This window comes from Peromyscus maniculatus, chromosome 1 (assembly GCF_049852395.1).
Source record: "Peromyscus maniculatus bairdii isolate BWxNUB_F1_BW_parent chromosome 1, HU_Pman_BW_mat_3.1, whole genome shotgun sequence".
In the NCBI taxonomy this organism is placed as follows: domain Eukaryota; kingdom Metazoa; phylum Chordata; class Mammalia; order Rodentia; family Cricetidae; genus Peromyscus; species Peromyscus maniculatus.
The window spans coordinates 161954965-162099143 of NC_134852.1; the positions used below are offsets into that span (position 1 = coordinate 161954965).

The 144179-nt window shown below is 45.1% G+C and overlaps 1 protein-coding gene, 1 long non-coding RNA gene and 2 pseudogenes across 6 annotated transcripts; 2 read left to right on the forward strand and 2 right to left on the reverse strand.

Annotated features, from left to right (window-relative positions):
- Nucleotides 1-19015: 19015 nt before the first annotated feature.
- On the reverse strand, nt 19016-46010 carry Incenp (inner centromere protein). Of its 4 annotated transcripts, none has more exons than XM_006993869.4 (18): nt 45692-46010; nt 41030-41180; nt 40497-40610; nt 38898-39658; nt 33191-33242; nt 31603-31681; nt 31378-31483; nt 30374-30425; nt 29845-29959; nt 29639-29773; nt 26959-27068; nt 26766-26886; nt 26258-26377; nt 25231-25394; nt 23979-24054; nt 23726-23833; nt 22743-22893; nt 19016-21439 (listed from the first exon to the last, which is right to left on the reverse strand). In XM_006993869.4, exons 2-18 carry the CDS (start codon nt 41167-41169, stop codon nt 21225-21227), a joined length of 2619 nt encoding a protein of 872 aa, XP_006993931.1. In that variant the 5' UTR covers nt 41170-41180; nt 45692-46010; the 3' UTR covers nt 19016-21224. The 4 variants fall into 4 exon arrangements, with proteins under 4 accessions (XP_006993931.1, XP_076415411.1, XP_076415408.1 ...); XM_076559296.1 differs by having other exon boundaries at nt 41030-41176; nt 45692-45875; XM_076559293.1 differs by lacking the exon at nt 26258-26377 and having other exon boundaries at nt 41030-41176; nt 45692-45880.
- LOC102903472 (elongation factor 1-alpha 1 pseudogene) lies at nt 35992-38607 on the forward strand (annotated as a pseudogene). Its single transcript, XR_013047244.1, has one exon. The product of XR_013047244.1 is annotated as an elongation factor 1-alpha 1 pseudogene (transcript).
- Nucleotides 46011-50682: 4672 nt separating the features above from the next.
- LOC143270224 (uncharacterized) lies at nt 50683-75841 on the reverse strand. Its single transcript, XR_013047269.1, has 3 exons — nt 75004-75841; nt 52337-52598; nt 50683-51057 (listed from the first exon to the last, which is right to left on the reverse strand). It is a non-coding gene; the product is annotated as an uncharacterized LOC143270224 (long non-coding RNA).
- LOC121831483 (non-histone chromosomal protein HMG-17 pseudogene) lies at nt 66300-66858 on the forward strand (annotated as a pseudogene).
- Nucleotides 75842-144179: the final 68338 nt, after the last annotated feature.

Here is a 144179-nt window from a genome sequence, read left to right on the forward strand (position 1 = left end):
TTGAGATCACTGATCTCCAGTTTGCTTTAGGCTAGCATGCTGTTTTTAATTACATGTCTCTGTAGTATAGTTTGAAGTCAGATATTACAGTACCTCCAGCATTGTGTTGCTTTGTTTGCTTGTTTGTTTTTGCTAAGGGTTGATTTAGCTATTGGGGGATTTTTGTGATTCCAATTCAATTGTAAGATTGTTGTTTTTTTACTATTTATGTGGAAATTTTCATCAGAATTCTGACTGGAATTGCATTAAATCTGTAGATTGCTTTTGGTAGGATGGCCATTTTTACAACATTGAATCTTTCAATCCGTGAACATTGGTGGGCTTTCCATATTCTAGCTTTTTCTTCAATTTAATTTTTTTAGTGTCTTAAAGTTTCCATTGAAGAGGTTTTTCATCTCATTGGTTAAGTTTATTCCAAGGTATTGTTTTTAAACCACTGAAGTGTATACTTTAATGGGTGAATTATACATCCCTTGACTGTAGCACTTAAAGTTAGAAATGGGTTCCAATTACTGAAATGATTCATTAAAATATAGCTTTCTTAAATATCCCAAGGTATTTTTTTTATCTTGAAAGTGAAAAACAAGGGAAAAAGTGGGTATGAAAGAGTCAGTAGTAAGGGATGAGGAGTTGCTGAACACAGGGTAGAGGACACGTGAGTCATGAAAACGGATATGAAGCCAATTCTTCTAGTTTTTTGGGTTTTTTTGTTTTTTGTTTTTTGTTTTTGAGACAGGATTTCTTTGTGTAGCTTTGCGCCTTTCCTGGAACTCACTTTGGAGACCAGGCTGGCCTCAAACTCACAGAGATCCGCCTGCCTCTGCCTCCCGAGTGCTGGGATTAAAGGCGTGTGCCAGGACCGCCCGGCCTTATATTGCTACCTTAAATTCATCTATAACCTTTCTGCTTTAACTCTGGTGGGGATTGTTCATTTTTCGATGGTGGACAATTGCGTGAAAACATATTTGATAGAGAAAGTGTAAAATCCAGTTTGAAGCTCCACAGCTTCAGAATGGCTATTGTAACTATATGGGAACACACTGTAATATGTAGACTTTGGGCCTGGCTAATTTCACTGTGTGATTTTTTTTTTTTTGCAAGTTCTTTCTTTTTTTTTTCTTTTTGAGCATATGCTATGGGTAGGATTATTTCTCTAATTTGTTTCTCAGTATATTGTCATAAAAATGCTACTGACTTTTATGTGTTAATTTTATATTCTGCTACTTTGCAGATCTAAGAATTTTATCAGGTTTATCTGATCTAAGCATTTTCTGGTAGGGTCCGCAGGGTCTTTTATATACAGAATCATGTCATCTGCAAATAAGGATTCCCTTTCATGCACAAAAATCACCTTCAAATGTTATCAAAGACTTCAACATAAAACCCAAAACTCTGAAAGTGCTAGACGAAGAAGGGAAGGGGCATACTATAAGACCCAGGCATAGAAAAGGATTTTCAACAGGACTGTTGTCACTCCAAACCCTGCTCACATAGACAGTTCTGGTTCAACTACGTGGTTCCCAAAGCAAAACAAATAAGACATGAATGTGGGAGAGGAACTCGTAGGGAAGAGGGAAAACAGGAGTGAGAGGGAGACAAGAGAGCCCAGGGAGAAGTCAGTCAGAATGCATTATGTACATCTATGAAATTGCCAAAGAACAATTTTAATGAAGTTTTTTTAAGTAAAATACAGAATTCTGTTATATTTTATGCTCCAAGTTTATGTGAAAGTGTGAAATGTGGCTCACATCTAATTTTAGCTCCCAGCACACTTCTTTCAATGAAAATACAATAGTGACTGATTGAACATTTAACAAATATCCAATATAATGATTTCGGCAATGAGATTGATCATTGGGAGAAAGTCAGGGGCCCGAGGACAGTTGCTATTCACCAGGGTCAAGTAAGGCAAGGAACGGGAACCCATGAGATTAAGAGACTGACAAGACAAAACCTTGTGTCTGAGAACCTGGATCACCTAAGGACAGGGACAAGTTGAAGGAACAAGGAAGAAAAAGAGAACAGTTGGCTGATCTACTAAAGAATTAGTGTCAGGAAGGTGTGTGTGCTCTGATTGTCCATGAGCGTGCTTTGCTGTGTGATGACTAGTGACGCTGCTCTTTCCATCAATCAGCAGAACAAGTTGCCAAGACAAAAAATTTCATTACTTATCCTATTTAAAACAAGTAGTTCCTTTTTAAAAGTAGATTCAATAATTGACCTTTTTATCATCATATCCATATTCTCTTTTTTCTTTTCATAAGATTCAATAATCTACCTTTTGTCATTTTTATATCTTCCCCTTTTTCTTTTTAGAGTAGATTCACTGATCTACCCATTTTCCTATTATTTATCTTTTTTCTCAGAGTAGATTCAATGATCTACCTCATATCTCTATATTCTCTTTTTTCTTTTTTAAACAAAAACTCTGAATCTAATCTCCTTGTTCAGCTTTTTTCCTGACCATTAACAATTAACAACTTGTAACCAACCATCATAAACAATGACAATATCCATAACTCATTAAACAACCAAAACCTCCCATCCCACCTCTTGGGAATGTGGGCATCGTTTCTTAAAATTACTTCCTGCTTTCTTGGGGCGAAGGTATCTTTAGGGAATCCTGAAAAGAAAATTTTTTGGGTTAATTATCAAGTCCTAAGAGAGCTGTATCATTTGTCCAGTCTCTGCGTAATGGGCAAGTGCAGGGCTTTCTTCAGTCTTTGCTCAAGTAGTCGTGAATTTGGACCATCTCAGCTAGCCATCTCGAAATTGTCCTGAGCAGTTTGTAGTCCAAAGTCGATCTTTTCGTGGTGTTTATTGGCTTAATAACTTTACCATAGTCCATGTGCAATATCTTTGTAGGGTTCCATCATCCTTTTGAAGATTTCAAAGTTGCTGTTACACGTGATCATGGTTCCCTGCATATTTTTTTTCTTTTTCTTTTTTTTTTCTTTTTTCTTTTTTTGTTTTGTTTTGTTTTTGTGCCTCCTCTGTGGTTTGGAGCAATCACAGTCTGATAAATGTCTGTCTCTCGGAACCATAAACATTCTTCCCTAGAAGAGAAAATCTTCACAGCAATTTCTCCCTACCATTTGTCTGGCCAAACTTTTCCAAACTGACCTTTGCCGATGCTTTCTTGTAACACAATGGTCCGGGCAATTCTTCTCTGAACCAGCAGCAGTAAACCCTTTGTCCCAGGTAGCAGCATCACCGCAGTCACCAACATGATGAAAAGCAGCCAGCAACTCGGAGCAGCAGTCGCTGCCTCCATGGTACCACCAGTGTTTGTGGCTCTGCCCCGGCCGAAGCCTCTCCTTAGCAAGTCTCCTAGGCTGGTTTCAAACTCAGCATCCTCCTGCCTCTGCATCCTTCAGCAAATCCAACCAACATGCACCACCACAACCGGCTGCCACCAGTGTTTGTGGCTCTGCCCCGGCCGAAGCCTCTCCTTAGCAAGTCTCCTAGGCTGGTTTCAAACTCAGCATCCTCCTGCCTCTGCATCCTTCAGCAAATCCAACCAACATGCACCACCACAACCGGCTGAGGGTAGCTCAGGTCTGAGCTAGGGTCCACAAGGCCACAGGCAAGCAGCATTTTCTCGAATTCGTACCAAGAACATTGGGTGCCAGAACCAACCACAGTTCCCTCTCCCTTTTCTTCTCCCACTCCCCACCACCCTTCCCCCCATCCACTCCTCATAGGAGGTAAGACCTCCCTTGGGGATTCGACATAGGCTGACATTCCAAGATGGAGCAGGACCAAGCCTCTCTCTCCTGCATCAAGGCTTTGCAAAGCATCCCACCGTAGGGAATGGGCTCCAAAAAGCCAGTTCATGTACCCGGGAGAAGTCCTGGTCCCACTGCCAGGGGCCCCACAAACAGATCAAGCCACACAACTGTCACCCACATTCAGAGGACCTACTTCAGTCCTCTGCAGGTTCCCCAGCTATCACTCTAGACAGAGCCCATGAGCTCCCAGTAGTTTGGGTCAGCTGTCTCTCTGGTTTTCTCCAACACGCTCTTGACCTCCTTGTTCCTATAATCCCTCCTCCCTCTTTTCAATTGAATTCCCAGAGCTCGGCCCAGTACTTGGCTGTATAAGAAAACATGATACTTTACTCAATGGAGTATTACTCAGAGGTTAAAAAAACAGTGGCATGAAATCTGTAGGCAAATGTATAGAACTAGAAAAAAATCATTCTGAATGAGGTAACCCAAACCCAGAAAGACAAACATGGTATGTACTAACTCTTAAGTGGTTATTAGACGCAAAGCAAAGGATAACCAGGCTACAATCCACAACTCCAGAGAAGATAGGTAAAAAGGAGGACCCTAAGATGGACACCCATGGATCGCTCCAGGAAGGGGAAATAGTTAAGATCTCCTTGGTAAGCTTGGGGGGCAGGTAGGGAAGTGGAGAAGGAATGGGGGATGAGAACATGAGAGATGGGGATGTCAAGTTAGGGGAGGGATAGAGAGGGAGAGCAATGAAAGAGGTATCTTGATAGAGGGGGCCATTGAGGGGTTAGGGAGAAACCTGGTACTAGAGAAATCCCCAGGAACCCACAAGGATGACTCCAGCTAAGGCTACTAGCAGGTAGAGAGGGTGCCTGAACTGGCCTTCCCCTGTAATCAGATTGGTGACTATCCTAATTGTCATCATAGAACCTACATCTGCTGGATGGTAGTAGCATACCCCAGCACTCAGGATGCAGAGTTCAAGGCCAGCTTGATCTACAAGGGTGAGTTCTAGTACAGCCAGGACTATTTCACAGAGAAACCCTGTCTCAAAAAACCAAAAACCAAAAACAACAACAACAAAAGCAAACAAAAAAACAACCTGCATCCAGTAACTGATGGAAGCAGATGCGAGACCCACTACCAAATATTTGTAACTGCAGTAACAACAGACAGCTTCAAGTAAAATGGATCTCAATGTGTTTACCAAGTCACAAAGCAAGATGGGCCAGTGTCAATTTCTACTGCCATCACTGTTTTATTATCAGCGTGGTCTTCTCGTATTTCGCCTTCCATCTTCCTGTTCTTCTGCTCTAGTTCTCCTGCTCTTCTTCTCCTCGCATGTTTTCTTGTCTAACTTTAAGCACAGCAGCTTCCTGTCACTCAGCGCTGGCACAGACGACTAGGTTTGGTGCAAGACTTCAAACATCCACTGGGAGGCAGAATTCTCTCAACTACAGATGCTTTCAGAAAGGTGCTTTATGCTTTCTGTACAGTTATTAATGATTATTAAGGTTTAACATTTCCAAAAGGCGCACGTGTGTGTACATACATACCATGTGACTAATTCAGCTTCACAAATTTATTCTATTGCAAATTTCTGTACTTCAAGAAAATTGTTGGTATTTTTCTTTTTGTTTTTTTGTTTTTATTTTTGCTTGTTTTTGATAGAGAGTTACAGCCATACCTGATGAGAACAGCAAAAGTCAAACGCCAGCGCAGCTGCTTGACCAAGATCCAGCAAAGCTGAGCCACATGATGGCCGCCGGGCCACCTTTGGTTTTCATTTCCACCTGTTGCATGCTTGGGAGACTTTTAATATCTGTACAATTTGACGATATTGGATCGATGGGAAATTTCTTATGAATCATTTATGCCTTCTTCCATGAGTACTGCTTCCAAGCTTCCCCAGGAAAGTCCTGAACATACTACCCCTCCCACTTTTAGGGAGATATCCTTATCTACTGGAAGGTCTTCCTTATGCCTTGGAGGTTGTGACACATAAAGAAGCCAGAGGTCTCTTTATGAGGCTATGAGACATTCTTGAAACATCTGTCCCTGTACTTACTTAGAGACAAGATATTCAAAACCATGTAAACTTAAAAAGGTCAATAAGAAAAACACCAACAGCACAGACCCTGAGCACAACAATTAATAAATGGGACCTCTTGAAATTGAGAAGCTTTTGCAGGGCAAAAGACATGGTCAATAAGACAAAAAGACAGGCAACAGAATGGGAAAAGATCTTCACCAACCCCACATCTGACAGAGGATTGATCTCCACAGTATATAAAGAACTTAAGAAACTAGACATCAAAATACTGAACAGTCCAATTAAAAAATGGGCTAAAGAGCTAAACAGAGAATTCACAAAACAAGAAACACAAATGGCTGAAAGACATTTAAAGAAATGCTCAACATCCTTAATCATCAGAGAAATGCAAATCAAAACGACTCTGAGATACCACCTTACACCTGTCAAAATGGCTACGATAAAAAACACCAATGACAGTCAATGTTGGAGAGGATGTGGAGCAAAGGGAACACTCCTCCACTGTTGGTGGGAATGTAAACTTGTACAACCACTGTGGAAATCAGTATGGCGGTTTCTCAGAAAATTAGGAATCGAACTACCTCAAGACCCACTCTTGGGCATATACCCAAGGAATGCTGATTCATACCATAAAAATACATGCTCAGCTATGTTCATAGCAGCACTATTTGTAATAGCCAGAACCTGGAAACAACCTAGATGCCCGTCAACGGAAGAATGGATAAAAAAAATGTGGTACATATACACAATGGAGTACTACTCAGCAGAGAAAAACAATGAAAGCATGAAATTTACAGGCAAATGGATGGAACTAGAAAAAATCATCCTGAGTGAGGTAACCCAAACCCAGAAAGACAGTCATGGTATGTACTCACTCATAAGTGGATTCTAGATATAAAATGAAGAACAATCAGACCACAACCCATAGATCCATGGAGGCTATATATATAGCATGGAGGTCCCTAGGACAACTGTGGCTTATAATAAATTTCGGTTTTACTCAATTATTGAAAAAAAATAGCCAAATGAATGGAAACACATGAACTATGAACCAAAGGCTGAGGGGCCCCCAGCTGGATCAGGCCCTCTGAATAGGTGTGACAGTTGATTGGCTTGATCAGTTTGGGAGGCAACTAGGCAGCGGGACCAAGTCCTGTGCTCATTGCATGAGTTGGCTGTTTGAAACCTGGAGCTTATGCAGGGACACTTGGCTCAGTCTGGGAGGAGGGGACTGGACCTGCCTGGACTGAGTCTACCAGGTTGATCGCAGTCCTTAGGGGAGGATTTGCCCTTGAGGAGGTGGGAATGGGGGGTGGTCTGGGGGTAAGGGGAGGGGGTGGGAGGGGGGAGAATAGAGGAACTGAATGATATTGTAAAATAAAATAAATAAATTTTTTTTTAAAAAAAAGGTCAATAAGATTCGGAGGGTTAGAGGAGTTGGCCACAGATCAGATTGCAAGCCTCTTCCCACTATACACTCAGACAATTACATGGCATATACAGCAACATAGTTAGACTAGCTGAAGTTGCCTCTGCCCTACATAGAGTTTATATTGATGAGCAAAGAATGGAGTGAAAAGATGATAAAAGAATACGATGTCAGGACCTCCCTTTTTTAGAAAAGTTAGCACATGCAGAGCCACTATGGTGTCACATGACCAAAGAAAAACAGAATGCCAGGATTAGACACATAAACAAATTCTATAAGGATGTAAAATATAAACATTGTATTATGTCAAAATTTAAATAACTGCAGCAGCTTTGGCTGGAGGACTTTTCTTGAGCACTCTGGCCATTAAGAGTTAATAATACACCGGGCAGTGGTGGCACACGCCTTTAATCCCAGCACTCAGGAGGCAGAGCCAGGCAGATCTCTGTGAGTTCGAGGCCAGCCTAGGCTACCAAGTGAGTTCCAGGAAAGGCACAAATTTGCACAGAGAAACCCTGTCTCAAAAAACAAAACAAAACAAAACAAAAAAAAAAAGAGTTAATAATACACTAGTTGGGACATGGCAATATGCCTGGGCTGGCTTGAAGATTTTGTTTTGTTCTAGCATCTTTGAAGCAACTAGAGCTACCAGCCTAAGAACATCTAGTCTTAAAAATTGGGTTATGGGTTAATGAGACTTGTTATAAAAGGTAACTGTTTATCAATGATGTCAAAATGAGGGAAAATGATTGAAAATGATAAATCTGTTCTAAGTTACCAATGATGACTAAAAGATGAGCAAAAGAAAGTGAAACACACGTCCAAAAGCAAAAAATGGTACGATCTATGTTTTGGAACAACATAAACCCCTGCTTATTGAATTCTGTATGAATAAAGCAGCACTCTGCTGCTAGTCAGTCAGGCTGCAAGATTCTCACTACCACCATATCATGGCTCACCTTCCCTCACCAACTCCTCATATCCTCTGCTGGGACCTGTCCACCACTAAGGATGGCTCCCACTAGAGGGGGCATGAAGTTGGGTGGGAAGGGAGAAGGGGAGGATTGGAGAGGAGTTGGGAGAGGGAAAAAATTATCAAAATATATTGTATGAAAAAAAACTAATAAAATTAGCTGGGTGGTGGTGGCGCATGCCTTCAATCCCAGCACTCGGGAGGCAGAGGCAGGCAGATCTCTATGAGTTCAAGGCCTACCTGGTCTATACAGCAAGTTCCAGGACAGGCTCCAAAGCTACACAGAGAAACCCTGTCTCACAAAACAAACAAACTAAAAACAAACAAAAAACTAAGAAAATTTTTGGGCTTGGCAGTGGTGGAGCACACCTTTAATCCCAGTATTTGGGAGGCAGAGGTAGGCAGATCTCTGTGAGTTCAAGGCCAGCCTAGTCTACAAAGAAAGTTCCAGGACAGAGTTGTTACACAGAGAAACCCTGTCTCTAAAAACAAAACAAACAAAAAAGTAGTACTGAATGTGAACAAGAATGGGATTTGTCCTCATGCAAACGTGGGTCTGGAGGCGATGTAGGGTCATACTGTGCCTTATATCAACTTCAGGGTTGCTCTCTGAACTTTGTTTCTCTTTTGTAAATGATAGTACACTACATTCTGTAAGAATGATAGATGCTCTGGTAAATTCCCTTACATTATAGCAGTGGTTCTCAACCTTCCTAATGCTGTACCTTTTAATACAGTTCCTCATGTTGTGGTGACCCCCAACCATAAACTTATTTTTGTTGCTACTTCACAACTGTAATTTTGCTATTGCTATGAATCATAAGGTAAGTATTTTTGGAGAGAGAGGTTTACTAAAGGAGTCACAACCCACAGGTTGAGAGCCATTGTATTATTGCATAAGACAATCATGAATAAGTGACTGTTCATACATGAAGTGTACTGCTCCCAGCATGTAGGCTCATCATCTCATGTGTCTGTAACAGCCAGAGAGGCAGTGATGACTAAATGGTGTTTTCTGGACACAGGAGGGCAGTTGCACATATAAACTCACAGCAGTTGTGAGGTGTGCACAAAACCTACATGAGCACAACCCATCATGAAGGAGTAGGATGGACATGAAGTCCAACTTCTAGCTGAGGAGCTTTTGTTAATTCTTAGTTGCTGGGAGAGGGAGTCAGTTTCCTCTAAGAGATAGTCTCTAAGTCAACCATGCTCTCTGGAAGATCATCTAGCCAAGAGTATTTGGGTAGCATGAATTGATCTTGAGTTTAAAAGAAAAAGACACAAAGTTGGGGTAGGTAGGGAAGGGGAATAGATCTGGAAGAGTTCAGGTGAAATTCTTAAAGAAATACATATATATAATAACATGAAGTTTGTTGGGTAGAAAAATAGAATGGATCTGAGAATGGAATTGAATAAATATGATCAAAATATATTGTATGAAACTCTCAAAGAATTAATAAAAATGCTGTTTTTAAAAAGAAAGACTAGCCAGATAGCCCATAAAAAGTAACAGATGGTAAGCTATGTCAACAGTAAAGTAAATGCAACGAAGATGGAAAATAATTATTTCACTAATAATTAGCCAGCAGTAAATTAATATTGTTAATAAGCTAAAAGTTGTTACTTGTCCCCTACCTTCCTTCTTATCATTTAGTCAGATAATCTAGGAATCAGAATTATGAATTAAATACTTATAATTTATAAGGGATTGTAAATTAGATAATTATAAACTAGAAGTCATACAAGTGCTGCTTTTAGGTATTTATTCAAATAACAATTGCTGTGGGATGGTCTGTATGTCAAATTGCTCTGATTGGTCAATAAATAAAACACTGATTGGCCAGTGGCCAGGCAGGAAGTAGGTGGGACAAGGAGAGAGGAGAATTCTGGGAAGTGGAAGGCTGAGGCAGGAGACACTGCCAGCCGTCGCCATGACCAGCAGCATGTGAAGATGCCGGTAAGCCACCAGCCATGTGGCAAGGTATAGATTTATGGAAATGGATTAATTTAAGCTATAAGAACAGTTAGCAAGAAGCCTGCCACGGCCATACAGTTTGTAAGCAATATAAGTCTCTGTGTTTACTTGGTTGGGTCTGAGTGGCTGTGGGACTGGCGGGTGACAAAGATTTGTCCTGACTGTGGGCAAGGCAGAAAAACTCTAGCTACAAACAATCTATGTTTTTAAATTGCATAATAAATGGAGATAAATGGTATGAATTGAATACATGTAATATGCTAGAAGTACACTACACACTTGCTCAAATATTCTACTGAATGTTGAGACCAATGAAGCAAAAATATAAGGATGGGCAATGTATAAAGTTTACTAGTTCACTTTCCGCTGCAGAGAAAATCTGAGATTTAGTCTGGGGTCTCTATGCTAAAATATCACAGTGTGATCTCTACAGATGACCTGCACATTTGTGGATTAAAATTTCTAGTGATGGTTTGATGCTTTTGCAATAGTTTGAACAGTGAAGAGTTGTTTTTTATGACTTGAAGCAAAACTTTGGAGGCAAGTAGAGCCAGACATTCCAGTGGAGGAATTTTATGTTAGACATAGTTGTGTGCTCAATGAAAGAAGTACCTTGAGGGTACCAAAGAGTACCAAAGAAGACATTGCTCACAGCACATCCTACTCTTCCAGGGAACCTCAGTTCAATTTGCAGCACCTACAACCAGCAACTCAAAAACTGCTGTGGGAAAGAATAACAGTCATTCTTCAGCCACGTGTACAGTGTTAATCAGAGAAAGAAGCATTGCATTCTGGGAACTCAGCAGAATGATCTGGGAAGAAGACCACATTGAAACAACAGAGCTAGACTGAGGAATACAGGCTTTCATTCCACATGGAGACAAAACTCTGATTGGAGGGAGGAGTGACAGTAGCTACAGTGGCCTAAGTTCCCCTGTACCTGCAGAGCAAGAAAAAGAATTCCCGAGAAAACGCTGGACTTCTACAGATGTCCACACAGAGCCATCCTTGTGGGTTAAGATACAGCAGTAGCCTGGGAAAGAAGGCAGCTCAAAAGACACCATCTAGCACACTGCAGACTAGGAGTCCTGGGTGGTTTGGCATGTGGTCATGAAGAATTCATCAGAAGGCTGCAATCAGTCACTGGCTTGCCAGCTATAAAAACACTATTTCTGGTTAAGGATAACTGATCCTTACCAAGGTGGATGAGGTGCTTCAACTACTTGACAACCGGAGTTTGACCCTCATTCCAAAGAGATGTCCTCTGACCTCCACTAGTGTGTCATTATACACATGCCCATATACATACATACATACATACATACATACATACATACATACATACATACAAAATACAAAAAAAGATTTAAATTTAAAAAAAAATCAGCTTCCAGAAATTAACTGGGGAAAAATAAAATTCTCTTTTCCTACCCAAAGGGGCTTAAAGCTCCCTTGCACTATGCTCCTAGAACTCCTGCTACTTTGAGCCATTCAACATACCCTCTCTCCTATGTAAACATACTCTTAAGTGACCCCCCTCATTGGGGAAGGCACAGGTCAGAGCCTTTAATATCCTGAAGATCAGAGTGCTTCCCCAGGTTTAGGGATGGAGGAAGGTCTGAAAATTCCAGTGACTCCAGAAGAAGACCCAAAGCAGCTGGGGTTCATTTCTCTCCCATGTCTGCAGGATGAAGCAGAAAAGCAGAGGAGGGTTGGGAGGGGGAAGAGGAAGAGAGAGAAAGCAATTCATTTTCATAGAGCAGACACACTAGTTTTGATTGGATTTTTTCCATTGTCTTAGGGTTTCCACTGCTGTGAAGAGACACTATGACTGTAGACTGATTTTTCTTTGGGTAGCTAGCTCATAAAAAATGACACGGAGACTTATTATTAATTATGAAGGGTTGGCCTTAGCTTAGGCATGTCCTATTAATTCTTATAACTTAAAGTAACCCATACTTTCAAATCTATGTTCTTTTATGTGGCTCGGTTACCTTTACTCTGTACTGCCCATCCTGCTTCCTCAATGTCTGGCTGGCATCTCTGCCTTTCTTCTTCCCAGAGCTCTGTCTGTCCAGAAGTCTTGCCTATACCGCCTGCCTAGCTACTGACAATTCAGCTCTTTATTAAACCAGTCATGGTGACACACCTTCACACAATGTAAAGAAATAGTCCATAACACATGAACATGGCAACTCTTGTAAAGGGAAACATCTAATTGAAGTGGCAGTATAGTCGAAAGTTTTCTCAGATCCCGTCTGGCCCTATGGTCCTGCATTCCTCTGGCCCTGCCCAGCTCCATGGTCTTTCAGACGCTTATAAAATAATCATTCAGAGGCTTAAAATTATTTACAAACTGTATGGCCTATGGCAGGCTTCTTGCTAGCTAGCTCTTATAACTTAACCCAGTTCTATTAATCTATAAATTGCCATGTGGCCATGGCACTACCAGACTGCTGGCATCTTGCTGCTCCTTCAGAGGTGGCTGGTGTGGAAAAGCATGACACAAAAGAAAGGACTGCCAATTCTTGCCAAGACAAGGTAAGAAGGCTCTTTAGAAAATCCTGCTTCACAGATGAGTCTGTCAGATATGCTAGGCCTGTAGGCCGAAGATGGATGCCTCAACGTTGCAGAGAAACTTTGAATGACTGTCAAAGCAGTCAGTTGTCTGTCATTTCTAGATTTTTGGAAGTTGCTTACAATGCACTTCCTGTTTACTTAGGTAATATTATATCCTTTTGGGGTCTTTGATGTAATTGAAGACTAAATAGTTATTGTTATAATTCTCCTTGGTTATGATAAAAGATAAATTAGATATAATACTTTAGACTCACAAATATAGGATAGATGATAAAATATTTTCTTTAATTTTGCCAAATACAAAGACTAGATAGTATAACTATAATTCTTGCTTGATAACTGTTTGTTATATATAATATTACTATATTAAAGCTAAAACCTTCCTTTTTGATTAGAAAGAAAAGGGGAAGTGCTGGGGGATGTCTTTCTGTACACTGTGGGTATATGTTGTTCCCATTGGTTAATAAATAAGCTGCTTTGGCCTATAGCAAGGCAGCTAAGAGGCAGGCAGGAAATCCAAACAGAGAGACAGGAAAGAGAAAGGCAGAGTTGGGAGAGACTCAAGCCAGCCACCGAAGAAGCAACATGTAATGGGACGCAGGTGAAGCCACAGAACATGTGGCGATACATTGATTAATAGTTATGGGTTGAGTTAAGTTATGAGTTAGCTAGCAAGAAGCCTCCCATAGGCCATACAGTTTGTAAATAATATTAAGCCTCTGAGCAATTATTTTATAAGCTGCTGTGAAACCACGGGGCCAGGCGGGGCCAGAGAAAACTTTCTGCTACATGGCAGCTTACAATTTCAGAGGTTCAGTCCATTATCATCATGGCGGGGAGCCTGGTGGCATGCAGGCAGACATGGTGCAGGCTACAGCTTGATCAAAAGGCAAAAGGAAGTGGCCTGTGACACTGAACAAAGCTTAAGCAAAAGAGACCTCAAAGCCTGCCATCATAGTGACACACTTCCTTCAGCAAGGTCACACCTCCCAACAGTGCCACTTCCTATGAGCTTATGGGGGCCAATTACATTCAAACTACCACATCCATCTTAATGCATTTCTTATTATATTGAGGAATACTGCTTTGTTTCTCTTTAGGAGTATAATGGTTTACAATAATCACCACGCTCAGAGAGAAAGCAACATGAATAGCACTGATACCAAATGCAAACTTTGCAAAAAAAGAAACAAAGAAAGAAAGGAAAAAAAGAAAAAGAAAAAGAAAAAAGCATTTAAAAACATTCCACCTGGGCCAGGCAGTGGTGGTGCACACCTTTAATCCCAGCACTTGGGAAGCAGAGGAGGCGGATCTCTGTGTTCCAGCCTGGTTTGCAGAGTGAGTCCCAGGAGTTCCAGGACACGCAGGGCTACATAGAGAAACCCTGCCTTGTCAGGGGAAATCATTCTACTTAGACAACACCTATATATCTCATTGAATACAAAGTGGAGCTGGTGCCTACCTAGAGCCTTCACCCTACTGACATGGTACTGGAAGGGGCTCTGCATGCTATCAGAGAAGAAAGGTAAACACCTACCCTGCTACAAACTCTTTCATCTACAATGGTGACCTCCCTGCTTGATATGCTGGTGCGGTATTGGTACAAACATTAAAAGAGTAACCAAGCACTGAGATCGAACCCATGCCTGACACAGCTCAGGTGGCCAAAACTCTGAGACTAGATGGGCCATGTACCGAAGGGAAAACCAAATACTATTTATTGTTCTGCTAAAGGAAAACAGCAATAAAATGGCATTTGCTATACCTATAGATCAGTCTCAATCAGCTATCATCCCTGCAGTAGATGGGAACTAATGGGAAGACCCACAGCTGGACAATGTGCAGAGTAAAAGACCTTAGCACATTTAGTCCTAAATGGGATTTCTTCATCAGACTCCTCTGTTCAAGGCTCAAGGGGCTTATATAGCAGAAGAGGTGGAGGAAGTCTAAGAGCCAGAGGGGATGGAAGACACCAAGGAAACAGCGTCTTCCAGTCACAACAGGACTGGCACACATATGAACTCAGAGACCATAGCAGTATACATTTTGGCCTGTACAGATCCAAATGGTATGTGGGTCCCAGCACTGAGACAGGGAAGTAGACATGAGTTCCTATCCCCAATCAAGAAGCTATGTCCAATTAACAGCCGCTCATAAAGGAAAAATTAGTTTCTTCAAGAAAGCAGGCTCCATGTCCAGCAATAGATGGCCAACATAAAAGGAACTCAACATAAAAGGAACTCAAAGGTATTTTTGGATATATTCTTTTTTCACATATTGCTTTGTTTGGGCATCTTTTAAAAAGCCTTACTGGCCAGGCAGTGGTGGCACACGCCTTTAATCCCAGCACTCGAGAGGCAGAGGCAGGCGGATTTCTGTGAGTTCGAGGCCAGCCTGGTCTACAGAGTGAGTTCCAGGACAGGCTCCAAAGCTACACAGAGAAACCCTGTCTCCTGGGGGGGGGGGGGGGGGACGACACACGGACAACCTTACTGGTCTTTTGCTTCCAATTTTGAATTTGTATGGTGTGTGTGTCTATGTATGAGCTTCTCGTGCTCTTAGGGTTTTTTTTTTTCCCTATGTTTTGTTTTATCCTTGTTTCTCTTTTTTAGTTACCTATTTTCTTGAGAGAGAAAGAAGGAGTGGAGTTGGAAGAGTGGGGAAGTGGGGAGGAATATGAGGGCAGATAAGGGAGAGGAAACGATGATCAGAATATACTGCATGAAAATAATTGTTTTTAATTAAAAAAAAAATAAATTAAGCCGGGCGTTGGTGGTGCACGCGTTTAATCCCAGCACTCGGGAGGCAGAGCCAGGCAGATCTCTGTGAGTTCGAGGCCAGCCTGGGCTACCAAGTGAGTTCCAGGAAAGGCGCAAAGCTACATAGAAAAACCCTGTCTCAAAAAACCAAAAATAAATAAATAAATTAATTAATTAATTAATTAAAATGGTGCTGGAGAGATGGCTCAGTGGTTAAGAGCACTGGATTCTTTTGCAGAGAACCTGGGTTTGATTCCCAGCACCTACATGGTGGATCACAATCCCCAGATTCAGTTCCAGGACATTCAATGCCCTCTTCTGACTCCCGTGGGCTGTTGCAGGCATGTGGTGCACATGAACTCACTCAAGCACACACACACATGCAAATAAGCAAACAAATGCTTTTAAAAAACAAATAAAAATCATTCTGCTTAACCTACTAGTCCCAATAAAGTAGACTCAAAGAAATGCCTTCACATTGCAAACTTTTTTGCAAAATGAAACAAACATCATCTTCTATAACATACCTAGACCACAACTTCAAGGTTTAAATTTTATGAATTACATTTTATTTTGTACACATTTGTACACTCATATCACTGTGTGCATATGGACATCAACATACAACTTTGGGGAGTTGGTTCTCTCCTTCCACCACGGGTCCCAGGGACCGAACATGGGCATCAGGCTTGGCAGCCTAGAGCCTTTACCCAGTGAGCCATCCATCTCTCCTGCCTAGAACTCCAAACGTAATGACTTCTGCTGGAGACTTCCCTATCCAGCCTTGTTGTCTTTATTGCTATGACAACCATTCCTGTGCCTTAGAGTCCAAGGCTAAGCTATGTGATGGAGGGATGCAAACACTTGTGTGAGAGGGCCTTGACCTGGCTTACTAGCTGAGTTACAAGCAAATGTCCTGTGACTTTATATATAAAATGGGTAATTTTTTTTTATTTCCCATACACTGCAATTATGATACTATTAGCTGAAAGTTCTCCCTGGGAGCATGTGAGCAATGCCTGCTCCCCACTCTGAGCTGCCTTTTTGCCTCTGTCAAAACCCAAACAGTCGGATAAGGGCAGGTCTGCTCCTGGAAGACACACAATTCCAGACGTGTCTGTCTTTATGCCAAAATCACTCTTCTAACTTCAGCAGTACTCAACAAATGTGCTGTTTTATTTTGCAGGTCTGCTGCAGTTAAAATTTTTAAACCAGTTTTTCATAAAATTCTACCCTGCCCCCATTTAAAAAATTGGACTTAGTGAGCCATTTGGGGGTGGAGACCTGACATTTTCTTTTTTTCTTTTACTATTTTTTAATATTCACTATACTTTTATTACTTTTTATTTATGTACATTGTTATCTTGCCTGCATGGGGATGTTGGATACCCTGAAACTGGAGTTACAGACAGCTGTAAGCTGCCATGAGGGTGCTGGGAATTGAACCCAGGTCCTCTGGAAGAACAGCCAGTGCTCTTAACTGGCTGAGCCATCTCTCCAGCCCCGAGACCTGGCATTTTCATAAGTATTTCCGCCCATGACTACAGTTATCTACCCCCCCATTTGTCTGTGCTAATTTCTCTCAACAACATGTCTAGTTTTCATTGTTTGAGTTTCAGACTCTTTTGTCAAGTGTATTCCTAAGATTTTCCAGACACTATTATAACTTACATTTTTACTTCAATTTCTGATTCCACAGTCAACATGGCAATGCAAAGGCTACATAACATGTATCCCTCAGTGGTAGCATGTTTGCCTAGCATGCACCCTGGGTTTGATCCATAGCACCACCAAGAAAATAAAAAAATCTCTGCCAAGCCATGGTGACAAGCATCTATGATCCCAGCCCTTGGGGTGGTCTGGCCAGGAAGATCAAACTCTTTAGTAGATGTTCTGAATTCTCTACATTACTATCTCAAGCTTTCAGTACTGGGGATTGAACCAAGGCCCTGTGCATGCTAAGCACATGCTCTACCACTGAGGTACACCCTAGTCCTTGAATATTAATTCTTACCTTTTCCTCTTTTTGTCCTATGGACCTAGCTATAAACTCATTAGATATTTAGAAAAATTGGCATCCTGAATTGAAACTAAGAAGAACAGATGAATTCATCATGGGGAGTATTACTTGCTAGGTTTTTGTTGTTTTAAAAGTGCTTTATATACGTAAATAAACTACCCTTAAATCCAAATTGTATTTAGTTTTATCATGAATTATTAGCATGCAATTGTTGAGTTTTAAATTCCTGTCTACTTGGTCACGACTTTCCTCTTGTGCTGTTTCCACGGTGAATTACACTGATTTCTTCATGTTAACTCAACCTTGCATCCTTGGCACACATCTCATTTGGTCTGTTATCTGCCCATGTAAGAGAACGTGTGTCCTAAGTGTTTGTTGAAACTTTTCAAATCTTGTGTTGACAGGCATGAATGTACACAGCACTCAGGAGGCCAAAGGCAAAAGGATCTTGAGTTCAAGCAACAGCCCGAGTTACACAGTGAAATGCTGTGGTGCTCACCCCACCTCCACAAGGGTAACAAAACACACTCACGTTCACTGGGAGTCAATGGAACTTTTTTTGTTTTTTGCCTTGGAATCAGGACATTGCCGCCCTTATGGGTACAAAGCAGTAGGAATATGGTTTTCTTTTCCTATAAAAATATGTAATGCCACTCAGGTTACCTACATCTTGTTTTCCTTGTGAAAGATTAGCTAAAATGTCAGTTTCTTTCAGTTACTTAGTTGTTTGATTTGTTAAGTGAACTGAGACAATCTATATTGCCTAGAAATTTGTCCTCTAGTCAATTGTATCATAAGTTGTTCACACAGTCTCACTATTCTGCTTTAGGGGTTGTTTTACTTTGACAAAAGTCTCACCATGTAGCCCAGGCTGTCCTCAAACTGCAGCTTCTTCTGCCTTAGCCTCACGAGTGCTGAGTTACAGGCACACACCACCACACCTGGTGTTTATTACTATTTTAATGCTGTAAAAGTGTACTGATGCCATCTTTCTGAGAAGGTAACCTGCCTTCATCTTCAGAGTCTCAACAGAGGCTTATGGATTTTCTTGAACCTCTCAAATTACAAGCTTTTGCTTTAATTTTTTTCTTTCTAGTATCATTGATTCCTATTCTGCCTGTGCTATTTGTTTATTACTTTAAATTGATCTTTTTCTAGTTTCTTTTATTTGTTTTAAGTGTATGGGTGTTCTGTCTACATGTATATCTGCTGTGCACACTGTACAGCGCCCATGGAGGCCAGAAGAAGTAATCAGATCCCTGGAACTGGAGTAAAGATTGTGAGCCACTGTGTGGGTGCTGGGAATTGAACCCAGGACCTCTGGAGTCAGTGCTCTTAACTGCTAAGCCTCCTCTCCAGTCCCTTTTCTAATTTCTTAAAGTAGCAATATAGGCCGTGTAGACCTTTTTCACCGCTAACATGAGGAAACAGTGCCATAAATTTCCCTGAGCATTGCTTTAGGTATATCACAAAATACAAGACCAACATGCAAAAGCCAATTGTATTTCTATATACCAACAATGAACAAGTATAAACCAAAATCAGAAAAACAATACCATTTACAGTACTCCACAAAAATAAATATTTAACAGAAAATGTACAGGATGTATGCTGAGACCACAAAATGCTGATGACAGAAACCAAGGGTGTAAAGACAAGCTGTTCACAGACTGGAAGAATATTGTAAGTATGCCAAGCTCCCCTCTAATTTGTCTATTATTCAATGAAATGCGAGTCAAAACTGAGAAGTTTTGTATATATAAGCTGATTCTAAAATTTACATGAAAAAGTAAAAGTAATACAAGTCAAAATCAACTCAGAAAAGGAAATACAAAGCTGGAAGAATTAGAGCACTGGATTAAGACTTACTACAAGTTCTGGTCCTTGTGGAGTCTTAGCAGGAGTCGCCCATGGGCCCATGCCAATGTGCTTCCCCAACAAAGATGTCAAGGAAACTCTGGAAAATGAATCTCTTCAATGAAATGTGCTACAATTAGACATCCGTCTATGTTCTCAAATACAAACAAAAGGCAGACACCGGTAGTTTAAAAAGTTAACTGGAGATGATCATAAATCCTCATGCACTGTGTCAATCATGGAATAGTTTAGGAAACACGGAAGGAAATCTTTGGATTTCTTAGACATGACCTCAAAAAGACACAACCCATAAAGTAGCAAAACAGACCTCACCAAATTACAAACTGTGCTCTGTGAAATGTTAGAAATGAAAAGACAAGCTGCAGTTTAGACTGGGGAATACCATAAAGCACATCGGACAAAGACCACATTCCTACATTTACATCGTAAACTCCACAGTGAAAAAAAAAAAAAACAAAAAACTTCAAAATGAACAAAGGACTTGAACAGACTTGTTACCAATAAAAGATATCCAGGTGGTAAACAAGAATCTGATATGATATTCACCAATAGCCATTAGGAAAATGCAAATTAAAACCATGATGAAATATCTCCATACAGCCATTAGGGTGGCTAAGTAAGAAATACAGACAATCCAAATGCTGGCCAAGACTCGGCAAGATTACCTTTCTGTTTATTTTCTAAGCACTGAATAAATGTGCTGACAAGTGAGTTTGATCTTGTGGTTTTAGACAGTTCTGCCTTCCAGTGTACTCAACTGTTACTAGTGAGAATACATGGAATTAACTGCACTGTGTGCACCATATTTGAATGAACCGTAAATGAACTCTGCATGGGAAGAATCTTCTAGACTTGGACTACTGTATTCACTGTTTCCTCACTGTTTAAAGCACTATTGCATTTGTATTTAGACTTTATTTGGACTTAAAGCAATTGGCAAAGGTTTCCATGGTCAGCTTCTCAGGTTCTCAGGCCACACAATTTAAATGTCCTTAAGAGTGGAGCTGGAGGTAATGGGAAAATACATGGGCTTACTATATTATCTTCAAGACAACTGTGGTGTGACTGCCTGTCTGCCCAAACTCTATGGAAAGAGTATCAGGATCAGGGCCACCCCGCACTGAGCAAAGCACTTCCTTAATGGCTAGTGATCTTGTGGTGAAATCCTTCTCTGCTTGCAAGCACAGATCCCAAGGTCATCTTGAAGAACATTCTTCCTTCCTAATCAGATCCAGCACAAGGACTTTCTCAAGCATGGCAGAGCCTGAGAGTGGTCAGGCTGAGAGACTAGAGCTAAATAGCAGAGCTGTGTCATAGGCCAGGTCTTTCCCCGAATGGGCAGGCTCCTTTTACAACAGGAAGGATGTTCAACTGCCCATTAATGACAAGCTGATATGCTTCCCAGATGTTGTCTGGCATCAGAACCTCTGGGTGGAACACCATCTGGCCCCAGGTGATCCTGAGTTGCTCCTGCAGGCCAACATTCCATTGAAGGCCCTAGTCTTCACAATAGCCACAGCAGGCTTCAAGGTATATACTTTATTAAACTGCCTCACAACACTAGAAACTAAAAGTCAACTCAATTGTAACAATCTATTTACAGAGTACTGCCTACAGACCAGTCAGTGCTGAACCTGGTTCTTCCCCAGCCACCCATCAAGCCCATCCTCCACACAGGGCTGGGAGGCCCTGACAAGCAGAGGATGCTGACATCCATCTGAACAATGGCATGTCACACAGAAGGGCACCAGCCCAACACAGAAACAGACAGACGCACACAGGACCAGTACTGCCAGGAGGGCTGAGGACCTGCCTCATGGCTTCTTCAGGCTATAGACCAGGCTGCTGGGGACCCTGGTGGCTTTCAGGGGTGGCGAGTTCCAAGCAGCAGAGCTAGTGCGTTTGTGGTATCGGGGTTTGCTCTTCTTAAAGATGTCTTCCAAGTCCAGAGGGAGAATGGTTCCAAAGAGCTCTGGAAGGTTCGGGGGGTGGTAGTACTGGTGGACGATGGCCTGGCTGAGCTGGGAGCCTGAGGAAATCAGAGACCTGGATCACTGCCTGGTGCTCTCTGGGAGCTTCCCTGATCCGTGTACTACGTTCAGAGTCCATCCACCCTCTCCACACCTGCATGCCCTGACCTACTCTATCTGCTCCTCCGGAGGCCTCCTCCTCCTGCCCATCCCCTCCCAACACCAATTATGCTCTATCTCCACCTTCTAGCAGCCAAACCCACACAAAGCGCACTGGGAGGAGGCTTAGGCGATAGCTTATTCTCCTCATTTTGTGGGCAGAGACTTGTCCAAGGCACATGGACATGCAGATGAATGGCACAGCTAAGTGTGAAGACAAGCCTGTCTCCAACTCTTAAGCCTTCTTGCCTGGCTACTCTCACCAACCTCACAGACCCTAAGAAAGAATGTGAAGGCTGAAGGAGCAGAGCTGTGCTAGTCACAGCCCTGCAAACCAGTGGAGGACCTTCAAGAATGAGGAGGGAACACACACTCAGGGCTTGCTCTGCACTGGGTACTGTTCCTGAATTACTTCACTCTCAATAATCATCTCAGTTGGGTCCTAATATTATGCCCTCTTCACAGATACAGAAACTAAGTAATCCAACATCAAGTACCATCAGGCGGCTTTGCTGGCCACACTGGCCCCTGCTTGAGTGGTTTAGGAAAGTAAGATTCTAGTTACTACGGGGCTCATTTCAAACAAGGTCAGAGTCATGAAGTAAGTTGTCTTCTGTCCAGTGCTGACCCACTGTGGGATTTAAGGACCCTTCTTCTGAGGTCAGCACCCTATGCTAACCTTCAGTTCAACAGTCCTAAAAAGCACCCTAGCAGATCCTCAAACCAGGCCAGAGACAGCATTACACCCCTGTATAAATCTGAAACCTCCAGACTCAGGGCAAATACTGCTCTAGTACCAATGCCCCTTCTCATGACCTTTCCTAGCTCTTAGCATTCCACCCAAATCCTGCTACACCCTCAGTTCTATGCTCACCCATGGGTGCTTACATGGGTCCAAGTCTCAAGAGCCCTGCTGGGCCAGACTCTGAGGAGGGGACTCAGTCCACATCACAGAGCTACATTCAATAAGAGTAAAGGAACTCAATACCCTTCATCCTACATCCTCAGATGAGCCTTCAGGCCAGTACCCCTCCTACCTCTAGGTGCATGCTCAAAGCCCAACACAGGCCTCTCAGATCAATGCCATAAGCCACTTGGCACTAGCACATCAGCCTAAACATCTGCAGCAGCTAAGCCACCACTTCCACATCCCACAAAGGTGAGGAAGGAGGGCGGGCGGCCCAAGCACTGGGCTCTGCTCACCTCTGGCCCAGGAAGGGATGGGCTTCCGGGGATGAGCTTCATCATCCGTGGAATCATCACTATTTAGGTCCATCCCATAGTTATCTGTGCTGATCTTGGGGTGGGATTTGGGTCCTTGTGGAGTCATTTGATATGAGGTGCAAACAGGAGACTGGAAGAAAGTCAACATGGCCGTTACTCCCTCCTCTGAATTACTGGAGGACACTGACACTCTGGTCATCTCCACCCACTTCTCAAGAAGAAGAAAACAGAAAAGCTTTAGGGGCACTCTTTCATTTAAATACGCCAGGCAATATAAACCACTTTGTATCATGCTAACTTTCTTCCACTTCAGCATGTCCCTCCCCTTGGAGATACTTCAAGACACACCATGACTTCAACTAGCCCTCTGGTCCTTTAACTAACTTCAACATCTTGACTTTGTGGCAGTGACAATGTGTTCTGTAACCAATTTAAAAACTCATTCATCGACAGGAACTTGTTAAATCCCAATGTGATTACCTGGGACATAGCCATCAAAAGAAAGAAATTTACATGTGTTAAGACAGATGTCTAGGGTAGGTATGGTAGTGTACTTGGAAGGCAGAGACAGCAGATCTTGGAGTTCCAGGCCAGCTAGAGTTATACCAAGGCCCTGTCTCAAAAAAAAAGTTGTTTTTTTTTTCAAGTAACATTCTAATTTTATAATGTCAAAAAACTATGCATTATGGAAAATAGCAAAAAGAGAAGTTAGGTATAGGCCTACATGCCTGTAATCCCTGGAACTGGGAGGTTAAGGATTAACATTTATAAAAATTTGTAAAAGGATTACAAATTTGAGGCCAGTCTGGGTTACAGAGCCAGACCCTGTCACCAAAAAGAAAAAGGGGAAAAAACAGAAAGACTGGTAGTGACTTGTCCTCTCTTCAGGCTCCAACACAGCTTGAGCTTGTAAGCAAATGGAGAATGGGGGAGGGCCCCTCCCAACTCGGCACAGGCCTCACCTGTACATCCACAGTCACGTTCAGGACCTTGCTGGCTGCTGCCGCCTCCTTGGCTTTCTTCGCCTGCTCTTCCTGCAGTCGCAGCTCAGCCAGGCGCTGCTGCTCTTCCTGGAACCCAGCCAACAAGGCATGTGTGTCTCCCCTCTCCTCTCGCCACACTGTTACCCCATGTGACAAGGCCCAGGTTCTCCAGTTCTCTCACCTCACAGCTCAGAACAGACCCCACAGGAAGCCCATGCTCCCAGCACCCTACCTTCTTCTTCTCCTCCAGTTCCCTCTGAAGTCGCTCCTTCTGTAGCCGCAGGGCTTTCTCTCTCTCCTGCATCTCCCTGAGAACCACCAAGAATCTGTCAGAGCAGTAGTGGGGCCCTAGCCCTGTCCCCATCCGGGAAAGGGAAGCTAGGCTTGGTGGGCAAGCCTTTAGAGAAGGGGACACCAGCTGAGAGCCAACAGCGAGACCCTCCAAAAGTAAGCTTCTGAGCCTGACTTTGGAGTCTAACAACACACAACCCCACTCTTCCAGGCAAGTGAGGTCTCTAAGCCTCACCCTTCTCTTTTTCACAATGGGAAGAGTAAGACCTTTCCTCCAGCCCTGTCACAACCACCACATGAAACAACAGAGCACTCAGCTCTACCACAGCGGGGAGGGGCTGCTGATGAGCCTGACCTCAACAAGTCAGTTAGCCTCCCTCTCAAACCAGTTTCCTCTGTAAAGCTGACAGTTTCTATGCCATAAGAGCTTCAAGTAAGGATTAAATAAGAAAACCTGCAGACATGTAGCTCAGAGCAACCTCAGAGCTACCAACCACAACGCCCCTTCACCCCTCAAAGTTAATACATCCCTCACCACCCATCCCGTCCCAGACTCTTATCTCTGACTCTACCCATAAGACCAGGGATACTTAGGTGTCAATCTACATGTACCCTACACTGCCCTGAGATTCTAGCCCTCTAGCTGAAGCCCTCACTTCTCTACTAAGCCTGTATCCACCACAAAGATAGTTTCTCAGGAGCTGAGTAGAACAGTTGCTGGTCCTATAGGTCTGCACAATGTGGGCACAATCCTAATAAATGTCAGTGAGGGGAACACCTCACTGGGTTATCACCACCACCAAGGGAAGCACAGGAGTCCAGGCTAAAGATGCTCAAAGTCCTATACTGCACTACAAGCATCCCTCCTGCCATGATGCCTGTGGCAGCCCTATGGAGAAGTACTAGTCTGTTCTAAGATTCCCCCACCCTACTGGATCCACTGAGAAAGACAAAGGAGTTAGCACATTTGGTGGGAGCAGAACCAAACATGGAGTGACCCTAGTTGTTACCCTTTGAATCTCTCCCAGCTAACAGATACCCTATTTGGTGGTCCACCAGCTGTAGGCATCTGGTTTGGAAGCCAAGGGAAAGCCCGCCAACCTTCACGAGAAGATGAGAGCTGCCAAGAAGCAACAGCCATGCTGCCTTTCACTCCCCACCCAGGACAGTAAATGGCCAGTGGGCGGCCTCACCTCTTGGCCTGAAGACATTCCTGCTCCCTCTTGCGTTCCTGCTCCCTTTGCCGCTCCTGCTCACGCTGCTCTGCCAGTCGCCTGGCCTCAGCTGCCTTGCGCCGCTCCTGCTCCTCCTCCTTCTTCCGCTGGAGCATCTCGTAATGCCGTTGCTCCTCTTCCTCCTGAGATGGCAATGCATTGAAGTGCAGGACACTCAAGCCAGGCTTGGGCCCACAGGGAGAAGCTAGCCAAGGGCTAAGGGGCTGCTCCTGCCCATAGCCCGGGCTCCTAAGGCACTGGTCACCATCATGACATCAGCTAGAACTGAGTCGCCAGACGCCTTGACAAGTGAAGTTTTGTAAATCACGGCCAGACTGAAAAGGCATCTGGCAACTACTGCAGCAGAACTAACAAGCAAGAGTGGAGCCTGAAGTTAGCTGTGTACACTGGGCAAGCCATCTGACCCAGTGGTCAGGTTGCCAGCTGCAAAACAGGACAAGAGCAGCACCCGCACCTCCTGAAGCTGCTGAGTTAACATGTATTAATACTTAGGAAGCATCTATCCCAGCACAAATAAACCATACTGGTTAGTCCTACAACTCCCAATGACGGACATTTGTTCCCTACAGTAGTAAGACTGCCAGTTCCCAGGGAGAGACAGGGCCCTACTCTTCCAAGTATAAGGCTCAAGGATGGATGGTAAGTGCGATCACCTGCAGGACATTCAGCATATACCAGGCATGGCATACTTCACATACATTAGTGAATTTTGCTCTCAACTACAACCGTATCAGCAAGATCGCTGTTACTTGAGCAACCTGCTAAGAAATAGCAGCTGTGCCATGAAGGCCGACACCAGATGCACATATTTAATCCTCAAACTTTGGCATCTTGAACAAGTCACCACCACCCAACCCTCAAATCAGCGGGCAGATTCAGTAGTGTCTGCTCTACAGAATGGGTGTGTCCAGCCAGTTCTCCTGACACGAAGGCAGTCAGTGCCTGTCTTACCCCACCTCTTCCCTGCCCCCACTTGTAACCGCACCTGTTGGAGCAACCTGAGCCTGCGCGCCTCCTCCTCCTGCTTCCGGCGTGCCTCTACCTCCTCCATCTTCTTGGCAGTTGCCTTCTTCTTGGCCTTCTCTGCCAGGCGCTCCTCCTTAGCCTACAGAATCCACTCACATGTGCTCTCTGGAGCAGCCCCTCACTCAGCATGCACAGTGGGACCCAGAGTTCTATGATAGGCACCCCCATTCCACTACAAACCCTGCTTGCTGCCCAGAGCCTAGGGAAAAGGCACAAAAAGCCATACCTGCCCAAGACTGCCCATTCACAAAGGGCTGCTGGGGAAATTTAGGCCAGGCTTCCAGCATTTAACTTGCCTCAGAAGAGACTCCAGAGCCCATGTGACAGAAAGCAGGGATATACAGGCCACCCAGTCGATGGCTTGTGGAGGAGTCCAGTCCCACCCTTCAGGCTGCCAAGCCTAAAGTTCTTGGGTTCCAGCAGATACCACCCACCTACAGTCTCGATGCCCATCAGCCCAGGCTCACCTTCTCTGTCTTCTCATCAATCTGAGCAAACTTCTGCTCAATCTGCTTCTTCTTTTCCTCCTTCATCTGCTCCACCCGCTCACGGGCCTGCAGCACCTTGCGGAGGCGCTCTTCACGCTTCCTGCGGGCAAAGCAGAGTCAAGGAGAGCCTGCCTAGGCTGGGGCAAGCTGGGCTGGGAGCTGGGACACTTACAGCTTCACCTCCTCCAGCCGCCGCCGCTTGTCCTCCTCCACCTTCTGTCTGCGCAGCTGCTCAGCCTCCTCTTTCCGCCGCAGGTTCTCCAGGCGCTGGCGTTCCTTCTCCTGAAGAGGGCAGGGGGCACTGGCGTGTGAGTGAGGACACCCAACCCCACAGGCTGCCTGGCAGCGTGCATCAGTTCACAACCAGTGTGGCAGCAGATGCCTCTCAGAAAGAGATGTCCCAGTGTACCCTGTGCCCACCCTAGGCAAGCACAGGCATTCAGGAGGACCTGAATACCTCCCCAAACCCCAATTTGTAAGTAACACAAAAAGCAGCCTCAAATTAGATGTGTATTGATTATAATTAAATAAACAGCTTGAAAAAAAAAGACTAAAGACTAAGAATGCAAAGAGAAAGGAAGGCAACTTACAAAGTGTCTGCTAACGTTCTATTTGGGAGGGAAGGATGAAGGAACAGTCATTTATCACTACTATGACTTTCAATACATGCTAGGAATATGCACATGCACCACTCTTAAAAAAATAAAGTACCATGAAATGTTAACACAGTTGTACAGGCTAGTGAGCTAGATCAAGGATGGTATGTCTTTCCTTTTAGTTTCCAAATTTCTTGTGGTATGCCTGTGCTAATAATGTTTACAATAACATTAAGAGATAGCTAGCCATACAGCAGATCAGTGCTGGCGTCACCTCGCAGGCAGACCCGCAAAGTCTCCGGGGACACAGTCACAGCCATACACAACAGCCAGGGTGGGAGGGGCTCCAAACGTTCCCTGGCCAAGGACCAGACGAGTGGTTTCCAGCACCCACAAGGGGGCTCACCACCATCTGTAACTCCAGGTCCAGAGGGTCTGATGCCCTTTCTGGTCTTCCTGGCTACCAAGCATGCAGGTGGTGCATGGTGCACAGACATACGTACAGATAAAACACCCATACACGTAAAATAAAAAATATATACAAACATATTTGTGTATGTGTGTAATCGAAGACATTTGCCAAATTTTTTGGGGGGGCGGGGGGGGAGGGGGGGTGGGGAGGGGTGGGGGGTGTTGAGACAGGGTTTCTCTATGTAGCTTTGCGCCTTTCCTGGAACTCACTTTGGAGACCAGGCTGGCCTCGAACTCACAAAGATCCACCTGGCTCTGCCTCCCGAGTGCTGGGATTAAAGGCGTGCGCCACCACCGCCCAGCGCCAAATTTTTTTTAAAAGCCAATTATGTACCTTTCGTGGTAGCATATGACTCAACACAATTCACAAGGCATCCTCCAAAAATATTCCTAGTGACTAAGAACAGGTGTGCGGCTACTGAGATCAGAGAACAAAAAACTACCTTCCAAACATGTCCCATACCATGTGCTTACATGTGCTTGTACATACACACATTCTCTCTCTCTCTCTCTCTCTCTCTCTCTCTCTCTCTCTCTCTCTCTCTCTCTCTCTCTCACACACACACACACACACACACACACACACACACACACCACATTATAATAATTTTAAAAGAAAATCCCACACTTTTTATATGTGTGTGCATCTTCAATTCTTTAAACAGATGCCAGGAAGCTAAGAAATAACTGGTCTAGACAGCAACCACCAGGCGCAAGGAACAGGACTGTGGGCTGTGCCCAGGTACCAGTTCTCCAAAGCTCTTGCTCACAGCAAGTGATCTAGCCCAGCTCAGCTCAGCTCTGAGGTGTCTGGGAAAAGAACAGCTTCTTTGGTCTTGTTTCCAGATGCTGATGACATCTGGACCCAGTTTCAGTTTAAAGCCACCAGTCCTACCCCATCACACACCCCCATCAGGGCTACTGTTCATGTCTATGATCCAGTAAATCTCAGTGGCTCTGTGGACCAGAGACATGTCTGTTCTTTTCTCTGACCCTCAGGCCCCAGTGCTGGGGATGAGGAAGTAGATGGCCGTGGGAAGCACTTAAATAGCTGTGGCCTGGATAAACACTGCAGGTCACACCCGACCTGGATCCTCCCTGTAGCAGGTAAGTTACGGCAGAGGGAAAGCTCTACAGTGGGAGGATGCAGAGTCGCAGAACAGTTGGATCCCACCAGCTACCCTGATGACTCCAGTGCCCCCACATGCACATCTGCCTTCCTAACACTCCCACTTGCGATGTTAGTGCTTCCACAGGGGCTGTCAGCTACACAGTGACATGGATATAGTTAAGAACTAGGTGCAGCTCTGTAAAGGGACAGGAAAAGGCTTTACTTACAACAAAGCTGCACTGTGGAGAGGAAACAGAAAACACCAAGAGTTAATGCTAAGGGATGTCCTAACAGGCAGGCCATGCACTTCTTGGGGCCTTTCACCACAACACACTGCCACCTCATCTCACCCACCCTCTCTCCCAACAAGAAAGGTGTCTTCACCTGCTCCTCCAAGTCACTCCCACCACTGGTCTGTGGACTGATGGCCAGCATTAGGTCTGCTAAGCCAATCCTCCCACTTTCCAGCAAGCAGCTAAGCTTGAGTCACAGGATCCATAACATCAGCACAGTACCACAGTATTGAGGCAACCCCTGACCAGAGGCTTTCACTGGCCTGTGATCAGTGCCAGGTCTCTGTATGCCCAGGCCCACACTACTTTCAGCAAACTAAGAGCCTTCAACCACACTGCCCCAGTTCCAGCAAAGCACAGCCAGGGGATAGGCTCCCTTACCTTAGGGTCCACACGGAGGGGAGTGTTGCGTTTAATGAAGGACTTCATGACACTGCTTCGGGAGGCCAAAGTAGGGGTCATGAGCATTTGGTTCTTCTGCACTGTGTGCAAGAAGGTCCGGAGGGGCCGTACCACCTGCAGACCAGGGCCAGGGTCAGCACAGAGCAGGTAGGGCAGACACCAAGCAAGGGAAAGAACCTGCATACCTTGTTGGCCGGACAGGGTGGGGAAGGGGTCTTGTTCTGGGGGGGTTGAAGCTCCTCATCCTCCGGCTGCTCCTCGTCTGGTTCACTCATTGCCTGCTTGTAGCTGCGTTTCCTCCTGCCCAGGACAGGACACATCATAAAGACGACCTGAGAATCCACCTCACAGTCCTACTACATCCCATAAAGATCTTCCTTTGCAAAAAAAAAAAAAAAAAAAATCTGGGCTCAAGCCACAGACAGAAAGCGAATGCAGAGCGGCCCTTTGCTGCCCACTCAGAAAAATGGAGATAGCCAGTGAAAGGTCACAGAGCCAGAAGGATGCAGAGGGACATGATCACCCATCCCCAAGCCAGCATCTACAGAATCAAGCTGTTTCCTCTGTTTAGTCAGAGAATAGAGTTGGCACCAGCCAAGAAGCAGAATGCCTGGCCACATACCTACCCTCCCTACACAATGACCCCAGCTTGGTTTAAGGCCCTCTGGAAGCCTCAGAGTAGAACTACGTGTATACCCCTTCCCGGATGCAAACCTGACACTCTGCGGTGGTTCTCTGTGTCCATCTCTTTGGTCAAGCTGGGGTTCTGTGAAGAGAGCAATTTCAAAGAGGTTGTACGGATGATGCCAGTGGGGTATACATGCCAGTTTTATGGAAGGAAGGGGTCCAGCAGCAACAGTTACAGCAGGAGTAAGGCCCCCTCCTGGCAACCTCAGGGTGGCCAATGGCAGGAACACCAACCTAAGCAGTAATTAGCCTTGAGCCCAGGATACTGGCCCCCAAGTCAGGTCCCCCAGCCCTGATACTTGGCAACTGTGACACAAATGGCAGGACAGTATCACCGAAGCCTCAAACTACGTGCCACCCCCTCTACCCACAAAAATTATGTGCAGAACCTTATGACAGTAGAGCTGTAAACTACTACTCTTCCAGCCTTCAGTTGGTACTACCATGACAGGAGAGGAAGGTTCCTTTATGGGGGCATCATACAGGGCACAGCACATCCTATTCACACCAAGAGGAAGCACCCTTTACTCCCAAGGGTCTTTGAAGCAGTTCTGAGAGCTTTCAGGCTGGCACAACAACTGTCCTTGACCCTTTCATAAAGAGGACACTTTGCTCAAAACCTTACAGCTACCATTTCTTCACACTAGGGAAAGCATCCTCCACAGAGAAACAGGAGCCAGACAAGGGCTCCTAACCAACTCCCAAAGTCCACAGTAATCCTGCCCTTTCTGAACTAGAAAAGTTAAAAACAAGCCAGGAGCAAGAGGCCAGGTAGACCTTCAGACCCCAGCCTATAGTTCTTCATGAATCCCTTGCAGTGGGCCTCAAGACCCTGACATGGCACCTTCATACCTTCACCTCATTCAGACACTTCTCTCCTATTCCTAATCATCCAGCTATAATTACTCATGTGACACTCAGCAGCAGCTCCAGCCAGAAGATCATGGCCTCTTCAGGTTTAATTTATCTTGGGCCTATCAGACCAGAAAATGAGGCTCTGTATTACAAGAGTCAGGGCCAAGCCAACTCACCTTGCTGTTCTTCAATAGCTGTGGCCACAGGCTTCGAGGTAGGCGTATTAATCACAATCTCAGTGGCACTGTGACGCTTCGAAGTACAGCCACTGTTTTTGGAGACCTACAGGAAGAACCAAGGCTTGAAGAAGCCCACTGGATCCTGAGGCTCAGGATAGCCGTGGCACATAGCTTCAGACTTGGAGCGTTCAAGACCTATCTGTCTCTGGCCTGTGGCCTTACCTCTGGCTCCTCCGCTGCCACTTCTGGCTCCTCCGCTGCTTCCTCAGGCTCAGCCTCCTCAGTGGGCTCCTGCTCCAGGCTGAAAGCAAAGCAGGACACTGTGAGAACGCTAAGTCCAAGCTTTTGCTAACTACTCAAGGTAGGGCCAATATTAAGTGACCAGACCTGGACCTCAAACCAACAGTCTAGCCTGGATAGGAAGACTGCAGCCATCACCAGTGGCTTCCTGAGTAGAGAGTGATGTCAGTTTCTGAATCTTGTTTGATATCCTGTCGAGATCTCATTTGGGATGGGAACCTATTCTGGTTTGGATCTTCACTGTCCTCAAAGACCTATGTATTAGAGGCTCTGTTCCCAGTATAGAAGTACTAAAATGCAGTGGAAACTTGGACAGGTGGGACCGAGCTGGAGAGCTTCAGCTTATTACGGATATGTAGTCAGAGTTTTCTCAGTCCCGCTCAGACCTGCAGCCACTCAGACCCAAATAAACACACAATCACTTACATTATTTAAACTGTTTGGCCTAATGGCTCAGGCTTCTTGCTCTCTAGTTCTTGTATCTTAAATTAACCCATTTCTATTGATCTATAAGTTGCCACATGGCTTGTGGCTTACTGGTACTTTACATCTTGTTTTTCATGGCGGCAGCGGCTGGCAGCATCTCCTGACTCAGCCTTCCACCTCCCAGAATTCTCCTCTCCTTACCTGCCTACACTATACTTCCTGCCTGGCTACTGGCCAAGCAGTGTTTTATTTATCAATCAGAGCAACACATTCTCAGCATCCCCAGCACGGGTATGCCTATGAAGATGAGTATGGGATCACAGCACTTTGCTCCCTTTCTCCTTTCAAGTCCCAGCCATGAGGTAAATAGCTTTGTTCTACCACACTCCTGTCATGATGTACTGCTCCCTAAAGCAACAGAGCTGACTGACTGGTCATGGGTGGAAGGCTCTACAACTGTGAGCTAAGATAAACTATTTTCCTTTGCAAGGTGAGTATCTTAGGCATTGTTCCAGCGATGCAGAGCAGACAAATACTTTACCCAGGTCTGTCTCAATCTAGGGGGACCAGAAAAGTCCCATCTTTTTTGAGGCCTACTCACTATTCACCCAGGGGCCAGCTAAGCCAAAGGTATGCCCAGACCCCATTTCCTCATCCCAAGCACCGAACCTCTGCCCCAAAGTAAGGAAGGGCTAGCTCAGGATAGCAGAGCATGACCTCTGAGAAGTCAGTGTCCTGGCCCCAAGTAATGCTAGGTCTAATCCAGCGCAGGAAGCACCCCTGCGCCCTAGACTACAACACTCCATCACAACCTCATTTTAAATGGTTGTTATGCCTCACTGACAGCCATGGAACTCATGAGCCAGAGCTGACAAGTAATACTGATGGAATGTCGCCTGGAGACCCGACAGTCATGCTACTTGCTGCCTGGTTACACGGGGACCAGGCTAAGGGAGCCTGGCTGTCGGCAGTGCCGTGGAGAGCATCCAGGATGAGGAGGGAAGGCTTCTACCTGGTGGTCACCTCAACCCAACTCCCAATGTGCCCTGACCACCCCTGTGGGAGGTACTGGCATGGAACTTACCCAACTTTCTGAGGCACTTCAACATTCAGGAGCCTCTCCAGGTAACTGTGACCTGAAGGAGAAATGGAAAAAAAAATAAAATAAAAGATGCCATCAGAAACCAGTCAGGAACCAGGCCAAGAAGTCCAGGAAGTTTTGACAAGGACATGATCACTGCTTCTTTCATAGACACACGCACAGGCCTCACTGTGCCCCGGGTCTCACCCTCATTCATCCTCACACAACCTCAATGCAGCTATTAGCTTTATGTTGCTTGCCTAGCAGGCATACCTCCACCTCTTTACTAGGCTAGGAGCACCGTGGAAAGAGGGATGTCTGCCACAACACTGGGCTCCAACATAAGCAGCTTATTCACTCAACAAATACTCATCAAGTGCTTACTATGTATTGGGCTTTGAGCCAGGGGCTGGAGGCTCAACGCAATGGTAATGAAAACCAACAAGGCCACTGTCTGGTCTTCCTACCAGCATCAGATGATCTTATACAGTAAATTAGGGTACGTGCAACAACCAAGTCAAGGATGCTGAAGCCTAGATGAGGAGACCTGAACTGAAGAACAAAGGGGAGGAGGAGGGAGAGGAAGACAGTGGTTTTCAAAGTGTATTCTCCAACTTCTGGAAATACTGGAGACCCTTTTGGGTGATCTACAGGTCTTAACTATTTTCACTGCTGTACTAAAGTGTGACTTTTCCTTCTTACTATATTAACATTAGTCCAAACAGCACCAAAGCAACAGAGTCAAGGAGAAAATGCTGAAGCTTAGCACCCATCAAGGTTTCAGCACCGAACTCTATCATCCTATCATACACAGTAAAGCAATGCCCAGTTTCAACGAGGAATGTCCTTGGAGAAGTTTTAGTTATAGGCATGATGGTTCATATCTTTAATCCCAGCACACAGGATGCTGGGACAGAGGGATTGCCACAAGTTCAAAGTCAGCCTGAGCTTTATAGTAAATTCTAGGCCTATCTAGACTACAGAGTGAGATGGTGTCAATGATCTAGGAAGAAGGAAAAACACTTGCCAAGACCACAAATTGAAAAAAGGGCTTTGGGGGGCTTAGAAAAAGGCCAGCTCCTGGGTCAGGAAAGACAGACCAGAGCTAGGGAGACAAGGAACCTAGGTGGTGCCCCGGCCTAAGAAAAACAGGGAAGACAACAAGAAAAACTGGAACAACAAACTGGCAGGGCTCAGGGAGAACTCAGCAGTAACAAGAAGCAGGAATTTTCCCTTCTGGGCTATGGGATCCAGGCTGGGGGCCAGGAGGGAGCAGCAACAATATGAGACTGGCAGCTAGAGATGCTACCTTGAGGGGTCTATGGCCAGAAGATCTGCTCCCTCTGTTGTAGGAATTTAAGTCACTGATTGGGGGGCACACATTAGAATGGACAGCTGTTTTCTAGAAGTACCTTGACCTTGAAGAATCCTTGTGGAAAACAGTGACTGTTTTCCGTGATTTGTAGAACTGTTTTGCTGAAGGGGCCATTGCAGCCATCCCACAACTTTGGTCACCTGAGGCTCTCGTGTTATTGTGTATTGCAAACAATATATAATAATGGATTAGAGTCATGGGGGCACGTGATGCTCTCCTTTAGTAAAACATGTAAATTAGATTAGAGACCTTGCGATGAGAAAATACTTTGTGTAACAATCAATAAATACGCCTTTGTACGGTTGTTCAGGAGTTCAGTCCATTAGAGAGGCTGGACCTTCCTGCTGCCACATATGCTTTAAAATTTCATCTTGGAGTGTCTCCTTTCTTCAACTGACTCATGCTACACAGTGCGCCCTGACACCCCTCCTCTGCCCCTGCCTCTCTCCTGACTCCAAGCTCCTTAACTGCGGGAGGAGAGGTAAAAAGGCCAGAAGATCAGACAGAAGACACCCAAGTGAACACATAACTATTCCACAGTACATAGACTTTTTGGAATGTTAAGCACCCCCTGCATGTCAGAACAGGCCCAGTGTCAAAGAAGTGGCCTGGCCTACGGACTGAGGAGGAGCTACCCTACAGTTAAAAAAAAAAAAAAAAAACTAGCCATGAAGCCTGAATGACAAACCTGACCTATACAGCTGGAGTTTCTAGAAACCCCACAGCAGTGACCCTTGTCCCCGTCTGCCTACTAATACCGGAAAGCTTCCTCCTGGAGAATGCACAGCAGACCAGGAGGACAAGAGGCTTCAGGTCCTGTGTGCACCACCACTAGATTCCAGAGGCTCCCGAACCACCCTTTCCTGCCAGTCTCCTGTTCTGACCTCATTCCTTCCCACTCCCCTACTGCAGGTGTGTCAAAAGCTGCCTTAGGGAGAACCCAAAAGACATGCCACCTGAGTTACCCACCCAGGTCCACCTTAGAGCCTGACATCAGAAAAGCACCAGGACACCTCTGCCTTGCCCTTTCTCATCCCTTGAGTTTCAGTAACACAGTCCAGGGTTAACTTGGCTAAATGAGTTACTGACCATGTACCATATCCAAGCACTAAGATTAGTTCTCCAACTACATTCAAGGCAAATGTCATTACCATTTCAGACAGGAAACTGAGGTTAAGAGAAGAGGTGACTCCACATTCTAGTCCCTGCCTCTTCCCCACCATCCCTCTATCTCAAGAAGGAAGATGACTGTTGGGTTGGGAATAGTCAGGCTTGATCACAAACAACCCAGAAGCCTATCCATGAGCAGGGAAGGCTGTAGGGAAGAGCAATAGGCAATGCTTATTGAACCTCTGAGTTCAAGGCCAGCCTGGTCTACAGTGCGAGCTACAGGTTTATTGTTATGAACCACCACTAATTTGAAGCAGAAATGGAAAAGGAAAAGACTCTCATCCACAGCATCACCCTTGCATGTGTAGATTCCAGCAAGTCTACCACTACTGGCCATCTACAGACATGGTGGAGCTGACAAAACCACTGCAAAGTTTGAAAAGGAGGCTGCTGAGATAGGAAACAGCTCTTTCAAGTATGCCTGAGTCTTGGTCTTGGGGAAACTAAAAGCGTGAGCATGGTATCACTATTGACATCTTCCTATGGAAATTTTACCAGCAAACATTATGTGACTATCACTGAAGACCCAGGACACAGAGATTTGATCAAAAACATCAACGCAGACATTATCTCAGGATAGCTGTGCTGTCCTGATTGTTGCTGTTAGTGCTGGTGAACCTGAAGCTGGTATCTCCCAGAATGGGCAGACCTGTGAGGATGCCCCTTTGGTTTACACACTGGGTGTAAGACAGCTAATTGTTGGTGCCAACAAAATGGATTCCATCCAGCCACCCTACAGCATGAAGAGATATGAGGAAATTAAGGAAGTCAGTACATCCATTAAGAAAATTGGCTACAATCCTGACACAGTAGCATTTATACCAATTTCTGGTTGGAATCCTTGCAAAATGCTGGAGCCAGGTGTTAATATGTCTCTATTCAAGGGATAAAAAGTCACCCATAAAGACGGCAGTGTCTTTGGAACCACACTGCTGGAAGCTTTGAATTGTATCCTACCACCAACTCGCCCAACTGACAAGTTTGCAACAGCCCCTCCACACTGTCTATAAAATTGGTAGATTGATATACATATACATTAACTATTCCATGTAAAAACTGAAATCATGAAATCTGCAGGTAAATGGATGGAACCAGAAAAGATTACATTGAGTGAGGTGACCCAGAAAGACAAATGTCTCCTGTACTCTCATCTGCGTTCCTAACTCCAAATCTTCAGATTTGAGTATATAACCTGGAGTAACTGCAGAAACTAGGAAGGTAAAAAGGGATCGTGGGGAGGGGTAGAGAAGGGAATAGCAGGGTAAACAGGATTCGAATGGGGAGATGGGAAGGAACAGGAGTGGGGCTTTAATTTAGAGAGGGAGCTGGGCATGGTGGCACACACCTTTAATCCCAGCACTTGGGAGGAGGACCTCTGAGTTCAAGGCCAGCCTGGTCTACAGTGCAAGTTCCAGGACTGCCAGGGCTACAGAGAAACCCTGTCTCAAAAAAAAGAGGGAGGTGTCTGTGAGATTCTCCCCAGTTCCTCCTACCCTTCTCATAGCTCCAGGCTCATCTAACCCTGTAGACCCTACCCCAGGACCAATTTCAGGCCTGAAGAAATCTAAGTACCACCTGTGACACCCACCCCACCCCAGGCCTCCTGAATCCAAAATGGACAGTGTGCCAAATCTTATGCTGTACACGGCCCAGATTGTCTCTCCAGGCTGCAGAGCCTAGAGCTGGGCCAGAGAGAACCTTCCAAGGTGTGATGTCTTCACCTGCCTGACAAACCCCAGTTCCCTCAGCACCTGCTTTCCTGGATGGAATGCAAGAGGGCTCAAGTCCCAGTTTCTGGACTCTACAGCTTGTCTACCTCAGTTTCCTCTTCTATTAAAAGGAATAAACCCTGAGGAGCCAAAACCACTGCTGCAGACAGATTTTCTTCCACCAATCTTACAAAAGCCAGATAGACTTATGTTCCATTTATTGTAATACTTGGCCTGTCCTCTAATCTGGGTCTTGCAGGAGGCTGATCTAGCAGCCTCCTCTATTTTTAAAGGGTGCCTAAGAACCTCCAGCCACCGGATATTTGCTTTAGTGGCAAGAAGCACCAGGCAGCCCATCACTTACTACTTGATGTCTCCAAATCTTTGTGCAAGCTGTTTCCTTGGCCAAGATAGCTAGTGCTACATTTTCTCCACCTGGGCAGAACACAACTATCCTTCAAAATCTTACCACAAGTCCCCACCCACGCAGACAAGCCAACTCTGCCTACTTTCCTCTATGGTTCATAAGATCTATCCTCACCAGAGCAATGGCCCTCTCTCTGGGCTTAGATCTGATCATAATGAAAGCAGTCACCGTGTACCAGCCCACATGTTCTATGTGGCACATCTCCACAGCAGTTTCACCATTTGGAGTTACATACAGGAACAGTGAATTTAAGTCCATCACTCCAAAACAGGAAAAAGGGATATACTGACTCTGGGGAAAAGGACCGTGGGAATACTGGGGCTAACATTCTAGGCCTATTTCCTCATCTATGAACGAAGTTGACTAAATCTGTCACCCAGTAGTGGCAGTCACTAGCTATATGTGGCCATTTAAATCTACATTGAAGAAAGTGCAATGACAATTAAAGGTCAGGGCCAGTGAGATGACTCAGAAGTAAAGGCACCCGTTGCTGAGCCTGCCAACCCGAGTTCAATCATCAGAACCAACACAGCGGAAGGACAGAACTGACTCCTACAAGTTGTCCTCACTTACACACACACACACACACACACACACACACACACACACACACACACACACGGCAAGGTGTGTGCATGTGGACACACATACTATTAAAGAGAAAAACAAACAAACAAACAAACAAACCTTAAAATCAGCTCACTGGTGGTACACACTTACAATCCTAACCCTGGGGGCAGAGGCAGGAGGACTTTGAGTCCAAAGCCAGCCTGAGCTACATAGCAAGAGCCTATCTCAAAAAAACAAGGGCTAGAGGACATTGCCCAGTAGTAGAGAACTTGCCTCACTCATAAAATCAGCTTCTCCATCAGACTAGACACATTTTCAACAGCCAGGCATGGCTAGATAGACTCCATGCAGAGTTCACATGAGAAGCACATCACTGAAGGGCCAATGGAAAGTTCTCTCAGAAACAGCCCCGCCGAGCCACCCACTACCCCATCACCCCCACACTGGCCCCACACTCACAGATGATGCGAGCAGAAGCCTCCGGCTCCTTGTCAGCCTTCCTGGCAAGCCTTCTGCTTGACCTACGATTAGCATTTTCTTGTTTAGCCACCAAACAGTACTTTGTGGCTAGTGGCACTTGGGGATCCTGGGAAATCAGGCTTCGTCGCACTGACCGAACATTCCCAAGAGGGCTCTTCGCTGTGGTGGGCAAGATGTTATTTGGTAGGAGAGGAGAAAGCACCCTCTCCTGCCATGGAGAGTCTGGAGAGCCAGGAGAGTCCTTCAGGCCCCGGGAGGCCTGAGCAATCTTGAGCTTGGAAACAGAACGTCCTGCCCCAACTCCTCTGTTCTTGGAGCTCTGGGGGGTAGCCTTGAGGGAGCTCACTGCGACAGATTCCGGCTTCCCAGCCTCTGACTCCTTGGGTGTTGATTCCTCTTCCGATGTCAGGATGCCTTGGGAAGCTGGCGGTGTGGCTGGAGCTGGGACTGAAGATGGAGGAAGGCCACCTTTGAGCTGGACGAGGTGCAGGTCTGCACTCAGTTGCTCTCTGGCGCTTACCTCCACCACAGCTTTCTTGACCACTGTGGGAGACTCAGCAGTGGGAGAGGAAGCAGCTGATGCCACAGAGGCCGCCACCGCTGCAGCTGCAGCCCGAGTTATCCGACGCAACACAGGGGAGCCATTCTCCCCAACAATAGTAGCCGGCTTCTCCACCTTGTCCTTGCTGCGGAGGCAGCGGGTGCCCAGCTGGCTGCTCCGAGACTTCCTGCGGGATAACCTGTTGTGGCAGAACAGAAGCTGAGACAGCCTAATAGGGCAGGAGTACCCCAAGAATAAAATTAGAGTACGTCCATCTCCCTAGTAGCCACCAGCTTCAATGAAGTATGAGCAAAGGGTCTGAAGGCAAAACCTGGAGGTTCTAATGTAGACTCGATCATCTCTAGCCATGAGACCCCAGTTCTTCCTCTCTGAGCCTCAGTCTCCCCAACAGTAAACTGATGACAATGAGTTCCATTACTCATGGAACTGCCGGGAAGATTAAAGTCAAAGGAACTTCTGTGATCACTGTGCTAAGCACCTTCTGCAAACTTCACTCACACTCTCCATTCGCAAGCCTGGGGTGATGGCCCTAGGAGGCAGGCACCATTATTCCACTTTGGAAGATAAGAAAACAGAGAGATGGAAATTCATTCCAAGGACATACAGCAGCTGAGGCATGAAACTGGTTGGCATACATACCAGGGCTGCCTGATTAGAATGACCAGCATCTTTACCTGAGTACTGCAGTCACCACCAATCCTGCAGGGAATTGTAACAACCCCAACAACAGAGGAGCTGGGAACCAACAACCTGGGCCACACCTCTGGTGCCTCTCCCCTCCTCCAAACCTCAACTCAAACTCCATCTCCTCCTTTGCCACCAATGTACAGAAGTTCACACCTAGACTCTGAACTGGATTAACACTTCATTTTACCCATGCCATCTCAACTGGGAGGGTCGGCGTGGGTACTAACTACCACTGCCTTTCAGCTGTTGTTCCTATCAGCACATCCAGGAGCCAACTTCCCCAAGTCTCCAGAGACCGCCTCTAGTGCAGCCTCCCCAGCCTTCCCAACCTTTTCCTCATGGGATCTCTGTTTTCATCCTGAATGTTAGACACCCGTCTCTTCTTCCGACGGTTCTTCTGAGAGGGAGTTTTGGGCATCAGCTCCGGCTCGTTGCTGAATTCTCTGTTAAGGACAAGAAGGGTGAACTTGAGGCTTCCTGGGAACTGTTGAGCGGCCCCTTCTCTCACTAGATGACATTCTACCCCATTCTTGGCAATGACAAGTCAAGCTAGAGAGACCATCACCAGGAAAGCTCTCCAAAGCTATGTGAAGTCACCAGATGGACACTCAGAGCTTCCTCCTGGACATATGGCAGGGCAGCAAGTTCCAAGACAAGTTATCTATCCCAGGCCACACACTCAAAGACACGGCTAACTACAGTGAGCCAGGAGAAGGGCTCAATTGCCTCTTCCCCTGCCCGCGGCACTAGGATGGCCCCAGCACATGAGGCACTTAGGAAGGAACCCTGACAGGCTATTTGTCTGACCTATCAGGACACCAAGCTCTCTCACCACTACCACCCCAGCATGCCCCGTCTTTACCTGACAAACATGCGCTCAGCCTCCTCCTCAATCTCCTTGAGCCACATCAAGTCCTTATTGTCCATGTTGCAGACAAAATCCAGGAGTTTCTGGTCACATAGATCCAACAGGTGAATGGGCCCTGGGGCTGTGGTCCCCATGGTGGCACTGTCTGGTGAAGGTAGGGACAAAAAGCATAAGGATTCAAGGTTAGGACCTTTTCCAGGGAAAGTCTACCAGACCCAAAAATCAAACAGAATACTCTGTGCCTAAACCCGTGCATCTCCCAATACGGAGCCTCTTGCCATTGCAGAATTCCAAACGCCAACCCAATGGCCTCATCTCATGAAAAGAAGTGACGTTACATTAACCCCACTCTCTTGACAACACAACACAACACAGAGCATGATTGTCTCTATAGGCCCACACTTTAATTCTGATATAAACTTTACAAATGGTCTTTTGCATCAAGAGGAAACACCCATCCCGACCTCCATACTCTCTCTCTTTACCGAAATACAGAACTGTTTACTTTCTTGTGGGCTTTCCTCCTACTTCTCACGGATGGGGACTAAGACATGGCCATCCTGTGTTGACCCCAGATACCAGACCATCAAGACATCAAATCCAACTGCCTCTCTAAAATGACAGTGGAGGGCTAGCAGCACAACTCAGCAGATTACGGCACTTATCACCATGCCTGATGACCTGAGTTCAATCCCTGGGACCCACATGGAAGGAGAGAAATAACTCCTACAAGATGCCCTCTGGCCTCTACATAAGCTATGCCACATCTGTACGGTTGTGTAAGTGTCCTCCCAAATTGATCCACTCCATCTGCAAGGAAGCTCCTTAAAAAGGAAGGTCAACTGCCAGTGGCCATGTCAGAGGAGCAGCAGGTGGCAACTGAAGTCCAAGGTGTCAGCCCACCAGGAAGAAACTCTCTGATGGGTGAATCTTGGTCAGGCAAGGCCCCGAGACCACGGATCCTGGTATGTCTTTTGCTTCTGCTGTGTCTTTACATGTTTGCTGCTGCCATCTTTCTCTGGTATCTAGCATAGTGAGATTGGGTGTGGGGAGATCCCCAGTGCCTATAACGTAGTGTGTTTATCTCATGGAAATATCCTGTTATACTGGGTATTTTTACCTGTAGATTATTATGAAGATGGTTTCTTCCTAAGCTGTACTGTCTAATTGATAATAATGTTAGTTTATACAGAGTTTTGATGAATAAAAACAATTGAGTCCCAGTAGTCCAGCTAGCTTAAATTCTTATAACCTTAATGTTGGGAGATGTGCTCACAGGTTTTGGAGTGCAAAACAGCTGAAACAAAACTTTGAAAATAACTGAAACTAAGATGTTTTGTCAAATAGCTTTGAAATGAAAAACCCAAGAAGATAATCTAAAGTTTTAGAAAGGCACATAGTTGAATGCGGAATTCTTTAAGGTCAGGGAACAAGAACAAAGCAGCCCAATTATTACTAGCTGATGCACTTTTCTTGCTAGGACTGGTTGATGACCAAAGGTGTTTAATTCCTTGTACCCATTTTTGCCCTCAATCTCCTGATATAAAAAACTATTGATGAGTGGGTATGTACCCTAAAGATTTAAAGTAGAGCTGACTGATTCTTTTTCATATATAAAAGTTTAGGTTTGTGATTCCTTTAAGATTCCTTATAAGATTACCTTTCAAAATAAGTAATAAATTAATTTGCCCTCTCTTTGTAACTGCAAAATGCAGCCTGCCGGTGAAAGACCTGACTAAGAATATCTTGCTTGCCCACATGGTTAATCTATAACAAGTTTCTTGGGTATGAATGCACATGGGTTCTTGGAATAATCTGTTTTTCACCTGTAATACATAAAATGTTTAATCATGTAAGGGATATGAAAAACATGCTGTTTTTACTGTTTGTTGTGTATTCATTGTAATCATTAACTTGAAAAACAGAATGTAACCACATTGTAGTTTTTATATTGCCTGAAAGATTTTGCTAGTGTATATAAGCTGTAAGGGAAAGAACAGAGAGAGTTAGAGAGAGTTAAAATGGGCTAGAAGGAAAAACATCAAGAATGAGAGTTAGAAGGAACTAGAAGGGAAACATCAAGAATAAGAGAAGGAAATCACCAGGAAAATGAAGAATAGAGAATGCAAAGCAGAATAAAGAAAAGGTCTGAGGGAAACTATCGAGAGTGTTTGAGTGTCTTTTTCCCTCACCCCCTCAGATGGAAAAGTCTAGTACATGCAGCTGTGGACTTCCCTTTGAGCCCTGAGCTATCTGGAGGCTGGTTCCCCCAAAGCAACGATAGTCAACAACTCAAAACAGCTCCAGGAAGTGCCTGAAACTGACCAAATTCACTAGGCCAGCCTCTCCTTGCCTCTCCTTTCCAGACTAAACAATAAAAGCGGAGAGTTCCTCTCAGACAAGCAGAGCTGAGCTGCAAGAAGCAGAAACCAGCCAAGCTTCCTGGATGAGGTTTAGACTGACTTGGAAAGGACACTCTAACCTGTAGAGCTGGCTTCAGACTGCGCAGTGTACTGCAGGTTCCCAGTTTTTGAGAGCTGCCACCCATGCTGGGGTGGGCCTTGGTGATGAGGCTATCTTTGAGTCAGTTCTGCTCCTGTAAATAACCCCAATAAAACTCACTTGTTCACCAAGTTAGACTTTGGTGGTATCCGTCTTTGGTGGTCTGCTGTGGGTTCCCTACCTAGGCTAGACCCTGGGGTGTGGCATGTCCCCAAGTAAAGTTTTGTCACACAACATGCACACATACAGACACACAAACAAGTAAATAGAGAGTGGAGCTGAGAATGGTGGTGAATGCTAAGACATGAGGGTCCACAGACATGCTCTCCAAAGAAACCCCACAAGCCCCTCCCCTAGAGTGAAAATGCCCTAAAAAGAGATGAGAGAGAGAGTGGGGTGAGTGAATAAGTGCTGTTTTCAGGAAAACCTGTCTATACATACCAGGCTAGATTTCTGATCTCCCTGATCCTTCTGGAACTTAATGCACAATATGCTGCAGCCTCGAGAGTTTTCCTTTCAAGATCTTCGGTTTGATTTGTGGGGTACACTACCCCTTTGTTCTTCAAACACGTTCTGCCTTCTAGGAACTCTGTCTCCTGTTTTGTATAGCTTTTTCACTTAGCTCCTAGATCCTCAGGGAGGGCCAGACCTCCAACCCAAGCCAAGATCACACACACAGACTCCAGTTATGTGCACAGCAAATGAATGATTGTGTGTGCCTACCGCTCTCTACCTACTAAGCATTGCTCTCCAAGGGCAAGCTGTTAGTCCTGCTCATCAACAAGAAAGTGTGTAGCCTTCCAGATGTGTGGCACTTGTGGAATGATTTAATCCATCCATCAACTAATCCTGAAGCTTCCCTTACCATCATCATCACACACAGGGACACCCAGTGAGTAACTCACTAGGCACAGGTTAGGACAGGCCAATACACACCCAAAGCCCGAGCTAACTGCCAAGGGCAGTACTAACTAGGGCAAAAATAAAAAGCATTAACTGCGCAGCCAGTTAATCATGAGTATGGCCTTTCCATTCATTGCCACCCCTGAGTCTCCCCATCCCTCTGCACTAGCCCTGGAAAAGTCCAAGACTTCAGTTCAAGGTCAGCAAAGAGAAAGCTGTTCAAGGACACCAAAGATTTTCAGAGGAGCTATGGAAAGCAACAAGTGGGTAACTTTAGGAAGCATTTGTTCAAACTGCCAACTTGAGTGACAGCTTCTCTCACCAAGTCCAAAAACACACTTCTTCCATGGAGAAATGTGCTTTCTAGCAAGCCCTCGCTGAAAGTTAGAAGAGGTGGCCACGAGAAAGAAGTGTAGAAGTGTAACAAGAATCAGACTCCTGGGAAACTTCACCTTCCTTCAGCCCATGAAAGAACCAGAGCACCCAAATCCCACCAAGGGAGAAGGGAGGTCCACTTGCTTTCCATAAATACTTCTTCCGTGGCATTCATCAGACTAGCACCTCCACTACATTCTCTTCTAAGGGTGCAGGAAGTGAACGAAGCACCTGTCTCCTCTCAGAGTCCTACTTCGGGACAGGGACCCTCTCATTTCCTTCTTGCCACATATTCCAGGATACCCATGCACAAATAAAGTGACAAGAAGTCTAAGTCAAAGTCACCCAGTAAATCGGGAGGCGGAGCCTGGATTTAAACAGCTCTTGACCACTAGCTACAGGCCTCCTGGACGCTACCTACAAGCTTAGAACAGCACAGTCCTGACCCTGGGCCGCAGGAGGCTGGATGGAACTGCGCTGCTGACAAGAGACGACGCTTGTGGGGATGACAAAATAAATAAGAGGCAGGATCGGCCTCCGGACCTGGGACAGTTTAAAATGCTGCTCAGCTGGGGTGTGAGAAGCTGAGCAGCCGTTACGGTATGGAGACTCGGATCCCGGTCCACAGAGCAGCCTAGGCTGCGCAGTAGGTGTTAGGCCCCGCGTGGGGGAGGGGACAGGTCACTCTCAGATCCCAGGGACCAGATGCACGGGAGTGGAGGTCACCTCAAGCCCAGCACCATTTGACCCCCAGCACCATTTGACCCCACATCCACAGGAAACAAGGACCAGGGTGAGGGGCCTGGGCAGAGAAGCGGACAAGACCAGATGCCGAACACCGAGACCCCGCCACGCCGGCCGCTTGCACTCACTCACCCTGCGGCGCCGCGTCTGCCCCGAACACTCCCGATTCCAGACCACAGCCTCCGCAGATAAGGCTCCCCACAAAGCCCGAGCCTCTGGACTCCGGGTCTTCGGGGCTCGCCGCAGCCAGACGACCAACGGGGCGGTGAGCGCGGGCGAATTTTCAAAACTGTGGCTAGCCAATTCCCCCCAAGTTTGTCTGGGCGGTTACAAAACTCCGAACCAATCGTGTAACAGGTTACACAAGTCCGGTTATCTGTTGGCTGTCAGTGCTGTCAATCTGTGGGACTAAGAGGCGGGAGAAAGAACGTAGACGTTTTTAACACGCCCCAACTTCCGGAAGCCGCGGCTCTCAAAGAAATGAGGAAGTGGTTGCTTGGTCTGAGAAGCGAGTGAAGCTCGGAACCACAAGTCCCAGCGTGCATTGCGAAGACGGGCTTGGTTATGGCCGGACGCCGATTTATGTTCGGGCCAGCCACTTCGCTGGTCTCAAATCCAGAATTCTGCTTTTGGAATCACAGCTTTGTGACCTCTGCTATTTTTGGGAAGTAAAAAGAAAAATAAAAAGGAACGCACTGCAAATCTCACAGAGTGTTTCCTTAGAGCAGCGATTGTCACCCGGAAGTATTTGCTAAATACACTCCAGGTTGGACAGCCACGCCCAACAGAATTCTCTAGCCACATACATCAGTGAAGTATGCGTTGAGGGTTGTCACCACCAGTGAAAGAAAACACTTAGCCAAAAGGTGGTAGAAACTATGAATGTCCATGAACAGATGAAGAAGGGTTTTGTTTTTTGAAAATTGTTTTTCCTTTTATTGAAAATAGATTTTTTTCCCTCACATAATATATGATTACAGTTTCCCTTCTCTCCACCCCTCCCAGTCCCTCCCAACCTCCCCTTCCAACCAGAGACATTCCTTTTCTGTCTCTCATTAGAAGCCAAACCGGCGGTCTAGAGAGATGGCTCAGAAGTTAAGAGCCCTGGATGCTCTTCCAGAGGTCCTGAGTTCAATTCCCAGCAACCATATGGTGGCTAACAACCATCTGTAATGAGACCTGGTGCTTTCTTCTGGCCTGTATGCATACATGCAGGCAGAACACTGTATATATTAATAAATAAATCCTTAAAAAAAAAAGAAAACAAGCCGGGCGGTGGTGGCACACGCCTTTAATCCCAGCACTCAGGAGGCAGAGCCAGGTGGATCTCTGTGAGTTCGAGGCCAGAGCAAGATCCAGGACAGGCACCAAAACTACACCGAGAAACCCTGTGTTGGAAAACAAACAAACAAAAACAAAACAGGCTTCTAGGAGACAATAATAATAAAGTAAGACATAACACAAAACCTAACACATTGGAATTGGACGAGACAAACAAATAAAAGAGCCCAAGAGACCCACTTGTTCGTACACTCAGGAATCCCATAAAAATACTAAACTGGAAGCTATAACATGTACACAAAGGAGGGGCCACAGCAGCACCATGGCGAGGCTTCTCCTGGCCCCAGCCTCTACTAGGCCTGAGTTTTAGTTAAGTTTCAGTTCTTGTTTAGGTCTCAGTCTCTGTTTTTGTTTCAGTTTCTGTTTTGGCAGGTGGGAGAGATATAGCATACTAGGCATGTTTCAGCAGTTACAGACCCAGACAATCAGAAACAGATTAATGGGGCTGCTGCTCGCCTGGCCAATCATGTTTAGGATGACTTCCTGGTTGGATATAAAAGGAGCCTGGGAGCTTCTCTGGGGGTTGCAGCCATTATGTTGGCTGGCTGACCCCAGCATGCTGGAATAAACAACACTCTTGTTGGTTGCATATATGAGTGGTGGTCTTTGTTTTGTGTGGTGTTCTGGACCCTAACAAAAGGACCTGATGCAGATTTGTGCAAGATCTGTGCATGCTGTCTTAGTCTCTGAGTTCATATGAGCTTTGATCATGTTGATTTAGTGAACTGCGTTTTCTTGGTGTCCTCCATCCTCTCTGGCTCCTCTTCCACAGGGTGCCCTGAGCCCTGAGGGGAGGGACTTAATGAAGACATCCCATTTACAGCTGAGTATTACAAGGTCTCTCACTCTGCATAATATCTGGGCTGTGGGTCTCTGTATTTGCTCTCATTTGCTATAGGAGGAAGCTTCTCTAATGATGGCTAAGCAAGGCACTGATCTAAGAGTGTAGGAGAATGTCATTAGGAATCATTTTATTGCTATGTTCCTTTACTAGAACAGTAACATTTGGCTTAACCCTAGGTCCCTGGGCTATCTAGTCACAGATTCTTGGTCACCCAGGCAGTGTCAGGTGTGGGTTCAATCTTGTGGAATGGACCTTAAGTCAAATCATATATTGGTTGGTTACTCCCACAAGCTTTGTGCCACCATTGCCCCAGCATATCTTGCTTGCAGGACACCACTGTAGATCAAAGGGTTTGTTAATCCCACCAAACAAGAGTAAAGATCATTACCCAAATTCTTCTAGTTGAGTTAAGCAAGCTTTGTTTTCTGTCAAACAGGGCTATTTCCCTAAAGCAGGATTTGAAAGAACAGCATCAAACACATGAGAATGTGGGATTTATATAGCTCAAGAACTACAAGACTAGGGGGCTTTCCAGAGGATCTTATCAGAGTAGAGGTCAGGAAATAGGGTATTGAACATGTCAAGTTCTAGAAAATCAGGTCAAACCCAAGTTTTATAGAAAACAGGAATGAACTTATTTTGACATTGTAACAAGATGGCTTCTAATCTTTGGAAGGAGACAGAAGTGGGGGGGTTGCTGTGAGATATTTGTACATTGTGTGAAAATATATCATTGTGATTGGTTTAATAAGGAGCTTAATGGCCAATAGGTAGGCAAGGAGAGCTGGGCATGCATTACGGAGATGAAGTAATGAGCTATGGAGCAGAATGTAGATTTAAAAATATGGGTTAATTAAGTTATAAGAGCTAGTTGAAGCCGGGTGGTAGTGGTGCACGCCTTTAATCCCAGTACTTGGGAGGCAGAGGCTAGTGGATCTCAGTGACTTCGAGGCCAGCCTGATCTCAAAGTAAGCTCCAGGACAGCCAGGACTGTTACACAGAGAAACCTGTCCAGAGAGAGAGAGAGAGAGAGAGAGAGAGCTAGTTGAAAACAAGTCGAAGCTTTCATAAAAAGTCTCTGTGTCATTATTTGTGGAATGGTGGTCCCAATGAGAAAGGACTACTACAGGGGTTCTCTGAGATAAAGGTTTCTCTGTGTATCCTTACCTGTCCTGGAACTTGCTCTGTAGATCAGAACTCAGAGATCTTCCTGCCTTTGTCTCCCAAGTGCTGGGATTAAAGGAGTGCACCACCACCACCCAGTTAAGATGGCCTCTAATCTTAAGATGGAGTCAGGCTGGTCCATCAGTTTGTGGCTATGTTGGTGTTAATGTTTCTTTTGGTAACATCCTGTTAGGATATGCGGGTGAAGGCTCTCGTTGGCACCAGCTTCTACTTCTCAACGTCTCCATGTTCAGTGAGTTGTGTAAGTGTTGTCTTCAGCAATGGGGCCTTCAGTTTGTGGAGAGCAACCTACAGTTTTGGCAACAGCCTCGGTTGTTTTGGGATTCCTGTGAAACCCCTTTGGCCAACAACTCAATTAGACCTGATCCACTCCCAGTACTAGAAGCTTCATTTGGTGACAAGGGATGGCTGGTTAGGGCTCTGTAGCCCCCATTATTTGGTGATTTCATTTAGATTGCCTTCATATATAGGTATATTTTAGGAAGCTTCTACTGTGTTAGGTTTCCATACTGCCCTCAAATGACCCTCAATTCTCGCTGTCTGTCCCTGTATTCCCTCTTGTCACCTTCTCTCCTCCTTCTTCTCACTTGATGCTCCCATTCCAGCCCCCCATCCATCCAAAACCATCTATTCTATTTCCCTTTCCTAACAAGATCTACCTGTCCTACCCAGTCCCTTATGAATGAAAGTGAGGACATGACTGTAACGAGGCCCCAGACCTTAAGAGGCCCCCAGATCTTAGCACAACTGACTCCATGATAAAAGTGCCATTCGGGCTGTAAAACTTAGCATGTAGACGGAACCACCTGCCCAAATGAAAACAAAGGCCTAATCCATCAAAGTCCATAGTTCTGGGAAAGTCTAAATGTACTAACTTTGCTTTTTAGCTTCTGTAGTTCTGCTTCTGGCTAACTGTTCTTGTTAACTGAAGTATGTCAGCCCAGAACATGGTTTTTGTATTTAAAGCTCACCCTGAGAAAGGCTCAGTGCTATATGGATCCTGAACATACAGTGTGGTAACTGGCCAGCTAATAAAGACATTCTATTGGCTTAAACCCATGTCCAGGCAGTCTTCTCTGGTGAGAACCAAACAACAATGACTGTTTCTAGGTATGGTTGAGGAGAAGGGTTTTATTACGGATATGAGGGAGAATTTAGCCAGAGGCATTCGGTTTTCTGGGTTGTTCCTCAACCAAGTTTGCATGGGCTTTGTACCTTCAGAAAACTTCCAGACAAGATTCACATAGGAGGAACTGGGAGACCAAAGGTAGCAATCACAAAAGGCAGATTAAGGCTGGGTGCCAACACTCCAGAATCAAACCAGCCGTAACTCTGCAGGAATCCCCCCAGCATATCCCCCTTTTTTATATGCAACAATTAATTATTTTGGAGATTATGTACCTTTACAGCAAATACAGCCTTTCTCTTTCTGTTTTACAATCTCATGTAAGCCAAAACACATTTTTAAACCAATAAGATTACTATTGCTAGCACAAGGGTAACACTGGCTAAAACAAGAAATCTATTAAAGTGATTCACAGGGTTGAATGAGGCTATCGTATCTGCAAGGCTTTCCATAACATCTGTTCCTGTCATATCAGGTAACTTTTTTGTAAAAGTTTCCTTAATTTCTTGCTGTAGATCATAAATCATTTAAGAAGAATTAGGGTGACCCATCAAATGCATCTTAACCTTTTCCCAATCATACTTGCTTTCATTAAACTTTAACAGTGCAATAAAATAGGATGTAACATTCCAATCACATTTTAATTTTATTTGCTCCTTTAGTATTTTTAACATATCTCCCAACAATGTAACAGCTTGTCTCAAATCAGCTAATTCATTTACTATCTCATTATCTACTTTATTTTGTTCAGTCCAAAGTTCTGTAGACTGCTTATGCCAGTCTCTAATGAACTTAGTTTGAATTTCTTTATGAAGGGCGACTCTGGCTGTTGCAGCCGTAGCAGCCAATGCAATAATTCCCATAATAACAGCAATAATCAGTCCAACCATTCGATGCGTTCTTCCTAATATTCTTTCAGCGAGCTTCTGTGTCAGGATCATCACAGGTGAGTCTTGTCTTGGCCTTGACAACTTCACCAGTATCCAGATTGCTGGACTTGCTCTAAAAATGTGTAAACTTTTAGAGGTTAAGTTTAAAGACACACTAGAATTAGCACAGGTATGAAGGGTACAGCATTCACAAGTGATGCTGTAATTATTAGGGTGTCATTGTACAGGCCCCTTTAGTAGCAAGTAAGGTAATGGTACACATGGCATAAAAGGATGGCTTTGGTTTAGTCTAAAGGACAAAATATACTTATCATCCTTAATGTTTAACTTTCCTTCCCATGCTTTAAGAGGGTGGAAGGCACTTGTTAATTTCCACAAGTTAGTCTGAATTGAATTTCCAAATTGTAGGAGACACTTGACATTCCAATTCCATGCCATTGGATAGGTTCATTAACAGAAGAACTAATTTCTACAGTTCCATTCAAACTGTACCACTTCCATCTTAAATGAGTGAGAATATTTCCTTGAGGGGAGCCATAAGGGCTCCAATCAATGATGTCTCCATGGGAGATATTAATTAGCACTCGGGGTTTCTCCTACATTGCTGCCAATGCACTCAGTCAGATTCCTTGTTGGTAACCCTCATTTCACAAAATGGTAGATTTATGGGACCAGTAGCATTAATCTTCTATTCTTTAAAACCAGATGCATGAAGCATATAGAGGAAAGGTCAGAGGCATGACAAAAGCCAGTATCAGAGCTTTATTAGGAGGAAGTGGGGGAACAGAAAAGAGCGTGGCCAGGAAGGGGGGGGGAGAGCAAAAGAGAAGGGAGGAGCCTGTGTCCGGCTTTTTAAGAATTCTCTTGCACATGCACAAGTGGGCTTACAGAGCTATGCCACACACGCGTTGATTGCATGACCACGCTACACACATTTGTGCAATCACACAGTGCACTGAACTGTGCATGTGTGGTCATATAGCTGGAGTGGCAGAATCCTAACAGTATTGACTATAGATAGCCACACTTGAAAGGTTATATTTAGACATTGAATTCCATTTTCTATACAAATAGGAATTCTTTGTACTCCCACAGCATAATTTTTTTTTTGACAGGGTTTCTCTGTGTTGCTTTGGAGCCTGTCCTGGATCTCACTCTGTAGCCCAGGCTGCCCTCGAACTCACAGAGATCCACCTCTCATGCACCACAGTGTAATTTTTAATCTCTTTATGCTCCTCCATTGGCTGAGCTGGTCTTCAGTTGCCATAAGGACCAGGTAGCCAAGCAGATTCATTAACCACCACAGTAATATCCATCTCTCCCCAACTTACTGCTAAATTTATTGGAGGATTAGGAATAAAGACCCAGTAATTATGATCAGTCCCCATTACCTGCATAGTTACCACCAATAGCATGGCAAGGACAGATTTGTAGCACTCAAAGGTTTCTGAGTCAATCATTCAAATTATAGTTTCCCCTTTGTCACACAATTCTTGAGCTGTCCCCGGGTGGGAGGACTAGCAGTGTGCTCCAAAGGCCTTGTGTGTTTCTCCTTTTGCAGATGCATCTCCACAGGCAAAGCATCCAAGAGCTTCCTCTTGCTCATGCCAGATTTTTATCAATTTTGATGGGATTCACAATTTTTTTAATATCCTGTGGAAACACAAGCATACCCTTAGCCCCATCTTAACACTTTTCTTGGGATCCATAAACAAGTTAAAAAATCTTTATAATATATTGGCTGACCCAATTTAGCAGTTTTTAGCTGCTGTCTCTCAGCAGCTGTTGTCCCTGTTTCCTTGGTGTTACTTTAAGGCTAGTAAAGCATTATGTAGTCTATCCCTGGGGGTCCTCACATCCCCCTTTTGTTTAACAAGCATCTCCTTTAGAGTATGATTAGACCTTTCAACAATTACTTGTCCTGTAGTATATGGTATCCCTGTAATGTGTTTTATGTTGTAATGCCAAAAATTATTTCATTTTACTAGAAATATTGAAAGACCCCCAGGGGAGATCTTCCTCCGGGAGAGATACCCAAAACCCAAGGAACACACCGAAACCACAGATCAGATGCAAAAGCAAGAGGGTTTATTTAGACCAGGTACCTGGGGCGAAGTCTCTTGGAGGACTTGCGCCCTTTCCTAGGGCAAGGGGGACTTTTTATGGGATCCCAGGGGCAGAGGCGCGGTTACAGAAGCGAGAAGCATAGTTACAGGGTCCCTATTGGTTGTTTCAAAGAAGGCCAGGGTGAACTTGGGGTCGTATGTGTGTGGCTGATTTGGCCTTGCCCAGGCCAGCTGCTTATTCCTCAAGGCCAGGGGGCCAGCCATAAAATATCCTGATTTGACTCAACTGTTTTTCTCCCAAGGCCGCCGACCACAGTTATCTCTCTCAAGGCTGGATGGCTGGCCATAGTTATCTCTGTCAAGGCTGGGTGGCTGGCTACGGCTGTGAACTCCTGTTTTTCTGATTCCTTCAGAATGGCGTTTCTTAGGCTAAGTTATTGGGGGGGGGGGAGCATTTCATTGGCCCAAAGCCCCATGTCCTCATAATGGAACGGGGGTCTTTCATTCCCCCATTTTCTTTTGTACCAAATGGAATCTTTCATTTTAGGATGGAGAATAAGGGGTTAGCTCCATCTCTGACTGTCTGAGCCTCTGATATTGCTGGGTTAGGATCAAAGCCTGGGCAACAGAAACACTATCCTTGATGAATTGCACCAATCTGTTGAGGATGTATGACCCAAACAATAAAATGAGCAGGAGGATGATTAGGGGGCCCATAATGGTGGAGACAAGGGTCATAAACCATGGTGACCTTTGGAACCATCTTTTAAATCATCCCTGTTGAGCATGGCTACTTGGAGCTGTCTGAATTGGCCGGTCTCCATAAGGGCTGCGGTCCCTGTATCTACCCCAGCAGCTATTCCGCCCATGGTAATTCCTCCCAGTAACAGGGCCAGCTTCAGGGAAACAGGCTCTCTGGTGATGCCCCTCCTAATGTCAGGAGGACTATTAGGGGGATCAAGGGGACCCCCGGGTGAGTCTTATCTTTAGTGGGTTTGGAGAGCGTTGAACTAGATGTCTCGGTGCCCTCAGCTTCGTCGGGTTCCTTGGCAGCCTTCACATGCGACGCGTGGACCCAAGCCGCTATCCCGTCAACCTTGAGTGCGGTGGGAGTAGTTAACAGGATGGTGTATGGTCTTTTCACCTCGGCTCTAGGTTCCTGGATTGATGGCGTCGGACCCAGACAGAGTCCCCAATCTTGAATGTGTGAGGCACCACCGGGCGGTTCAGTTGCTCCCGGTAGGCAGGGGTTTCCACACCGTCTCTTGCACCAATTGGAGGGCTTGGAGGTGCGCCTCTAGGGTAGGGCTAGTGGCAAAAGAGGAGATATCAGGGTGAAGGAAATTTACAATTGGTGGGGGAGCCCCATACATGATCTCAAACGGGGTTAGGCCATGAGGCCCAGGAGTATTCCGGGCTCGGTAAAGGGCTAGGGGGAGTAGGAGCACCCAATCTCTAGTGCCAGTTGCAAGCGTTAATTTGGTTAAAGTCTCCTTAATGGTTTTATTTGTACGTTCTACCTGTCCTGAGCTCTGGGGCGGTATGCACAATGAAGTTTCCAATCGATCCCCAGTAGCCTGGCCACCTTCTGACTTACCTGGGAGACGAAGGCGGGCCCATTGTCTGACCCCAATATCTGGGGTATTCCATACCTGGGAAAGATGTCATCCAGGAGTTTCTTGGTTACCACGTTAGCGGTCTTCTTCTTGGTAGGCAAGGCCTCTGTCCATCTATGATGTAAGCTTGTCGCTCGGGGCTCCATTCCGCCCCCATTTTCTTTGTTAGTTCCTGGTCCTCCGGGCTTCCGCCATCCGGAGGGCCTGGGTCAGCGCGATCAGCTCTGCCTTTTGGGCCGATGTTCCAGGTGGCAGTGGTGAGGTCCAAACCATCTCTGATTCGGTGGTGACGGCTGCTCCGGCCCTCCGTTCTCCTTCTTGGAGGAAGCTGCTCCCATCCGTGAACCAGATAAAATCTGAGTTCAACAGCGGTTGATCTGTTAGGTCAGAGCGGGTGCCATGGGCCTCCGCCAGAATCTGGAGGCAATTGTGCTTCTTGGATGGGTCTGGCAAGGGCAGCAGGGTTGCGGGGTTGAGGGAGACAACTGGTCTGAACACCACTCGATCTGGGGGCTGCTGGACCAGAGCTTCCACCGCATGGGAGGATAACACAGTTAATGGCTGTCCCAAAGTCAGTTTCCCTGCATCCTTGAGCGAAACAGCAATGGCAGCTACCATGCGCAGACAGGGGGGCCATCCTGCAGCTACCAGGCTTCCATGGCCCCAGTCTCTGTACCAGCATTCCTTTTGCAAAGCCTGAGTTCTCGTCCACGAACAGTTCAAAGGGCTAGGACTTGTAGGGAGGTCCCTTTGGGTCCTGTCCAGATGCCAGCTGAACCTTTTTCTCGGTGGTCCTTCGATACCTCCTGCTACCTGTGGCCCCCTGGACCAAAGCTGTGTGGTCACTGAGAGAGCCTCCAGTATGGGTCAGGACTGAATGTTGAGCCCCGGTGTCCACTAGGAAGGTCACTGGCTGCCCCCCAATCTTGAGAGTTATCCTAGGCTGGGGGGGGGGCTCCTGGCCTTGACCTCCCTAATCCTCCAGATTGAGGAGGTCCCTGGCCCTTGGCTTAGGTCTCCGAGACCCTTGAGGCTTCTTTGATCAGTCACGAGCCCAATGTCCTCTCTGTTTACAGTAAGCACACTGGTCTTTGTCAAGCAGTGTCCTTTTTTGATCTCCCGTCCTAACTCCCTCTCTGACCTGTCCCTGAGACATTACAGTGGCCAGGACTTTTTTTTTTTTTGTCTCTTTTATTAAATATTTTTTTACCTCTCTAAGTCTTTTCAAAAACGCTGTCTGCGTCTCTTCCTGGTAACCTGAGCCGAATTGGTAGGGGGCCTAGTGGCTCCTCGGAGACCCGCTAAGAGCAATTGGCGATAGAGACATAGGTGTTCCCTACCTTCTGGGGTCTCGGAGTCCCAATTCGGGCGGGTGAGGGGAAAGGCTGCATTAGGCAATTGGGTGGGTCTTCCATCATCTCCTGGAACCTGCTTCCGAGCCTCCAGGAAGGCTCGCTGTCTTTGGCTGGTTTGTCCCGCCTTCCTCGTAGGCGACTGGCAATTGGGGAGGGAGCAGGAGCATCATCCTCCGCTGTTCGGGGGCCGCTGCAGGAGCCGCCAGTCCCTCCGGCGCTGTCGGGGGGGGGGGGGCTGTAACACTCGGAGCAGGGTGACTCGGCGTCCACGGGTGACGCCGCCCCCGAGCCACCTTCCCCACACCGGGCCCTCTCAGCCGTCCCGGTCGCGCAGTGCGCGGCGTGCTGCCAAGGTGGAAGTACGCTCGGCGGCTGTCGCCGGCCGGGGGCAGTCCCCCGCCGACCCCATCCCTGGCCCTGCCTGCGCGCCCCCGCCACATCCCGCGCCCGCCTGCGCCACCGCGGGCCTTCGCGATCAGATTCCCCTGGTCCGCACCAGTTCTAAGTCGGCTGCTAGGCGCAGGCCGAGGCGAGGCGCTGCGCGGAAAACCGCGGCCCGGCGGGGCGGACTCCTCCGCCCGCGTGGGAGACGCGGACCGCCGGGGAGAGCGGGGAGCGAGGAGGGGAGGCCCCCCCCCAGCGCCGCCCCGGACCCCCGCGACCGCGCCGCGGCCGCACGGACGGGAGGAGGCGCGGGGCGCACCGGCACCCGCCGCTGCCGCCACCGCCAGAGCGGCAGAACGCGGGGAGAGGAAACGACACGCTGGTGGAGGGGTCGGGAGGAACAGGGAGCGGGAGAGATCCACCGATCCGGCTTCCTATGACTGTTTCTAGGAGGAGAACGGTTAAACAGAAAACAAAAAACGACAGACAAACACAAATGAGACTAACATACGCTGCGCGGCTTCGGTTCCAAACCGAAAGCAAAACCAGAAAAACCGTGCCCCAGAGGGGACTTCAGACCGTGCCCCAGAGGGGACTTCAGATTCCCGTGGAACGTCTTCCAGGGTCGCAGTGGCGAAGTCCGGGCCCGTCGGCCCCTTCAGATCCACTGACACAGACAGATTATCAGGCGCGCAGACAAACAAACAACATTCAACATTCAGACAAACAGACAACACTCAGACAGGACAGGGATGACATAAACCAAGGCCGGCCGGCTTACCTCCTGATGGTGGGTCGGTGGTCCCAGGGAGGGGTCTCAATCCCCGTACGGGCCACCAAATGAAAGACCCCCAGGGGAGATCTTCCTCCGGGAGAGATACCCAAAACCCAAGGAACACACCGAAACCACAGATCAGATGCAAAAGCAAGAGGGTTTATTTAGACCAGGTACCTGGGGCGAAGTCTCTTGGAGGACTTGCGCCCTTTCCTAGGGCAAGGGGGACTTTTTATGGGATCCCAGGGGCAGAGGCGCGGTTACAGAAGCGAGAAGCATAGTTACAGGGTCCCTATTGGTTGTTTCAAAGAAGGCCAGGGTGAACTTGGGGTCGTATGTGTGTGGCTGATTTGGCCTTGCCCAGGCCAGCTGCTTATTCCTCAAGGCCAGGGGGCCAGCCATAAAATATCCTGATTTGACTCAACTGTTTTTCTCCCAAGGCCGCCGACCACAGTTATCTCTCTCAAGGCTGGATGGCTGGCCATAGTTATCTCTGTCAAGGCTGGGTGGCTGGCTACGGCTGTGAACTCCTGTTTTTCTGATTCCTTCAGAATGGCGTTTCTTAGGCTAAGTTATTGGGGGGGGGGGAGCATTTCATTGGCCCAAAGCCCCATGTCCTCATAATGGAACGGGGGTCTTTCATTCCCCCATTTTCTTTTGTACCAAATGGAATCTTTCATTTTAGGATGGAGAATAAGGGGTTAGCTCCATCTCTGACTGTCTGAGCCTCTGATATTGCTGGGTTAGGATCAAAGCCTGGGCAACAGAAACACTATCCTTGATGAATTGCACCAATCTGTTGAGGATGTATGACCCAAACAATAAAATGAGCAGGAGGATGATTAGGGGGCCCATAATGGTGGAGACAAGGGTCATAAACCATGGTGACCTTTGGAACCATCTTTTAAATCATCCCTGTTGAGCATGGCTACTTGGAGCTGTCTGAATTGGCCGGTCTCCATAAGGGCTGCGGTCCCTGTATCTACCCCAGCAGCTATTCCGCCCATGGTAATTCCTCCCAGTAACAGGGCCAGCTTCAGGGAAACAGGCTCTCTGGTGATGCCCCTCCTAATGTCAGGAGGACTATTAGGGGGATCAAGGGGACCCCCGGGTGAGTCTTATCTTTAGTGGGTTTGGAGAGCGTTGAACTAGATGTCTCGGTGCCCTCAGCTTCGTCGGGTTCCTTGGCAGCCTTCACATGCGACGCGTGGACCCAAGCCGCTATCCCGTCAACCTTGAGTGCGGTGGGAGTAGTTAACAGGATGGTGTATGGTCTTTTCACCTCGGCTCTAGGTTCCTGGATTGATGGCGTCGGACCCAGACAGAGTCCCCAATCTTGAATGTGTGAGGCACCACCGGGCGGTTCAGTTGCTCCCGGTAGGCAGGGGTTTCCACACCGTCTCTTGCACCAATTGGAGGGCTTGGAGGTGCGCCTCTAGGGTAGGGCTAGTGGCAAAAGAGGAGATATCAGGGTGAAGGAAATTTACAATTGGTGGGGGAGCCCCATACATGATCTCAAACGGGGTTAGGCCATGAGGCCCAGGAGTATTCCGGGCTCGGTAAAGGGCTAGGGGGAGTAGGAGCACCCAATCTCTAGTGCCAGTTGCAAGCGTTAATTTGGTTAAAGTCTCCTTAATGGTTTTATTTGTACGTTCTACCTGTCCTGAGCTCTGGGGCGGTATGCACAATGAAGTTTCCAATCGATCCCCAGTAGCCTGGCCACCTTCTGACTTACCTGGGAGACGAAGGCGGGCCCATTGTCTGACCCCAATATCTGGGGTATTCCATACCTGGGAAAGATGTCATCCAGGAGTTTCTTGGTTACCACGTTAGCGGTCTTCTTCTTGGTAGGCAAGGCCTCTGTCCATCTATGATGTAAGCTTGTCGCTCGGGGCTCCATTCCGCCCCCATTTTCTTTGTTAGTTCCTGGTCCTCCGGGCTTCCGCCATCCGGAGGGCCTGGGTCAGCGCGATCAGCTCTGCCTTTTGGGCCGATGTTCCAGGTGGCAGTGGTGAGGTCCAAACCATCTCTGATTCGGTGGTGACGGCTGCTCCGGCCCTCCGTTCTCCTTCTTGGAGGAAGCTGCTCCCATCCGTGAACCAGATAAAATCTGAGTTCAACAGCGGTTGATCTGTTAGGTCAGAGCGGGTGCCATGGGCCTCCGCCAGAATCTGGAGGCAATTGTGCTTCTTGGATGGGTCTGGCAAGGGCAGCAGGGTTGCGGGGTTGAGGGAGACAACTGGTCTGAACACCACTCGATCTGGGGGCTGCTGGACCAGAGCTTCCACCGCATGGGAGGATAACACAGTTAATGGCTGTCCCAAAGTCAGTTTCCCTGCATCCTTGAGCGAAACAGCAATGGCAGCTACCATGCGCAGACAGGGGGGCCATCCTGCAGCTACCAGGCTTCCATGGCCCCAGTCTCTGTACCAGCATTCCTTTTGCAAAGCCTGAGTTCTCGTCCACGAACAGTTCAAAGGGCTAGGACTTGTAGGGAGGTCCCTTTGGGTCCTGTCCAGATGCCAGCTGAACCTTTTTCTCGGTGGTCCTTCGATACCTCCTGCTACCTGTGGCCCCCTGGACCAAAGCTGTGTGGTCACTGAGAGAGCCTCCAGTATGGGTCAGGACTGAATGTTGAGCCCCGGTGTCCACTAGGAAGGTCACTGGCTGCCCCCCAATCTTGAGAGTTATCCTAGGCTGGGGGGGGGGCTCCTGGCCTTGACCTCCCTAATCCTCCAGATTGAGGAGGTCCCTGGCCCTTGGCTTAGGTCTCCGAGACCCTTGAGGCTTCTTTGATCAGTCACGAGCCCAATGTCCTCTCTGTTTACAGTAAGCACACTGGTCTTTGTCAAGCAGTGTCCTTTTTTGATCTCCCGTCCTAACTCCCTCTCTGACCTGTCCCTGAGACATTACAGTGGCCAGGACTTTTTTTTTTTTTGTCTCTTTTATTAAATATTTTTTTACCTCTCTAAGTCTTTTCAAAAACGCTGTCTGCGTCTCTTCCTGGTAACCTGAGCCGAATTGGTAGGGGGCCTAGTGGCTCCTCGGAGACCCGCTAAGAGCAATTGGCGATAGAGACATAGGTGTTCCCTACCTTCTGGGGTCTCGGAGTCCCAATTCGGGCGGGTGAGGGGAAAGGCTGCATTAGGCAATTGGGTGGGTCTTCCATCATCTCCTGGAACCTGCTTCCGAGCCTCCAGGAAGGCTCGCTGTCTTTGGCTGGTTTGTCCCGCCTTCCTCGTAGGCGACTGGCAATTGGGGAGGGAGCAGGAGCATCATCCTCCGCTGTTCGGGGGCCGCTGCAGGAGCCGCCAGTCCCTCCGGCGCTGTCGGGGGGGGGGGGGCTGTAACACTCGGAGCAGGGTGACTCGGCGTCCACGGGTGACGCCGCCCCCGAGCCACCTTCCCCACACCGGGCCCTCTCAGCCGTCCCGGTCGCGCAGTGCGCGGCGTGCTGCCAAGGTGGAAGTACGCTCGGCGGCTGTCGCCGGCCGGGGGCAGTCCCCCGCCGACCCCATCCCTGGCCCTGCCTGCGCGCCCCCGCCACATCCCGCGCCCGCCTGCGCCACCGCGGGCCTTCGCGATCAGATTCCCCTGGTCCGCACCAGTTCTAAGTCGGCTGCTAGGCGCAGGCCGAGGCGAGGCGCTGCGCGGAAAACCGCGGCCCGGCGGGGCGGACTCCTCCGCCCGCGTGGGAGACGCGGACCGCCGGGGAGAGCGGGGAGCGAGGAGGGGAGGCCCCCCCCCAGCGCCGCCCCGGACCCCCGCGACCGCGCCGCGGCCGCACGGACGGGAGGAGGCGCGGGGCGCACCGGCACCCGCCGCTGCCGCCACCGCCAGAGCGGCAGAACGCGGGGAGAGGAAACGACACGCTGGTGGAGGGGTCGGGAGGAACAGGGAGCGGGAGAGATCCACCGATCCGGCTTCCTATGACTGTTTCTAGGAGGAGAACGGTTAAACAGAAAACAAAAAACGACAGACAAACACAAATGAGACTAACATACGCTGCGCGGCTTCGGTTCCAAACCGAAAGCAAAACCAGAAAAACCGTGCCCCAGAGGGGACTTCAGACCGTGCCCCAGAGGGGACTTCAGATTCCCGTGGAACGTCTTCCAGGGTCGCAGTGGCGAAGTCCGGGCCCGTCGGCCCCTTCAGATCCACTGACACAGACAGATTATCAGGCGCGCAGACAAACAAACAACATTCAACATTCAGACAAACAGACAACACTCAGACAGGACAGGGATGACATAAACCAAGGCCGGCCGGCTTACCTCCTGATGGTGGGTCGGTGGTCCCAGGGAGGGGTCTCAATCCCCGTACGGGCCACCAAATGAAAGACCCCCAGGGGAGATCTTCCTCCGGGAGAGATACCCAAAACCCAAGGAACACACCGAAACCACAGATCAGATGCAAAAGCAAGAGGGTTTATTTAGACCAGGTACCTGGGGCGAAGTCTCTTGGAGGACTTGCGCCCTTTCCTAGGGCAAGGGGGACTTTTTATGGGATCCCAGGGGCAGAGGCGCGGTTACAGAAGCGAGAAGCATAGTTACAGGGTCCCTATTGGTTGTTTCAAAGAAGGCCAGGGTGAACTTGGGGTCGTATGTGTGTGGCTGATTTGGCCTTGCCCAGGCCAGCTGCTTATTCCTCAAGGCCAGGGGGCCAGCCATAAAATATCCTGATTTGACTCAACTGTTTTTCTCCCAAGGCCGCCGACCACAGTTATCTCTCTCAAGGCTGGATGGCTGGCCATAGTTATCTCTGTCAAGGCTGGGTGGCTGGCTACGGCTGTGAACTCCTGTTTTTCTGATTCCTTCAGAATGGCGTTTCTTAGGCTAAGTTATTGGGGGGGGGGGAGCATTTCATTGGCCCAAAGCCCCATGTCCTCATAATGGAACGGGGGTCTTTCATTCCCCCATTTTCTTTTGTACCAAATGGAATCTTTCATTTTAGGATGGAGAATAAGGGGTTAGCTCCATCTCTGACTGTCTGAGCCTCTGATATTGCTGGGTTAGGATCAAAGCCTGGGCAACAGAAACACTATCCTTGATGAATTGCACCAATCTGTTGAGGATGTATGACCCAAACAATAAAATGAGCAGGAGGATGATTAGGGGGCCCATAATGGTGGAGACAAGGGTCATAAACCATGGTGACCTTTGGAACCATCTTTTAAATCATCCCTGTTGAGCATGGCTACTTGGAGCTGTCTGAATTGGCCGGTCTCCATAAGGGCTGCGGTCCCTGTATCTACCCCAGCAGCTATTCCGCCCATGGTAATTCCTCCCAGTAACAGGGCCAGCTTCAGGGAAACAGGCTCTCTGGTGATGCCCCTCCTAATGTCAGGAGGACTATTAGGGGGATCAAGGGGACCCCCGGGTGAGTCTTATCTTTAGTGGGTTTGGAGAGCGTTGAACTAGATGTCTCGGTGCCCTCAGCTTCGTCGGGTTCCTTGGCAGCCTTCACATGCGACGCGTGGACCCAAGCCGCTATCCCGTCAACCTTGAGTGCGGTGGGAGTAGTTAACAGGATGGTGTATGGTCTTTTCACCTCGGCTCTAGGTTCCTGGATTGATGGCGTCGGACCCAGACAGAGTCCCCAATCTTGAATGTGTGAGGCACCACCGGGCGGTTCAGTTGCTCCCGGTAGGCAGGGGTTTCCACACCGTCTCTTGCACCAATTGGAGGGCTTGGAGGTGCGCCTCTAGGGTAGGGCTAGTGGCAAAAGAGGAGATATCAGGGTGAAGGAAATTTACAATTGGTGGGGGAGCCCCATACATGATCTCAAACGGGGTTAGGCCATGAGGCCCAGGAGTATTCCGGGCTCGGTAAAGGGCTAGGGGGAGTAGGAGCACCCAATCTCTAGTGCCAGTTGCAAGCGTTAATTTGGTTAAAGTCTCCTTAATGGTTTTATTTGTACGTTCTACCTGTCCTGAGCTCTGGGGCGGTATGCACAATGAAGTTTCCAATCGATCCCCAGTAGCCTGGCCACCTTCTGACTTACCTGGGAGACGAAGGCGGGCCCATTGTCTGACCCCAATATCTGGGGTATTCCATACCTGGGAAAGATGTCATCCAGGAGTTTCTTGGTTACCACGTTAGCGGTCTTCTTCTTGGTAGGCAAGGCCTCTGTCCATCTATGATGTAAGCTTGTCGCTCGGGGCTCCATTCCGCCCCCATTTTCTTTGTTAGTTCCTGGTCCTCCGGGCTTCCGCCATCCGGAGGGCCTGGGTCAGCGCGATCAGCTCTGCCTTTTGGGCCGATGTTCCAGGTGGCAGTGGTGAGGTCCAAACCATCTCTGATTCGGTGGTGACGGCTGCTCCGGCCCTCCGTTCTCCTTCTTGGAGGAAGCTGCTCCCATCCGTGAACCAGATAAAATCTGAGTTCAACAGCGGTTGATCTGTTAGGTCAGAGCGGGTGCCATGGGCCTCCGCCAGAATCTGGAGGCAATTGTGCTTCTTGGATGGGTCTGGCAAGGGCAGCAGGGTTGCGGGGTTGAGGGAGACAACTGGTCTGAACACCACTCGATCTGGGGGCTGCTGGACCAGAGCTTCCACCGCATGGGAGGATAACACAGTTAATGGCTGTCCCAAAGTCAGTTTCCCTGCATCCTTGAGCGAAACAGCAATGGCAGCTACCATGCGCAGACAGGGGGGCCATCCTGCAGCTACCAGGCTTCCATGGCCCCAGTCTCTGTACCAGCATTCCTTTTGCAAAGCCTGAGTTCTCGTCCACGAACAGTTCAAAGGGCTAGGACTTGTAGGGAGGTCCCTTTGGGTCCTGTCCAGATGCCAGCTGAACCTTTTTCTCGGTGGTCCTTCGATACCTCCTGCTACCTGTGGCCCCCTGGACCAAAGCTGTGTGGTCACTGAGAGAGCCTCCAGTATGGGTCAGGACTGAATGTTGAGCCCCGGTGTCCACTAGGAAGGTCACTGGCTGCCCCCCAATCTTGAGAGTTATCCTAGGCTGGGGGGGGGGCTCCTGGCCTTGACCTCCCTAATCCTCCAGATTGAGGAGGTCCCTGGCCCTTGGCTTAGGTCTCCGAGACCCTTGAGGCTTCTTTGATCAGTCACGAGCCCAATGTCCTCTCTGTTTACAGTAAGCACACTGGTCTTTGTCAAGCAGTGTCCTTTTTTGATCTCCCGTCCTAACTCCCTCTCTGACCTGTCCCTGAGACATTACAGTGGCCAGGACTTTTTTTTTTTTTGTCTCTTTTATTAAATATTTTTTTACCTCTCTAAGTCTTTTCAAAAACGCTGTCTGCGTCTCTTCCTGGTAACCTGAGCCGAATTGGTAGGGGGCCTAGTGGCTCCTCGGAGACCCGCTAAGAGCAATTGGCGATAGAGACATAGGTGTTCCCTACCTTCTGGGGTCTCGGAGTCCCAATTCGGGCGGGTGAGGGGAAAGGCTGCATTAGGCAATTGGGTGGGTCTTCCATCATCTCCTGGAACCTGCTTCCGAGCCTCCAGGAAGGCTCGCTGTCTTTGGCTGGTTTGTCCCGCCTTCCTCGTAGGCGACTGGCAATTGGGGAGGGAGCAGGAGCATCATCCTCCGCTGTTCGGGGGCCGCTGCAGGAGCCGCCAGTCCCTCCGGCGCTGTCGGGGGGGGGGGGGCTGTAACACTCGGAGCAGGGTGACTCGGCGTCCACGGGTGACGCCGCCCCCGAGCCACCTTCCCCACACCGGGCCCTCTCAGCCGTCCCGGTCGCGCAGTGCGCGGCGTGCTGCCAAGGTGGAAGTACGCTCGGCGGCTGTCGCCGGCCGGGGGCAGTCCCCCGCCGACCCCATCCCTGGCCCTGCCTGCGCGCCCCCGCCACATCCCGCGCCCGCCTGCGCCACCGCGGGCCTTCGCGATCAGATTCCCCTGGTCCGCACCAGTTCTAAGTCGGCTGCTAGGCGCAGGCCGAGGCGAGGCGCTGCGCGGAAAACCGCGGCCCGGCGGGGCGGACTCCTCCGCCCGCGTGGGAGACGCGGACCGCCGGGGAGAGCGGGGAGCGAGGAGGGGAGGCCCCCCCCCAGCGCCGCCCCGGACCCCCGCGACCGCGCCGCGGCCGCACGGACGGGAGGAGGCGCGGGGCGCACCGGCACCCGCCGCTGCCGCCACCGCCAGAGCGGCAGAACGCGGGGAGAGGAAACGACACGCTGGTGGAGGGGTCGGGAGGAACAGGGAGCGGGAGAGATCCACCGATCCGGCTTCCTATGACTGTTTCTAGGAGGAGAACGGTTAAACAGAAAACAAAAAACGACAGACAAACACAAATGAGACTAACATACGCTGCGCGGCTTCGGTTCCAAACCGAAAGCAAAACCAGAAAAACCGTGCCCCAGAGGGGACTTCAGACCGTGCCCCAGAGGGGACTTCAGATTCCCGTGGAACGTCTTCCAGGGTCGCAGTGGCGAAGTCCGGGCCCGTCGGCCCCTTCAGATCCACTGACACAGACAGATTATCAGGCGCGCAGACAAACAAACAACATTCAACATTCAGACAAACAGACAACACTCAGACAGGACAGGGATGACATAAACCAAGGCCGGCCGGCTTACCTCCTGATGGTGGGTCGGTGGTCCCAGGGAGGGGTCTCAATCCCCGTACGGGCCACCAAATGAAAGACCCCCAGGGGAGATCTTCCTCCGGGAGAGATACCCAAAACCCAAGGAACACACCGAAACCACAGATCAGATGCAAAAGCAAGAGGGTTTATTTAGACCAGGTACCTGGGGCGAAGTCTCTTGGAGGACTTGCGCCCTTTCCTAGGGCAAGGGGGACTTTTTATGGGATCCCAGGGGCAGAGGCGCGGTTACAGAAGCGAGAAGCATAGTTACAGGGTCCCTATTGGTTGTTTCAAAGAAGGCCAGGGTGAACTTGGGGTCGTATGTGTGTGGCTGATTTGGCCTTGCCCAGGCCAGCTGCTTATTCCTCAAGGCCAGGGGGCCAGCCATAAAATATCCTGATTTGACTCAACTGTTTTTCTCCCAAGGCCGCCGACCACAGTTATCTCTCTCAAGGCTGGATGGCTGGCCATAGTTATCTCTGTAAAGGCTGGGTGGCTGGCTACGGCTGTGAACTCCTGTTTTTCTGATTCCTTCAGAATGGCGTTTCTTAGGCTAAGTTATTGGGGGGGGGGAGCATTTCATTGGCCCAAAGCCCCATGTCCTCATAATGGAGCGGGGGTCTTTCAATATAACCTGGGGCATTGTCAGTTTTAATTTGTATCAGTAAGCCCATTACAGCCATTATTTTTAATAAACTTGTAATCAGGCTTTTTAGAACTTAAGGCAGATGCCCATTGAAATCCAGAGTATGTGGAGCAGTGTGAAGAAGCAGCGAGAACGACCCCCAGACAGACCAAAGCCGCGCACCGCTGCATCCCCGCGTTCAGCACCGACGTCCCCCGCCGCCACCCTGCCCAAAAGAAACCTGAAGGGGATACTAAAGGAGAGAAAGCCAGGATGACGGACGAGCCACAGAGAAGATCTGCAAGGTTGTCTGCTCCAGAGCCCAAGCCTAAAAAGGCCCCTGCAAAGAAGGGAGAGAAGGTCCCCAAAGGGAAGAAGGGGAAAGCCGATGCCGGGAAGGATGTGAATAATTCGGCAGAGAACGGAGATGCCAAAACAGACCAGGCACAAAAAGCTGAAGGTGCTGGAGATGCCAAGTGAAATGTGTGCATTTTTGATAACTGTGTACTTCTGGTGACTGTACAGTTTGAAATACTATTTTTTATCAATTTTTACAAAAATGCAGAATTTTTTTTACTTTTTTTTTTTCTTAAGCTATGTAGTTAGCACACAGAACACTTCATTTTTTTTTGGGGGGGGGGTGGGAGGAACATGTGTCACTAACAAAATGTCTCCCAAGCTGAATTGGTGATGGCTGATGTTGGAAAACATCTTTCCCTGCTAATATTGAAAGACTCCTCTTGGCTCTCAGGGGAGACGTCCTGGTGTTGACATATGTGACCACCATGGCCTAGTGTGGGAAACTCTAAATTCATTTCTGTGTCTTCCTCCCCTGTACCATCAACATAGACTTAACTTCCTTCAAAACCTGTTGGAACCCGACCCCCAAAATTGGTTTTGCCGATCTATCAAGCAATCTGGACTTTGCAGTGGTATCATTGTGTCCTCAAAAGAGCAGCGGTTCCTTTTATAAAAGATTGTGGATCTTCACATTGATAATTCTGCCGTGTTTGTTTGGTTTCCTGAAAGTCAGGGTCGGCTTGTGAAAAGTTGTTAAACAACATCCTCAATGTGAACTGTCAGCCCTCACTCTAAGCTCTCCCCCTTTTCAAAGCATCGAATGAAGACTCATCGGGTTTTATAGTGGCTTTCTGATTTTGGTAGTCTATACAAGAAGGGAGTTTGGAAGTTCTTGTATACTGTTAATGATTGTCTGCCCATGTCCTGCCTGAAAAACCATGATTGTTTATGGAAAGTATCTTTAATAAAGCTGGATACAGTTTGGCTTGGAAAAAAGGAAAAAGAAAAGAAATCCAGAGTATGTATCAATAGTATGATGAATATATTTTAATTTTCCTAATTCTGCCATATGAAATATATCCACTTGTCAAATTTCATTTCTTTGTGAACCTTCAGGATTAGTTCCTGCAGGTAAAGAAACTTGATTATACAAGGAACAAACAGGACAGTTTTTATAATTTCCATAGCATGTTGCCAAGTAATGGAAAATTTTTTCTTTAAGCCCCTACTATTAACATGATGTTTCTTATGAAATTCTGAGGCTTCCAACATATTTCCTATCAGTAATTGATCAATTTCTTTCCTTTTGCTAATGGTCCAGGCAACCCAGTATGAGGTTTAATATAGGTAATATAAAGTGGCAAGTCCTTTCTTGGATTGCCTGTTGTAATTGTACAAATAATAAAATTAATTCTGAATTATCAGGAATAAGTTCAGCAGTTTTTGTATGTAATATAACCCTTTCTGCATATTGAGAATCAGTAATTATATTGAGAGATTCATTAAAGTCTAATAAAACTATTGGAATGGTATATAACTCTGATTTTTGAACTGAGGCATATGGACTTTGAAGTACTTTACTGATGTTTCCTGCTTTATAACCAGCCATTCCTAATTTATTTGCACCAGTATAAAATGTAAGAGCCCTAGAAATAGGTGGTCTTTTCACCAAGGGGTTTAAAATCTACTCAGTTCTTTTTATAAATTGAAATCACTTACTTTTTGGATATTTGTTGTTAATTTCCCCTAAGAAATTACTACAAGCTCTTTGCCAATCATTATTAATCACCAACAATTGTACAATGTCAGCATTAGTATAAGGTACTACAATCTCAGCTGGATCCATTCCTGACAACTGACGAAGTCTTATTCTTCCCTTTATGACTAATTTAGAAACTTTTTCTATTTAGATCATTAACTTTTTACTCTGTGAGCTAGGAAAATCCATTCCAAAATATTATCTCCCTCTGCATAATGAGTCCAGTAGGGGAATGACTAGAAGGTACAATTATTAAAATACATTTAGTTGTGAGATCTAATCAATCCACATAGGTATATTGTTGTTTTTGTTTTATGTTATTTTGTTTTTCAAAACAGGGTTTCTCTGTGTAGCTTTGGAGCCTGTCCTGGAACTTGCTCTGTAGACCAGGCTGGCCTTGAACCCACAGAGATCCACCTCCCTCTGCCTCTGGAGTGCTGGGATTAAAGGCATGCACCACCACCGCCTGGAGACATTTTGTAATTTTTGTTCTACTTGGGCTAATTCCCTTTTAGCCTCAGCTGTTAATTGTCTTGGACTATTTAAGTCTGAGTCACCTTGCAAAATTTGAAACAAATTACTTTATTCCTTTTGTTTGTTTGTTTGTTTTGTTTTGTTTTTCAAGACAGGGTTTCTCTGTAGCTTTGGAGACTGTCCTAGACTAGCTCTGTAGACCAGGCTGGCCTCTAACTCACAGAGATCCACCTGCCTCTGCCTCCCAAGTGCTGGGATTACAGACGTGTACCACCACCACCCAGCTACTTTATTCTTGAGCAGACAATCCAATGTAGGATGCAACCAATTAATATCACCCAATAAGTTTTGAAAATCAATAATTGATCTCTGCTAATCTGTACCTTTTGCAGCTGAATTTTGTTTACTTAGTTTAAATCCTAAATAACTAAGAGAATCTCCTTTTTGCATTTTTTCAGGAGAAATTTGTAATCCCCAAAAGGGTAAAATTTCTGTGCCACATCAAACATTTTTTCTAAGGTATCTGTATCAGAAGCAGCCAATAAAATATCATCCATATAATGATAAATAATTGATTGAGAAATTGTTTACACACCATTTCCAGTGGTTGATGTACAAAATATTGACATAAAGTTGGGCTATTTAACATTCCAATGGGAAAGAACATTCCAATGATATCATTTTTGCTGGTTGAGCATTATTATAAGTAGGAATGGTAAAAGCAAAATTTTCTCTATACTGTTTTTATAAAGGAATAGTAAAGAAGCAATCTTGTAAATCAATAACTATAATAAGCCAATCTTTAGGTAATAAAAAAGGTAAAGGAATTCCAGGATGTAAAGATCCCATGGTTGAATTATCTTATGAACCATTCTTAAATCAGTCAACATTCTCGTTTTCCAGATTTCTTCATTATTACAAATATAGGAGAATTCCAAGGACTAGTGGACTAGTGGTTTCCTCTCCGTGCTTAGCATCTAACTGTTCTTTTACTAATTGTTCAAGCTCCTGTAATTTTTCTTTAGTTAAGGGCCATTGCTCCATCCATGCAGGCTTATTAGTTAGCCATTTTAAAGGCAGAGCAGTTGCATTGCCAGCCCTGGCCCTTGCTCTAAATTTGGATAGCCAATTCCTATTTTATCCTGCTGTTTGACAGCCTGTAATGCCTGTGAATTTCCTTGACAATTTTTTTTGGTACCTTTTCCAGAAAAATACCCCATTTTTAACATCATTTTATAAACAGTTTCTGAAATTGTAGTAATATAAATTTGTAACAAATCTCTCCCCCATAAATTCATGGCTATATCAGCTACATAAGGCTTTAACATCCTTATCTGTCATTCAAGCCCTATACATTTAATCCACTCTACATTCTGTTTTATCTGAGATAAGGTTCTAATGCCTATAAATTGAGTGGAGACTTCTTTTAAAGGCCAGTTGGGATTCCAGAATTCTTGTGAAATTATAGATATATCAGCACCAGAATCTAATAATCTTTTCATCTCAATCCTATTTAGTTTAATTTTTATTTTGGGCCTTTCATCATTGATGATCATTTGCCAAAATATCTTTTTTTTCTCATATTTCTAAAACCTCCTTCCTATAATTGGAGCTGCTATACCTTTAAGATATGGAAGTATTATGCACAAATCATGGGGACACACAAAAGACCACCACAGAGGTTGAATCACATATGTAAAAGCAAAGAGCCTTTATATTCAAGCTTGGAGCTTGGCCTCTCTGTCCAATGCAGCGGTGAGAGAAGCGAGCCCTGATCCTAGGTAGGGTGGGGTTTTTAATCACAACAGAGGTTGGGGTGAGGAGATTTCCAGGGTTCAGGACCCTGATTGGTTGTCATTTGTCTAGGAGTACAGGGGATGTTTAGATTGTCAGGTATTGCTTCTTCTGAGTCCAGGTGTTGCCTGCCAGAAGCTGTGTCTGGGCCTCTAAGCTTGTCATGGCATCTGTGTGGTCAAGCTGTTTTGGGCCCCCCCCCCACATTCCCGACTTCACAAGTACCAATGACAGGACTCAGTCATGAATTCTATCTGCCCAGGGGTTTAAGAGTATTGGGACCAAAGAACCATTAGTTAACAAATTTTTCTAGGGCAACAACATCTGTATCTATTGCCATTCTTAAGACCCTGTAGTTCTGATCTTTGAGTACAATGAGATTATAACCTTGAATAATAATTTTTAAGGCTATATAATACCTCTTTGGCTCTTCACAAAGAAGATCAAGTGTCTTATCTTATTGCAGAAGCATTCTAGTTAATAAATTTATCAATTGACAACTCTGAACCTATTTTCCTGGTATGTCAATGGGCATTATAGTTAGCCATTTTGTTCCCTATACCAGGGTGTTTCCTTTTTGACCTAGCATTTCAGCCTATTCTGGGCAGGGAACATGGGACGATGTATTCTTCTCTAAAACTTCTTTGAGCTGACATTGGGGCATTGTTGTCAGGGTACCCAAAAAGGATAAAAGGCTTAGTTAAAGACTAGGCAATGGGGCATCTGTCAGAAGCATGTGGCTATCTGACCCAGCTGTAGAGACAGAGAACAATCACATTGGCTGGACTGGTCCACATCAGCTTTTAGCAAGTCCAGTGTAGCTAGAGTTTTTCTGGTCCTGCCTGGCCCACAGTCAGGACAAATCTCTCTCACCCGCCAGTCCCACAGCCACTCAGACCCAACCAAGTAAATACACAGAGACTTATATTACTTATAAACTGTATGGCCATGGCAGGCTTCTTGCTAACTATTCTTATATCTTTTTTTTTTGTTTGTTTGTTTGTTTGTTTGTTTTTGTTTTTCGAGACAGGGTTTCTCTGCGTAGCTTTGTGCCTTTCCTGGAGCTCACTTGGTAGCCCAGGCTGGCCTCGAACTCACAGAGATCCGCCTGGCTCTGCCTCCCGAGTGCTGGGATTAAAGGCATGTGCCACCACCGCCCGGCTTATTCTTATATCTTAAATCAATCCATTTCTATTAATCTATAAGTTGCCACGTGGCTTGTGCCTTACTGGTATCTTAACATGTTGCTTCTCATCACAGCAGCTGGCAGCATCTTACTCTCTCAGTCTTCCACTTCCCAGAATTCTCTTCTCTGCTTGTCCCACCTATACTTCCTGCCTGGCTACTGGCCAATCAGTGTTTTATTTATTAACCAATCAGAGCAACACATTTAACATACAAAACATCCCACAACAGTCCAGAGCTTGTAATCAATCATCTGGAGCAGTGCAGTCAGCAACTGAATCTTGGAGGTGTCTATCAGCCAAGTATAAACCTGGTGAGACAATTTTAAACTAGGAACAGAAGTTAAAATTTATGAACTTATTTGGAACTTTTAGGTCCATAATCTTAGTAATTGGGAAGTGCAGAAGTCCCAAGACTAGGAGAGAGAAAAAAATACCATCCATAGGAATAGATAAGTGGGGAAAATTTAAGCTGTACTTATATGGAGTCCTTCCAACCTCTGTGAAGTGGATACAGGTTTTATCACTATTTTAATCCTCTGAGGCCTATATGAATTATCTTACAAAATGACATGGAAGTTTTAGATACATTAGTATTTCCAATCTGTACTGAAATCCATATCATAGACAAAGCAGGTGATGGGTATCTGTAAAACAGCAGAAGTGAACACAACTTTGAGTTCTAGCAATAACTACAGATTTGAATTAAAAGCATGTCAATTTTCCTTCTGTTCAGAAAGCCAGCTATGAATTGGACAGAGAATTTTTTATGGCTTGATGAGAAGCACTTTTAAGTTTATATTTAGATGACAATGAAAATAATTCTAAAATGTTGAGCTTGTGACTGAACAATAAGCAGTCATTGCTCTACCAGCTTATCAGAACTCTAATAAATGTTAAATTCTGAACTTTTATATCATAGAAGGGGAGAGAAATCTGATACATTTCTCATTATCTAAATATTTATTTAAATCTTTATAACTTGCATTCATGTCTTAAATCATTTTCTGAGATCCTCAAAGTTTATAAGCTTTCATAACCTCAGACCTTTTTTCTTTTTTTCAGACACATATTTAAACCTTCATGACTTATTTAAACTTTCATATCTTAGAACATTTTCTTAAAAATGAGCTAGCAAGTTGGCTATACCCTTGTGAAAGGATCTGGTTGTCTGATGCTGCTAAGATGACAAAGTTATAGCTAGCCTAGCTATCAGTACTATGAGGGATTTGAGAAGGATAAATTTGAGTGCAGACTAAGCAGGTTCTAATTCAATAAATGACAGGGACCAGTCCATACCCAGGTCTCCATTGCATTGGAGGCACAAGTATCAGAACAGCATCAATCTTCTTTGGCCATCAGGCCCATAAGGGAGAGTTTTTCCTGTAGAAGAGGACATGGGGAAGACTGATCTAACTTTGTCTAGGCAAAAGGGGTACAATCAATTCTCCAGTGTCCTGCTGCTTGTCCACAGTCTGGACTGGGTCCTGGTGGCAGGTGTTGCATTAGGGCATCTTGCCCTGTGGTCAGCATTGCCATAATCCAGTTGGAGACATTGTGGTGCCCCAAAATCTTCTTTGGAGACCTTGGGTCACTGCTAGAATCTGAGAGTCTGTCTGATATAATAAGCTTTTAGATCAACATTTTAAATGCCATATTCTGCAGATCTCTGAAGTATGAGAACTGTCCAGGTATATCTGAATAGACAACCCTGAAAACATATACAAGGGACTAAGTAAAGCTTATCCCTGTAATTAATTACATCAGTACTTAGCATGACTACAACTAAAGAACTTGATTATTTATAAGACAACTGACTATTTACTTGTGTTCACTAACAGTCTACAATAAGTAGCCTTAAAAACAATTATTTTGAATTGAAGCTCTTCTAGTATCAAATACTGGTTCAGTAAAGAAAACAAAACAAAATAGCCATATGTTAATGGAAGGGCCCTAAGTTCCTTTTACCAAAGATAAAGAGGGTGACTCCCTTTTTAGCAAGCAGGAACTTTCTCCAAGCCCCTGAGGGAATGGGAGCTTTATCTAAATGCCTGACCTTGGGAAAGAAACATTGCAGTTTTATCTCTGTTAAGTATGAGCCTTAAAAACAATTTCACAATTGAAGCTCCTTTTAGTATCAATAGAAAACATTTATATGACTCAGTTTATCCAAATAGCTTAAGCTTAACAAATTTAGCAAAGACAAAGAGGCTAGACATACATTCTTAAGCCTGAATAGACCTTGAGTAAGTAGAAACATTCTCCAAGGCCTTGACCTTTCAACATAGTTCCCCATGTTATGGTAGCTCCCCATTACAAAATTTTTCCCATTGCTATTTCGTAACTACAGTTTAACCATTGTTATGAATCTCAATGCAAACATCTGACATACAGGTGGTCCTAGGCTACCCCTTTAAAAAGATTTTCTTTTTTTTTAACTTCCAAAGGGTCAAGACTCATGGAATCAGAAGCTATTCCAAGCCCTTTTGCCTAGGTCATTGTCCTGATGCAGCACAAGAAATGAACATCTCAGTTTCTGGTGACTATCACCTGGGTGACTCTTATATTACAAAGTTTAGCTGTCAGAGCAAGGTACATTCTTGTGTATAAAAGCATTGAGGTACAGCTTTGATATGTATCAAATACCTTATTTATTAAACACATGTAGCCATCTATTTAAATTCTCTAGAAGCTTGCTGTTGAACACTTGGCAAAGACATAAGTACTTACATGTAAATCTCTAAGTTAGCTTTTGTTAACCTGAGTAGATTTTTTATAACCTTAGTAAAAGGTTATAAAAACCATGTGGCTCTCTACATCATGATGTCATCAACCAAGATGGAGGAAAGTCACTTGGTTGTTGTTTAAAACATGTTTTTTAAAACAACAATTACTTGCACACATATGCACAGTTAGATCCAAATTACATACACATACATACAGTTAAAACTAGCTTACATTCACACATATAGAGTTAAATCCAAGTCACATACATGTCCACATACATACACATGTATATATCTCCAATTTTAACATAAACATTTTGCAGTGAAGAATCATCAGCTATTTTAAAAATGAAACCCAACCAGAATTAACTTTCAAATTCAGTATTTGCAGGTATGAGAAATCACAACATAGTTCACATCCCCTCTGGCCTTCTACAACCTTCTACGTACCTTCAATTCATTTCTTTGAATCCTCAGACATTTATTTCAGACAAATTCCTCTTTTCCTTTCCTTCTCGTTATTATTCCAGTCTCCTGCTTTCTCTCTTATTTCTTTTAACACAGAAACTCTTACCAAAATCTTTCTTGTGGTTTCCCTCAGTAGTTTAGAATACATTGTATAGCTACAATATTTTAAACAAACAGAAATACATGCATATACCATGACAAGAATAACTTTAAATTTGCATCAACACTGTACCAGTGTGAAGAATCTATTGGATCTGAATGATCAAAGCAGCCCTGGCTACAGCATTATACCATAGCCACCATAGCTTAGCAACCATAGGCAGTGACATTCCATTCCGCCCTTGGAGCCAAACCTTGGTCAAGTTTGGCAGGCAGCCCCCAGGGCAGATCTTGGGAGCCCCACCTGGCTCCACACAGGCTCCCAGTGCAGGGGCCTGGCCCCAAACCTGTTGTGTCCAGCCCTGCAGTGCTCATGGCCTGCCCCAGCACCCAGCCACTTGATTGTGACCCAAGTCCTTGTCCCAGCTGCCGCTCACCTAACGTGTGGCACCACAACAGTGTGCTCCCCTGCCTGGCCCTGCCTGTGCTCCTGGTCATAGAGCAAGGACACATTGAGGGTAGGAGTACTCTTAGTCTGTCCTAGTTCAGCCAAAGGGACCCTCTATCCCTTCTGCTGGCCATCCAGCCCCAAAGGCTGTCCATGTACAATTTCTGTTGGAAGTCACAATGCACACACAAACCCAAGCATAAAACATGCATACTTGTGGCCACATTTCTCACACATTCACATATTCATATAGGCAGGACATTCCAACAGAAAGGCAAACAATTTCCCCAGGGAAACAGTGTCAGCTGACCAACTCAAAAATCCTAAAATAAGAGTCTATAATTTTTGTAAGTCAGGAAAAGAACAAAATTACAACCTACAAGGCAACATCTTGGTAGTGAGTTAAGAGTAAGTCCAGAGGAGAAGTTGCCTGTCCCATAGCATTTGTCACAGTCAGAAACACAAATATAGAGAAACAAAGGCACCACAGAAGACCAAGGACACAAGAGGAAAGCTTGCCTTTTTGTGTCCAAATACCGTCCAGATCTGAGGCTCTCCATTCTCAATCAAACAGATATGGGGCTCTCCACTCCAGCTACTGGGGTCTGGAATGTCTCCCAGTTCCTTGTATCACTGTTCCCTGGTGCATCTGACTTAGGCGCATCACAGAAACAGAACTGAACACAGACAGACAGGACAGACAGACACTTAGAGACACTTACCAGCTTCAGGCTCTATGGGCAGTGGTCCTGGTGGGCTTGGGACATCCTAGATGAGCCCCCAAATGTTATGCCCAGATCATGGGGACCCCCAAAAGACCACCATGGAGACCAAATCCCATATATAAAAGCAAAGAGCCTTTATTTTCAAGCTCAGAGCTTGGACTCTCTGGCCAACTCAGTAAGCACAGAGCCCTGAGCCCAAGAAGGGTGGGTTTTTTATCATAACAGAGGTTGGGGGAGGGGATTTCCATAGTTCAAGATCCTGATTGGCTGACATTTGTCTAGGGGTATAAGGAATATTTAGAATGTCAGGTATTTCCCCTTAGATACTGGCGTTCCCTGTGTGGGGTCAGCTTATGGCTTTTCCTGGGTCCAGGTGTTGCCTGCCAGAAGCTGTGTCTGGGCCTTTAAGCCTGTCATGGCAGCTGTGTGGTCAAGCTATTTTGGGATTTTGGGCCCCCCAACAGAAGCAATAGTAATTGAGCAATTCTATTACCAGCTTCTATTTGCATAGTCTTTTTTACATAAGCCATCTATAAAAACATTAAAAACAATCTCTATAGGATTTTAAGAGGTAACTTCAGGCAATATTTATGGAGTATTTTTTATGATATTTTAAAAAGAGGATCCTTTTTTATAGATTCCAAGTAACATGTTAATGCAATTTGTCAGCTATTAACAGTGTTGATCAAGAAATTTATTGGTATTTTTATTTAGTGGAAAAATAATTTTTGTAGGCTCTTTAGCAGTAAGAAATTATTTTTTATAAGCTTTTACCTTAGTAGTCACATTATCTAATAAGTTAACAGCCCAATCTGTTTCAGGTGTCATATTTTTACAGAATTTAACCAAGAATTTCAGAAAGCAATTTAAAGAACAGAGCTAAATTTTCAGAAATGATAAACAGACAAGAACATACCTGATATATAGTTCTACACAGAAAAACCCTGTGATATGGATTCACAACATGCCCCCATGGTTGGGCATGGTTGCACATGCCCAGTGGACCTAGTCACTTCTGAATAGCCATTTCTGGGTCAAAATGTCTCATATGACCAGGACCCCATGGCTTTGCGTGGTTGTGTAAAGCATGCAGTGCAACCATGTGATCTACATGCATATGATCTACACGCATGCGTGGAATAGCCACATGGGCCTGTGTGCGCAGGCGCTGCCCAGCCTTTATAAGCCGGTGCCATATTCCCAGCTCTGTCTTTACTTACGTGTCTTTTCCACAGGCCTGTGCACATCTGTCTTTCTCCCTTATCTAAAAAAAACTCTTGCGGGGCTGTGGTGGCACACGCCTTTAATCCCAGCATTCAGGAGGCAGAGGCAGGCGGACCTCTGTGAGTTTGAGGCCAACCTGGGCTACAGAGTGAATTCCAGAAAAAGGTGTAAAGCTACACAGAGAAACCCTGTCTCAAAAAAAAACAAACAAAAACAAACAAACAAAAAACTCTTGTTAGTGGATTCTGTAGTGTTTTGTGACATTTCCTCAAAGGGTAAGAGCGCTGCAAATAACCAACATCTGGTACCGTAATGAAACGGGCACTTCTGGGCACTCTGCACCTGGAAACCTGAAAACCAGGGACTCTGCTCCATCTGCAACAGACCACTGTCCATTTGCCTGGCCGTACAAATCTTCATGCAACACCACTGCTTCGATTGATGAGCCCCCCCACTTTTCAGCCAGTGCAAACAGTTTCCTGAATCTGTGAGAATGACCGTTGAGCATCCGGCATCTCACTGAGTATTCTTAAAACCAGGGGAACCCCCGACCATGGTCTTTATTGGCTACGGTCGGCCCCAATCGCAGGCCTAAATTTCTAGCCATCTCCCACATCTGCAGTTTGAGATATTCCTTGCGGTTGGACCACCACTGTCGGGTGTGTCCTGGGGCTGTGTGAGAGTGGCACGTTTTTCCAGCTTGATGAAGCGGTAGATGCTGTTCCGGATTCCTGGGGAACCCTAGCTTCACACAGCGGAGTCCCCTGCTTTTCGGCTGACGAGCCATCTGGCAGCCTGTGCCTGTGAAGATCCATCCTTGGCCTTAGGGATGCTGGGGCCTTGGCTCCGGATCACGTGTGTGTGTGTGTGTGTGTGTGTGTGTGGGCCTTGGCTCCGGATCACGTGTGTGTGTGTGTGTGTGTGTGTGTGTGTGTGTGTGTGTGTGTGTTTCTGCATCTCTGCTGCAGACATGGGAAACAAGGCTTCCAACCCCGTCAGTCCTACCTCTCCCTTAGGCTGTCTTCTTGAGGCTTTAAAACCTCTCAGCTTAATGCCTTACTTAAAGAATCCTAAGCTTATCCGTCTCTGTACTAAGAGATGGCCCAAATATGCTTTAGAAAATAACAAAAAAAAAAATGGCCACTGAGTGGCTCCTTAGATCCATATATTTTACGGGAGTTATCTAATTTCTGCCAGCGAACAGGAAAATGGAAAGAGTTGCTCTATGTCATAGCTTTCTCCTTTCTCAGTGCTAAACCATCTCTTCTGGATTCCTTCTCTCCTGCTCATATGCTCCTAGCTATGCCTAAACCGGAGGATTCTCTAATTCCGGAATCTCTGACTCTAGATCCTGCTAATGAACCTCCACCTATCCGACCTCTGGCTCACACCCCTACTCCTAGGGCGACTGTTCCTTCAGCTCCTCTTCCGGATTCCTCTTCCTCTAAAGCCCATTCTTCCTCGACAGTGGCCGTATCTTCCTCGGCCGTTTCCAAAGGCCCTGCCCTGGCTCCAACCTTCTCTCCTCCTGCCACTAGTTCTCAAACTGCTAAACTGTTCTCAAACTATTCTCCCTTTGCGAGAGGTGGCTGGTGTGGATGGACTGATTAAGGTCCATGTTCCATTCTCTTTCGCAGAACTCTCTCAGATAGAAAGTAAGCTGGGTTCTTATACTTCTAATTCTGCTTCCTTTACTAAACAGTTTCAATATATAACTCAATCTTATAGTCTCACCTTTTATGATATATACATGATACTTTCTAATAATTTACTTCCTGAGGAGCACAGGCAGGTATGGGAGCAGGCTAGGACTCATGCAGATGAGGTTCACCAGACTAACCCCTCACATCCTCCAGGAGCCGAGGCGGTTCCTGACCGAGAACCACACTGGGACTCTAATACCCAGGGTGGCTCTCTAGCCAGAAATAGGTTTATTATCTGTCTCCTGACAGGCCTCGGTAAGGCTGCCCTAAAACCAGTAAACTATGAAAAACTAAAAATGATAATTCAAGATAAGGACGAAAATCCATCTCACTTCTTGGAGCGCCTCACCAAGGCTCTACTTTAGTTCACTAGCTTGGACTTGGAGAGCCCTGAGGGCAGGCAGCTCCTAACGACCCACTTTGTCTCACAGAGCTTCCCTGACATTAGGGATAAACTTAAACGTTTAGAGAACAGCCCTCTGACCCCACAGGCAGATGTGCTAGCGATAACATTTAAGGTGTACCATGGGAGAGATGAGAAGGCCCAGAAAAGGAACTGCCAGATGCTGGCAAACACTATCTGACCGGCTCTCCAAAAGCCGTTTGGTCCCTGTTTCAAGTGTGGGAATGAAAGCCACAGGGCCCGGGCTTGCACCACCGCCCCACGAAGGGCACCGATAGGGCCTTGTCCAAAATGTTGCCCAAAGGGTCACTGGTCAGCTGACTGTCCTAATGTCCCAAGTGACATAGGAGCACCAGATGAAGACCACCCTCTGGCTGACTTTCTAGGCTTGGCCTACAGCAAGGACTGACACTGCCCGGTTTCCACCCCAGCCACTCCCATCTCACACAGGGAACCTAGGGTAATAATAAAAGTAAATGGGCGCCCCATCTCGTTCCTTTTGGACACTGGAGCTAATTACTCTGTCCTGAGAGAGTTTTGGGGGCATACCTCTCCTTCTTGTCTCCCTATTGTTGGGGTTGGGAGAAAGCCTTATCTACCTCATCAGACACCACCACTTAATTGTATTTTCAGAGGCATCCCTCTCACACATACATTCTTAGTGGTACCAAGCTACCCTGTACCTTTAATGGGAAGGGATCTTCTAGCTAAGGTAGAAGCATCCATTTCTTTTGCTCCCCACATTCACCTCACCCCAGACATGCCAACAGCTCCTCTCCTTCTCCTTCTAGCCACTCACTCTTCTGACTCTAACAATTCTTTTCTCTTGCCAGCCTCTCAGGTAGACCCAAAAGTCTGGGACACCCAGAACCCTTCTATCACTAGGCACCATCAGCCTATTACTATCCAGCTACAGGACCCTACCAGATATATCACCCAAGCTCAGTACCCTCTCTCACTCCAGAGCCTAACAGGACTTAAGCCTATCATTTCTGACCTTCTCAGGAAAAAGCTGCTCTGCCCAACCTCTTCACCTTTTAACACCCCCATACTTGCAGTTAAAAAGTCTAATGGAACCTACTGCCTGGTTCAAGACCTCCGGCTCATTAATTCTGCAGTGGTCCCCCTCCATCCTGTAGTGCCTAACCCTTATACTCTCCTGTCCACTATCCCTTCAGGAACCTCTCACTTCTCAGTTCTAGATCTCAGATGCCTTCTTTTCTATTCCTCTCAGTCCTCAGTCTCAAAATATCTTTGCTTTCACCTGGACTGACCCTGACACTCACCTGTCCACACAGCTGACCTGGACTGTTCTGCCACAGGGATTCAGAGACAGTCCAAACCTATTTGGTCAGGCTCTGGCCTCTGACCTACTTTCTCTGTCTCTCCCTGACTCTAAACTAATACAGTATGTAGATGATATTTTACTCTGTAGCCCGTCCTTACAGGTTAGCCAAACTAACACCTCTGCTTTCCTAAATTTCTTATCCAGCTGAGGTTACAGGGTATCTCCATCTAAAGTTCAGCTATCAACTCCCCAGGTCACCTATTTGGGTCTAACTATTACTCCAACCCATAAGGCTATTACTGTAGACAGAAAGTGTCTAATCCAGTCTCTTACAGTCCCTTCTACTAAACAGGAGATTCTGCCTTTCCAAGGAATAGCTGGCTTCCTACGGTCTTGGGTTCCATCTTTTTGTCTCCTTGCTCGCCCCTTACACGAGGCAGCTCAGGGCTCACCACATGAGCTCCTCTTCCATCCTGTCACTAAACCTTTCCAGAAGCTCCAACAAGCTCTTCTTCAGGCCCCAGCACTTCATCTTCCAGGCTTAACCCATCCCTTCTCCCTCTATGTAGCAGAGAAGGATTTGCCCTGGGAACTCTAGGTCATCAGCTGGGACCCTCTTTTGCACCTGTAGCCTATCTGTCAAAGAAGTTAGACCTTACCAGTCAGGGCTAGGCACCTTGCATCTGTGTCTTAGCAGCTGCAGAGCTCCTTATTTGAGAATCAAAAAAGCAAAGCTTTGAGTCACCTATTACTGTCTTCTCTCACCACAACCTGTCCCATCTCTTAGCTTATAAAGGTTTACAAACTTTACCTCCTTCCTGGTTCTTTCTCTCCAGGTGGCATTACTAGAGGATGCCACACTTACTTTCTGGACCTGTCCACCTCTTAATATTTCAAGCCTCCCCCTCAATCTAATGCTGACTATTCTCCTTCTCATTCCTGCACTGAAACCTTAAAGGAACTGGTACCTCACCCTTCACATATACAGGAGGGCACATTGCCTCCGGCTACTTATACCTGGCACACAGATGGCAGCTCCTTTTTATATGAAGGGACCCATAAAGCAGGTTATGCCATAGTGTCAGATACTGAGATAATAGAGGCACAGGCATTACCCACACACACCACTAACCAACAGGCTGAACTTATAGCTCTCACTTATGCCTTCCAATTGGCACAGGGACAATCTCTAAATGTTTACACAGACTCCAAATATACTTTTCATATCCTCCTGTTCCACGCTGCTATTTGGAGGAAGCGTGGCCTTCTCACAGCAAAAGGGGGATCCATATCTAACTCAGGTCAAATAATGGCCATGCTGGAGGCTTCCCACCTCCCCAAGGCCATAGGAAATGTCCACTGCCAGTCTCATCAGACCAATAGCTCTATCATCTCTAAGGGAAACAACCGGGCTGACCAGGCATCCAGGACAGCGGCCCTTCAGGGCCAAGTCTCACCTCACCCACCGCAGGGAATCCATACAGTACAGCTTACACCCTCACAGGGAACTCCTGACACTAGGCAAGTTCTTTCCTATCTACACCAACTCTTTCATCCTAATAATCTTGCTCTGTCTCAATTCGTAAAAGCTCACCTGCAGCCCACCTCTGAGGACTTACAGTTCTTAAGAACTATTACTGCCTCTTGTGAGATCTGCCAAAAAACATATCCCAAAACCAAGTACAGGAGTCAGCCTTTTCCCACCCACCAGGCTAGAGGTTCCCTTCCAGGGACTGACTGGCAGCTTGATTTTACCCATATGCCCACCATCAGGAAAGTTAAATATCTCCTCATGATGGTGGACTCATTTTCAAATTGGGTGGAGGCATACCTGGTGTCTAATAAGCGGGCTCAGACAGTTACAGACCTCCTTCTCTGAGAAATTATTCCTTGGTTTGGGGTTCCTGCTTCTCTTCAGTCTGACAATGGCCCAAAGTTCACCTCTCAGATTTCCCAGACACTAGCTAAAGCTCTTAACATTCCTTGGCATTTTCATATCCCATACCATCCTCAATCCTCAGGAAAAGTGGAGCGTACCAACCGGTCTTTAAAAACTATTCTTACTAAGATGTCACAGGAACGTCACCTCGACTGGGTAAGATTTTTGCCTCTAGCTCTTCTCAGGCTCAGGGCTCTTCCTAAAAAGCCTCTTTCAATTTCTCCATTTGAACTAATGTATGGAAGGCCAGTTCTAACACCAGGTCTTCTATCCAACCCTCCAACTGTTCCAGATAGCCTGTTAACCCCCCTCTATCCTATGGAGCTTCACCTCCAACTGTTCCAGATAGCCTGTTAACCCCCTCTATCCTATGGAGCTTCACCTCCAACTGTTCCAGATAGCCTGTTAACCCCCCTCTATCCTATGGAGCTTCACCGACTATTCTTTATCTCAGCCATGTGACAATCATCGTCCACCTCCAATCCACATCAGGGATCAGGTTCTTCTCTTTCCTCCAGGCCAGCACCCTTTACCCCTTCCCCCTAAGTGGCAGGGACCCTTCAAGGTAATTCTTATGACTCCTACAGCTGGTAAACTTGAGGGCTTTCCTCACTGGGTCCACCTGTCTCATCTAAAACCTTCTATCTCACCTCCATCCCAGAAAAATCTCTCTTCATATACAGCAAAATGAACAGGGCCTTGTTCTCTCAAGCTCCAGAGGACAACAGGATCCACTGCTTTGTCACCAATTCCAGAGGAATAAGGTATCACCCCCTTCCTTTCCCAACTAGGGCCACACAGAGCTGGAGGCAAAATGACCATCAAAAATATCCAGGAGGTAAGAAAAAATGTAATGTAACAGTCTATCATTGTTAAATACTCAGCAACTGATCGCCTGTGTTTCCTGAACGCTAAACTAATAAAGGAAACAGGTGCCTTAAATAAACTTCCTCTAATAAAGCTTGTCTCAGGTAAAAATTAAGCCAAGTACTAAAACACCATAATAACCATTAATTCTCTCACAGCCACCTTTTTAACATGTCTCCGTCTGGACAGGCCAGATCTACCTCAGATAAATGTCAACTCCAGAAATAAAACAATAATGAGTCTTTTCTCTCTAAGCTTTTTCTATGTCACCAGTATCTTGTCAGACAAAAGGTTCCCAGCCACACCACGAAGGATGGACAGCTGCAGAACAAGGGACGACAGAACTTCATCCTAGGAACCCCACCATCATCCCAGGACTTCACAAGCTACCCTCCCCATTTCCCCAAGAGCCAACTGACACCATTCAGCTGGAAGCAGTCTTTGAGAGAAACGACGTCCCATACCCACTCATCCGCCATTTTTTTTTCTTAAAAACAAACAAACAAACAAACAAACAAACAAAAGTCTAGGATGATATGGATTCACAACACGCCCCTACGGTTGGGCATGGTTGCACATGCCCAGCTGACCTAGTCACTTCCGCCTAGCTATTTCTGGTCAAAATGTCTCGCATGACCAGGACCCTGTGGCTTTGTGTGGTTGCGTAAAGCATGCAGTGCAACCATGTGATCTACGTGCATGCGTGGAATAGCCACATGGGCCTGTGTGCGCAGGCGCGGCCCAGCCTTTATAAGCCGGCACCATGATTCCCGGCTCCATCTTTACTCACGTGTCTTTCCACAGGCCTGTGCACCTCTGTCTCTTTACCTTATCTTAATAAAACTCTTGTTAGTGGATTTTGTCGTGTTTCATGACGTTTCCTCACAGGGTAAGAGCACCACAAATAACCAACACTAATATCTCTGGAAATTCAAACAGCATTGACTTTAAGCCCTGAGTGTAATTGTTTTTTATTAGAAGTTGGGCTTGTTAAAAAATTTTTCTTTCTCCCATGAAGAGACCATTGATGAATCATTCCCATTATTAAGGAAAAATTTTTTATTATTCCTGCTCTGAGGGAAAAAGCAAGAAACATTTAAGCAAACAGTCAACAAGAAAATTCTAAGCTCTGGGCCTAGTGTACTTGCTCAGGCTGCAGCAGTGAGGCTACCCACTATCATTCTTTGTAATTCAGATGCCCTGGCTCTGTGCTGACAGGCAGATCTGTGAAAGAGCTGACAGGCAGAGAAAGCCCTGAGATTCAGCTATCCTCAGTTTCTTATACTGGAAAGAGCCTTTCTTTCTTCCTCTATTTTTACTGGAAAGAGGCTTTTTTTCTTCTTCTATTTTTACTGGAAAGAGGCTTTTTTTCTTTCCTTTATTTTTTGTTTATGTGGCCTGTTAATTTTTAGGCCTTGGTTCAATATTTTCCCTCTTTACCAGGATAATCCTTTTTTCTCGATTAAGCATATCTCCCTTTTCTATCTGGAAATTTCCTTTTATTTCCTTTCCTTACCTCTTCTCTATTGGGAAGATTTCCTTTTTTTATTGTCTTTCTTCCCCTTTTCTCTGCTGAGAAGGGCCTATTTATTTATTTATCTATTCATTCATTCTTTGTCTCAGGAGCCAGTCTATCTCCATCTTTAAAAATTGTGCAGTTACTGCTTTTTCTTTTAACAATCATTTTAACAACTGTACTTTTTGTTGCTTCTGAGATGGGGAGTTTGAATTCCTCAGGACTCTGCCAATCCTGGTGTTCTCTTACCCTGAAAGTGAACTTTTCTCCAGTCCTTAAGAATGTCTAGATCTTCTGTCTTTCTTCAAGACAGATATTGATGCACCAAAATGTTGTGTAACTGGTGTGGGTTCACGCAGGTTTGTAGAATCTGTAGAATCTACACAGAGGCAATTTAAGGATGAACTTAGCCTTTCCAGCTGCAGGGGTATCAGACTTTCAGGACTGATCCTTTCGCTTAGCTACAGTTTTGTTTGTTTTTTTTTTTAATTTTTCTTCAAGCACACCTTTAGCAAGTTAATTTCTATATTCCAAAACTTCTTATCTAAGCTCCCCAAAGGGGAGCCAAATGTAAATTCTCAGTTAAGGAATACCTTTGGTTTTCTGGGTTGTTCCTCAACCAAGTTTGCATAGGCTTTGTACCTTCAGAAAACTTCCAGACAAGATTCACATAGGAGGAACTGGGAGACAAAAGGTAGCAAGCACAAAAGGCAGATTAAGGCTGGGTGCCAACACTCCAGAATCAAGCCAGCTATAACTCTGCTGGAATTCCCACAACATTTTTCTTTTCTCTGTTTCTCTCTCTCTCTCTCTCTCTCTCTCTCTCTCTCTCTCTCTCTCTCTCTCTCTCTCTCTCTTCAGAGCTTTTACCATAAAGGGGTGTTAGATTTTGTCAAAGGTCTTTTTTGTATCTAATGAGGGGATCATGTTGCGGTTTTTGTCTTTCAGTTTGTTTATATGGTAGATGAACTTTTTGACATGTTCTTAGATTCAGTTTACAAGTATTTTATTGAGTTCTTTTGATCTAGGTTCATAAAGGAAATTGGTCTGTAATTTTCTTTCTTTGTTGGGTCTTTATGTGGTTAGGTATTGGAGTAACTGTAGCATCATAAAACAAATGGGGAAGTATTTCTTCTATTTCTATTCTGTGGAGTAATTTGAAGAGTATTGGCATTAACTCTTCTTTTAAAGCCTGGTAGAATCTGAGTTCAAGGCTAGCCAGGTCTACAGAGCTAGTTTCAGGACAACCAGGGCTACACAAAGAACGCTGTCTCAAAAAACAAAAACAAAAACAAAAACAAAAAAAAAACAACCCCCCCCCCAAAAAAACAAAAACAAACAAAACAACGGAAAAAAGGTCTGTTAGAATTCTGGCCCTGGGCATTTTTTTAGGGGTTACAGGCCTATTTAAATTGCTTATCTGAGCTCGATATAACTTTGGTAAGTGGTACATATTGAGAAAATTATTCATTTCTTTTAGATTTTTCCAATTTGGTGGAGTACATGCTTTTAAATTATGTCCTTATGATTCTCTTTATTTCCTTGGTGTCTGTTGTTATCTCTCCCTTCTCATTTCTGATTTTGTTAATTAGATATTCTCTCTCTGCCTTTTAGTTAATTTAGTTTACTTATGGTTTGTCAATCTTACTGATTTTCTCTAAGAATCAACTCTTTGTTTCATTGGTTCTTTGAATTGTTTTGTTTGTTTGTTTCTATTTTATTGATTTCAGATCTGAGTGTGATTATGTCTTGCTGCCTACTCCTCTTGGGTGTGATTTCTTCTTTTTGCCCTAGAGTTTTCAGGTGTACTGTTAGGTTACTAATGTGAGATCTCTCCACTTGTGTTATGTAGGTACTTAGTTGCCTCTTAGAACAGCCTTCGTTGTGTTCCACAAATTTGGGTATGTTCTGTATTCGTTTTCATTCTATTCTAGAAAGTCTTTAATTTCTTTCTTAATTTCTGTCATGACCCATTTCTTTCATTCAGTAGAGAGTTGTTCAGTTTCCATGAGTTCGTAAGCTTTCTGCTATTTCTGTTGTTGTTGTTGTTGACATCCAGCTTCAATCTGTGATGGTCAGCTGGAATGTGGGTGTTATTTCAATTTTCTTGTATCTGTTGACACTTGCTTTGTGTCTGAGTATGTGGTCAGTTTTGGAGAACATTCCATGAGATGCTGAGAAAAAAAGGTACATTCTTTGTGTTTGGGTAAAATGTTCTGTAAATATCTGTTAATTTCATTTGGTTCTTAACATCAGTTAGCCCCAGCATCTCTCTGTTTAGTTTTTGTCTGGATGACCTGTCCATTGGTGAGAGTGGAGTATTAAAGTCTCTCACTATCTGTGTGTGAGGGTCAATTTATGTGATTTGAGCTATAGAAGTCTTTTTACAAACTTGGGTGCCCTTGTGTTTGGTGAATAGATGTTAAGAATTGCAATGTCCTCTTGGTGGATTTTTCCTTTGATGAGTATGTAGTATCTATCTCTTCTGATTAATTTTGGTTTGAAGTGTATTTTGTCAGATATTAAAATGGCTATACCAGCTTGTTTCTTAGGTCCATTTGCTTGGGATATCCTTTTCTATCCTTTTGCCCTGATGTAATATCATCCTTGAAGGTGTATTTCTCAGATGCAGCAGAAGGGTGGATGCTGTTTTCGCATCCCTTCTGTTAGTCTGTGTCTTTTTATTGGGGAATTGAGACCACTGATATTGAGAGATATCAATGAACAGTATTTTTGATTCCTGTTATTTTTGGGGGGCGGGGTTTCCCCCTCTTTGGATTTGCTGGTCTTGGAATATTTATTCTCTATGTTTTATTGGGTGTGGTTAACCTCCAGTTTGGAATTTCCTTCTAGTGCCTTCTGTAGGACTGGATTTGTAGATAGATATTGTTTCAATTTGATTTTATCGTGGAATATCTTATTTTCTCATTCTACTGTGATTGGAAGTTTTGCTGAGTATACTAGTCTGGACTGGTATTTTGTAGTCTCTTAGAGTCTTACAGAACATCCGTTCATACCCTCCTGGCTTTTAGAATCTCCATAGAGAAGTCAAGTGTAATCGATCTGCCTTTTTATGATACTTTATCTTTTCCCCTTGCAGCTGTTAAAATATTCTTTCTTTGTTCTGTACATTTGGTGTTTTGATTATTATGTGCCAAGAGGACGTTCTTTTTTGGTCCAGTCTATTTGGTGTTCTGGATGCTTCTTGAACTTTGGTAGGCATTTCCTTCTTTGGGTTAGGGAAATTTTCTTTTATAATTTTGTTGAAAGTATTTTCTGGGCTGGAGAGATGACTCAGAGGTAAAGAACACTGGCTGCTCTTCTAGAGGTCCCCAGTTCAATTTCCAGCAACCACTTGGTGGCTCACAACAATTTATACTGAGATCTGGTGCCCTCTTCTAACCTATAGGCATATGTGTAGGCAGAACATTATATACATAATAAATAAAATAATTTTTAAAAAATCTCTTGTAAAAAAAAAGAAAGAAAGAAAATATTTTCTGTGCCTTTGTCTTAGTCAGTGTTCAATTGCTATGAAGAGACACCATGACCACAGCAACTCTTATAAAGGAAAGCATTTAATTGGGGCTGGCTTACAGTTTCAGAGGTTAAATCCATTGTCATCATGGTGGGGAGCATGGCAACATGTAGGCAGACATGGTGCTGGAGGAGTGAAGAGTTTCCTGCAGATAGCAGGAAAAGAGAGAGAGTCACTTGGGGCCCTTGAAACCTCAAAGCCCACCCCCAGTAACACATTTCCCCCAACAAGGCCACACCTCCTAATCCTTTCAAATAGTGCCACTCTCTGGTGACCAGGCATTCAAACCTATGAGCCTATGGAGGTCATTTTTGTTTGTCTGTTTTTGTTTTTTGAGACAGGGTATCTCTGTGTAGTCTTGGCTATCCTGGGATTTGCATTATAGACCAGGCTGGCCTCAAACTCACAGAGATCTGTCTACCTCCTGAGTGCTGGGATTAAAGGTACAGGCCACCGCTGCCTGGCATTTGGAGGCCATTCTTATTCAAACCACCACAGCCTTCTACCTCAGCTCCTTCTCCTTCCTCTGTTACTATTGTTCTTAGATTTGACCTTTTCATAGTGCAGATTTCCTAGCTATTTTGTACCTGGATTTTTTAGATTTAACATTTTCTTTGACCTAGGTTCCATTTTTCCTATCATAGCTTCAATTCAATTCATGAGATTTTTCTCTTCCATCTCTTGCATTCTGTTGGTGAGGCTCGCCTCTGAGCTTCCTGTTCCAGTTCTTACATTTTTCATTTCCACATTTCTCAGTTTGGGTTTTCTCTTTCTTTTCTTTTCCTTTCTTTTCTTTCTTTCTCTCTCTCTCTCCCTTCCTTCCTTCCTTCCTTCCTTCCTTCCTTCCTTCCTTCCTTCCTTTCTTTCTTTCTTTCTTTCTTTCTTTCTTTCTTTCTTTCTTTCTTTCTTTCTTTCTTTCTTTCATGGTGTTTTTTCAAAATAGGTTTTCTCTTCATAGCCCTGGCTGTTCTGGAACTCATTCTGTAGCTCAGGCTGGCCCTGAACTAATAGAGATTGCTGGCCTCTGTCTCCTGAGTGCTGGGATTAAAGGTGTGCACAACCACTGTCCGGCTCAGTTTGGGTTTTGTTTATTGATTCTATTTTCACTTTCAGCCTTGAACTGTTTTATTCATTTCCTTCCACTATTTTTTTGTGTTTTCATAGATTTCTTTAAAAGACTTGTTCATTTCTGTGGCTGTAAGTTCCTCTGGTCCCACCTGACCCCCCAGCATCCCACAGCCACTTATAAAATAATCATTCAGAGGCTTAATACTAACTGCAAATTATATGGCCTATGGCTCAGGCTTCTTACTAGCTAGCTCTTACAACTTAACTCAACTCATAACTATTAATCGACACTTGTTTCGTGGCTTTACCTGTGTCCCATTGCATGTTGCTTCTTGGACAGTGGTTTGGCGTCTCCCCTTACCCTCCTTTCTCTTTTCACCATCTCTCTTGGATTTTCCTGCCTGGCTCCATCCTGCCCTGCCATAGGCCAATGCAGATTTATTTATTAGCCAGTGGGAGTAACACATATTCACAGCGTACAGAAAGACATCCTCCAGCACATTTCCTCCACTGTATTCATAAAGGCGATTTCCAGGTCTTGTCTGGTGTTTCAGTTGTGCTGTAGTACTCAGGGCCAGCTGTGGTAGGGTTGCTGCTCTAAATGAGTGTAGGGTTAAACTGTCCCCCAAATACTTATCTTTATACTCACAGATTAGTAGAGCTTTCAGCCCTCATCAGAGAAGCTTATTTTTTCAGTGGACCGCAGTTAATATAGCAATTCACAACTGGCTAAAGTGCAGAAACTAGGTGTCGGTGTGATACGTGGCCCTAAGCAGGACGTATATATCACAGCCCTCATCACTAGAGCTCGGGAACACTGTGGAAAAGGGCATGGTAAAAGCCAGAGGTTGGGGGGTAAGGGGACTGCTGTGAAACAATATCTTCTGGACATGACAGGGGACTCACACACACATAAACATTCACACACATACACACACACACACACACACACCTACAAACCAATATCCCTCATGAGCACAGATGCAAAAATCCTCAGTCACTACTAACAAACTGAATCCAAGAATAAATCAAACAGACTGCACTCCATGACTGGGATTTGACACAAGGAGGCTAGATGGCTCAATATTATTAATGTATGCATTAATATAGTGTCTTAGGGTTTTATTGCTGTGAAGAGACACCATGACCAAGGCAACTCTTATAAAAAAAAAACATTTAATTGAGTCTGGCTCACAGTTTCAGAGGTTTACTCCGTTACCTTCATGATGAGAAGCACAGTGCTGGAGAAGGAGTTGAGAGTTCTACATCTTGATCTGCAGACAGCAGAAGGAGACTGTGTGTTACACTAGGCGTATTTTGAGCATATGAGACTGCAAAGCCCGCCTCCACAGTGATGCACTTCCTTCAACAAGGCCACACCTACTCCAACAAGGCTACACCTCCTAATAGTGCCACTCCCTATGGGCCAAGCTCAAACACATGATTCTATGGAGGCCATTTCTATTCAATCTGCCATACATAGCAAACAGGATGAAGAACAAAATTCATATGACTTTCTCAATAGACACAGAAAAATTATTTGATATGATTCAGCATTCCTTCATGATAACAACACTGACAGCTGGGTGTGGTAGCACATGTCTTTAATTTCAGAGGTGGGAGGACAGATCAAGTTCAAGGCCAGGTTGGTCCACATGGAAAGTTTTATACTAGTCTGGACTTATACAGTGAAACTCTGTGTTGAAAAAATCAAAATAGAAGATTTTGAACATCACCAGCATGAAGTAGTTATCTGAGGCTACAAAAATTCTGTTTCCCTGACTTGATCATTACATGTGGTAAATGTGTGTTCAAACACTACCCTGTACTCCACAAATATGTACAAACTACTATGTGTCAATCAAAATCAAAATGTAATTTTAAGGGAATAAGAGTTTATTCTGAGTCAAATATGAATAACCACACCTAGGGGACTTAGATTTAGTTTACCTTGAATGGAATGTTCCACTGTGAAAGCAATTTTGTGCACTGCCAAAAAAAAATCATTTAAAAAACTAAATCTCTCCCAGGCACTGAGAAACACAGGCACTAACTTTGATAAGTACCAGTTTGCAAACCCAGATGGCCTCATCCTGGAGAAAAGCTTTTCAGACTCAGGAATAACTTACTGTGATTCACACTTCCTACACACCCATCTCCCACCTAATACCCCCCAGAACCTCTCCACCAGCTCGCCCCAGCACTTAAAACCCTGCCTGTCTTCCAGACTGCAGAGTTGAGATCAGACTCATTTTACTAGCTCTTCAGGATAGCCTTGAATAAATTAACTCTGGTGAAATTTTCCTTTGGCATCTTCTCTTTTGAGACAGGACCAAAAGTTAAATGTTGGCAATTTTACATGGTGCACCCCAAAACCCACATTATTTTACAGGTAATAAATATAATATAAGGATTTGTTTTTATATTTTAACTTTGTGTAACGTGTGTCTGTGTGCAGGTATGTGCACTCGGGTGCAGATACCCTGGAGTCCAGAAGAGGGCATTGATCTGGGATTAATTAAGGTGGTGGTGAGCCCCAGCATGGGTACTGGGAACCAAGTTCAGGTCCTCTGTAAAAGCAGTACATACTCTTATCTCCTGAGCCATCTTTCCAGCCCCAATAAATGAATTTTATAAATATGATATCAGGGATTAGGTGTGTTCACTCAGTTGATAGAGTGCTTGCCTAGAATGCTCCAAACCCTGGGTTCTCTCTCCAGTATCATAGAAAATTGGCCATGGTGGTACACATCTGTAATCGAAATGCTCAGGTGATGGAGGAAGGAGGATCAGGAGTTTAAGGTCAACCCTGGCTACACAAGAAGTTCACAGGCAGCCTGTGCTGTGTGAGACTCTGTCTTAAGTGTAAACAAATAGGGAGCTGGTGAGATGGTTCAGTGGCTAAAATGCTTGCCGCACATTCATGAAGACCTCAGCAACTATGTAAATGGCATTTCCATCAGTGTGCATTGGTGACAGAAGCTGGGGGTGGGGTGGGGTGGGCGTTCTCCTGGGCTCCCTGGCCAGCTAGCCAAGGTAAGATCAGTGAGACATCCTGTATCAAAAGCTAAAGAGGGCATGGAGCTGGAGAAATGGCTAGGCAGTTAAGAACATGGAATTAGGTTCCCAGCACTCACATCAGGCAGCTCACAACCACCAGTAACTCCAGCTCCAAGGGATCTGGCCTCTGAGGGCACTCACATGCACGTGGCATGCAAACACATACACAACCAGGTGGCATGCACACATATACACAGCCACACACTCCCAACACACACACACACACACACACACACACACACACACACACACACACACACACACGGCCGAGGAAAGGAGATGGGAGAAAGAGAGAGTGAGCGAGCGAGCATTGCTCTCAGGAAATAAGATCGGAAAATTCAGTAATAGACTTCAATTTCCTCCCCTGGGACGTGTGGAGGATCTGTTTGGCCAGATAAGGAAGTCTCAGAAAAAGTCCCTCCCTGAATACGATGCCTCTCAACCCTGGCGCTCTCAGTTTGAAATAGCCACCATGGAGAAAAGAGCGTGTTTGGGTGTGACATTTCCTGAATGTCTGCACTTTCTTGACCTGACAAGAGAGACAGTGCAGAAGGCTACAGTTTGGCTGGAGCATGCGCAGTGCTGTCTGTGGAAGTGCAGCGCGAGGTAGTGGAATGCACGCTGCCGTGTGGCTAAGAAGGGGCGGGGGCGGTGTCAGAGTCTCCACTTCATAATGATAGAGCTGGAACGGATGGCAGATGGCTTCAGAAGATCCTCACAAGACAAATTCAGCGCCAGCGAAACCAAATTTTAATTTCTGAATTGAGAGACGAGCCCATGCTCTGCGTCCACGAGGGGGCAGTAAGTCTCTGCCTTCGGACCCGAAGCCCTTTAACTAGCCGGACACAATTCACATCCGTGGGAGGGATAAGGAACCTCACTTGGCTTCCCCTTCTGCGCCAAGCTACTTGACAATAAAGCCTCAAAAGTCGTGGCCCTGAGGAGCAGTGGTTCTCAACCTTCCTAACGCTGCGACCCTTTAAAACATTTCTGGATGTTGTGGTGACCCCCGACCATAAAATTATTTTTGTTGCTACTTGATCACTGTAATTTTGCTACGGTCACGTCACAAATCGTAATGTAAATATCTGCTATGCAGGATATCTGCTGTGCGACCCCTGTGAAAGGGTCGTTTGACCCTGAGAGGGTCGCGACCCACAGGTTGAGAACCACAGGTCTGAAGCAATAAGAAAACTGTGAAGGTCCTGTTGTTACCTACGTCCCAACGTTCCCAGACTCATCCCGTGGATCCCACTTGTTACCCTAATAAGGTCATTTTGATAATTGCTGATTTGTTCCCTACAGGTTTCCACAGCTGCAGAACCGAAACCGACACTTTGTAACTGAGCAAGCTGCTCAGAGAGCTGGGTGGCTAGCTTCAAGTCACATGAAAATTCAGCAACGTGCCCAGAAATGGACATTATCAAAGTCAATTTTCTTAGTAGTGTAGTTAAGAGGAGGTTTCTGGGGTTCCTTCAGGCCTAAGAACCTGAGTGTCTGGTCTAGATGTTCACAGCTCAGAACCTTCCGCTCTGCTTCGTTGGTTCTCACATGCAAATGAGCTGGCAAGTGATCCTCATCAGAATAAGGGTACATTAAATTTCATAAAATTTATTATCTCAGCTGAATCTGAGGTAAATCTCTTACAATTCTGGTTCCCTGAACTTTTGGATTTTGTAGAGGAAGAAAATTTATAAAAGTGCTATATCTACATTTTGATAATTTAGGGTTTTATTTTTAGACAGGGCTCACTGTGTAGCTTTAAACTTCTGGTCCTTCTGCCTTTACCTCCTGAGCGTTAGGATTACAGGCATAAGCCACTCACTACATCCAACTCCACATTTTGATTTTTTTTTAAATGTCCATAAGTATGTCTTTTTGTGCACACATTTGCCTGGTGTTTGCCTGCATGTCTATCTGTGTACCACACATGTGCCTAGTTCCTATAGAGGCCATAAGAGGTCACACCGTGTGGTGCTGGGTCCTCTGGAAGAGCAGCCAGTACTCTCAACCTCTGAGTCATCTCTCCAGCTCCTCTCCCTCCATTTTGATAATTTTACAATGTGGTATCCACATACTTGTATGTAATATGTAATAACCAGATCAGGATAATCTCCACCTTGACCACTCCAACTCTCTCTCTCTGTGTGTGTATGTGTGTGTGTGTGTAATATTCAAATGTTCTCTTCTAGATTTTTCGAAGGTCTGCAATGATTTGTCATTAACTCTAGTCATCTGTAGCTCACTGGAGCTTCTCCCTAACTGGATTCTGATTGATCCAGTCTAAAAGAGAAACAGAGCCGGGCAGTGGTAGTGCATGCCTTTAATCTCAGCACTAGGGAGGTAGAGGCAGGAATATAAGGCAGGTGGAGACAGGATCTCACTCATTCAGTCTGAGGATTCGTAGAGATAAGAAGTGATTGGCTGCTCGTTTGCTTTTCTGATCTTTCAGCTTTTACCCTGATATCTGATTCCAGGTTTTTATTTATTAATACTAATTAGGATTGTGCAACACCAAGTGCTGAGGTTACATCCATGTACCATCCACCTCCATGTTATCATGTTTGCTCCTTATTTTTTACCTGAATAATATATTTCTTCTTCTTAGAAGACATTTTGTTACATAAGAGTGTTTTTTTAATACAATGGACTAAATTATGGTATTTATGTTGAAAAATTGAAAAAAAAAAGACTTCACATCTACTGGAGGTGTGTAGCTTTTTGATATAGTGAAGTTTAGGTTCAATCCCAAGCAGCACACATGAGCAAGATCTTTACAATGATACCACATAATGCCATTTTAAAATCAAAACACACACTACTATATATGTTAGTGGATCCATACATAGGTTGCACCGGTATTATTACACACATCTAAAAACAAACAAACAAACAAACAAAAAACAATAAAACAACCCAAAAAATCTACTATCCTAAATTTTATTTTTACTTCCAAAGCAAATGAGAAATAGCTTTAGTGTTTTGGAGGGATAATATTGAAGAGCTAGTTTATATATTTTTTAAGATCTAAAAATATTTAAGACATTTCAAAAATATAAATAAAACTGGGAATGAGAACAAATGCTTGTACTATCAGCACTGTGAACCCTCGTCCCCCCAAAAAGAAAAGCATCCTATAAGTTACAATATCGCTGCCCGTTATGTATGTTCACAAACAGGCTGAAGATCTCAAATATTGCTCCTGTACTGGAATCCCTGGTGTCGTGTCCTTTCTCTTTGGTGTGTGTGTGTGTGTGTGTGTGTGTGTGTGTGTGTGTGTGTGTGTGTGTGAAGTAGTGCTTTCAGAAGCAATAGAAAACAATACAGAAGCCAGGTGGTGGTGCACGCCTTTAATCCCAGCACCTGGGAGGCAGAGGTAGATGGATCTCTGAGTTGTAGGCTAGCCTGTTCTACAAAGTGAGTTCCAGGACAGTTGGGGCTTCACAGAGAAACCCTGTCTCAAAAAACCAAAGAAGGAGGAGGAGGAAGAGAGAGAGGGAGAGAGAGGGGGAGGGAGAGAGAGAGAGAGAGAGAGAGAGAGAGAGAGAGAGAGAGAGAGAGAGAGAGAGAGAGAATCCTGAGTCCATCATAATAGACAGTAAATGCAGTTGTTTGAACTTCCATTTGGGGGCACCAGAGGACAACGCCTGCTGGCCGCTCGCCTTCTCCTGGGAATGGAGTGGCTGGTTTCCTTGCTTCACTCCGGGTTTTTGTCTTGTTTGCAGTGATAGAAACTGAACTCACTGTTTCCCCCCAACGCTAGATCAGCGTACCCCTAGTTGATATTCAAACTAGTGTTGGGGTGGAGGCCTAGCTTCCAATCAAATACAAAATGTTACTCCAAAAGCCCTCCATAGTTAGGCTCGACTTGCTCGGCTCAGGTACTCTTGAATGTAGACAATAAAATGCTTTCTTACTGTTTCTGTGGTGCAATTGGTTAGTGCGTTTGGCTGTTAACCGAAAGGTTTTAAAAGGTTTTCTAGTAAACAGTCTCCTGTAGTGGATTTGGGAACTGGAAAATTCACATTCTCTTAGAATATCTAGTATATTCTAATACCTTCCTATATCCTACTTGCAAATTCCCCAAACTTGACCTTGCCTGTCACAGGTTTATGGCCTGGACTCAGACAAGGAAACAAAAAATTTGGGGGGGGGGGTGTTGTGGAAAATGGCTCAGAGGTTAACAGCACTGGATGATCTTCCAGTGGACTCTGGTTCAATTCCCAGCATCCATATGGCAACTCACTGGTCAGTGCTCCAGTTCCAGAGTATCTGATACCCTCTTCTGGCTTCTGCAGGCACTAGGCATGTACATAGTTCCCAGGCATCCATGCATACAAAATACTCATACACACAAATAAGTAAAAAAAAAAAAAAAAAAAAAAAAAAAAAAAACCAGGAGCAGGGAGATACACAAAATGTTGTCCTTATTCCCAGGGAGCATACAGCAGAGCAGAGACTTGAAAGCATGCATGCTCACAATCCTAAGCCCAGGAGGTAAGGAGGTACCTGCTCCTGGAAGGGCTCCATCCATAAGCTGGCATTTGACCCTGGACCAGAACCTTCATATAACGAGCCCCCACGTGGAGAAGAAGAAAAGAAAAAAGCAGTGGATGTGGATTTTTTGCTTCGTGTTTTAGTTTGGGTTTTTGTATGTATGCATGTATTTAATTACTTATGTATATAGAATTTTGTTCCATTTTATTTTTAATCAAAGATGCAGATGCATGCAATTTAACAGTAAAATACTCTGTGAGTTCAAGGCCAGCCTAGTCTACAGAGTGAGTTCCAGGACAGCCAGGGCTACTCAGAGAAACACTGTCTCCAAAAACCAAACCAAACCAGAAAAAAAAAAAAAAAAAAAGTCAAATAATCAGAAGAGGTTCAGAAGTTCAAAGCCAGCCTTATCTATATATCAAGTTCTAGGCTACCCTCAGCTATATGAGATCCTGTTTCAAAAATAAATACTTTTTAAAATATCCTGACTATAGAGAAGCCTCAGAAATTAAAACTATTTGTTGCTCTTCCAGGGGACCTGGTTCCAGCACCGACATTGGGCCCTCACAAACTCCTGTAACTCCAGCTCCAGGGGATTCAATACCCTCTTCTGGACTCTGAGAGTACCCACATACACATAGCATGCACACATGCAGACTCACACAAACATACACATAAACATAAATAAAATCCTTTTTAATACCCTGTTACGATATGCCCAAGGCTGTATCTCAGTGGTAGAGTGCTTGCCTAACATGTGAGACCCTGAGTCTAATTCCTAGTTCCACAAATATTAAATACAGAAATAATGAATAATGAATAAATAATAAATCAGAAACTAAAAAATTTTTTTCCAGTTTGGAGCACATCTTAAAATAACATTCTGGTCCCATGTATTACCACTTCCAGGTATATGGCTATCTGTTATCATCTATCACCTCCTGACTTCTCACAGGCTACAAACCATCCAGAGTTATGTAAAGAGACGCAAAACACATACCTAGCTGCAAGAAATCCAAAGAGGAGGATGGAGAGGAGGAAAGAATAAAGGAAGGAAGTTAGAAAGGGAGGGATGGAGGGGATGATAAGGGAGGGAAGGAAGGAGGAGCAGGGAGAGGAGAAAAAGGGAGAAGGAATGAAAAAAGAAAAGTCTTAGAATGCCATAAAGCAAATCTCATTGGGCCTTTTTGGTGGGAGTTTGGGAGAGCTAAGGAAAATGCATATAATAAAGACCATGTCACCTGGCAGTGGAGGCAGAGGCAGTCAGATCTCTAACTTCAAGGCCAGACTGGTCCATAGAGTGAGTTCCAGGACATCAGGGCTATACAGAGAAACCCTGTCTTGAAAATAAAAGGAGGAGGAGGAGGAATGGACTAAATTATTAGGCAGAGGAAATTTCAAGACAGCATAGCTTTGCAGTATGGTTATTGCTGGCAGTTTTTACTCAGCTTTACAGTGAGAATCAGGAGCAAACACAGAGTATATGGATTTCAAAATGTGCAGTTTGGCTGGGAAGGAAGTGTGAACGTGGTGGTGAAGACAAGATGGCTGTAACAGTTACAGGGATTAACACCATTAAAGAGAAGCCTCATATTTTGCACTGGGACAACAGGATAGGGGCCATGAGGAGAAGACCTTGTCTGCCAAAGTTTCCAGAAACTGAAATATGCATTAGAAAGACTTTCCTCTGTAGAGAGAGCCCTGGCTCTCTACTCCAACAGGGGAGTTACTTAGGGGAGTGTTTCCCTAGGTTCAGTAAAGCAAACTCAGGGGCCACTGCAGCAGAAGACTCTGTTGTTGTCTCCACGAATCTGATTTTGCAGATTGCCAGTACTCAAGTGTTGTGGGGCATGGAAGGCACCATCAGTTTCCAGAGCAACGCCTGTGAGGCCCTGCAATGTGCAGAAGGAAACCCCTGAGTGAGTGGGCTATGCATGAAGCTTTGAAGACAAAATCTAAATTGCAGTGATAACCTCTGGATGCTAGAAATGCTAGGGATGTGAGCTAGCTGCCCCAAAGACCGATGGAACTGACCCTAGAGAGAAGCCATATAAGCTGCAGATGGAAGGCCCACAAAGGTATAGCTGCCTAACCCCACTGAAACTTACGTCCTGCAGACATTTGCTTCAAAAACCAGGCATGAGCTGCAGGGGTCACTGTTTCCCCTGCTGGGTTCAGCCTTGCTTTAGTCCAATTTTCCCTTGCTAGCCTCCCAGTCCTCCTTTTAGAATCAGGATTCTTACCCTGTACAATTGTATGTTGGAAGTGACATATTCTATGAGAGAACGTTACAGACCACCATGGTAATAAAGCCAATTAAGAGAACCAGCTCTTAGTCAGGCGACAGGGGCACACGCCTTTAATCCCAGCACTCAGAAGGCAGAGCCAGGTGGATCTCTGTGAGTTCGAGGCCAGCCTGGTCTACAGAGTGAGATCCGGGACAGGCACCAAAACGACACAGAGAAACCCTGTCTCAAAAACTGAGAGAGAGAGAGAGAGAGAGAGAGAGAGAGAGAGAGAGAGAGAGAGAGAGAGAGAGAGAGAGAGAGAGAGAGAGAGAGAGAATCCTGAGTCCATCATAATAGACAGTAAATGCAGTTGTTTGAACTTCCATTTGGGGGCACCAGAGGACAACGCCTGCTGGCCGCTCGCCTTCTCCTGGGAATGGAGTGGCTGGTTTCCTTGCTTCACTCCGGGTTTTTGTCTTGTTTGCAGTGATAGAAACTGAACTCACTGTTTCCCCCCAACGCTAGATCAGCGTACCCCTAGTTGATATTCAAACTAGTGTTGGGGTGGAGGCCTAGCTTCCAATCAAATACAAAATGTTACTCCAAAAGCCCTCCATAGTTAGGCTCGACTTGCTCGGCTCAGGTACTCTTGAATGTAGACAATAAAATGCTTTCTTACTGTTTCTGTGGTGCAATTGGTTAGTGCGTTTGGCTGTTAACCGAAAGGTTTTAAAAGGTTTTCTAGTAAACAGTCTCCTGTAGTGGATTTGGGAACTGGAAAATTCACATTCTCTTAGAATATCTAGTATATTCTAATACCTTCCTATATCCTACTTGCAAATTCCCCAAACTTGACCTTGCCTGTCACAGGTTTATGGCCTGGACTCAGACAAGGAAACAAAAAATTTGGGGGGGGGGGGTGTTGTGGAAAATGGCTCAGAGGTTAACAGCACTGGATGATCTTCCAGTGGACTCTGGTTCAATTCCCAGCATCCATATGGCAACTCACTGGTCAGTGCTCCAGTTCCAGAGTATCTGATACCCTCTTCTGGCTTCTGCAGGCACTAGGCATGTACATAGTTCCCAGGCATCCATGCATACAAAATACTCATACACACAAATAAGTAAAAAAAAAAAAAAAAAAAAAAAAAAACCAGGAGCAGGGAGATACACAAAATGTTGTCCTTATTCCCAGGGAGCATACAGCAGAGCAGAGACTTGAAAGCATGCATGCTCACAATCCTAAGCCCAGGAGGTAAGGAGGTACCTGCTCCTGGAAGGGCTCCATCCATAAGCTGGCATTTGACCCTGGACCAGAACCTTCATATAACGAGCCCCCACGTGGAGAAGAAGAAAAGAAAAAAGCAGTGGATGTGGATTTTTTGCTTCGTGTTTTAGTTTGGGTTTTTGTATGTATGCATGTATTTAATTACTTATGTATATAGAATTTTGTTCCATTTTATTTTTAATCAAAGATGCAGATGCATGCAATTTAACAGTAAAATACTCTGTGAGTTCAAGGCCAGCCTAGTCTACAGAGTGAGTTCCAGGACAGCCAGGGCTACTCAGAGAAACACTGTCTCCAAAAACCAAACCAAACCAGAAAAAAAAAAAAAAAAAAAGTCAAATAATCAGAAGAGGTTCAGAAGTTCAAAGCCAGCCTTATCTATATATCAAGTTCTAGGCTACCCTCAGCTATATGAGATCCTGTTTCAAAAATAAATACTTTTTAAAATATCCTGACTATAGAGAAGCCTCAGAAATTAAAACTATTTGTTGCTCTTCCAGGGGACCTGGTTCCAGCACCGACATTGGGCCCTCACAAACTCCTGTAACTCCAGCTCCAGGGGATTCAATACCCTCTTCTGGACTCTGAGAGTACCCACATACACATAGCATGCACACATGCAGACTCACACAAACATACACATAAACATAAATAAAATCCTTTTTAATACCCTGTTACGATATGCCCAAGGCTGTATCTCAGTGGTAGAGTGCTTGCCTAACATGTGAGACCCTGAGTCTAATTCCTAGTTCCACAAATATTAAATACAGAAATAATGAATAATGAATAAATAATAAATCAGAAACTAAAAAATTTTTTTCCAGTTTGGAGCACATCTTAAAATAACATTCTGGTCCCATGTATTACCACTTCCAGGTATATGGCTATCTGTTATCATCTATCACCTCCTGACTTCTCACAGGCTACAAACCATCCAGAGTTATGTAAAGAGACGCAAAACACATACCTAGCTGCAAGAAATCCAAAGAGGAGGATGGAGAGGAGGAAAGAATAAAGGAAGGAAGTTAGAAAGGGAGGGATGGAGGGGATGATAAGGGAGGGAAGGAAGGAGGAGCAGGGAGAGGAGAAAAAGGGAGAAGGAATGAAAAAAGAAAAGTCTTAGAATGCCATAAAGCAAATCTCATTGGGCCTTTTTGGTGGGAGTTTGGGAGAGCTAAGGAAAATGCATATAATAAAGACCATGTCACCTGGCAGTGGAGGCAGAGGCAGTCAGATCTCTAACTTCAAGGCCAGACTGGTCCATAGAGTGAGTTCCAGGACATCAGGGCTATACAGAGAAACCCTGTCTTGAAAATAAAAGGAGGAGGAGGAGGAATGGACTAAATTATTAGGCAGAGGAAATTTCAAGACAGCATAGCTTTGCAGTATGGTTATTGCTGGCAGTTTTTACTCAGCTTTACAGTGAGAATCAGGAGCAAACACAGAGTATATGGATTTCAAAATGTGCAGTTTGGCTGGGAAGGAAGTGTGAACGTGGTGGTGAAGACAAGATGGCTGTAACAGTTACAGGGATTAACACCATTAAAGAGAAGCCTCATATTTTGCACTGGGACAACAGGATAGGGGCCATGAGGAGAAGACCTTGTCTGCCAAAGTTTCCAGAAACTGAAATATGCATTAGAAAGACTTTCCTCTGTAGAGAGAGCCCTGGCTCTCTACTCCAACAGGGGAGTTACTTAGGGGAGTGTTTCCCTAGGTTCAGTAAAGCAAACTCAGGGGCCACTGCAGCAGAAGACTCTGTTGTTGTCTCCACGAATCTGATTTTGCAGATTGCCAGTACTCAAGTGTTGTGGGGCATGGAAGGCACCATCAGTTTCCAGAGCAACGCCTGTGAGGCCCTGCAATGTGCAGAAGGAAACCCCTGAGTGAGTGGGCTATGCATGAAGCTTTGAAGACAAAATCTAAATTGCAGTGATAACCTCTGGATGCTAGAAATGCTAGGGATGTGAGCTAGCTGCCCCAAAGACCGATGGAACTGACCCTAGAGAGAAGCCATATAAGCTGCAGATGGAAGGCCCACAAAGGTATAGCTGCCTAACCCCACTGAAACTTACGTCCTGCAGACATTTGCTTCAAAAACCAGGCATGAGCTGCAGGGGTCACTGTTTCCCCTGCTGGGTTCAGCCTTGCTTTAGTCCAATTTTCCCTTGCTAGCCTCCCAGTCCTCCTTTTAGAATCAGGATTCTTACCCTGTACAATTGTATGTTGGAAGTGACATATTCTATGAGAGAACGTTACAGACCACCATGGTAATAAAGCCAATTAAGAGAACCAGCTCTTAGTCAGGCGACAGGGGCACACGCCTTTAATCCCAGCACTCAGAAGGCAGAGCCAGGTGGATCTCTGTGAGTTCGAGGCCAGCCTGGTCTACAGAGTGAGATCCGGGACAGGCACCAAAACGACACAGAGAAACCCTGTCTCAAAAACTGAGAGAGAGAGAGAGAGAGAGAGAGAGAGAGAGAGAGAGAGAGAGAGAGAGAGAGAGAGAGAGAGAGAGAGAGAGAGAGAGAGAGAGAATCCTGAGTCCATCATAATAGACAGTAAATGCAGTTGTTTGAACTTCCATTTGGGGGCACCAGAGGACAACGCCTGCTGGCCGCTCGCCTTCTCCTGGGAATGGAGTGGCTGGTTTCCTTGCTTCACTCCGGGTTTTTGTCTTGTTTGCAGTGATAGAAACTGAACTCACTGTTTCCCCCCAACGCTAGATCAGCGTACCCCTAGTTGATATTCAAACTAGTGTTGGGGTGGAGGCCTAGCTTCCAATCAAATACAAAATGTTACTCCAAAAGCCCTCCATAGTTAGGCTCGACTTGCTCGGCTCAGGTACTCTTGAATGTAGACAATAAAATGCTTTCTTACTGTTTCTGTGGTGCAATTGGTTAGTGCGTTTGGCTGTTAACCGAAAGGTTTTAAAAGGTTTTCTAGTAAACAGTCTCCTGTAGTGGATTTGGGAACTGGAAAATTCACATTCTCTTAGAATATCTAGTATATTCTAATACCTTCCTATATCCTACTTGCAAATTCCCCAAACTTGACCTTGCCTGTCACAGGTTTATGGCCTGGACTCAGACAAGGAAACAAAAAATTTGGGGGGGGGGGTGTTGTGGAAAATGGCTCAGAGGTTAACAGCACTGGATGATCTTCCAGTGGACTCTGGTTCAATTCCCAGCATCCATATGGCAACTCACTGGTCAGTGCTCCAGTTCCAGAGTATCTGATACCCTCTTCTGGCTTCTGCAGGCACTAGGCATGTACATAGTTCCCAGGCATCCATGCATACAAAATACTCATACACACAAATAAGTAAAAAAAAAAAAAAAAAAAAAAAAAAACCAGGAGCAGGGAGATACACAAAATGTTGTCCTTATTCCCAGGGAGCATACAGCAGAGCAGAGACTTGAAAGCATGCATGCTCACAATCCTAAGCCCAGGAGGTAAGGAGGTACCTGCTCCTGGAAGGGCTCCATCCATAAGCTGGCATTTGACCCTGGACCAGAACCTTCATATAACGAGCCCCCACGTGGAGAAGAAGAAAAGAAAAAAGCAGTGGATGTGGATTTTTTGCTTCGTGTTTTAGTTTGGGTTTTTGTATGTATGCATGTATTTAATTACTTATGTATATAGAATTTTGTTCCATTTTATTTTTAATCAAAGATGCAGATGCATGCAATTTAACAGTAAAATACTCTGTGAGTTCAAGGCCAGCCTAGTCTACAGAGTGAGTTCCAGGACAGCCAGGGCTACTCAGAGAAACACTGTCTCCAAAAACCAAACCAAACCAGAAAAAAAAAAAAAAAAAAAAGTCAAATAATCAGAAGAGGTTCAGAAGTTCAAAGCCAGCCTTATCTATATATCAAGTTCTAGGCTACCCTCAGCTATATGAGATCCTGTTTCAAAAATAAATACTTTTTAAAATATCCTGACTATAGAGAAGCCTCAGAAATTAAAACTATTTGTTGCTCTTCCAGGGGACCTGGTTCCAGCACCGACATTGGGCCCTCACAAACTCCTGTAACTCCAGCTCCAGGGGATTCAATACCCTCTTCTGGACTCTGAGAGTACCCACATACACATAGCATGCACACATGCAGACTCACACAAACATACACATAAACATAAATAAAATCCTTTTTAATACCCTGTTACGATATGCCCAAGGCTGTATCTCAGTGGTAGAGTGCTTGCCTAACATGTGAGACCCTGAGTCTAATTCCTAGTTCCACAAATATTAAATACAGAAATAATGAATAATGAATAAATAATAAATCAGAAACTAAAAAATTTTTTTCCAGTTTGGAGCACATCTTAAAATAACATTCTGGTCCCATGTATTACCACTTCCAGGTATATGGCTATCTGTTATCATCTATCACCTCCTGACTTCTCACAGGCTACAAACCATCCAGAGTTATGTAAAGAGACGCAAAACACATACCTAGCTGCAAGAAATCCAAAGAGGAGGATGGAGAGGAGGAAAGAATAAAGGAAGGAAGTTAGAAAGGGAGGGATGGAGGGGATGATAAGGGAGGGAAGGAAGGAGGAGCAGGGAGAGGAGAAAAAGGGAGAAGGAATGAAAAAAGAAAAGTCTTAGAATGCCATAAAGCAAATCTCATTGGGCCTTTTTGGTGGGAGTTTGGGAGAGCTAAGGAAAATGCATATAATAAAGACCATGTCACCTGGCAGTGGAGGCAGAGGCAGTCAGATCTCTAACTTCAAGGCCAGACTGGTCCATAGAGTGAGTTCCAGGACATCAGGGCTATACAGAGAAACCCTGTCTTGAAAATAAAAGGAGGAGGAGGAGGAATGGACTAAATTATTAGGCAGAGGAAATTTCAAGACAGCATAGCTTTGCAGTATGGTTATTGCTGGCAGTTTTTACTCAGCTTTACAGTGAGAATCAGGAGCAAACACAGAGTATATGGATTTCAAAATGTGCAGTTTGGCTGGGAAGGAAGTGTGAACGTGGTGGTGAAGACAAGATGGCTGTAACAGTTACAGGGATTAACACCATTAAAGAGAAGCCTCATATTTTGCACTGGGACAACAGGATAGGGGCCATGAGGAGAAGACCTTGTCTGCCAAAGTTTCCAGAAACTGAAATATGCATTAGAAAGACTTTCCTCTGTAGAGAGAGCCCTGGCTCTCTACTCCAACAGGGGAGTTACTTAGGGGAGTGTTTCCCTAGGTTCAGTAAAGCAAACTCAGGGGCCACTGCAGCAGAAGACTCTGTTGTTGTCTCCACGAATCTGATTTTGCAGATTGCCAGTACTCAAGTGTTGTGGGGCATGGAAGGCACCATCAGTTTCCAGAGCAACGCCTGTGAGGCCCTGCAATGTGCAGAAGGAAACCCCTGAGTGAGTGGGCTATGCATGAAGCTTTGAAGACAAAATCTAAATTGCAGTGATAACCTCTGGATGCTAGAAATGCTAGGGATGTGAGCTAGCTGCCCCAAAGACCGATGGAACTGACCCTAGAGAGAAGCCATATAAGCTGCAGATGGAAGGCCCACAAAGGTATAGCTGCCTAACCCCACTGAAACTTACGTCCTGCAGACATTTGCTTCAAAAACCAGGCATGAGCTGCAGGGGTCACTGTTTCCCCTGCTGGGTTCAGCCTTGCTTTAGTCCAATTTTCCCTTGCTAGCCTCCCAGTCCTCCTTTTAGAATCAGGATTCTTACCCTGTACAATTGTATGTTGGAAGTGACATATTCTATGAGAGAACGTTACAGACCACCATGGTAATAAAGCCAATTAAGAGAACCAGCTCTTAGTCAGGCGACAGGGGCACACGCCTTTAATCCCAGCACTCAGAAGGCAGAGCCAGGTGGATCTCTGTGAGTTCGAGGCCAGCCTGGTCTACAGAGTGAGATCCGGGACAGGCACCAAAACGACACAGAGAAACCCTGTCTCAAAAACTGAGAGAGAGAGAGAGAGAGAGAGAGAGAGAGAGAGAGAGAGAGAGAGAGAGAGAGAGAGAGAGAGAGAGAGAATCCTGAGTCCATCATAATAGACAGTAAATGCAGTTGTTTGAACTTCCATTTGGGGGCACCAGAGGACAACGCCTGCTGGCCGCTCGCCTTCTCCTGGGAATGGAGTGGCTGGTTTCCTTGCTTCACTCCGGGTTTTTGTCTTGTTTGCAGTGATAGAAACTGAACTCACTGTTTCCCCCCAACGCTAGATCAGCGTACCCCTAGTTGATATTCAAACTAGTGTTGGGGTGGAGGCCTAGCTTCCAATCAAATACAAAATGTTACTCCAAAAGCCCTCCATAGTTAGGCTCGACTTGCTCGGCTCAGGTACTCTTGAATGTAGACAATAAAATGCTTTCTTACTGTTTCTGTGGTGCAATTGGTTAGTGCGTTTGGCTGTTAACCGAAAGGTTTTAAAAGGTTTTCTAGTAAACAGTCTCCTGTAGTGGATTTGGGAACTGGAAAATTCACATTCTCTTAGAATATCTAGTATATTCTAATACCTTCCTATATCCTACTTGCAAATTCCCCAAACTTGACCTTGCCTGTCACAGGTTTATGGCCTGGACTCAGACAAGGAAACAAAAAATTTGGGGGGGGGGGTGTTGTGGAAAATGGCTCAGAGGTTAACAGCACTGGATGATCTTCCAGTGGACTCTGGTTCAATTCCCAGCATCCATATGGCAACTCACTGGTCAGTGCTCCAGTTCCAGAGTATCTGATACCCTCTTCTGGCTTCTGCAGGCACTAGGCATGTACATAGTTCCCAGGCATCCATGCATACAAAATACTCATACACACAAATAAGTAAAAAAAAAAAAAAAAAAAAAAAAAACCAGGAGCAGGGAGATACACAAAATGTTGTCCTTATTCCCAGGGAGCATACAGCAGAGCAGAGACTTGAAAGCATGCATGCTCACAAACCTAAGCCCAGGAGGTAAGGAGGTACCTGTTCCTGGAAGGGCTCCATCCAGAAGCTGGCATTTGACCCTGGACCAGAGCCTTCATATAACGAGCCCCCACGTGGAGAAGCAGAAAAGAAAAAAGCAGTGGATGTGGATTTTTTGCTTCGTGTTTTAGTTTGGGTTTTTGTATGTACGCATGTATTTAATTACTTATGTACATAGAATTTTGTTCCATTTTATTTTTAATCAAAGATGTAGATGCATGCAATTTAACAGTAAAATACTCTGTGAGTTCAAGGCCAGCCTAGTCTACAGAGTGAGTTCCAGGACAGCCAGGGCTACTCAGAGAAACATTGTCTCCAAAAACCAAACCAAACCAGAAAAAACAAACAAACAAACAAAAAAAAAAACAAACAGGCTCAGAAGTTCAAGGCCAACCTTAGCTATATATCAAGTTCGAGGCTACCCTCGGCTATATGAGATCCTGTTTCAAAAATAAATACTTTTAAAATATCCTGACTATAGAGAAGCCTCAGAAATTAAAACTATTTGTTGCTCTTTCAGGGGACCTGGTTCCAGCACCGACATTGGGCCCTCACAAACTCCTGTAACTCCAGCTCCAGGGGATTCAATACCCTCTTCTGGACTCTGAAAGTACCCACATACACATAGTACGCACACATGCAGACTCACACAAACATACACATAAACATAAATAAAATCTTTTTTAATACCCTGTTACGATATGCCCAAGGCTGTATCTCAGTAGTAGAGTGCTTGCCTAACATCTGAGACCCTGAGTCTAATTCTCAGTTCCACAAATATTAAATACAGAAATAATGAATAAATAATAAATCAGAAACTAAAATTTTTTTTTCCAGTTTGGAGCACATCTTAAAATAACATTCTGGTCCCATATATTACCACTTCCAGGTATATGGCTATCTGTTATCATCTATCACCTACTGACTTCTCACAGGCTACAAACCATCCAGAGTTACGTAAAGAGACTCAAAACACATACCTAGCTGCAAGAGATCCAAAGAGGAGGAGGGAGAGGAGGAAAGAATAAAGGAAGGAAGTTAGAAAGGGAGGGATGGGGCTGGAGAGATGGCTCAGAGGTTAAGAGCACCGACTGCTCTTCCAGAGGTCCTGAGTTCAATTCCCAGCACCCATATGGTGGCTCACAACCATCTGGAAAGAGATCTGGTACCCTCTTCTGTATATATAATAAATAAATAAATAAATCTTAAAAAAAAAAAGAAAGGGAGGGATGGAGGGGATGATAAGGGAGGGAAGGAAGGAGGAGCAGAGAGAGGAGAAAAAGGGAGAAGGAATAAAAAAGAAAAGTCTTAGAATGCCATAAAGCAAATATCATTGGACCTTTTTGGTGGGAGTTTGGGAGAGCTAAGGAAAATGCATATAATAAAGACCATGTCACCTGGCAGTGGAGGCAGAGGCAGTCAGATCTCTAAGTTCAAGGCCAGACTGGTCTATAGAGTGAGTTCCAGGACATCAGGGCTATACAGAGAAACCCTGTCTTGAAAATAAAAGGAGGAGGAGGAGGAGGAGGAGGAGGAGGAGGAGGAGGAGGAGGAGGAGGAGGAGGAATAGACTAAATTATTAGGCAGAGGAAATTTCAAGACAGCATAGCTTTGCAGTATGGTTACTGCTGGCAGTTTTTAATCAGCTTTACAGTGAGAATCAGAAGCAAACACAGAGTATATGAATTTCAAAATGTGCAGTTTGGCTGGGAAGGGAGTGTGAACGTGGTGGTGAAGACAAGATGGCTGTAACAGTTACAGGGATTAACACCACTAAAGAGAAGCCTCATACTTTGCACTGGGACAACAGGATAGGGGCCATGAGGAGAAGACCTTGTCTGCCAAAGTTTCCAGAAACTGAAATATGCATTAGAAAGACTTTCCTCTGTAGAGAGAGCCCTGGTTCTCTACTCCAACAGGGGAGTTACTTAGGGGAGTGTTTCCCTAGGTTCAGTAAAGCAAACTCGGGGGCCACTGCAGCAGAAGACTCTGTTGTTGTCTCCACGAATCTGATTTTGCAGATTGCCAGTACTCAAGTGTTGTGGGGCATGAAAGGCACCATCAGTTTCCAGAGCAACACCTGTGAGGCCCTGCAATGTGCAGAAGGAAACCCCCGAATGAGTGGGCTATGCATGAAGCTTTGAAGACAAAATCTAAGTTGCAGTGACAACCTCTGGATGCTAGAAATGCTAGGGATGTGAGCTAGCTGCCCCAAAGACCGATGGAACTGACCCTAGAGAGAAGCCATATAAGCTGCAGATGGAAGGCCCACAAAGGTATAGCTGCCTAACCCCACTGAAACTTACGTCCTGCAGACATTTGCTTCAAAAACCAGGCATGAGCTGCAGGGGTCACTGTTTCCCCTGCTGGGTTCAGCCTTGCTTTAGTCCAATTTTCCCTTGCTAGCCTCCCAGTCCTCCTTTTAGAATCAGGATTCTTACCCTGTACCATTGTATGTTGGAAGTGACATATTCTATGAGAGAACGTTACAGACCACCATGGTAATAAAGCCAATTAAGAGAACCAGCTCTTAGCCAGGCGACAGGGGCACACGCCTTTAATCCCAGTACTCAGAAGACAGAGCCAGGTGGATCTCTGTGAGTTCGAGGCCAGCCTGGTCTACAGAGTGAGATCCGGGACAGGAACCAAAATGACACAGAGAAACCCTGTCTCAAAAACTGAGAGAGAGAGAGAGAGAGAGAGAGAGAGAGAGAGAGAGAGAGAGAGAGAGAGAGAGAGAGAGAGAGAGAGAACCAGCTCTTGCCAAGCAGTGGTGGTGCATGCCTTTAATCCTAGTACTCGTTAGGCAGAGGCAAGTAGGTCTCTGTGAATTCAAGGCCAGCCTGGTCTACAAAGAGAGTTCCAAGACAACCAGGGCTACACAGAGAAACCCTGTCTCAGAAAAGAGAGAGAGAGAGAGAATACCAGGTCTCACAAGTTGTCCTCTGACATTCACATGTGCACCCACACATGCAGGCACACAGAAAAATAAATATTTAAAAACTAAAGCACTCAATTGTTTTTGTTTAAGTGGTATTTCCAGCTGTTTATTCTAGAATAGTTTGTGGTTGGTGTTCTCTTTACTTTACTGTTTTTCCTTCTGTTTGTAAATGAGCAGATGAAATAGTGAATAATTCTGTAGACATACTCAGGGGAGTCAGATGTTCCCAGCTTGGGGCAATATAAACCCTATCCTCAAGAAAGTGGTCCTTTCCTGTGTTGAGTCAGCTCCAGAGCCATTGAGACCTGAAAGCTGAGAGCAGAGGGAAGGCAGTCTGAGGTCATCACTTGTCTACAAAATATATTGAGTTACCCTGTGAACACTGTGGGTGCCATTTGCATTGCCACGAGAAAAGGAGAAATGAGGACCGTGGAGGGATCGAGGGCCACTGGGAAAAGGCCCAGAAAAGACTTCTGTGTGCAGATCAAGCTGTATCCTAAACAGCTCTTGGGATAAGAAAGCACAAATGAGCAAAGCGATCCAGCTGCATAAAAGGAGAAAGAAAGATCAAAGAGAGAAAGATAAAAGGACTCCAGCAGGCATGGTCCTGTCTGATCCTGCAGAGGAGGACAGTCGCTGAAGCTTCCAGTAAGACAGAACAAAAACGGAACAAGGTGGGGAAATGGGAAGCCCTTCTGCCCAAAGCCCATAAGTACTAAACATTATTCAAACAGGAAAAGGAGGGAACAAAGCATGGAATAAGATGGTTACTAAAATCTGCCTTTTACAAATCCACCTAGTTATGAAAGACTCATGAAACCAGACAGCTTGCATGTCAAGAAGATCCAGGCCACACACCCTGAATTCAAAGCCACCTTTGCCTCATTTAGAGGAGAATTCCTCATTTCTCTTATGTAAAATTTGGGGGTTTTATACTAAAGATACTGTCACTTTCTTTTGAGATAGAGTCTTGCTGTGTAGCCCAGGCTGGCCTTACATTTGCAAGCTCTTCATCTCTGCCTGTAGAGTGCTGGGATTGCAAGCATACAGGACCACTGCTCAAAGGTATTGCCACTGACGTGAGAGTGAGCAAGTGGTGCCTCTTTCTCGGGCCAATTCTGTTCATTGCCTGTGAGTTTTTTCTTTCCTAGCAGATATCCCACATGTCTGGCATTTCTAGCATCCAGCAGGTTGCCATGGAAACTTAGATGTTCAAAGCTTCACTAATTGCCAGCTCGGGGACTTTCTGATACACATTGGTTTGGTTTGGTTTGGTTTGGTTTGGTTTGGTTTGGTCTGGTCTGGTCTGGTCTGGTCTGGTCTGGTTTGGTTTGGTCTGGTCTGGTTTGGTTTGTTGGTTTGGTTTGCTTGCATTTTTTTGACACTGGGCCTCTATACCAGGTTGATCTCAAACTCCCTATGCTGCAAAGCATGATTTTGAACTTCTGCAAGATGCCCAGAGCAGAAAACATGAAGCGGAGAGAGCAAACTGGAAGCTGGGGGAGGCTATGAACTTTCAAAGGCTGCCCTCAGTGACATACTTTCTCCAGCAAGGCCACACCTCCTAAATCTTCCCAAACAGTGCCACCCCAATGACTAAGTGTTTAAATGGCTGAGTCTATTGGGGACATTTGTCACTTAAATCACCACAGAGACAGGGCCCTGAAGTCGCTTCCTCCTTATTGTTCACTGCTATTCCCTAACTCAGTGGTTCTCAACCTTCCTAATGTGGCACTCATTTAATAGAATAATATATTCCTAATGCTGCACTCTTTTAATATGATAATACATCCTAATGTTGCATCCCTTTAATATAATAATAAACAGTTCCTCATGTTGTGGTGACCCCCAACCATAAAATTATTTCATTGCCTCTTCATAACTGTAATTTTGCTACTGTTATGAATCATAGTGTAAATATCTGATATGTGACCCCAAAGTGGTCGTGAGCGTCAGGTTGAGAACCACTGCCCTAACTCGCACTTAGGTAAACTTTCTCACCTTTGAGATTAATCACTATGGTCTTTACATAGTCAAAAGTTTCATATTTGAAACATTTTTCCTTTTCATCACATAAAATAATATCTATTTGGCTTGTTAATCCTGAGATTTGCTGGAGAAAAACCAGTTCCACCATTTGGGGCCAAACTTGAAGCAAGCTTTATTAAAATATTAAATACTGACCAAGATGAACTTTGGTCAGAACCACTCCCTGGAAATATCCCAGCTGAGTGGCCCTGAGACACATGTTGTTGGGGCTTTTACGGACAAAACTCATAGCCACTGTCCTTTCCCATGAGGCTTTACTGTTATTTTTCAAGAACTCCAACTCCTAGCATCCCAGAAGTTACCTGGTCCTAGAGCAGGTGGGGCTTACAGGCTAGCTTAGGCTGTGTCAGTAATGTATTAAAGGATACACAGGATATGTTAGCAGTATATTAAAGAATATACATACAGGATATGCCAGTCCTATATTAAAGAATGAACAAGACGTCCTCTAGTAGCTTGACAAGAGTGATGTTAGGTCTCAGACTTGGGACAAGGCTGAGGTGTCTATTTAACATATCAAAGTGAGCCTGCCCCTGGGCTGGGGAGTTCAGGGTAGGGTAGGAGCCCAGGGAACACCAGCATAGCCTGTAACAGGTAGGGACTAAGGGATGCTGGGAGAACCTGGTGGCCAGGTCCACTTTGACATATTAAATAGGCACTTCAGTTAGCCGTTTGTTTGACCCGGGTTTGAGACGTAAAAGTGAGCCAAATTAGAATCTCCACCACTTCCCCTGTGTCCTGTGTCTGACTGTAACAAAGGGTTTAGCTCTGTAGTTTTTGAACTCCACAGGGAGCGTGGTATCGGAGAAGAGTGGGATCTTTAACAATTTACAAAGGACGCTGACTCACAACTGTTTGCACTAACTACAAACAGAGGTTATCAACATTGGTATTTGTTTTGTTTAAGGTTTCTTTCAACCTGTTGGCTGCTGTCAGCAAATGATTGCCACAACATACACACGTAGTTTGGGTCAGGAGAATAGAAGATCAAAGCTAAGCTGGCTGTAAACTGCAGGGGACACCTGACGCATAGGAAGTTTATTTACATTGTTCCCTTGAAGGCAAGTTAAAGCTTACCCCTGCTGAGTAAACAGGAAGGTGGCTGGCTGGCTGCAGGGTCTGCAGGGAAAGTTCAGTCCCTTTGAAGGCAAGAGGGATTTTCAGAAAATACACCACCACACTTGGAACTAACAAAAAAAGATTTCAAAATCCTAAAAATGTTAGGTTTTTTTTTTTTTTCCTTCAAGACAGGGTTTCTCTGTGTAGGTTTTTTTTTTTTTTTTTTGGTTTTTCGAGACAGGGTTTCTCTGTGTAGCTTTGCTCCTTTCCTGGAACTCACTCTGTAGCCCAGGCTGGCCTCGAACTCAGAGATCCGCCTGCCTCTGCCTCCCGAGTGCTGAGATTAAAGGTGTGCGCCACCGCTGCCGCCTGGCTACAGTTAGCATTTTTATGTGTTAAACATAGAATATAATTTCAGAATGATGTTGAAAATTGGTTTAAAAAGCTGGGTGTGGCTGGGCATGGTGGTACATGCCTTTAGTCCCAGCACTCAGGAGACAGAAGCAGGTGGATCTCTGTAAGTTTAAACCTGGTCTATGTTGCAAGTTCCAGGACAGTCAGAGCTACATGGTGTAACCTTGTCTCGAATGAATGAATAAGTAAGTAAGTAAGTAAGTAAGTAAGTAAGTAAATAAATAAATGTAATTTGAAAATAAAAGAAAGTATTATGGTCAATTTATTGAGCTCAGCTTTTTAATTTAAGCCAGTTGTTAGAGGTCAGAGTCTCTCGGTGAGCCATACCCTGCCCCCTCCTCCTCCACACTCTTCCCAGTGTGCAAAGCTCAGCAGTTTGGGTCTTCACCCCGCTAGGGTTTCACTTGGGGAAGTCAGGAGCTCTGTAAGCTTTCAGCAGACCTTTCCATAATTGATGATCTGTCATGAAGCACAGGGATCAAAGTCTCAGTTAGTGTCCAAAGGATTTTAACCTGAACTCTACTCAGGAGCCTCCTGGGGCTTGTGTATTGAGGAGCCGGGAAAGACAGAGCATTAGGGCATCCGTCCTAAGCAAGGTCAAGAGATTGTTCATGAGCAGTACAACGCCTCGGCAGAGGCAGAAGCAGAAGAAAAACCCATCCCCCTCCACCACCATCCCTACCCTCTGTCCCCCACCCCCACCCCACTCCACCCCATCCCACCACCACAGAGAGCTGGAAGAAATGGGACCGGTCTTTACAAGCTGTGGTACTGATCTCCCTCTAGGCACTTTCCACACTGCTTTCAACAGTCTAAGAATGCATAGATTGTTCCGCCGGCAAGTAAATAATGAAACTGTTAGTTCTGGGGCTAGAGCAGTGATGGGCATACAACCTTGTAAGTGCACTGGAAAATGGTTACAATGATTAATGCTAAATTCTGTTACATCCCATGAACTGGAGTTCTAGGGGGTAGGGGAAGGCTCTCCTGTGTTAGAGATTCTGCAAGCTCTGATTGATGGCTTGGAACTTCCTGGTTGTGGAGAGTTGGAATGCTGCAGGTCCACAGCCAAACTATACTAGGCTCTTTAACCCTTAATACCATGCATTGCCCACCTTTGTGTTTGACCTAACTCCTTGTGACTAGCATGTGAAGTCTTTTGGGGTGCACTAACTTATCAAATCATCAGCTTCCACCAACCCCAAAACTAAGAATGCCACCAGACAGCATGAGACCTGCAGTAGAGATTTTCCCAGCTTCATTTTAACCCGCTGGTCTGATGTTCCCCGCAAAGTATTTGAAAACATGCTTTGATGTATATATATGACTTTCTTTTTATCTGTAACTATAAAGATATCATGAAACCATTTCCACATTGGAACATGCTGTTTGGAGCAAGATACATCTGTGTTCCCAAGCCATGAGCACTCATATTTGCCTCAAGAATAAACTGTCTTTTTATTCTCTTTGAAATGAGAGAAATATTTTGCATCAACAATGCATTTTGGTGCAGTTAAACAAAGGTAGAATCTGGGCATAGTGGCATGCCTGTAATCCAGTACTTGAGAAGCAGAGCCAGGAGGATTGCCATGAGTTCTAGCCTAGTATGGATTACATAGTGAGTCCAGGACCATTCAGGCTACAGAATGAGGTTTAAATATAGAACAGGGGATGAGGAAGTGGGGTGGAAACTCAGTTACTTACCAATGCCTCCTTTGTTCATTCCACGGAAAGTCTATAGGGGTTTGTCTCTGATACCTCTGGAAAATATTCAAATGCATCCCCTCCATCTCCACGTCATGCCCTGGCCCCAGCTACCACCCCCCAGCCTCACTTACTGCAGCAATATCCTCCTAATGCAGTCCACCTCCAATCTTTCTTTCCCTAGTCCACTGCCCCTCAGTAATAAAGAAGGGTCTTATTTATTTACCTATTGATTTGAAACACCGTCTCATGTAGCCTAGGCTGGCCTTGAATTCTTATGTAGCTGAGAATGACCATGAACTTCCTATTCCTCCTCCCTCAGCTTCCAGAGCGCTGGAATTACAGGCATGTGCTACCATGCCCAGTTCATGGATACTAGGGATCAAACCCAGGGCTCTTTGCATGCTGGGTAAGTGCTCTACCAAATGGGCTACGTCTCTAGCCCCACAGTGAGTTTTTAAGCACATAGCTGAGACCCTGCCTCTTGGAATAAACACTGCGCCTCCTCTCCCTGGTCCTGCAGGAGGCTTGTCAGGGCTTTCTTGCTTGCTCACCAGGTTCCGGCCATTGCAGCCACCGTTCTGTCCTTTCAGCCTAATAAATTCACCCCCACACTGGGGGTCTTGCTCTTGCTATCTCCAGGCCTTCATAGCTGCCTCCTTCCTTGCAGTCACACCTTGGTCTAAATGTCACCTCTGTAGAAAGACCTCGCCTTTCGAAGTCGGAACTTGCCGCTCAGCCTTGCCATCACGCCTTTGCTGTGTTTTTGTTTTTGTTTTTTTTTTCCCAGCTATTGTCGTTCCTGTTCTTGTCTGTTCTGTCCATCTGCTCTCCTTGTCACAGGGACACCGTGAGAATCAGAGCCTGCCTGCACTGCTGTGCTCTCTGCTCCTAGAGCAGCCATGACACAAGAAGAGCAAGTATCACTGAGTGGGCGGGAAAGAACCAAAGTCCACATCTTAGGCAGCCATGGTGGCTCATGTCCAAAATCCCAGCACTCGGAAGGCAGAGGCCAGTGGATCTCTGTGAGTTCAAGGCCACCCAGGGCTACACAGTGAGTGAGCCTCTCTCTAAAAACTGAACCCCAGCATTTGAAAGCTGAGTCAAGAGGATTGTCGTGAATTTATGGGCAGCCCGGGCTGCACAACAGGTATCAAGATGGCCAAAGCTGCCTAGCAAGACCCTGCCTCAACAACAACAACAAACAACAAAGGCCAGTGTGATACTCAGCAGGTGCTTGTGGCTAAGTCTGACAGGCTAGTTCATGTTGGAGGGAAAGAACAGACTTCCGTATCTTCTGACCCCCATGGTGTGCACACACACAAAAACAAGCAAGTAAATAAATATATATTTTAAAACAAAAAAAGAGAAACGAGGGAAAGGGACAAGGAGACAGGAATGGAGAAGAGATGAAGGGAGGGGAAGAAAGGAGAGGGGAGGACAGAGGGGAGGAGGGCAAGCCATGGAATGCCAAGGACCGCAGAGTCACCTGACCCCATGAGCTAGGTCAGTCCCCCTCCCCAAAGCCTTCAAAGGCTGCAGGGTGCTGGTGTCCATGTGAACAGATACCCAAGAGTGGAGATTGACGCAATGACGCAGCTGTTAATGATAGACTTGAGAACTTGGCTACCAAGATTGATTCAAGGCTGTCTTTATTTCGGACTGGTCCACACTTAATTAGCAGTTTTTCAACCTCGGTCTTTGGTCTCTCTCACCTGAGTCCCCCCTGAGCCCGGCCACTGTGGTGTAGGTTTTTAAGCCTTGCAAGCCTGACTGGTACTTACACAATTACAACCTCTGGTGACAGAGGACCACAGCATGGCAGATTCATGGGTTTTGTTCCAGGCTCTTCCTCAGCTCCATCCATCATGAACAGCCAAGTTTTGCCTTCCCAGGTGAAAGAGGGAGGGAGGGTGAAAAAAAGAAAAAATAAAGCTCTGATTGAACATGTGGGTGTGCCAGCCTGTAATTCTGGCATTCCAGAGGTGAAGGCCATGAGGACCAGAAGTTCAGAATGGGGCTGGAGAGATGGCTCCGTGGTTAAGAGCACTTGCTCTTGCAGGGGACCTGGGTTTGATTCCCAGCATCCACATGCTGGCAACCATAACTCCAGATTCAGGGAATGTGACACTTACATGCATGCAGGCAAAACATTCATACACATAAAGTAAAAATAAATTAAGAAAAGAAAAATTAAGAAAAGAATTTCAAGATCACAGACTGGACAAAGTGCTTCCTGCTCAATCTTGCGGACCTGAGTTTCCATCTCCAGAAGCCATGTTAAGCCAGGCAGAGTAGCATGTAATCCTGGTGCTTTATAGTCAGATGGGAAGTAGACAGAGGACAGTTCCTGGAAGCTCACTGAGCCAGCATGCCAGATGTTCACTGCACAGAAGCAACCAAACCAGAGACCCTGTCTCTAAGAAAATGAAAACCAATACCATACCAGAGGTTATGCTCTGACTTCTACATGTATGTCATGGCACTCACGTGCGCACACACAAACACACACACCACACGTATCACTTGTACATATACCCACATGTACCTATGCTCAATTACACACATTACAAAACACAACCACACATGTACACATTACCTGTACATACACCCACAAATACCCAACTTCACACTACACTACACAACACACACACACACACACACACACACACACACACACACACACACACACACGAAGGAAAAAATGTTCTATAAGAAACCAGCAGAAAAAAAATAGAAAGAGCAAGAACTTTAGAGTTCTTTGGTCAATAGCAAGTGGCTGAACAATAAAGCTTTGCTTAAGCAAAGAAGGAACCCCTCTGTGTCTAGTTAGGAAATGTCAGCCTTGTTAGGAACAGTCGAGCTTTGGGGTTTTGCGCGTTTGTTTTGTTTTTCAAGACAAGGTTTCTCTTTGTAGCCCTGAGTGCCCTGGAACTTGCTCTGTAGACCAGGCTAGTGTTGAATTAATATAATTTGTTTTTCTTTCTTCTTTTAATTTATTTATTTTTATTTTATGTGCACTGGTATTTTGCCTGCATGCATGTCTTCGTGAGGGCATCAGATCTTGGACTTATAGACAGTTATGGGTGCTGGGAATTGAACCCAGGTCCTCTGGAAGAGCAGTCAGTGCTCTCAACCTCTGAGCCTTCTCTCCAGTTGTTTGTTTTTCAATACAGGGTCTCTCTCTGTAGCCCTGGCTGTCCTAGACCTCACTCTGTAAACCAGGCTGACCTCGAATGTACAAAGATCTGCCCACCTCTGCCTTCCGAACACTGAGATTAAAGGTGTGCACCACCATGGCCCTCACTTTCTCTTTCCCACCCAGCCTTCTTGGCAGATCTTAGCACTCTGCTGCAGTAAGGCTGGTTCTGGAGAGCAGGGACTTTGGAAATGGGTACATGGCATCCCAGAGGCAATAGGACACATCCTGTTCCCACCTGAGCTTGTTTGAGAGATGAGGGGCCAGGGGCTTTTCTGAATTCCTCCTCTTCTCCTCCTCCTTCCCTCCTTCTGCCTCCTCCTACCTCTTCTTTTTATTGTTTAATGGATTCTCCCCTTCTGTTGTCCAAATGCAGAAAATAATAAAAGATAGTGTAAAGCAAGCACCAAAGACGAAGAATAGAACATTTCAGGTAGGGATAGGAAGTAACATTTGTGAGAGGAAATGTGCAGTTTTAGGGGTTGGAGAGAATGTTCAGTGGTTAAGGTTAAGACCTTGTACTACAGGGCTGGGGAAATGGCTCAGTGGTTAGGAGCACATGCTGCTCTTACAGAGGACCCAGGTTTGGTTCCTACATCAGACAGTTCACAATCACCTGTGACTTCAGCTCCAAGGGATCTGCCTTCCTCTGCTGGCCTCTTCAGGCACCTGCACTCATGGACACATACCCTGCTCCCCATGACCACACAGACACATAATTTAAAAATAAATAAATCTTTAAATGAAAAAGAAAGAAAGAAAGAAAGAAAGGAAGGAAGGAAGGAAGGAAGGAAGGAAGGAAGGAAGGAAGGAAGAAAGAAAGAAAGAAAGAAAGAAAGAAAGAAAGAAAGAAAGAAAGAAAGAAAGAAAGAAAGAAAGAAAGAAAAAGAGAAAAGAAAGGGAAAAAAGAAAGGACATTTACTACTCTTCCAGAGGACATGAGTTTGATTCCCAGATCCCACACTGGGCATCTCACAATTTCCTGTAACTCAGGATGAAAGACCCCTGGCTGAGATCTTCCTCCGGGAGAGACCCCAAACCCAAGGAACACACCGAAACCACAGATCAGATGCAAAAGCAAGAGGGTTTATTTAGACCAGGTACCTGGGGCGAAGTCTCTTGGAGGACTTGCGCGCCTTCCTAGGGCAAGGGGGACTTTTTATGGGATCCCAGGGGCAGAGGCGCGGTTACAGAAGCGAGAAGCATAGTTACAGGGTCCCTATTGGTTGTTTCAAAGAAGGCCAGGGTGAACTTGGGGTCGTATGTGTGTGGCTGATTTGGCCTTGTCCAGGCCAGCTGCTTATTCCTCAAGGCCAGGGGGCCAGCCATAAAATATCCTGATTTGACTTAACTGTCTTTCTCTTAAGGCCGCCGACCACAGTTATCTCTCTCAAGGCTGGCCATAGCTATCTCTGTCAAGGCCGGGTGGCTGACTACGGCTATGAACTCCTGTTTTTCTGATTCCATTAGAATGGCGTTTCTTAGGCTAAGTTATGGGGGGGGAGCATTTCATTGGCCCAAAGCCCCATGTCCTCATAATGGAGCGGGGGTCTTTCAAGGATATCCTATGACCTCTTCTGGACTCCGTGGGTAGCTGCCCAAACACAGATAGAAACACAGACACATACATACACATAATTAAAAATAAACATATTTCTAAATGTGTAGCTTTACTAACGATCGGCTGTTTTTCTGGGTTTTTCATTTGTTTGTTTGTTTTAAAGCCTAACAGAAGCTTAGCATGGTGGTTCACACCTGCAGCCATCTTGACCTGTGGGGCTCTGAACAGATGGTGGAGGGGAGAAACATGAGGCCAGGGGCTGGAATACCAGTGCACTAGAAGCTTCTGGCATCCTTACTTTGGAGGTCTGACCATATCCTGCTTCTCTAGTTTCTTTCTCTTTCTTGTCTCAGAGGTTTGTTTGGTTTTCCCCTCTCACCTAATTAAGACCAGATCTTTCTCCTCCCACATTCGAGATACAGGGAATAGGCTGGTCTTTCTTGGGTTGGGGATTTATGCCCTGGCACAGACCCTACGATGTAAGGCAGGAGAGGGTGGACAGGACCAGCTGGGCTATGGGGATAGTGGGTTGACACATGGACACAGGCTCCACTGCTCTGAGGGCCAAGTAAGTCCCTTTGCTGCCCCGTGGATGCAGATGTTTCCTCAACTACAGGGAATCAAGGGATGTCACAGAGGCCAGGGGAGGAAGTGAGGAATTTCTCTACCAAGTTCACAACTAGGAAATCCCACGTGTTTCCTGGTGATGGACTAGAACGTTCTTGAGATCTTTGTCAGTCCGTGAGTGTGGTGCTGGGCACTGTGCCAGAGAGCTTACACAAAGCTGTTGACACCTGTTCCTGAAACGGACAACACCCCTGTTGAGAAGGCTGGGCAGACCCCGGTGCTATAGGCAGAGTCCTGTCCTCAGATGAGGAAGCTGAGGACAGAGAGGTGAAGTCACTGACTGCCTGGCCTAAGGCGGTGCAGCCGGCAGGAGACAGGGCCCTGCCTGGAACCTGGGTCCTCCCTGTGGGGAAATGTTCCAGTGGGGCACATTGATGCAGCCATGGTGGCAACATCCTGAAACTCATGACCTCGTCCAAGGGTGTGGAGGAAGATCCCCCATATTCTGGTTGCCTGGAGACTTCTGAAAACTGTAATGTCGACCGTGCGGTGGTGGCTCACGCCTTTAATCCCATCACTCGGGAGGCAGTGCCAAGTGGATCTCTGTGAGTTCAAGGCCAGTGTGGGCTACAGAGTGAGTTCCAGGAAAGGCTCTAAAGGTACACAGAGAAACCCTGTCTCGAAAAAACAAAAACAAAAACAAAACAACAACAAAAAACCCTGTAATGTCATCATCTCTTGGTTACCACAGTGGGGTAGGGATGGGAGGGTTGCAGAATCCCTCACAGATCCCCTTTCTTCCCCCCACCTCCTTTCCTTCCTTCCTTAACTGTGAAAATCCGTAGCTACTGTTACAGTTTGGAGATAGCTTGAATGAATCCTCCAAAGGCTTATATTTTACAAGCTTGGCTTCCAGCGTAATGGTATTGGAGCTGGAGATGTAGCTTGGTCGCTAGAATGCTTGCCTAGCGCTCACACAGCCAGGGATTCGGCTCTCAGCACTGCATAAAATCAGACGTGGTGGTGCAGACCTATAGTTCCAACACTGGGGTATAGAGGTAGAAGGATCAGAAAGGTTAGGTCATCTTTGGCTACAGAGTAAATTTGAGACCAGTTTGGGCTACCTTAAAACCCTATCTCAAAAACAAAAGGTCCAATATGGTGGTATGGGGAGGAATGCTGATCAGATGAAGTCCCGAGTGAATGAATGTGTGCTGTTGACATGGGCATGAGCATGTCAAGCACAACAATGCCTCAGACCCATGAAAATGGTAAAGCCTTCTTCAGCTGAGGCTCAGAGACATGACAAAGCCTTCCTCTGGTCTGAGTGTGAGTGTATGAACAATCGACCAGTGTGTGCAAACACTAGCAACCACAACTTCTTTCTCCTACATGACAGCAGTCTGAGACTAGGACCCCTACAGAGACTTCGATTTCTGTTCCAGGAATTTTAAAAGAGATGTCATTAATATCACAGGGTTATTGTAAGGATTCAATGGCAAAAGCTAGCTTTTCATACTGTTCCTAATATTTAATAAATATTCCATGCTGCAGTTGAATGTGTGTGTGTGTGTGTGTGTGTGTGTGTGAGAGAGAGAGAGAGAGAGAGAGAGAGAGAGAGAGAGAGAGAGAGAGAGAGAGAAAATCACTTTTTACCCTAGGCTAGCCTTGAACTCACAATCTTCTGGCCTCAATCTCCCAAATGCTACAATTAGAGATCTCTATCACTATACATGGCTTTCATTATCATTGTTTATATCATTTCTATTTATCATTACTCATTCTTATAACTTTCACTTTTTATAGATCAGGTTGCTTCTGTAAACTTCAGGTTTGCAACACAAAGAATTGTATCTTTTATTTCAATTAAAAATACAAGCTGAGCATGGTAACATATGCCTTTAATTCCAGCGCTCAGGATGCAGAGTCAGGTGTATCTTTGTGAGTTCGGGGCCAGCCTGGTCTACAAAGCAAATTCTAGGACAGCCAGGGCTACACAGAGAAACCCTGTGGTGTTGGAGGGTGTGGGGGCAGGATATATACATAGCTGAGGCTGGGAATATAGCTCAGCTTGTAGAACACTTGCCTAATAAGTGTGGGCTCCTGGGTTTAACCCCCAGCACTTCACAAACCAAGTGTGGTAGTATATTCTTGTAATACCAGAGATCAGAAGATGCGGCAGGAAAATAAGAAGTTCAAGGTTACTGTGGGCACATAGCGTGAAGAGGCTAGCCTGGATACATTAGTGCCTATCTCAAACAAACAAAACAAAAAACAGCAACAAAAGAGCAGGTTAAACTCTCTCTGAGAGAAAGAGGCCCTGCCACCATTGGCCTCAGTAACCCACAGATGGCTGCAAAGGCATGGGAGGGAGCTAAGGGTCCAGTTAGGCAGGAGCAGGAGGCAAAGGGATGGTAAATGTTTGCATTGTAGAAGGGCGGAGGGGAAGGGACTCATTTGAGAAATTATTATCTTCTGTTACGTGGAACTGCCCGTTTTGGTTGACACATGAGAAAATGTTATGTAACTGGAATCTCCAAGTAACTGCACTCACATTCCGCAGGTGTTAGCGCTCTGCACTGAGGCTGGAGAAGGCAAGAGACTGGGGAGTCTAAGTGGCTGACTGGCAGAGGGAAGGGAGGGAGGTGGGGAAAGGAAGAGTTCAGGACTGGGGTGAGAGCGGCTGGTCAGGAAAGGAGGAGTGGGGAGGGGAAGTGACATTAACTGGTCTCCTTCCATAAGGGGTGCTCAGGTTTCTCTATTTGTGATCAAGAATGCCATCACCTTTGCTTGCTGACCTTGGTCATCCCAAAGCAATTATTGCTATTGCAGCAGACCCAGCAATAATGAGCAACATCAAGGACGAACTTCAGTCTGGTTTATGAGCCCTTGGGGTGTAAATAACGGATACAGACATGGGCCAATGGTCACACTTTCATCACCCAAGACGCTGTCGGCACTCTGGCCAGTCCTACATTATTGCATACTTTTCTTTGTCCTTTAGCCAAAAATCAAAACACTCAGGTCACTCCTTGTCTGTCAATCTCCTGCTATTCTTCTACAGACATCTCCCAGTTTCCAAAGCGGTGTCTGTTGCGCGGCCTGCTCTCGTGTCAGTTAGAATGCGAAGCACACGTTGCTGTAGGTACATGCTCAGGGTGTCCTCAAGACTCTGCTCCTGCGCCCCCCAGAGACAGAGGAAAGTCTTAGACAACTTGTTTGTTTGTATGATTTGTGGTGCTGGGAATGGAAGCCATGGCCTCTTAAATTCTACTTAAGTACGAAGCTACTAAGCCACGCCCCAAGCCCCTCCCCCCTCCACCGCCCGGCTTGTTTTGATCAGACATGGTTCATCTGATTTTTTTTTTTTTTTTCTGTATGGGAAATCTGTCTAAAATACTGAAAAGGAAACCTTCACCAGTGGAACTTGCCCAGCATAATCCAGAACGTTCTAAATGGACTTACTAGCAATGCTTGGGCCAATGTGGTTCCAAGGGTGAATCCATTCTAAGAGTCTTGTGTTAAGATTTTCAGAATTCTTTATCCTTTTTAAAAATTGTTTTTGTTTTGAGACAGAGTCTCATATCCCAGGATTACAAGAATGTGCCACCATGCCCAGATTACACAGTCTGGGGTCCAACCCAAGGCCTTGCATATGCTGGACTAACATTCTGTAACTGAGCTACATGTCAGTCCTGTTTTGGGTTTAATTTTTTTTTTTTAATTTTTAGTTAAAATACAGCGTGGAACACATGGACAGGGCAGAGTACGAGTACATCTCTTCCATGCATGCACTTAATGGTTACATCATTTAGACTTCTTTCCAGAACATTTTCTTATTTCTTTTTGATCCAATGCTAAACCTTGAGCCAGGGGTGGCGGCACATGACTATAAGCCCATCCCTTGGGATGCTCAGGCAGGAGCTTTGTACTTTTGAGGTCAGCTTGGATTATCTAGCCAGTTCTGCCCCTGCCTGAACCAAGAGACCTCGTCTCAAAAATAAAAATCAAGATAAATATCAGACACTGGAAAGACAGCTTAGTCAGTAAAATGCTTGCTGAAGGACCCGAGTTCAATCCCAGCACCCACATAAAAGCAGCATGTGTCTATAATCCTACACTGGAGAGGCAGGGACAAACCCCAGGGTTTCTGTCCAGCTAGTCTAGAAAAATGGGTGAGTCCCAAGTTCAGCAACAGACCTTCTTTCAAAAAAAATAAATAAAAAGAAAGAAAAGGAAAAAAAGTAAGTTGGAGAGCAAGAAAAACACAGGACATTGAACTATGGCCACTACACCCATGTGCACACACAAAACCAATACACACACACACACACACACACACACACACACACACACATACACACACAATACCAGGGTGGGGTGGCTCACATCTGAGGTGACAGATCTGCCAGTTACTCTGACCTGATCATTACTCATCAGACATACAAAACTTCATTGTGTTAAAAACATTCACAGTCCTTTCTATTCCATATTCTGAGACAGCCAATCAGTTGTCACCATCATGTCGCGCGCACGCGCGTGCGTGCGTGCGTGCGTGCGTGCGTGCGTGTGTGTGTGTGTGTGTGTGTGTGTGTGTGTGTGTGTGTGACTATGTGAACATGCCATGGAACATGTGGAGAGTCAGTGAACAACTTTGTGGAGTCGATTCTCTCCTTACACTTCTCTATGGGTTCCAGGCTTTGAACTCAGGCACCAAGCCTTGCATGGTAAGCACCTTTACCCCCCTTAACCATCTCGTCAGCCTCTGATGTTTACTTTCATATATAAATGAGAACACATAATATGTAATATTTTTAAGGGCTGGTCTGTGAATCAGTGATAGAGCACTTGCCTAGCAATCACAAGGCCCTGAATTTAAGCACTGTATAGAAAAAATAAAACAAAAACACTCCATTAGGATATGTCTCAGTTGATGGTAGAATGTCTGCTGTTATTCAGAATGCCAAGGCAGGAGAATTGCAAGTTCAAGGATCGCCTCGTCTACAGAGTAAGTTCAAGGCCAAACGGAGAATTTGGTGAAATCTTGTCCCAAAATAAAAGTGAAAATGAAGTCTTGGGAGATAGCATGATGGTAGAGCATTGTCTTGTGGGCCGCAAGAATATATTATAGAGATTCAGCTGTGTATTAAAGCTATACTTTGACCGGCCAAGGGTCTGTCAAATGGGAAGCCATTTATTATGGAATATTTGGTATTATCCAGTTTTTAATATTTCAGCTGTCTTTTGTTATGAAATTCTTGTGTGCCCAAATACTATAGAGCATTTTGGCAAACAGCTAAGCTTCTCAGACACTGTTCCACTAGGTACTGACTCCCTGCTGAGCCTAGGAGACAAGCAGGCTCCTAGATGCAACAAAGCCCAGAACACCCCTTCCTGCAGGTCTAGGGGCATGGCAGAGAGACTGAGGACAAGAGGGCTTTTTACAAAACCATAGGTGCAGTAAGGACTGGAGCGGAGTTCCACAGGCTGACATGGAAGGGCTTGGCCAGAGAGAGGAGAGGCAGACAGAGGTTCAGCAGAGGGTAAAGCAGATCTCTGGTAGAGTTCATCAGGGCCACGGGTAAGGAGCCAGGAAGGATATAGATGGAGGGCGAAGGAACAGAGGACGAAGATCAGGTCAAAAGCATAAGAGTTTACTAAAACTATGAGGACAGGAAAACTGGGCACAGAGAGGAGCTGAATGTGAGGACAGGGGTGAAACTGCAGATAGAATTGACTTAGAAGAATAAAGTGAATGGACTAAAGAACTCAGTGTGCTTACATTCATTTGATATCCCTCAGATTAGTATCCTAGCTGCTTGTAGCATCTGTTCTGGACCCTGGTAGAAATCTCCTCAAGGCAGGCACTTGGGGGGCGGGGGGGGGGGGAATTTGTGAGATATGTGAGGTCCCAGATTCAACCCTCAGTCCCACAAAAGATTTCCCTCACTTAGGAACATAAATATCAGCTGGGTGGTGGTGCATGCCTTTTAAACCCAGCACTCGGGAGGCACAGGCAGGTGGATCTTTGTGAGTTTGAGGCCAGCCTGGTCTACAGAGCTAGTTCCAGGACAACCAAGGCTACACAGAGAAGTCTTGTTTCAAAAACAAAAACAAACAAACAAAACCCCATAAATATCTTTGTGTGCTGTCCAGGGAAGGGTTCATGTGGTGGTGTTCTTTGTTCCCATCATAACATTAAAGGAAACTTTCACAGTGTCTGGAGCCCTTAATGTCCTGCAGACAGAGAAGAGGAGGATGTCCTCACATCCCTCACAGCAGGAAGCCACTTAGGTGGCACAAACCCTGACTTCCAGATGAAACAGGACATATATTAAAGGAAAGGGGATCAAGTTCTCATTAGACTTACTTACATCGTAAATCTAAAGAGAACTTGAAATTCTGATCTAGAGCTTAGAAAGACCTAGAATATAGACTAAGCCCTGGCTATTTTGCATTTAGGTAGCAAAGAGATCCCCATAAAAGACTGAGTTGTCTGGTAAAAGTGAGCCCACGTGGAACAAGAGTCCACAAGACATGGATCCCAGCTCAGGAAGTTAGCACAGTACAGGAGCTGGGGACTAGGTCCCGGAAGCACAGGAGGAGCAGGCTAAGGAAGGAGAGAGGAAGTGGGGTGTTGGGTCGGGGAGAGAGTTTAGTCAGTAAAGTGCCTGCTATGCAGGCAGGCATGAGGATCAGTTTGACTTCCAGAACCCACATTGAAAAAATCAAACAAACAAACAAACAAAAACCAGGCATGCTGCCATGTGCTTAAAATTCCAAGTGATAGGGAGGCAGAGCTAGTGTGTTATTTATTAGGTAGCGCTGTGTTATTCATTAAGCAGAGCTATTTACCGTGCAAGAAAAGCCATGAGGTACAACAAAGCCCACTGTAAGAGTTTATTAGGGGAAGGGGAACAGAAGGGGGTGCTTAGGCCTATGGAAATGGTCATGCAGGGAGAAGGGGGGGGAGATGTATGTGGGTCCCGCTTTTATGGACTCCCTCCTGCACATGTGTATATGGGCTTCCGTAGCTACTCCATTCGATCATGCTGCGCGCAAATTACGAGACCGCGCAGCACATGGACGAATGACTAAGCATCTTGCCAGCGCAGGCGCAGGCGTGGTCATGGGGGAGTGGCTAGGAATTCCATCAAGGTGAATACCTGGGACTTGCTGGTCTAAATCAGCAGGTTCCAGGTCAGCCAGAGAACCTGTCTCAAAAAACCTAAAAGGTGGATGGCATGTGAGCAATGTCATTCAAGGATTCAAGGTTGATCTCTGGCCTCTACTCATATGCAGACAGGTACATACATACACACCAAAAAAAAAAAAAAAAAGGAAGGAAGGAAGGAAGGAAGGAAGGAAGGAAGGAAGGAAGGAAGGAAGTAGAGAGAAGGTGACTCTCTCTTGAGAAACCCACACCCATTTTTCTTTTCCCTCTAAACCCTTGTGCTTAAGCCTGTATTGAAATATCTTTTAAAAATAATTTTTAACATTATGTCTATGTTGGGGTAGGGATATATGTGTACATGAGTAAAGGTGTGTAAAAGCAAAGCACATGAAGGCCTGAGTCACCACATCCCCTAGGGCTGAGCTTACAGGCGGTGGGGAGCTGCCTGGCATGGGCGCTGGGAACTGAACTCAGCTCCTCAACAAAGGCAGTATGTGTTCCTGGTTGCTGTGCCATCTCTCCAGCCCTGGGACAGCTTTAGTAAGTAAGGCCCAACTCCACTTCAAAGAGGAAGGGAGGGAGGGAGGGAAGGAGGGAGGGAGGGAGGAGGAGAGAGAAATGAAGGAAGGCAGACAGGCAGAAGAGGGAAGGAGAGGAGGAGAGAACAGAACAGAAGAAAAGGGGAAAAAAGGAACTCCATTGTGGAAAACGTCAAAAAAGCAGCAGCTCAGCAAGGGTGCCAAACTCAGACGGGAAACCTCATTACCTAGAGACAGAAGAGCCCGAGTTCCCACCCCACTCAAAGGTGAACTCATGGCGGATGGTCAGTACCCTAGAGGAACAACTCATGGGGCCACGGTCTGTGGTGACCGGATGACTTCAGCTGGGGAGGTCTTAGACCTTTGCCCTGATCCCTGGGCTCAGAAGCCACGGAGCTGAAGCGGGTTTGGTCCTTGCACATGCAATGCCTTCGCTGTATGATGGAAGTGTGGTTTATGTTGCATTAACCAGTGCCCACGGTGGTTGTTTTCTGCCAGTCATGATGGCTGGGCTGTCCACTCTTCATAACTGTTGGAGGGGTGTGGTCCAAACAAACCCTGTCATGTCCTGTGGGTGTCTGCTGATAGCGGTGTGCCTGCTGACCTCAGCTCGCCTGATGTAATAACGGAGGCCTCACATGGGTTTCTTCAAGTGGTGATGTCTGCAGTCCTGTTTGGAAATCCACCGACTGGACATGCTGACTCACTTCCTGTAGCCTACTGACTTCTGCCTCTCCTTCCTGATCACCGGAGCCAGGGGTACTGGCTCTGCAGGGTGCCCCATCACCTTGAAGCAATCCTAACAGCCTGGACCTTGAGCTCATTCTCTGACTCTTCACCCCCAGGGAAGAAGCAGTGGAAGAGACAGATAACTCTTCCTGCCTTTGTGGTCTTTACAAGAGACATAAGACCAAACACAATTAGCTCTAACTCTAGCTCAGACCTTTCAGAAGACAACCAACGCCTATTAATCTTTCATTCTTTTTTTTTTTTTTCCTTTGAGACAGGAGCTCATCCATTGCTCAGGCCTAGAACTCACTAGGTAGATCAGACTGGATTCGAACTTACAGCAATCCTCTTACCTCAGCCCCCCACCCCCCGCCCCAGTGCTGGGGTTAGAGGTATGAGCCACCATGCCTAACTTGTGCCTATTAATTAACTTAATGTTCCTCCCAATTCTGTATAACAGTTGGACGAGCTGTGTATTTTTCTAAATGACTCTCACCAAGTTTGTGTATTTTGTCACTCCACATCTATTAACCAATACGTGTGTGTGTGTGTGTGTGTGTGTGTGTGTGTGTGTGTGTGTGTGTGTCCATCTCTCCAACCAACTGATTCTTTCCTAAGATCCTGAAAAGCTGTCCACTCTCCACCATATATGCTGAAGGAATCACTCATGCTTACAACATGGACAACTCAGTAGTCCCACATGGCCTCAACCCATAATCCTCTAGCCTCAGCCTCCCTAGTACCAGGACTAGGTAGTGCCTATGGCCATGCGTGGCTGTGCTTGCTGTCTTTAGACAGTTATTTTTAATTTAATGAGTCATCCCTACCGGGCATGCAGGACTCACTGCTCGCCAGTTTCTGTACTAAACCTGTGGCTTCAGTCCTTTTTAAACAGCCATTTCCTTTCATGCCCTTCCCTCCCCCCATAAACAGCCAAACTATTGTGTTCACTGCGTCGTTAACTATATTCTTAGGATTTCTGGCTATTATTTCCTGTGCATGTACTCTAATTTGCTTTAATTTTCCAGTACATTTATTTATTTGGGGAGAGGCACATGGGTGGAGCCCGGAGTCAAGTCTCTCCTTTCACTACACAGGGCCCAGGCACAGAACTCAGATTTTCTGTCTTGGAGGCAACTAAGGCGTCAGGCTTTCTAATTTACTTGTATGTAAACAAGGGTTTCAAGTGATTGTTTTCTCTCCCCACGCCCCACATTGATGCCTGCTTTTGTTGCGATGGGTATACTGAGCTCTTCTTCCCACAGGTGTGTGCTCTGCAATGGTAGGTGCCACATCTCCCATCCCCTCTCCCACAGAAAGACCCATACCCCCCACACACACACACATACCCCACTCATCATGTAACTGACTAGTCACCAGATGTGCTGTGGGATAGTCTTTCTGTATGCTGTGAATTTGTGTTGCTCTCATTGGTTGATAAATAAAGTTGTTTTGGCCTATAGCCACACAGAATAAGGTTGGACAGGAAAGCCAAAAATGGAGATACAGGGAGGGAAAAGAAGGGTGGAGTTGGGGCAGACGCCAACCAGCCACTGAGGAAGCAAGACATGTTAAAAATGGCTTGCCACAAACCATGTGGCAAAGCATAGATAAGAAATATGGGTTAATTTAAATGTAAGAGCTAGCTAGTAACAAGCCTGAGCCATCAGCCAAACATTTATAATTAATATAAGCCTCTGAGTGATTATTTGGAAGTGACTGCAGAATGGGGTGGGTAGGACAGAGAAAATTCCAGTTATAAGATGTGCAGGCTTGGGAGACTCTTTTCATAGAGTGCTTGGGCACAAGCCTGAGGACCTGAGTTTGATCCCCAGAACCAACAGACAGGCCAGGCGTGGCAGCACAGGCCTATAATCCCAGCACTGGGGAGATGAGACAGGAGAATCCCTAGGGCATGGCTAGCCAGACAGTCCAGACAAATTGGTGATATCCAGGTTCAGTGAGAGACCCTGTCTTAAAAAAAGAGAGGCAAATGATTGAAGAACACACACACACACACACACACACACACACACACACACACACACACACACGCGTACAGGCTTTTCCCACAGCAACCAATCCCCCAACACCAGCTGGGTGTCCTAGAACCCGGTTTTGAGGCTAATACCTGGAGTGAGAGTCAGACCCACAGCTTAGTCTGTGCTTCCGTGTTTTGAGCACTTGATGCCCAGCTTATGGCTCTATTTGAAGGCTCTGGAGCCATTAGAAGGTGGGGCCGGACTGGCAGAAGTGAGTCACAAAGGGTGATGGGGGGGGGTACCACTTTCCGCTTTCTGTCTGTGCCTGTGAGGTGAGGAGTCCTAGCTGTGCTCTCCTGTTGCTGAGGACGGAGACCCCTCCCCGCACCGCGCCCTCCCCGATGTGGTGGACTGATGTTCCTCCGGAAACCATGAGCCGAAACAACCCTATCTTCTCTGAAGATGCTTCTGCCCGGCATTTTGTCACAAGAAAAGTGACTAACTCAGTCCAGGACTGCCTGTACTTCACAAGTCCAGGTCTCTCGTGCTTCCGATCAACTGTTGTAAATCAGGGATTCCTACAATCTCCTACTCAACTTTAACTATTTGCTAGAATGCCACACACACACACACACACACACACACACACACACACACACACACACCGCCACCTCATCTCTCCCCACCACTCACCACACAGCTCTCACGTGCAGCCGACTCCAAAGCAGCTTTTCTGCCCTCAATTTAGGCTTTTCTTTCATCTTTTGACCTAACATTCTGTGTTTGTTCATGAATTTAAACAAATCATAACTTCTTGTATAATATTAGAGGAACCAGTCTCAATATTATACATCCCAGGGGCTCAGGAGAGAGAACTACTAACGGCAAGGACTGTTTTCAGGAAATAGAATTTCATCACACCGAGCTCTATAATCCACTTGCTTTAATTCCTCTGGCATAACATCCTTTATACACAGCTTCAGTTCTGTTCTCATGTCTAGCTCCTTTCTTGCCTGATTTCTCTCTATACTTATCTATTGCTCCCTCTAAGTTCTATCTTAATTCTCTTGTCTTAACTCTGCCTCAACTAGGTCCTTTTCATCTTGTTCTTACCCATCTGACTCTTCCTCATCTTCCATCTCGTTCCTCTAGTCCTCTCTTCTAGCCCTTCAATCTAGTTCTTCCCCATCTCAGTTTGTTCCTCTCAAGTTCTTACCTGTCTAGTTCTTTCATTCTCTTTTCTCTTCTCTCCCCCTGTGCCCTAGAAGTCCTGGTATATAAAGGGAGGGTCCGAGCTAAATTGTGTAAAGCTATTACTTAATGTCTACCTGACCTAGGCAGTGTCCCCTTGTGGAATTTACCTTAAGTCAGGAGACTTGTATGTGGGCCGTTATCATTGTTAGTCCTCAGATATTGGGCGACCACCTGGGTGGTGTCTCCTTGTGGAATTTATCTTAAGTCAGGAGACTCGCCTGTGGGTTGTTATCACTGTTAGTCCTCGGAAATTGGGCGACCACCTGGGTGGTGTCTTCTTTAGTCCTTGAAAGTGGCTAGGGGAGATATCTGATTCCAGAGAAAGCCTTTCCTGAGGCTGTTCTCCAAATGCCTGGAATGTGTATGTCTAGAAAGTGATCAGTCCACATTGTTAGCCCTTCTTAGGGAAAAATCAATTGGGAAAACTATGAAGGCACACATGATTTTCATAACAGAATACAGCTGATATATAACAAGCCAAGTAACACCAAAAACTCCTTGGGATTTAGCTTCCTCTGGAGGAATTCCCTGATTCCTCCAGGTAGTGACTTTGCCATAACCAGCTGAGTTCTTATGATATTCCTGCAGCCCGCAGCAATAACTACCCGTGCTAACATGGAGTGAGCATTTCTACGTGCTGGACACTGGTCTAAGCACACAGCATCTATCTATTCATTTAATAACTCCCAAATTATGATTAGTTATTCTCACTACACCCAATTTGCAGGCCATAAAACTGAGGCTCGAGATTCTCATCGTTAGTAAGCAATAAGATAAGAAGTCAGACCACTTGAGCACAGAGCCTGGCACTCTACCCACTGTGCCATACCATCACTTATCAAGGTACAACTTTCTGACCCTAAAATACCCACCACTGAGCCAGACCCTGGTTGTGAACCCTGTGTCTTGTTAATGCTTGTTTCCTGAGACAAGGTCTTACTCAGTAGCCTATGTTCGCCTGAAACTCACTGTGTCCCTCAAGGTAGCCTCCAACTTAAAGCAATCCTCCTGCCTCGGTTCCTAAGTGCTGGTATTACCAGTGTGAGCCTCCATGCCTGACTGTGGACTATGCCATTTGAGACTCCGGCATCACGTTCTGTTTTCTGTGCAAAGCCTCTCGGCCCAGCCAGACAGCAGGGTGCTTGTCAATGTGCTTGGCACATGCTCTTAGCCCCCTGTGTCACCAAGTCCCAGGGGCTACAGCAGTGCTGCTTCCCGAGCTGGATGGTTCTGAGGCCAGTGTTCTTCTCTCTGGGGCCCATTGTTCCCTGGTCCTTTTCTTTCTGCTTTGTGGTGTTCTTGTTTGAGCCCATCATGGATACTGATCCTTGTTCTAACTTGATCACTGTTGCTGTGATAACTTAGGAGAGGAAAGCATTTATTTCAACTTACACTTCCAGGTCACAGTTCATCACAGAAGGAAATTAGGGCAGGAACTTGAAGCAGAAACCATAAAGGAAAGCTTCTTACTGGCTCACAGGTTTGTACTCAGATAACTCTCTTACACAGCTCAGGACCACCTGCCCAGGGAATGGTGCCACCCACAGTGGACTCTCCTGTCACAGTCAACAAAATCCCACACAACATGGCTACAGGACAGTCTGTTCTGAGCAATCCCTCAATTGAGAGTCCCTTCCCAGGAGACTCTGTGCTGTATCAAGTTGGCAGTTAAAGCTCACTAGGATGACCATTATTTCATGTTTTCCCATTCTTGTCTTGGTCTCCAGCTCTTCTCTCTCTCCTGGCTACCTCTTTCTTGTGCTTAAATAGCCTCACGTCGCCGGGCGGCGGTGGTGCACGCCTTTAATCCCAGCACTCGGGAGGCAGAGGCAGGCGGATCTCTGTGAGTTCGAGGCCAGCCTGGGCTACCAAGTGAGTTCCAGGAAAGGCGCAAAGCTACACAGAGAACCCCTGTCTCGAAAAACCAAAAAAAAAAAAAAAAAAAACAGCCTCACGTCTACCCGCCCTTTCTTCTGCTTCAATTTTAATCCTAAACCCACGAGGGAGCAGAGTCTGAGCAATGTCAATTCTTCCTGCCAAGTTCCCCTTCCTCCAGGAAGCCCCAACTCACTGCTCCTGAACCTCCTGCCTATGCAGCCCAGCTGTGTTGAGGACAGTCGTCCCTCGGTTTATGTTGACTGTTCAGGAAGGAGTGTGGTCTCCTCCGGAGGTGACAGTGGTTCCCACTCACCCTTTAATAGGACTTGCATGTAAGCAACAAGATGGCTGCTGCTAGCTTCTGTTCTGATCAATTTCTCTTCTCCGGGGAAAGCGGCTGGTGTGAATGCAGTGGTATCCCATTTCCTGACAACGAGAGCCTTGACTCAGCTCTTTCCATGGAAGCCTGATCACTTCAGCTCATCCTGCGTGACCTCTAATCCGTCTTCACTCCCCCTTGCCACCATGACTTTGAGAACGTTTAGCTACAAGGCCGCCCAACGCTGAGAAATGTTTTCACCTTTCTTTGTTCAGGGAACCTGCCACTGACCATCCTGGAACAACTGAGATGCACTTGAGGTCTGATTCAGACTCAGCAGCAGAGTTTGAAAACATACCACAAGGGCACAGTCATGACAGCGAAGGCACATTTGGGTCTGACGTAGACTTAATTTAAGACATAGGTTGTTGCCAACCCAAACAACAGCCACTGCCTGCAGTCACGCCCGGTCTCTACTCAGGACTGGGAATCTTTTGTCCTCAGCGGCTTCGTCACTTTAGAGCAGAGGAAAATCTGGAGGTGGCAACAAGGCCCAGGGGGTGAAGACCCTTGTTCCCAAGCCTGGCAGCCTGAATTTGATACCCCAGACCCACAACAAGCCTGAGCAGTTGAAACTCTGGACAGGACTATCTTTGATCTTGGCCCAGGATTCCTGGAGGCATGGGTGCCTGCGGCCATCCTATAGCGTCCATACTGTGCCTCTTGCATTTTGGTTTTCCTCCACAGCCACTCTACTCAGAGCTATAGAGAGCCGAGCCCAGAGTCACAGTATGAGAGTGGGGACGGGGATGGAGGGAACCGCCTCCGGAAAGCCCCTTCTCCCATCACAGTTTAGCACAGTGGTTCTCAACCTGTGGGTCACAACCCCTTGTGGGGGGGGGTCAAACAACCTTTTCACAGAGGTCACATAAGATCATTGGAAAACATAGATATTTATGTTATGATTCATAACAGCAGCAAAATTACCATTATGACGTAGCAACAAAAATTATTTTATGGTTGGGGGTGGCTCACCACAACATGAGGACTGTAGTAAAGGGCAGTGTATACAGAACTTTATACTTTATGCAGAAGTGTGTAAAGCTGCAGCATCAGGAAGGCTGAGAACCACTGTCTTGGCAGGATATTCTCCCTGACCTCTTCTCAATAGAGCATGTTACCATGAGCTTTCAAACTGCTGACCATACTCATATTCGTTCCTGATTGCTGCTATAACAACATACACAAATGTCTTTAAAAGAATTGTTTTTATTTCATTTCATTGTGTGTATGAGTGCTTTGCCTGCATGTATGCATGTATGTACATGTACCACAACATGATGGTTGTGAGCCGCCATGTTGGTTCTAGGAACCGAACCCTGGCCCTCTGAAAGAGCAAGTGCTTTTAAATATGGAACTGTTTCTCCAATCTCACAGTGTTTTAAAACAACACCAGTAAGGAATGGAAAGATGGCTCTGTGGTTAAGAGCACTGGCTGCTCTTCCAGAGGACCAGGGTTCAATTCCCAGAACTCACATGGTAGTAACAGCTGTCTGTAACTCCAGGAGATCCACTCTCCTCTTCTGGCTCCTGTGGGTACCAGGCATGCAAGTGATACACAGATGGCATACATGCAAATCAGCCGCATACATAAGATAAGAAAATAAAAAAAGAACAGCACCAACATGTAACCCCATGGTTCTAGAGGTCTAAAATGAATCCTCCAAGGGCTAGGAGCAGGTCATCAGCAGGACCATGTCTCTCTGGGACTGCAGACAGACTCTATCCCTTGCCTTCATGCCTCCTAGAGAGGCAGCCCATGTTCAGAGTGGGACACCATTCCAACTTCTACTTCTCTCCTCATGTTTTCCTTTGTCCCAGATGCTCTTACCACTCTCTTATAAAGACCTATGTGATGACCTTTGGACAATCCATAAGAACCCCTCCCTTTCAGAATCCTTAGTTATTTCGGTAAGATTCCATCTGTCATGTAAGGTAACATTTGCACACATTCAGGATAAGGACCTTAGCATCTTTGGGAGCCATTATTTGGCCCACCACAATACCCAACAGGAGAACACATGTGTTTATCTGTAATCTTTTATGAAATATCATTCTTACAGAAAAGTAGATAATGATGCCATTTTTAAAAAAACTGTGCACTTAGCACAGCTGGATCCAGTCTCAGCGTTGCCCTACTTTATTCAGTAAGGGAATGCTAAGGGTTAGAATGTAGCTCAGTGGTAGAGCACTTGCCTAGCACAAGAAAGGCTCTGGCTTTAGTCCCCAGCATGGCAAAAAAAAAAATACTAAAATTAAATATGGAAGATTTAGTTGAAGCTCTTTAAGTTTCCCCTCTTTAAGAGAATTCAAGTAACTGTCTGTCTCCAACCCACTCCCCATATCACACCCCCACCCCACCCCCTACCACTGCCCTGCTATCATATGTGTATGTCATATTCATGTGTGTGTGCAGGTACTGAAGACACAAGAGGACATGGAGTGTCCTGTTCCATCACGGTCTGCCTCATTCCCTTAAATGGCGTCTTCCACTGAACTTGGAGCTAGGATAGTAACCAGCAAGGCTCAGCAAGTCTCCTGTCTGTCCCTACCCTAGCTCCACAATGTTGAGCGTACAGGTATGCATGTGACCACATCCAGTTCGCCTCATGCTTACACAGCACAGTCTTACTCACTGAGCCATCTCTCCAGGCCCCTCAAGTGTCTTTTGAAATTTAGAATTATCATCCTCATGCATGGCTTTATATATTCAGTGCCTTTTTGTTACTTACAAGACATTAAGGCCTAATAAGTAATATTTACATATAATTTGGTCACCTCCAGGAAGCTTCCTAAGCCAGCCCTCCTACTCTGGCCATGATCTCATCAAAAGGTGTCAGCCCCAGAATGAGGGTGAGATGGAGGGAATAGATTTTCCTCTGGGACAGCACATTATTATGCTGAGAATAATGTAGTAGGACTTTCATTCCAACTGCCAGCTTCAAATAACAACATGGAGACTTATTAACTATAAAAGCTTGGCCTTTAGCTTAGGCTTATCCCCAATTAGCTCTTATAACTTAAATTAATCTGCTTCTATTAATCTATGTTCTACCATGTGGCTTTTTTACCTCTTCTCCATTTCTGTACTTGTTCTGAGTCTCCTGGCGTCTTTCCATCTCTCTTCTTCCCTGAGTTCTCTTTCTCCCTGGAAATCCCACCTATTCTCTCTTGCCTAGCTATTGGCCATTCAGCTCTTTATTAAACCAATCACAGTGACACATCTTCACACAGTGTAAAAAAAAAATATTCCACAACGTTTCCCCCTTTTGTCTAAATAAAAAGGAAAGGTTTTAACTCTAATGTAGTAAAACTTTCTATAATAAGAACAATTATCAGGTGAAGAATTACATTCACAATGCCCAGTCCATTTGTATTTGGCAAAATTGGAGAGATTACTCTATTATTTATTCTATTTTGGTGAGTCCAAAGTTTTATACCTAAATCATTTTTTATTATAACTTGTATTACCATCCTAAAAATATCTTTTTAGACCTTAAAACATCTTCTTAGATAAACAACTTGAGCTTTTATGTTTTTCAACCTTATAAACTTTACATCTCTTTTATAAGTTTCTTTTCTGAATTTGGCAACAAAGAAGATGGTATAATTACCTATTTTTCAACCACATCAGAGACCTGAGAAGGTTATAATATTACCTGAGTAAACAGGAAGTGCACAGCAAGCAACTTCCAAAACTATAGAAATGTCAGAAACAGCTGGCTGCTTGGACAGTCACACAAGATTCCTCTGTAATGTTGGAACATATTCAACCTATAGGCCTAGAATGTCTGACAGACTTTTCTATGAAGCAGAAATTTTGAAAGATTGTCCTACCTTGTCATGGAAAAGTTAGGCACTCACCTTCTTTGTGTCCTGCTTGTCCAATTTGGACAGCATACTGTTAGCAGTAGAGGCAAGGGCAGTTTCTTACCCAGTGGCTAACTTTGCCACAATAAAAGTAAACTCCATATGGAGGTTCTTCAATGCCAATTATCTTTTTTTGAAGTAAAGTGATGCTACCAAGAGCAGATAAGTCTCACTGTCATGAAAAACCTTGTTATTAAAACATTTTAAATGTCATATTTCTTAGGTCCCTGAAGTGTTTGAAGACCATCTGTCTATCTGAAATATATCTCTATTTGACCTTGAAAACATACCTACATGACTACGAGTTTGATTGTTATAGATGACTAACTACTAACCTGCATTTCATAATTATTCTAAATAGTTTGTAATAATAGCTTTCAAGGACTAGAACTATACATTTTAAAGTGAGCTGCATAGGTACAATACCTTAAACAAGAGTAGAAACATATATATTAAAACAAAAATAACCTTAAATTTGTATCAACATACAAAAATATCTTAAACAATAGTAGACACATATAGAGCATGTTTTAACAAATATAACCTAAAATTTGTATCAATACAAAAATCCATACCAATGTAAAATATTTGAGATTAATAGTTGCTTTTTCATTTAAAGTAGATTCAACAATTTATTTTTTTATCCTATTCTTTCCATATTCCTCTTTTCTTTTCAGAAAGAGACCCCCGAATCCAACCTCTCTTGCTTAGTTTCCTCCCTTACCGTGACAAGTAACAATTTGCAACCAACGCCCCTAAATGATGACAAACATTCATAACCCACTGAACAACCAAAAACCACCTATCCCACCTCTTGGGAATGTGGTGTCATGTTCTTAAAATTACTTCCTGCTGTCTGGAGGACGATTGCATCTTCAGGGGACCCTGAGAAAATTGAGAAAATCGTCAAGTCCTGGGAGAGCTAGCTGTATCATTTGTTGTCCAGTTTCTGTGCAATGGGAAAAGGCAGGGCTTATCTCAAGACTTGGTGAGAGTAGTCTGTGAAGCTGGACCATTTCAGTTAGCAGCTTTGAAATTGTCCTGAGCAGTTAGTAGTTGGAAACTAATCTTTGGGTGGTGTTTGTCAAATTAATGACATTAACACAATCCAGGTGGAATCATTGTTGTGGGGCTCCATCATCTTTAGGAGACCTCAAATGTCACTGTTAGGGATGGTCATGGTTTACTGCAAAAAAATGTAAACATTTTAAATGTCATATGCAGCAGGTCTTGGAGAGGTTAAAAGACCACAATCTGTTAAATACATCTGGGGTACACAAGCTTAATTCCTAGTTACATGCTTCAGAATCAAGCTCTAAATCACATACAGGAAGCAGGATGAAGTTTATTTCTAAAATTAGTACTCTATATGACCATTAATATCAAAACAGAAAGTTTATATATACAGAGAGAGATGCATAAGAATCTTATTAATTTTGAGATAATAGTTATACATTAAGAAAAGTTTTAAAGAGTCAAAACAAACCAAAGGATTATGAGATTAGTGACAATAGAATAGTCTCTCAATTTTGGTTTTCTTCTGTCCCATGCCAGGTAGCTCTTCTGACATGAGACAGATATTTTGGATTTTCCTTTAACAAGCATGTTTGAGTTTAGAGAAGGAGAGAGTCACACTCCAACTCCAAAGCCAGCTTTGATTTTTAATTGAATTGGGATCACAAAAAGACCATTTGCATTTTATGTTTGTAGAGAGCAGCAGACACAAATATTTGGGAAGATTTATTAAATTCTACCTTTTTGGATGTGTGCTATGCCTTTAGGCCAATTTACTCTTTTTCTTGGGACATTTTCTCCATTTGTCCTTCTTCTTCAGATGTCTCATTTGTCCAGTTATATCCGAATTTCTTAGTTGGATGTTTGTATTCTCCTGGAAAGACAAAAACAAAACAGAGCCCCAACCCTAACTTTGAGGAGTTCCTTTTTTTGGCAAGTTATATCTTTGTTAAGACAAAAATGTTTTTTGGCAAGAGAAAAAGTATTATCTTTTAATAATAACACACTCTTTTTTTTCATACCTGATCAAATGAAAGTTATATTATTATAAGTTAGTTTGGTTTGAATGACCAAGCTGTTTGATGAATTATCACCTCACCTAATCAAGAGGTCTCTCTTATTTGAATCTAATCTTTATCAGTCTTCTTAGTATCCATAGCTTTTCTTCTCCTGTGGAAACAAAAGCAAGACCTCTTCCCCAATGTAACACATATCCTGGTTTCCATTCTGAGGTCAACACATCTTTAAAGTATACAGGCTAATTTAATTCATTAGTTTTTTTTCTATTATACAATGTCTCTCCACTGCCTCTTGCTGTGGATATTGCTCTATATAAATAAAACACTGATGGCCAGTGACCAGGCAGGAAGTATAGGTGGGACAAGGAGAGAGGAGAATTGGGGAAACAGGAAGAAGGAGGGAGAGACATGGCCAGCCACCGCCAGGAAAAGCAACATGTAAAGACGCCGGTAAGCCACAAGCCATGTGGCAAGGTATAGATTTATAAAAATGGATTAATTTAAGATATAAGAACAGTTAGCAAGAAGCCTGCCACGGCTATACAGTTTATAAGTAATATAAGTGTCTGAGTGATTATTTTGTATGTGGATTGTGGGACTGTGGGCGGGGCTTGGTGGAACCTGGAGAGAAGCCCTCCAGCAACAGCCTCTGTTCCTTTTTCATTAGCATTTAAAAAAATTAAAGTTAATAAAGCACTGTGTAATCTATCTCTGGGGGTCTTTATTGTCCCTTTCTGTTTATTAAGCATATCTTTTAAAGTGTGATTAGATCTTTTCTACAACTGCTTGTCCTGTAGGATTGTGTGATATACCTGTAATAAGAAAAAAAAATGTTTCATTTTACTAGAGACATATGCTAGAGCATTGTCAGTCTTAATTTGTACAGGTATCCACATAAATGGCCATGACTTACAATAAATGTGTCACTACAGAATCAACCTTTTCAGAACTTAAAGTGGTTGCCCATCGAAATCCTAAATATGCATCTATGATATGGCACACACATTTTCCATACTCTGCAAAGTGGAACACATCCATTTGCCAAATTTCCTTTCTTGGAGTACCTTTTGGGTTACTTCCTGCATGTAATGGAATTTGATTATGCAAAGAACAAGTAGGACATTTCCGTATAATTTTCCATGGCTTGTTGCCAAATAATAGAAAAATCTTCCTTCAAACCTTTGCTGTTAACATGGTATTTCTTTTTTTTTTTTTAGATTTATTTATTCATGTATATGAATGCTCAGTCTACATGTACATTAGGAGGAATCTGATCCCATTACAGGTGGTCGTGAGCCACCATGTGGTTGCTGGGAATTGAATTCAGGGTCTCTAGAAGAACAGTTAAGTTCTCATTCCTGCTGAGTCATCTCTCCAGCCCCAGGATGGCATGTTTTTATTAAATTCTGAGGCTTCCAGCACATTTCCTATCAATAGCTGATCAATTTTATCATCACCTAGAGGGTCTGGTAGACCTATATAGGATCTGACATGTGTTATATACAAGGGATGATTTCTGTTTCTGATTACTTGTTGTAATTGGATGAATAACAAAGTTAATTCTGAATCATCTGGAGTAAGTTCAGCAGTTTCAATATGTAAAACAGTTCTTCTTGCATGTTGACAGTCAATCACCATATTAAGAGGGTCTGGAAAAACTAATACCATGAGAATTGCATATAATTCTGATTTTTGAACTGAATCATAAGAGCTTTGAGCTACTTTACTTAATTTTCCTGACATAACCTGCCTTTCCTGATTTATCTGCATTAGTATAGAATGAGGGACTCTAGAAATCAACATTCCCTTTATTATATGAGGGATAATCCAATTAGTTCTTTTTATAAACTGAAGTCTCTTGCTTTGGGGGTATTTTTTGCTAATTTCTCCCCCCAAAATTATTGCAAGCTCTTTGCCAATGTTCATTTTTCTGCCCATGATGAAGCAATTTCAGCAAAAGTACCACAATTTCTGCTGAGTTTATTCCTGCTAATTCATGAAATCTCAATTTTCTTTTCAGAATCAATTCAGAAGCCTTTTCTACAGAGGTCTTTAATATTTTACTTTGTTTGTGTGGTAAAAATATTCATTCTAAGATATTTTCTTCTCTATGCTTAAGAATTCCTGTAGGAGAATGCATAGAAGGTAAAATAACCAGAATATAAGCAAGCTCTGGATCTAAGCAATCAACATGTGCATCCTGTAATTTCTTTTCTACCAGAGCCATTTTTTTCTCAGCCTCAGATGATAATTTTCACGGACTATTTAAGTCCTTACCACCTTGTAAGGTTTGACATAATTACTTAGTTCTTGAGTAGTTAATCCAATTTGTAGGCCATAGCCAGTTAATATCTCTCAGAAATTTTTGAAAATCATTAAGAGTTTGTAATTGATCTCTCCTGAATTTTCCTTTCTGTGGTTGAATTTTCTGTAAACCTATCTTATATACTAAGTAATTAATAGAATCTCCTCTTTGTATTTTGTTCAGGAGCAACAAAATTTGTAATCCCCAACAAGGCAAAATTTTCTTTACTTCATCAAACATTTTTTTCTGAAGTATCTGTGTGAGTCAGCCAGTAAGATATCATCCATATAATGGTAAATTATAGATTGAGGAAACTGTTTATGAATTAGTTCTAATGGCTATTATACAAAATATTGACACAAGGTGGGGCTATTTAGCATTGCTTGTGGGAGAATTTTCCAACAGTACCTTTTAACAGGCTGGGAATTATAAGCAGGCACCATGAAGGCAGATTTTTCTCTATCCTGTTCATGTAAAGGTATAGTAAGAAAGCAGTCTTTTAAATAAATTACTATAATAGACCATCCTTAGGTAATACAGGTGGCATGGGAATTCAGGCTGTAAAGAGCCCATTGGCTGAATCACCTTATTTATGGTTCTTAAATCTGTTAACATTGTCCATTTTCCAGATTTCTTTTTTTTTTTAAGATTTATTTATTTATTATGTGTACAGCATGTTTGTCTGCAGGCC

Coding starts and splice junctions, on each gene's coding strand:
- Incenp (XM_006993869.4), bottom strand. CDS start 41,169: ATGGGGACCACAGCCCCAGGGCCCATTCACCTGTTGGATCTATGTGAC. Junction 31,682..33,190: donor GAAGTGCCTCAGAAAGTTGG/GTAAGTTCCATG, acceptor CTTTGCTTTCAG/CCTGGAGCAGGAGCCCACTG. Junction 27,069..29,638: donor CCCTCCGTGTGGACCCTAAG/GTAAGGGAGCCT, acceptor TGCCCTCTTCAG/GAGAAGGAACGCCAGCGCCT.